Source organism: Mesoplodon bidens (genome assembly GCF_964165515.1).
Source record: "Mesoplodon bidens genome assembly, chromosome: 7".
NCBI classification, from domain to species: Eukaryota; Metazoa; Chordata; class Mammalia; order Artiodactyla; family Ziphiidae; genus Mesoplodon; species Mesoplodon bidens.
In genome coordinates, this window is record NC_138164.1 from 61,755,686 (window position 1) to 61,898,329 (window position 142,644).

Here is a 142,644-nt window from a genome sequence, read left to right on the forward strand (position 1 = left end):
GGGCTGCGGCAAAGGAGATGAGCAGGAAACCTGAGCTCCTGTCAGGCGGGTCCCAGTTAGCTGTGCAACCTTGAGGAAAGCACTTGACCTTTCTGGGAGGCTGTCTCCTGGTGTAAAGTGTAGATGGAGGATCTTCACCTAGCTTGCTTCACAAGGGTGGATCGAGCCAGAGATTTTTAAATCATTATTTCATTTAGTAAATGTTCCCTGGTGCCTTCTCCATGCTGAAACTCTGAGCTGTGTGCTGACAACACAAGAAATCAGACAGTTCTGAGCCCCAATTGCTGACAGTCAGGGGGCTCAGGAGAGCTCTAGCCCTCTGATCACTCAGTGAAGTTCAAAGGAGAGAGAAGGAAGCCATGAAGGCCTCCTGGAGGGGACAGAACTCAAGCTGAGCCCTGAGGGACCGTAGGCTGGACTGGAGAAATAGAATCAAGGGGAGAGAGCACCTCATGTGGGGCAAACAGTGAGCAATCCACTCGATGCATCAGAGAATAAACACACACACAGCCTCAGACACAACTGGACATACATTTATTGAACACCTACTGCATACTGAACACTGACAACCCCAAGATGGAGAGGGCTGTTCCTCCAGAGAACAGAGACCCCCAACCGGCTCACAGACTTGGTTCTGGGGGAATCTGGACAGAGAAAAGGAACACCTGCACAAAGAGGAGGGTGGGGAGAAGGCAGGGTAGAGGCATATACGAAGACGGCAAGTGGAGACTCACTCCTTTTACTAGCTACCATGAATTTGAGGTATTGGGAGATGAAGGAACATGGAACAGAACAAAACGACATGGGAACTAATTAGTCCCAGAAAAGGGCAATGCCTCATCTAGAGTCACACGGATGCTACGTGCCCAGACCCTAATGATATGGCTTTTCTTGTTTCAAAACCTTTTCCCTTCACGTTATCACAATAGCTCTGAAAGGACCAGGAATGACAGGAATTCAAAAGCCCACCTACTTTGCAGAAGTAGAAGCTGACAGCCCAGAGGTGGAGAGAGGTCCAAGGTGACACCAGACCCACCCTGGCATCTGTTCTTGGCCTCAGATTCCTGGGGTCAGGATGAAATTTCCCTGTGGTGCTGGCCCCTCTCAGATGCAGCTACTACCTTGGACAAAGCCCTGGGCAAGGACCCTGGGGCCAGGTTTCTAGGCAAAGCCCTGAGGACCACAGGCTTTGTGGCAAGTCCCTGGCCCTCTGGTCTCACCTCCCCATTTATAAAACACAGTCATTGCCTTGTTCTCTGCCACCTGATGGTCCTAGGTTCCCTCTGGTCCTCCTTTCCCCAACTGAGGTGTCTAGCACCTGCATACACACCCCAACCCCCTACCACCAAAGCTGCCTGCTACTCAGCAGGCATCAGCCCATCAGAAACCAGCCGCCATGGGACCTGGAGAGGGAGATCTGGCCTTGGCAGTTGGTCTGTGATTTCTTAGTGGCTGGAGGCAGAAGGGGCTCTATGCAGCAGGACAGAAAAGCAAAGACCTTTTCATTCATTCATTCATTTACAAACATTTACTGCACAGTCTCCTGTGCTAGTCCCTGTACCGGAAACACAATAGTGAAGAAGAGCCAGTGTCTCCCACTGGGGGAGATGTCATGGCTGGGGCTTGGAGCTGACGTGGACCAGGACTGGGGTGAGTGCAAGAGCTGAGGGCCCAGCCTCAGTGGCATCTGTTTGAGCTCTTGTGCCCATATGAGAAAAGACACCACACCCTGTTAATTCCACAGACCGAGGGCATGGTGGAGGGCAGGCGTGGGCTCAGGGTGTGTTGGCTGACCTCTGGATACATGTGCTTGCACGCAGGAGTCTGTAAGCTTGCCCCTCTGAGAACACACCCAGGCACTTGCATGGCCCCAGAGGTAGGAATGTTCAAATATGTATGTGCTTATGAATCTACGGACACATGCCAGGATGCATTCAAATCTATGTTTATATGTGCACACGTACAAATGAGCCTGCATGTACTTGCAAGAGGTACATCTGAGGCTGCCTGGAACTGTGCACAAGCTTATGCAAGCCTTCCTATGCATGTGTATGCACACCCAAGTGAGCATGAGTGTGTGTGCTTACACGTGAACACACCTAGGTCTGTTTACGTGCTAAGATTGCTTCTATGTGTACACGTGCATGTACAATCACACATGTACATCTGTACAGACATGTCCAACATGCTTGTGCAAGTTACTATTCTCATCTGCCAATACTTGGGAGTGACAATGGGACAGGGGAGAGAAAGGGGAAGGGGAAGGGGAGGCCACCCCCCCACCCCCAGCATCAACAGCCCTGGGCCTTAACAATGGCCCTTGTCTGAGACCCAGGTCACTGCAGGGTCTACGTCTTCTCCTACCTCTTCTCCTTAAGTGGTGTCGATCTGTTGGTTGATCAGTTAAATATAACCTCAGGGAAGGAGTCAACCCAACAATCCCTAATTCAGGTGAAAGAGAATGACTCTTAGGTTGGGGGGAGCCTCTATCCCAACCAGCTCTGCTGATACCAGAAGGGCTTTCGGATCAAGTGTCAGCCTCTCCAGCCTGAATAATTCATGCCAAGGCAAGGAGTGCTCCCTTCTCAGGAGTCTGTCCCTTTAAATCAGGTCTGGAGCTGTCCAGTTCTGGGAAAAAAAAAAAAAATCCAGAACAAAACAAACCTATAAACAGCTCAGCCCTGGCCCCTTCTGAGACCCCCACTCCCTGCTGCAAAATCTGCTCCCGGTCGCACAAACCCTCCTACCCATTCAACATTTACAGGTGAGATACCCTGGAGGAGAGGAGGGGCAGCTGATGGTATCCAACAACCCTAAGGTCCTGAGACCCAGAACAGCCTAGCGGGGGTACAAAGGTGCTGGGGCAGGGAGGGGACAGCAAAGAGCTGAATCACCACACCCACCGGGTCCCCGGGCCTAGGAGAGTGCTTGGGGGAAGAGTCCAGCCTGGTGGAGGAAATCAGATGGAAGAACTCCCGGCAGAGCAGCCAGTGACTTGGGGGGAGGAGGGGTGGAAGGAGGAGGGGATGTCGCTGACTTCCTCGGGGTGGATGGGGTGGGGTGAAGAAGACGTTGGTCTCCCGGGACTCGCAGGGTTTGTTGACCGAGCCAGGCCTGATGTAACTGGGGTGGCAGAGGAGGGGGGATGAGGCTGGGGATTTCCCTCACTCCTAGCACAGCCCTCTCCTTGATCACAAGGATAAGGTAGAGGCTGAAAAATGAGGAACTTTCCCAGCCCACCCCTCATCCCTGCCTGTGCTGGTAGGAGGAGCCCTAAAGTCCTCCCCCCAAATTCTCGGCCGGTGATGCTGACCCACCTGCTTGCTCTCCCTAGCCCGGCCCCACCCCACCCCACACACCCCAGAAAGGGAGGGGGAAGGTACCAGCCTAAACGCGGGGGCTAGGGGGAGATGAGGGGGAAATAAGTCAGAACCTCGGAGAGCCAAACTTCTCAGCAGTCCGAGAGCCCTAAGGGGGAAAGAGAAAGAGCAGCAGACGAAAGCCCTGGTTCTCGGGAGCCTCCCACCCCGCCTCTCCGCAAGGAGGGCGCGGAGACACCGCCGGGGGCGGAGGAGGAGGCCGGGAGGCGGGGAGGGGGGAGGCAAACCCTGCCCACTCGGCTCCGAGCCCAGAACGGCCGCGGAAGTCGGAGGCCGGTGCGCAGGGCGAAGAGGGCACCGGGGGCGGGGGGCTCCGCTCCCCGCCTGACCCCTCTCGCCCCAGCCAGGAAAGTGAAGGCTCCTCGGACTATAGAGCCAGCGGAAGGACCGACCACAACCGCCGGGCGCTCCCGATCGAAGACTTGCCCCACCCGCCCCCCTCCCCGCCCCCACGGGTCTCCGAACTCACTGGTGAGCGCGGCGGCCCGGGCGCTGGATGCGGGGGCAGCCGTGATGGCCCCGCGCGCGGGACAGCCGGAGCACAGGGGCCCGCTGCTGCCGGGGCTGCTGCTCCTGGCGGCGGCGCTGAGCCGACCCGCCGCGCCCTGTCCCTTCCAGTGCTACTGCTTCGGCGGCCCTAAGCTGATGTTGCGCTGCGCGTCGGGCGCCGAGCTCCGGCAGCCGCCGCGGGACGTGCCACCCGACGCGCGCAACCTCACCATCGTGGGCGCCAACCTGACTGTGCTGCGCGCGGCCGCCTTCGCCGGCGGGGACGCGGACGGGGAGGAGGCAGAGGCGGAGGCGGCGGGCGGCGTGCGCCTGCCGCTCCTAACCGCTCTGCGCCTCACGCACAACAACATCGAGATGGTGGAGGACGGCGCCTTCGACGGGCTGCCCAGCCTGGCGGCGCTCGACCTGAGCCACAACCCGCTGCGCGCCCTGGGTGGCGACGCCTTCCGCGGGCTGCCCGCGCTGCGCTCCCTGCAGCTCAACCACGCGCTGGCACGGGGCGGCCCCGCGCTGCTGGCCGCGCTGGACGCCGCGCTCGCCCCGCTCGACGAGCTGCGCCTCCTGGGCCTGTCGGGCAACGCGCTTAGCCGCTTGCCGTCCGCCGCGCTGCGCCGGCCGCGCCTGGAGCAGCTGGACGCGCGCCTCAACGCGCTGGCCGGCCTGGACCCCGACGAGCTGCGCGCGCTCGAGCGCGATGGCGGCCTCCCCGCGCCGCGCCTGCTGCTCGCCGACAACCCCCTGCGTTGCGGCTGCGCTGCGCGCCCCCTGCTGGCCTGGCTGCGCAACGCCACGGAGCGCGTACCCGACGCGCGGCGCCTGCGCTGCGCCTCCCCGCGGGCGCTGTACGACCGGCCTTTCCTGGACCTGGACGAGGCGGTGCTGCGCTGCGCCGAAGGCGACGCCGACGGTCGCGGGGAAGAAGTGGAACTTGCCGGCCCGGAGCTGGAAGCCTCCTACGTCTTCTTCGGGCTGGTTCTGGCGCTCATCGGCCTCATCTTCCTAATGGTGCTCTACCTAAACCGCCGTGGCATCCAGCGCTGGATGCGCAACTTGCGCGAGGCGTGCCGGGACCAGATGGAGGGCTACCACTACCGCTACGAGCAGGACGCAGACCCGCGCCGCGCGCCCGCCTCGGCCGCCCCCGCCGGTTCTGGGGCCACTTCCCCCGGTTCGGGCCTCTGAGCTTCGCTTGTTGGGACTTGGGGGCTACCCCTGCCAGCTGATGACCTGTCCCGAGGCCGTGGGTATGAGACACCTGCGAGCTTGGGGCTCTGAGACCTACCCCTGACCGATCTGAGACCTTTGGATTATGGCATCTCCCCCACCTGGAGGCCCCAAGCTGTACCCCCCTCCCCAGCCTCTGAGAGCTGTCACCATCAAAGACCCAGAGACACTCTTTTCTGATTCCAGAAACCCCGTCCACCCATCCCAAGCTCTGACAGCCCTCCTGAACCACCAGAAGCCCCCTCCCCCTTTCAGCACTCACCCAGAGACCCTGTCCTTCAATCCAAAGGCCCTGGGACTGCTTCCACTACCCTGTGCTTTGAACCCAGACCTCTCAGCAGGAAACATCCCCCTAGACTACATTCCAGCTTGCAGCCCTCAGCTCCCTTCGAGGGCTCGGGGACCCTCACATCCCATTCTGGTCTCAGAAGCAGAGCAACCCCACCAGGAGGTTTCTGGGGACTTTGAGCCTTTTTTTCTCGTTTGGGAGCTCTTAACTCTCCATCCTGCATAGAGACCTACATCCCGGGAGTCTGAGGGTTGGGCACCCTCCCCCAATCTGAGGATGTATTTCATACCACCCACCACCCCAGCTCTTGCTCAGGCCCCTCCCTTCCTTGGCCCAGGCTTGGGGTTCAGCTCTCTCTCTCCCATCCGAGGGACAGGCACACCCCTTTATAGCCTTAGCGTGGAGCTGATCCTCAGCCTTTCCCCCTTTTGGCTCTGATACCCTAATACTCAGTCCTTGTCCCCAATCTCAAACTCTCAGCTCTTCACCCCGATCTGAGTTTCTTCCCCCTGCCCAGGTCTTAGGCTCTCAATTCCTCCTACATCCATCGCTTGCACTCAGTACCCACACTGCCACTCACTGGCTCAGGGTCCAGTGAGGAATCCACCCCTGGGACATGCCCAGCGCCCTTTCCTCTTAGGATGAGCTCTGTAGCCCTGCAAAACCCTGCAAAACGGGCGCAGACGCGAAGCGCCCCGCAGCCAAACTAGCAGATCCCCATGGGAGATCCTGGAGGAGAGAGTCCCGGGGGTGCAAAGTAGATGGTCTGGCCTCACAACCAGGGTCACCTGACCATTGTGCCACAGAGAGGGGTGGCTGAAGGGCTCTGAAGGGCTGGGAGCTGCTGGCCACATGCTCTTTCCCACCCATGTGACTCTTCTCCCTTGGAGAGTCCTCTCTGCCACCTCCCCACCCCTGTCCCCCCCGTATGCCTTCTGGAAGAGGAAGGGAAAAACCCTCCGGTCCAGGGTCAGAGCCTCAGCGCCCTGCCTTCTGTATGATCCCAAAGCACAACTGGTGAGTGGGAGGGGCCCGCCTCTCCCGGACTCCCACCCCCTGGGTCAGGCAGAATGGCTGGCCTGTGCTGCCTCTGCACACAGGAAGTCACCCTCCTTCAACATATTGCCTTGAGGCCTGCCTTCCCACCCCACCCTGGAAATCTGGATCTCCCTTGGGCAGTTTTCTATAAAGTCTGCAATAATCTCAGATACTCTGCTCTTGTAAACGGTGCCATGTTATTCCTGCTGACCTTGGGTCATTAAAGGGGGTGGGAGGGGACACTTAGAACAGTTTAGACCTTCCTGAGGTGAAGCAGTGACTCTTGATGTCTTCTCCCGGACTGTGGGAGAAGAAAAGGGCTCTGACTGTACATAGTAAGCTTGAGGCTACACACATGGAGGGACTTCCCATTGGGATGGCATTACTCTCCAAAGCAGTTTGCTTTTTATGCTGAGACAGTGTTATCCGCAGCCAGGGTAGGGTCCTGCACTTCCTCTACATCCTCTTACCCTTCGGTTCCTCATCACTGCGGTGGGGTGGAGGGTCACGGGGGAGATGTAGTTGGACTGACAAACACTAGCATCAGACGAGGCTATCAGGGGAAAAACCAGCTGCAGAGAATCAGAGGCAGTTAATTCAGACAGAAAAGAGGAGGAATCATTATCTGCTGCTTTGGCATCATCCCCTCTGTTGAACTACCTGGTACTCCCTTATGTCCTGTGTCATGCCACGCTCTCCTGGCTAGAGGGTTAAGACCTGCACCTTGGATATGTGAGAGGCTGAGAAGAGAGGTAGCCCAGCAGTGGGGGATGTGCATAAAATAGCCCCTTGAGATATGTGGGACAAGGAGACAGGTGGGTTCTGGGCCAGTAGGGCCAGGATAAGAGGCTGTCTCCTACCTCAAGGTCCCCAGGCTGGATTATTTTACATTCAGGGTCTCAGAGCAGTGAGAGGCCTCTCACTGTTGTGGCCTCTCCCGTTGCGGAGCACAGGCTCCGGACGCGCAGGCTCAGCGGCCATGACTCACGGGCCCAGCCACTCCGCGGCATGTGGGACCTTCCCGGACCGGGGCACGAACCCGTGTCCCCTGCATCGGCAGGCGGACTCTCAACCACTGCGCCACCAGGGGAGCCCTAATTCTAGAATTTGTGTCTTCTAAACATTGAAAGGAACCTCAGAGGTAACGCAGGAAGTCTCATAAACTGTGTCAAGGAGGAGCACCCTCTCTCAAGGAGCTTACTCCCTCCCCTCCTGGGAGCATCCCTTTCAGTGCCAGAGAAATCTGCCTGGGACTCCCTGACAGTCCCAACTTTGCCCTGAGGCCAGGAGCACACCTCACCCCAGGACAGCTCTTCACAGAGTGGTTGGCAGTGCACGAGCCTCCTCATCTTCTCCCAGCAAATTCCCTACCCCTTCTCCCAGTCATTCCTCGTGAGAAGGGGTTAAATTCTCTTGAAGCATTCCCATCCATCAGTGACCTTCAAAGGGTGCTTTGCCAGTCCCGTAGGGGAAAATGGTGATGTTCTCTCTAACACAGGTTAGAGAACTGTGTCTCTAACAGGTCACCCTGCCCACCACCCCACCCCACCCCCTGCCCCCGCCGCCCAGTTCCAAAGACATAATGTAATGTAGCCTAAGACTACAGTAAGTCCTGGCAAATAAAACATGCTTCTAGCTGTGGTACACTGTCAGCAAAAATCTTTGAGGGTTTTAGATGAGAGCTGATGCTAAGCTAAATATCAAATCAATAGTTGTCAAAAATCAACTAATTGAGTACCTAATGTATGCCAATTGACATTTAACCTTAGTGCCATTCACTGACTCCCATTAAATGTTGTCTCTGAGCAGCTTCCCTTCTTGTAGCCTGTCAGTGGCCTTTGGCTTTATGGACCTATCAGCAGGGCCCCAGGGCCCCAGCCTCCTCTGCAAATCCAGCCATTTTCTTAGTCTCTACTAAATACAACTTTGCCAGTTCTAGAAAAGCTAATGACCTAGAGGAGAAATTCTATTCAGTCAAGTTCTAGAGAAAAGAAGTCCCAGGAAACCATGAGAACTCAGAGTAAGGGCCCCTGTACCCAGCCTAGGGAAATTTCTTAAAGTCACATTTAAGCAGGGTTTTGAGGGATGAGTAGGAGTTTGCAGGACAGAGAAAGATCAGAAGTATCAGCTTGTACAAAGGTCTAGATGCAGGAAGATCTGTTAGTCTGATAATTCAAGAAGATCATTAATGGCTGGGGGTAGCTAGGATGATGTGTGTGGGTAAGATGGTTCTGCGTTCCCTTCATTCTCCACTGGGAGGAACTAGAGGGACTTCTGCCCTCAGAGGAGAAGTCAGGGAAGTGGGAAGGTATGCTATGTGGGCCAGGAGAACTGCCTGGTTCTCTTACTTGTTCCTTCCTTCTGCCCATCCTTTTTGTGCCAGGCCTCATGCTGGGCACAGGAGACAGAGAGAGGAGTCAGCTAAGCCGTGCCCATGGGAAGCCAGAGGGTCAGGGGGGTAAGAGAAGGGGCCACAAAGAGGTCTTGCAGGAAAAGGTGAGATGGAGGGGTCTGGCTGGCCCTCCTCTGACACCTTGACATCACCCACTCACTACAGACCATCTCTCAGCAGTGCCAGGGACCCACCGAACAGTTAACCTCCCCCTCTAATCAGATTCTGTGAATGCTGCTGGAAGTTTGAGATGGGCAGGTGACTGCAGAGGCTAAGTGCTAGGGGGGAAAGCTCCATCCAGGATGTGCCCTTGGGCTTCCCTGGTGGCGCAGTGGTTGGGAGTCCGCCTGCCGATGCAGGGGACACGGGTTCGTGCCCCGGTCTGGGAGGATCCCACGTGCCGCGGAGCGGCTGGGCCTGTGAGCCGTGGCTGCTGGGCCTGCGTGTCCGGAGCCTGTGCTCCGCAGGGGGAGAGGCCACAACAGTGAGAGGCCCGCCTACCGCAAAAAAAAACAAAAAAAAAAAAAAAAAAAAAAAAAAAAAACAGGATGTGCCCTTAAAGAGCAGGTGGGATAGAGAGCAGGTAGAGAAGGAGAGAAAAGGTGTGTGACTGTCAGAAATGTGATACATATCAAGGCAGCTCTGCACCAAGAAACACGTCAGCCTTCCTGGGGTTCTGTGACCCTGTAAAAACTGAAATTTCCTCTCAAACACAAAGGGAAGCCACGATCACCATCTCCTTGAGAAGGCTTTTACTTCTGTGACCCCTTTCCTACCCAGGCCCCTCAGGTCTGGGGTGGGAATAAGTGAGGGCCCAGCTGGAGTCCAGAGGACTGGGTTTCAGTCTGAGCTCAGCATGACTTGCCACGTCGCCTGGACCCTAGTTAGTCGGAAACATTGGTTAGGCCCTACTGTGTGCTGGGTGCTGGGGATTCAGCAGTGAACACAGCAGAGCCAGCTCGTGCCTTTCTGGTTCAGTCCGACCCCGACTGTGGACACCCCCTGCCCCTCCCTGGCTCCAGGTTCCTTCTGTCAGGCCAGGGATGGACTTGTGACCTCCAGAGGCACTGCCTGCTCTCACTGAAGTCCATCTCCTTCTTCATTAAGTCTCTGCCTGGCAGACTCATGGCCCTAATTTACGGGCATGGCCTTTCCCGGACTGGTAGAAGTGACAGGGGCAGTTAATATTCCTGTGGTAATGAACTTGGCTGCCTTCAGAATCCCCGCCTTTGCCCCCCACCCCTCCCTCTCCACCTCCACCCTCTTCCCTCAGCCCTGCCTCACAGCGATTTGCCCGGGGATGGCCAGTCCCATGGAGACCCCCTCAACTAACCCTTCAGTGTACTGGTGGGGAAGTTGCGGCCCAGCGAGTGCAGGAGCCCATCCAGGCCACCCAGGACGTCAGGAGCAGAGCCGATCCAGAGCTCAGGGTGCCCCCTGGGGCCATCCCTGCCCTGCTCTGGGTCTGAGTATCTGGCAGTGCTGCCCCATCTCCAAACTCTGTATCTCCACCCCTGTGGTCATTGCCTCCTGCGGCCAGGCCTATGGTGACCTGGAGATAAGCAAAAAGCCAGCAAGGAAGGGGTGGAGAGCTCTCTTCAGCCTCCATCAGCAGCTTCCAGGAGGCCTTAGAAACCTGCTCCAGCCTCTTGCAGGCAGAAACTCTGATGCGGGCTCCTTCTCAAGGAAGGGAAGGGGCATCTCTACCCCTCTCCGAGAGGAGAAAGGGGCTTGTTCTGGACCCGCAGGCTCTGAGGTCCCCCTGCATGAAACTCATCCTTCCTGAGCCTCTCCTCTCTGCCGAGCACCTGCTAAGATGGACCATACCCGGCTCCTGTGCTCAGTAAAGATGGGGCCACTGTGATAATGAAGGCATGGGGGCTCCAAACTAAGGTGACCATCCAAACTAGGAAACTTTGCAGTGTGAAAGGGACCTCTATTAATAATTACACTGGGACAAGAGTAAACTAGGACTGTACCAGGCTGTTGGGCCCTGGGCTACAATGACTTTTTTTTTTTTTACCGTACGCAGGCCTCTCACTGTTGTGGTCTCTCCCGTCGTGGAGCACAGGCTCCGGACGCGCAGGCTCAGCGGCCATGGCTCACAGGCCCAGCCGCTCTGCGGCATGTGGGATCCTCCTGGACCGGGGCGCAAACCCATGTCCCCTGCATCGGCAGGCAGATTCTCAACCACTGCGCCACCAGGGAAGCCCTACAATTACTTTTTTTTTTTTGCGGTACGCTGGCCTCTCACTGTTGTGGCCTCTCCCGTTGCGGAGCACAGGCTCCGGACGCGCAGGCTCAGCAGCCATGGCTCACGGGCCCAGCCGCTCCGCGGCATGTGGGATCCTCCTGGACCGGGGCACGAACCCGTGTCCCCTGCATCGGCAGGTGGACTCTCAACCACTGCGCCACCAGGGAAGCCCCTACAATGACTTTTGACAAGACTTGGAGAGGAAAAGAAAAAGTGCCAGACTGCTAGACTAGCTAGTCTTCCAGCTCTAGATAACTAATACACTCCCTGTCCTTGCCCCTGTCCTCCAGCCATGCTAAACAACTTCCTGAATGCTATTCTCTAGCCACACCAGACTACTCAGATTTTAGTAACAGAGCCCAGCTAGCTATTCCAGGCCCCATACCTTTGCTCACACAGTACCCTCTGCCTGGGATGCCTTACCCCCAACAGAGAGCAGCAGGACAGCTCAATGGTCCCCTCTGCTTTCCTGACCTCACCCTCTTCCTCCTGTCTCAGGAGCCCCGCCCAAGACCTTCATTTGGACTGATTTGTTTTCTGGCCCATTGTCTGCACCAGACCAGACACTCCCTGCAGGGGCTGGGCCCAGTTCCCTTTTGGGTGCCTGACCCTGGTGCACAGAGATTTCTGAGCACCGCACCGCACAGAAGTCCAAAGCACAGAGGAAGAGGCATCACGCAGGGCTCGTGGCCTCCCTCTGCTGCATGTCTGATGCCCGCTCCCTTTAAGTCCCACAACCTCTCACCTTGTTGAACTGAGGCTGCAGTTATAGAAGATGCCTGCATGGTCAGCTCCTTGTTACTATTCAGTAAAGTGAGAGAACAGAAAGAAAAAGCAGCTTTAGAATATGTAATCATGTAAAACATAATTTAGCTTTAGCTTTTAGACTTTGACTTTTTAATACAATTATAGCTTTCTGGCCCTCCATTTGGGATTCTTGTCCAGCGTCCTATCTGGGCAACATCTGCCACTGGCTCAGCCTGCCTCAGCCTTGGTTCCTTGACCCAGGGAGCTATAGTGACATCTATTGGCCAATTTGTGAGAGTGGAACCAGTTTTAACTTTTTTCATACATGCGCCATCTGCTGGTGAACATGGGAATGTTCCTTCTTTCATTTAGTCAAATCCATTCAGCAAATATTTTATAAAGTGCCTACTATGCGCCAAGCGCTATGCTAGGAAGAAGCTGGCAGCTGTTCTAGGCACTTTACATATATTAACCGATTTTAGCCTCATGACAATTCTATGAAGTAGGTGTTATTATTCCTACTTTACGAACGAACAAACTAAGACAAAAATGAATAATTTGCTCACTGCTAATAAAGGGGTCAAGTTGGGGTTAGAACTCAGAGCCCATGTGCTTGTACCAAGAACAAGTAAATAAACAAGTAAGATACCTCTTATGAGGGAAATAAACAGAGTGTTGTAAGAGTGATGGGAAAGGTTGTCCTTTGAATGGGGTAGTCAGGCAGGCTCCTCTGAGAAGGTGGCTTACCCTGAAGAATGGGAAGGAAGGAGCTCTGCAAACCGCCTAGGAAAGATCAATCCAGGCAGAAGAAACAGCGAGTGCAAAGGTTCTGAGACTGAATATTCAAATATTGAGTAGGAGGCCAGTTATGACCATTCTACCCCTAAATACCTCTCCAATCGATCCTTCTTCTGCTTCCCCACCTGGTCCCAACTTCTACATCTCTCAGCTGGATCCCTGTCCCAGCTTCCTTCTTGATCCCTTTGCCTCCAGCCTTCCCCTCTGGTCCACCCTCTGCCATGCAGCCAGAGTGATCCTAAAAGTGCATGAAGCTGATCCATCTCACTGCCCTGCTTAAAACCTGTCCCATCGTCTTCTGGATAAAAAGCTCTTCGGACTGATTATATTTAACCTTCCTCCCCATGGCTATGGTCTGCTCCCATCTCCTGTTAGCTCTTCTGGTTCCGTTCATTCTAGCCAAACCGAAGTCCTTACAATTCCTTGAAGGTCCCAGGTTGTTTCACCACCTGGGGCTTCCCATGGGCCACCCCTTCTATCTGGAATGCCCATAGCCTCTCCTCACCTGATTAACGGCTTCTTGTCCTTCAAAACTCAGTTGAAGCAATCCCCTTTCTAGGAAGCTTGCCTTATTTCCTATCCCACCCGCCCCTCTTTAGTGCTCCCATGGCACGCCATGAGTATGTGTCAGCCCCCATCTCCAATATCCCTCAACATGAAGTCCAAATCTTTTTCATCATGCCTTACATTCCTGTGAATTCGTGAGCTCCTTGAAGGAAGGGATTGTCTTATTAATATTTGTGTCTTCAAGGCCCAGCATAAGCCCCAGCAAATGGTACATGCCCAATAAATAGTTTGCAGTTTGTGAGCTATAGATTGTTTTTTACCTTTTTTTTTTTTGCTTTTTATTGAGATACATATTTGCATAGAGTAAAAACCCACTCTTTTTTGGCATACAGTTTTATTTTGACAATCAAGATATGGAAGAGTTCCATCACCCCCCAAAATACCTCCTGCTGCCCCTCTGTAGCCAACCCTTCCTCAACTCCAGCCACTGGCAACTAGTGGTCTGTTTTCCATCCCCATAGTTTTGCCTTTTCCAGAATGTCCTATAAATAGATGCATATGTATTTATCCTTTTAAGTCTAGCTTCTTTCACTTAGCATGAGGCATTTGAGATTCATCCTTGTTGTTGTAGGTACCACTAGTTTGTTCATTTTTATTGCTGAGTAGTATTCCATTGTATGGCTGTACAAGAGTTTATCCATTCACACTAGTTGAAAAGCATTTGTGTTGTTTCCAGTTTTTGAGTTATGAATGCATCCATTATTAACGTTCACATACAGGTTTTTGTGGGGACATAACTTTTCATTTATTTTGGGAGTGGAACTTCTAAGTCTTATAGTAAGTATCTTTAAACTTATAAGAAACTGCCAAACTGTTTTCCAAAGTGTCTGTACCATTTGGTATGCCCACCAGCAGTATGTGAGTGTTCCAGTTCCTCCACACCCTCGCCAGCACTATTTATTGGGAAGAACAATTGGATAGCCTTTGCACCTTTTTGGAAAATCAGTTGTTATATACAGGTCTATTTCTGGATTCTGGAGTTCATTCCATTGATATGGGTGTCTATTCTTTCACCACTACCACACTGTCTTCATTACAGTAGCTTCATAGTAAGTCTTGAGATCAGTTAGTAGGCAACTCCAATGTTGTTCTTCCTTTTAAAAATTGCTTGGCTATTCTAGTTCCTTTACCTTTCCATATAATGTTTAGGATCAGCTTGTCTACACATACAAAAGAAAAGAAAAAATCCTGCAGAGATCTTGATTTGAACTGCACTGAATCCATAGTTTGTAGAGAATTGACATCTTCTAATCCATATTGAATCCATATTCAATATTGAATCTTCCAATCCATGAACATAGCACATGTCTCAATTTGTTTAGGTCTTCTCTGATTTCTTTCATCAGTATTTTGTGCTTTAGAGATGTACATAGAGATTATGCACAGATTTTGCTATTTATACCTAAGTATATTTCCATTTTGGTGCTATTGTAGGTGGTATTATCTTTTTATTTGGCATTGTCTTTTAAATTTCAAGATCCAGTTGTTTGATGTTACTATACAGAAGTATAATTGATTTTTGTATACTGATCATGCATCCTCATTGATCATCCTCTTCTTCTGGTTCTTTGTATGTTATTTTAGATTGTATCCTGGACACTGTGAACGTTATGTTGTGTAGACTCTGGGTCCTGTCATAATCCTTGATAGAACGTTGATTTTGTAGTTGTTGTCATCGTTTTTTCAAGAGGTTACCAACTGATTTAGTTTCAGACCCAAAGTTGTCTGTTGGGTGGTGGGTGGTTCTAATCGCAGCACAAATCCACAAGAGAAAAGAGAAATAAAAGGGAAATCTACCCCATGCAGGTTACTTCTCCAAATTTTTACTCCCAGGACCATTTGCCTGCTTTTGTTTAATTTTCAGAGTCATTAGGTAGTTGTGTTTTGTATTTTTGTCCAGGGTTTTTATGAAATCAGTAGGAGAGATAGGCTGTAGTGGACTTACTCTGTTTTGGCCAGAATTTGAAACTCCTACACAATTTTGATTTGCTGCAAATTTTAAAAGCTAAGACAAATGAAGTCTCAGAACACCATGAAGACAGTGACAGGAGAAAAGCTCAAAGCTAAAAGGTAACCGCAAAGACCTCTTCCATGTTTAGAGCCTTGTTTAGGTGTCAGGGTACTCCTTCTAAATTGTGGTATCCAGGCCAATAGGATTATTTCTGTTTTTTGGATGAGAAGATTAAGGAAGAACTGGTGACTTGCCTATTTGGTCTCAGATCTAATCCCCTGACCTTCTCCTGCTCTGTATTGCAGGGCATTCACCATTGCAAACTACATTCCCCAAGAGTCCTTGAAAATTAACTTTTAATTCGAGTCTGCCATTAGGAGGGCAGAAGGAAAGGAGAAATCAGAGTATTTCCCCCACCCTCTTGCTTTGGGAAGCATCCCAGGAGCAGAGGCTTTTCTTCTATGGTCTGGATTCTTCAGCTACTCTCTCCCTCAACAGCTCTACTGGGCTTCCCTGGTCCCAAGCTCCGTAACACCACCTCCTCTCCCTTGTCCTTCCACCCTACAGATGGTAGTGATTTCCTATTGTACCTGGGTTGCCTTACATCCCATTTGCCCTTTCAACTCTTGCAACATTTTCATAACCAGTTTCTTTGATTAAATTCCTGCTACTGATATACTGGCATAGGCTCTGTTTATCTGGACTTGGACTGACACATGATATAGTCCACGTGGGAGGGCAGAATCAAAGTCTAGCTCATGTCTCCTGATTCAAATGTCAGTGTCTGCCCATTACCCTTCTCTGGCTGGGAGCATCAGAGGAAAGAGACCACCTTCTGGCTGACCAGGAGGGCAATGCACTGATCTAAGTTGCACAGTATTCTACAGGAATGTAAAAAAAAAAATGGTTTCACACATATGACCGATTTTCTAGGAAAGCCATCTTACATTCAGCAGCATCTTCCTTTCATGTTAATATGATACACTGTCATTTAGGACTCTGAATCTTCCTCACCTATATCCCCACCCCTCCCATGTATTCTTTTGGAACAGGGTAAGTCATGGAAAACTGAAGTGACTTCGGGGAGAGCCAGCAGAGCAGGAGATGAGAACTGAGTAAGAACCAGGGCTGGGACTGGGACAGGACTCCAGCTGAAGTGGTCAGTGGTGCCAAAGAGAAGATGGGATGGCTTCACCCCAGGAGCAAACCAGGGGTCATGGGATCCAGTGGCGTCTGAGAGGGATCAGAGGTTTGGCAACTTCTCCAGGACCAAAGGCTGGTAAATGGCAGCGAGGGGAGGAGAGGGGGTGAGCAGCCAGGTTGGAGGTGGGGCCACCACCTGACCCAGCTAGTCCAGGGCAGCAGGGACAGCTTCTGCTGGTCTATGTCCTGCCATGGGCTTATGAGACAGAAATAAAAGCACAGCCAGCATCTGTCATAAAAGACCTTTAATGGTCTCCTATTTATGGTTCTTTTTTTCATTTGTCCTGTTAGAGTTGAATAAACTGTAATAACTTATCTGACATAATAAGGAATGCCACAGGAACAACAGATAAACCTGGCAGGTGGCCCAGGAATAAGGGTGTCACAAAAGAATCACTTAACAAAAGGGCCACAGACCTGGAGACCAGTCTCCGCCACCTGTCACTCCTCACACCCAGGATCCACACACAGTACCAGGTTAAGTGCTGGCTCCCATTGGAAAAGAAGACGCAGCCCCCTCCCCCAGCATCTGTGGCTAGACCCTAACACTGAGCAGAGATGTCCCAGGAAGACGGTCCATCCAACCATCATCTCCCGAGTGCTCCTGGATCTCCAGGGCAGGCCATGACCACAACCCGAATTTGTGAGCCCCCCTTCATACCCACCTCTCCCATGACCCTTGCAGTAATCCCTTTGAGGTGGGCAGAGCCGGGTACTATCTCCATCTTACACAAGGGGTAACTGAGGTCAGGTTCCCAAGGGCACACTTGGACTGAACACAGAATAGCATTGGGCGCTCTTTCTCCCATGCCACATGGCTTGTTGTGCCCCAAGTCTCACATTTCCACCTGGATGCCCTGGGTGCAGGCCAGGCAGGATGCTGTGCCAAGGGCTGGTCCAGGTCTCCCCAAAGTGCCCACCTCTTAGTCAGCCCCAGTGAGGGACCTGGGCAGAGGGGCAGACCAGCAGGAAGAGAATTTGGGGGACTGGAGGTAGGGAACCAGCCTCTCTTCAGACACCCGCCTGTTGCCCATACATTCAGTTGACCGCAGATGTGGGAATGGAATCCTATTAGAATTGCTCTAGGGAAATTTGCTGCTTAAAGGGTCTCTGGAGGAATCCTGCCTTCATACGAGGGACTTCTGTCATAAAGTCCTCCCTTAGCATTTCTTTTACTAAAGCTGGCTGTATATAAAGAGGAACCTAACTCTAGTTTCCCTTCCCACCACGCTGTCCCTCTGCCATCTCATGGGCCTGGGCCAGGGAAGTGGGGTGTCACACTGGGGCACAGACACAAGTCCTGGGGTGGGGCTGGGCCTCTTTGCTTCCTCCATGGTCCCCCACAATGCCTGGGCCAATATCAGGGCCAAGACCCATCCTCACAGCACCAGGCCCCCGCCCAAATGAAACCCAGGCCGGAGTTTCAGTGGGGGTGGGCTACAAAACCATCAAGCGTGCGTGTGTGCGTGTGTGTGTGTGTGTTTGTGTGCGTGCGCGTGTGTGTGAATAAGCAAATGCTTGGGGCTGGGTCTGTGACCCAAGTTCCAATACAATGATACTTTGTATTGGAATGCTAGAGTCATTCCAACAGGAAAAGCAAGAATAGAAGCTGGGCTTGCTGGTCTAAGATCAAACCTCAGAACGGTGGTTTGAAGAAGTTTTTCTTCAAAAGAAAGTTTAAAGGTGAAACCTCAATAGGCATGACAGATAAAAGCAGAGTTGTTCTGGTGGAAGTGGGAATGGGGGGGGGGAGGGCTGGAGACCTATTCTTTGCCTCCACCCCCATTCTCCCACGTTAGCAGCCCCTGACAAAGCTCTATGGCACACCAGGGGTTCCACAGCACCTGGTTTGAAAACCAGTGTGTCAGAGTCTATGGGTCATGGATCCTGGGGATCTGTGCTTTGACTTCCCTTTCGGGGTGAAGAGTTGGGAGAGAGTGATGGGGGGAGGATGCTCCCCCTTCAACTGGGCCTCTCTTTGAAGCCACTGTGCAGTGAGCCTGCAGGGGAGTGGTAGAGGTGGGGATCCTGCCCCATGGGTAGGCCATTCCAGTCCTGGAAGGAGAACAAAAGTGATGGAGCTGCCTGGGCCAGGAAAGCAAAATGCCAGGCCCAATGCAGGCTTATGCACGAGAGTCGGGGGAGTCTGTTTTGGTCCTTGTTGACTTTAAAAACCAGAACAGGTATAGGCCTATGTCCATGAGACCCTGTAAGAGTTCAAGATTGGGGCCTAATGCCTTCCTCTGGGATGGGTGGAGGATGTCCAGCCCGCAGTCGCTGGCAGGAGGGAAGCTGCCTTTGTGGGCTGCTGAAACCACCGGGGATGCGTCAGCTGGGGCTCAGATCTCAGCATAAGAGGCCTGGGTTTTCCCCGGACCCAAATCCCTCCTCAAGCGTCACCAAGAAGCGACAATTGGCAGCTCTGATTGATCCTGGAGGGGGTCTTACACTTTGAAGGGAAGGGGCAGGCAATTTCTATTCCACTTCACCCTTGGGGTTCTCTAGTGGGGTAGTGGGGGTGGGGGGTTAGCACCCCTGGGCCTGGGGGACGAGGCTCTCCCTAACCTGGGATCAGATCCAACGCTTCCTGGCCTCTTGACACCAAGGTGTGCCCCCGCCCCCCTAATCACTGACACAATCCATGTTCAGTCTCTCTGTCTTGGTTGCTGGGACCACTGCCTGGAGACACAGCATTCCTGAATAGTATCTGAATTTCCCTCTTGGCTGGGTCACCAAAGCCAAACTGGCCTCGTCTCATCCTGGCTGACCTCTGCCTAAGTGAGACGGGAGCAAGAGATGAAGATGGGTGGGAGGGCTCAGCCAGCGGCAAACTTCCTGTGTGACCCTGGGCTACTCCCCTGCAGCGGCAGGGCCACAGCCTGGGCAGCCCTGTGCAACTTACAGAGCTGATTTTCATCTCCTCTGGGCCTCACAAGTTCCTTGAGTTGGGCGGGAAAGGAATGGCTATCTCATTTTACAGTTAGGGAAACCAGTCCCAAGAGGTTGAATGAGTTGTTCAAGCTCCTCAGCTGGGTGGTAACAGCCAACACGGAGAGGCATCGTAGACTTGCAGGCCAGGGTGCTCTTCACTGCACCATGTGGGACCAGCTTGTCAGCCACTCCCCCAGCTGAACCAAGACCCCAAGTGAGCCCACTCTCAGTTTGTCTGGGCTCTGAGACTGAGAAGGTCCGTGGAGTCCAGCCAAAGAACTCTGTCCTTATCTTCACGGGGACTGAACTCTTCTCTCGGTTGGAAGGCTGAGGAAGTCCAGCTGGCCCTCTGCCTGCAGACTTTCACCCCGGGCCATGCTCTCCCTTCCTGCCCAGACTGCTATCTACATGCCACCCGCATGGCCCACTGCAAAGTCTCGGTGTGGAGAGGCATGGTCAGCACAGGCTCCAAATGTGTGGACAGAGAGAGCTAGTACTGTGGGCTGGTGCCTGGAGCCCAGTGGGGCTCCCCCACCCCCAGTTTCACTCCAAGGGTTCCCCTGGACAGGCTGACTCCAGATGGAGAGGGGCCCTGCAGAGAAGAACTCAGTCATGCTTGGGGGCTGCAGGAGAAGCAGGGTTTGGAGCCAACCAGAAACTTGGAAAGATGATCTGGATGTTCTTTCTCTCAGGAACAAGCCTGAGTGTCCCACTGGGCTGCAGTGCATGTCTGTGCAGGAGGGCGCCCAGCCCAGGGGCAAGTGGGGCTAAACTCCAGCCTGTGACCACTCAAGAAGCTGTGCATTCCAATGTGGGTTGAATCCACCTGGAAGTGACACCATTTCTAATTCACATCAAGGCACTATACAGACTAGCAGCCATCATGGAACCCTGAATGCAATGGCCCCCCCTCGCTACTTCCCATAAAACTTTCCCTTGATCATGAGCTTCCTGAGGACAGGGGCTGGGACTGACCCAACTCTGTGTCTCCAGTGCTCAGCACCAAGCGCAGAAGTTGTCAACCAAGGATGGTTAAGCCAAATTCAAATGAACTTGACCACTGCCCTTCTGCAACCCTGGGCCCAAAGAGTAAATAAAAGGCTAAATGGGCCCATGATGCTTCTTGCAGCTGGAGAAATTTCAGTTCAACACTGGGATAAACCCAAAATGGTGAGTGTGATTTTGAGGTGGAAGGAGGTCAAGAAACCAGCCTGACAAAGCTTTTGTGTGACCGGGTTAGGGATGGGGGAAGAGGTCTATATGTAGGCAAGTGATCACCCCAAATCCTAAAGGGTCTTATACCAGCCCCCGAGGTTCCAGAAGACAACCCTGAAGAGCATATGCTTGCCATGCATTGTTCCAACAACTCATTAACTCTCCAGCTGCCCAAATGAGGTACAGACTGCCCAGCACGTTCTGGGAGGGGCTGGATGCAGCTGGGACCCCAGAACTGGTCATGGGTGTGTGACTGCCCCAAGCTGACTTGGTTCTGACCTGGAGTAGGGGTCCCTAGGGTTGAGTCTTCATGAGATTCAGAAGGGAAGGGCTGGGATACAGTGCCAGGCACATGAACTGGGTAATTTCACCATGGAAAATGGTTGCTCCGTCCACCCCAGGAGGGGCTGGACTGAAACGGGTTGAGATGCAACTTATACAATAAAATTTTGCCATCTCCCTTTTCACAAGTATGGGACAGGGATAGAAAGGAGCAAGAGATCCCCTTGTCCTGCTAATCACTATATTTGCTTGGGTATAAGTAAACTTCAGGACATTCAAAGGGGGTGTGGAGTACTGGAGGGCTCATCACAAGCTCTTTCCCACCCACCTCAGCAAATACAAGCTCTGTCCTTCTGTAACACTCGGGCCCTAGGGCCAAGCAGCTCATGCTAGCTATGGCCACAGCTTGACATCACGCAACCCCTCAGGAGCCCAAGAAGGGCCTTTCTCAGGCCTGGCGTGGGTGTGGGGTGGTGCTGCTAGGTGCTCTCCATGGCCCTGCCACCCCTGGGGTCCAATGAATCCTTGCTGGTGGCAGACAGATCAGAGTCAGTGGCTCTGGCTCCACCCACCAGACCAGAAGCTCTAATGTTCACGAATTCTTGGAGGCAGAGCTGGGAGGGCGCTTTGTGATCATCTGGTCAAACCCCTTGGTTTTCTAGGTGAAGAACTGAGGCCCAGAGATGGAAAGGAATTTGTCCAAGGTCACACAGTAAGTGAGCAGCAAAGGTCAGACAAAAACAGATACCTCTGAACACTTTCTGCCTCATTGTCTGCCTGCCCTGTTGCCCTGGAAATGCCCCATGTCCCAGTCACACCAACACTAGCCAATGGGTACTGGGTACCCATGACACTGGCAACTACTGGGGGGTTCATCAACTCCCCAAGGAAACAAAGGAGTCACCCTCTTCCTTTTAGGCGAGGGCATCCTGATGGACCCTGCCACTTTCTGGGGAAGGATCCTCTTTGACTGTGGGCACAGTGACCTCTCTCCTAGCCTGCAGGGGCAGCCCAGCCTGGCCCTGGGGAACTGCAAGGGCAGGAGGACACCGGTGGCCCTCACTTCCCACACCAGTGATCACGTCAGGGATCACTGATCGCTCTTAGGTCTACAAAGGAAGGGAGCTAGGCAGACTCTCATCTTCCCACCCCGCCCCCATCTCTCAGAGTCACCCTTCAGGAAACCTCCTCGGGACCTTGGTGCTTTCTGAAGACCCCTCCCTTCTCTCTCTCTTTCTCTGTGCATATTTGTAGATAGGACACACACACAAGATACAAGGCAGTTAGGATATTACATCCTGACGATACTGAAATAGACTTGGGCTACTTCACACAACTTGCCTTAGACTAGGTAACTGCTGGTAAGAAAGTCAGTCCAGCTACTTTGCTCCATTCCTGGGGTCCACAAACCTTCACCAATGTCACTGCCAGTCACAGAGGGACATGGGGGGATGGGGGAGAAAGGGGAGAGGTGCTTGGTGGGTCCAAACTGCGAAAAGAACTGCAGTTCTTGTGGATGGAGAATCTATCCACTGGTCTGCCCCTCCCAGCCAGAGGTTGGCCTTCGATTCGGTCACATTTTCACTGCCAGAACTGTGTTAATCACCTGGGACGGTGGACATCCTCTCCCGTGTCTTGAGCCCCCATCCCCACCCCTCCAAGCCCTCGTGCCCCATCTTCCCCTTTCTGCTCCCCATCCCAAGTCAAATTCCAAGACCAGAGCCATGTTGGCCTTTCTGGGGGTCAACAGGAAAAGAGGGGGGAGATGGAGAGGTGACTGCAGCGAGAGTGGTGAGGGTGGTGCACGTGGCCCTGTCGGCATGGTGATGGGGCCAGTCCTGCGGCCAGAGGTTCACCACCGTGACCTGAAAGGCCACTGGGGCCCCCGGGAGAAGCTGGAAGGAAAAAGGGGAGGGGGAACCAGGGCAGGAAGAAGACAAACAAGCATCCTAGTGCATGAGAGTGGACCTGGAGCTGCCCGGAGGGAGGGCGGGCCCAGTCTATCTGTCGTTGAGCTGTGGAGAGCCGGTACCATCCTCCTCCTCCTCCTTGTCATCCTTCATGCCTTTCAGTCTCTGGCGAGCAAAGTCCTCAAACACGATGTCGTCGTCGCTGGTGGGAAAGACAAGGAAAACGGGTGTGTTGGCAGGGCAGGGAGAGTAGGCTTATCCAGGGGCTGGAGAGCCTGCACAGCCAGGTGGGACCCAGAGGCTGGCCTCTGGGACTGGCCTCAGATAGAAAGGCCTGCCAGGCTGGCACATCTGGATGCCCATCAATGACAGTGGGACCAGCCAGTTGTGGAAATACCAGAGGGAGGCATGAGTTTGCCTCAGGGCTGGAAATTGACCTGGTTCTTGAGGAGTTGGGGTCAAGGGACACATAAAATTGGGGGGGGGGTCAGTGTGGCTGGGTTAGGGCCAGAGGAGGAGGTTACTCCCACAAAGAGGCCAGTAGTTTCACAGTATATTCTGAATCCCCCAAGAACAGGCCCAAGAAACCCCATTCAACCACCCAAAGAAAGCACTCCTGTTTTCTGCACAGGAAGCAGTGGGCTTGGCTTGGAAGAGAAAACCCCTTTTCTCCAGGGAAGTGCCAGCTCACATTCTACCCTGAGGGATCTTGGATAAGACAGGGTCTGTGGGGGGCAGGAGGGGGTAGGCCAATCTAAATAGGGGGGCAGAGAAAATGTGGGTGGGAAAAGAGGGTGCCTGAGGGGGTTTCAGGGCTAAGGGCTGCTTCTAAGAACAGTAAGTTCCCTTCTACTATAAAACATGTCCACATAGGCCCACCCAAGGCCCCAGCCCCACAGAATTCAGCCAGCTGCATGGGGTGTCCTAATGGGGTGACTTAAAACCACATATCCCAAATATCTCCTGGGGGACAAAGGAAGTGTAGATTTGGAGCTGGAGCGAGAAAGCTGCTTGGCCCTGGAGGTATTTCGTGATGGTCGCCCAGGTCCTCCCCCTCTGGCCACTGTCCAGTGACACGACGGCCTTCGACCGCAGGGGAATCCACATTGGCCCTCAGGAGTCAGAAGCAACAAGATCCCCAGAAACATCCCCTCCCTACGGCCTGATTCCACTGGTTGGGTGAAGGCCAGGCAAGAGAGCCCCAGCCCAGGGCCACAAACCAGCCCTGTGACAGCCGAGCAGGTGCTGTGGATGGACGAACGGACTGACGGACGTGCAAGGACGAGGGAGGAAGACAGACCCCACCAAGGCAGGAAGAAGAGGAACAGGTACCGAGGGTCCTTCAAGTCACATGCAGGCAAGCGGGTTGCTGAAGAGGCGAGCAGAGGCAGCTCTCAGCAGACGGGTTAGACCAGCTGCTCCTCAGGGGGTTAATTAGCATAAATGCAAATAACCAGGTAGCCCCACCCACCTCCCATGGCCCGCCCCCTTCCCCCCCACCATATGTCTGCAGGCAGGGTTCGGCTTACGTGGTGTCAAGTTCTATGAGATTGGTATCTACTGGAGCCTCGTTCTCTGGAACTAAACACAGGGCAGACGAGCGCCCATGGGTTATTGGTGAGTGGGCAAGCGGGCAGGTGGGCACAGGTCCCCACCCTGGGACAACTAAGCTAAGACGGGGAGGGAAAGGAGGAAGGGGAGTGGAGAAGGGGGGGCTGGTCCCTGGTCTTGGAAACACCTCGAATAACCTTAAATGCAGGGAGGAGGGGCCAGGGAGGGCCAGGGAGGCCCACAGCTGGCCCAGGGGAACAGAAAAATCTCTGGACCCTGCTCCTTTTGGCACTTCTCCAACACGACTTAGATTCATTTGTTGCATGCACGACTGTCACTAACTCTAATACAACCACTTATTCACATTTTCACATCTCTGAACTTGGGGTATGTTTACAATCAATGGCATTTCAAAGTTTAATTGTGGGAACACTTTTCTTTCTTTGTGGTACATACTACAATGTTTCTTTCAACTGAAACAGTCTTAGGTTTAATCCGGTATCACTTGGAAAAATTATGGGGGTGGTGTGTCCAGGGATCATCTTATCCATACAGCCCCTTCCGCTATGCCTGGGTGCCAGATAAGAGCTCCAAGCATGGCCCGTGCCGCTCCCACCACCACCCCCAGCCCAGAGAGAACAGAGCCAGACCTCTCTGTCTCCTGAAGAGTCAGATGCAAATAGGAGTGTGGGCCTCACAAAAGATCTTGTGAGCTGGGGAAGAGGCGTGACCCTGGGCTGAAGGCTGACCCAGAGGTAGGTGGGGTGATAGGGAAACCCCATCCCAGTGACCCCCAGATTCTGCTCACCTTCCCGATGCGGGGGTTCCTCTTTGGGCTTGGGATGCATTAGGGTGAAGGGCAGCTCCACAGCCACGTCACTGAAAGAGACCCAGACCAGTTGAGCCTTGAATCCAGTCCCAGGCTGTGAGTCTCAATGCCCTGTCACTCTGAGGACTGGGGAGGGTTTTACGGTAGCTCTGGGCCAAGAGGCAGGAAATCTGGCCCCAAGACCCAGTTCCACCACTCTCTGAGCACCAGTCTATCTGGGAGTTGAACTGGGAGATTTCTTCTCCTGACACCAAAAAACATGGAAACTTCCCCTTTCCTGAGAAGGATCCCTGGATTCCCACGAGCTGGGAGGAGGCACAGGGGTGGAAAGAGGATTGCTCAGGGCAGTGAGTGTGCATCTTGCTCACTGAGTGGCTCCAGAGGTGCCCTGAGTCCCTGCTGGCCTCAAGTGGCCACAGCCAGCCCAGCCTCCCCTGACACTGCCCTTCCCAACTTCCCGGTTGGAACTCCTCCCACCCTCACTCTGTCTTATCTCCCAACATCTCCAGGGGGCTCCTGTGAAAGTGTTCGGTGGCCCTAGCCCCATGCAATCTCGATGATGCACTGCTGAGGTCGGCTTAATCAAATTCAAGCTAAATGGGACCCAGGCCCCAGCACTGTCTACATTGTGCACAGAGCCTTGAAGCCGTGTGGGGATGGAAGGATGGGAGCGGTGCTGCTACTGGCTAACGCTTCTGACTGGGCCTTCTCTTCCCTTAGCCCTGATGGACAGAATAATAACAAGAGCAGACACTCACATGGTACTGACTCTCTGCCAAGGAGGAGTCTACATTTTTTTTTTTTCCGGCCTTGCTGCTCAGCTTGCAGGATCTTAGTTCCCTGACCAGGGATCGAACCTGTGCTCCCCGCAGTGGAAGCGCAGAGTCCTAACCACTGGACCACCAGGGCATTCCGCCAAGGAGTAGTCTAGAGTCACTCATTTAACCTTCACAACAACCCAATGTACAGGCTGGGAAATTGAGACCAAGGAGAAAACGCAGCTTATCCAAGGCCGTACGGCTATTAAAAGAAAGTGACAGGGCTTCCCTGGTGGCGCAGTGGTTAAGAATCCACCTGCCAATGCAGGGGATACGGTTCAAGCCCTGGTCTGGGAAGATCCCACATGCTGCAGAGCAACTAAGCCCGTGCGCCACAACTACTGAGCCTGTGCTCTAGAGCCCGTGAGCCACAACTACTGAGCCCGAGTGCCACAACTACTGAAGCCCACGTGCCTAGAGCCCGTGCTCTGCAACAAGAGAAGCTAGCCAACGAGAAGCCCGCGCACCGCAACGAAGAGTGGCCCCTGCTCGCCGCAACAAGAGAAAAGCCCGCGCGCAGCAACAAAGACCCAACGCAACCAAAAATTAAATAAATTAATTAATTAAATAAAGAAATTAAAAAAAAAAAGAAAGTTACAGACTGAGGATTCTGACTCCCTAATTCACACCCTTAACCCTGTGTGATAACACCTCAGAATTGAGAAGGTGATTCCACCCACCCTCTTTCTCCACTCCAGACAAACGAAGCCTTGAAAGCCCCTCCACTCCACTTAGGTGGTATCACCCTACAAGGCCCTGTCAACTGTGAGCACCTACAGGCACATCATCTTACTGACTTTGCTGCCAGGGGCCAGTTGAGAGGAGGATGGGGAAGGGGACGGAGGGGTCAGGGGTATAAACTACGCAACCAGAAAGGGCTGTTTCGCCAGCCCCACCACTCACTGAGGAACACTTCACACCTTTAAGTCTCACTGAGCTTATCTGGAAAACGGGGCTAACTATACCTACCTTCTAGAGCCACTTCCAGGAGGTGATGTAGGTAAAAGGCTTGGTTAAGCTGTGAAGCTTGTGCCTGCCAGAATTATTACTTCCCCTCAGTAGGAACATGGGGGTTTCATAAGGCTATTGAAACAATTTGGCTTTTTTTGTTTGTTTGTTTGCTTTTTGCTTCCAAAGGGGATTGCTTCTCCAGGCTCACTTGGAAAAGTGAGCTATCAAAATGGAAGCTGGTAGAAGACTAAGACTGCCAAACTTCACTAAAGCCATCCAGAATACAGATGGAAGAATCTGGACCTTAACCTTCCACCAGGCTATGAGCAATCAAGGGCAGGGGGTGTATCTGATTCCTCTCTGGGAGCTCAGTCCCCCTCACAAGGCTGAGCTCAAGTATGCGTTCAGGAAATTCTTACTGAATTACATTGAATTGAATTTCACCTCTCCAAATGGACTAAGTTTTCTTGGGATGAGCAATAGTGGCATCTTGTGACAGGAGGAAGCAAAAGCACTGGGTTTGGGGCACAGGTATTTTTGGAATGCACGTGGATCCAGTTGGCTCCAAGAAGCCTTGTCTACAAAGGCAGATCTCAGGACCTCTCCTTAACAACCCTCAGACAGCAGTTAGTTCTCATTAGTGTGGAAGTTTGAAAGCCACAAAGCCTGCATTTCTCCAAAACATCGTGTAAAACAGACTGATTGGGGGCCACTCCCCAGATAAATGGAGCCAACTTTGCTGTCTGCAAAGGTCCTTGTCACTTGGGTAGGATGGAAGAGCAGGGCGAGGTTTGAAAGGAGAAACTGCACCTCCCCAGTCCCTCTGGAGAGGGTCCTAGTCCCGGCACAGGCCTGAGCCTGGCAATCAAAAGTGACTGCTGGGCCTCCCTGGTGGCGCAGTGGTTGAGAGTCCGCCTGCCGATGCAGGGGATACGGGTTCGTGCCCCGGTCTGGGAGGATCCCATATGCCGCGGAGCGGCTGGGCCCGTGAGCCATGGCCGCTGGGCCTGCGCATCCGGAGCCTGTGCTCCGCAACAGGAGAGGCCACAACAGTGAGAGGCCCGCATACCGCAAAAAGAAAAAAAAAAAAAAAAGAAAAAAAAAAAAAAAAAAAAAAGTGACTGCTAAGATTCCTTCCAACCCAGTGCCTGTGATTCTGGACAATCAGGACAATGGTCTCTGGGCCCTTTAGGAAGGTGAGTTGATCAGGTCGAAGGAAGGGACTTTACCTGGATGCAAGATCTCCCAACAGGCTGGGTGGGTCAGAGGAGGCGGGAGAAGTGGTCAGGAGAGAGTTCAGAGAGGAAGAAAACAGAAAGCACGTTCATTTACCACCTCTGTTCCCCTTTGGGGTAGATTAGATCCTGGGACACACTCTACCCACCCCAGTTGTAACTGCTCATTCAGGGACATACAGAGATGTGAGCCCTGCGTGGGGAACTGGAACCCAGGCCCGGCTAAGCCAAACGCCCTGCGAGGGGAGCCCCAGGGTCATTATCTGTAAAGGAGACATAAAAGTTAACCCCTGTGCTGCCTGCCCTGGGGAGGCTGGGATTATCTAATGGCAGAAGGAAGCACTTTAGGATTCCCCAAGGGTCCCTCAAGAAAGAGCCTGAGGTAGACTGTGGGTCCTGCAAGAGTCACAGGACACGGGATTTGAGATTTGTGATTCTGAGATGTCCTATAATATATGGTCCGTATTACACACTGTCACCTGCACGGGGCATTATTCTAAGAACAAAGGAGACTCCATGTCTAATGCTATTAGTTTTCCAATCTTTTCATAGAAATTTATGAATTATAAAAAATCCCTCTGACAAATTAGAAATCCTAATTCTAGGTTTATAATAACATGTAGGCCCAACATATGGAGAAAAGTGGGAGTTCTTTCTGAGCTTCCACCAGACTATGCTCCAGGTAAGGGAATACGTTTGGTCTACTGCCATGACCCCAGCACCCAGCCTGTGACCTGAGATTAAGGGAGGAGATTTCAGGAAATGTGTGGGGAATTGTCTGGGCCTCTGTTTCCCCATCTGTAAAATGGGAGAGTCAGAGCATCCCCAGTCCAACTCTGGAATTCTGAGCTCCTTGAGCCATTTCCCCAGCAGATCAGCCTGGGTATGAGTCGGGGTGGGTGCTGTGCCCTGAGATGTGATGATGGACACGGCACCCCTTGTAGACCCCACAGCACAGACTCTGAGGAAGCTTCCCCCCACCTCCCATGTGCCCAGACTAGCGATGGGGAACAGGAGGAGGAAAAAGAGGAAGAAGAGGAAAAAGGGGGAGGAGAGAAAGAGGGGAGGGGCAAGAGAGGGGCCAAAGGCCTCTGAAGTAGAAGAGGGAAGGGGGTGGAGGAGGAGAAAGAGAAAGAACAGGATTCAGCTAAAAGGTCCAGCAAACAGGCAGGATGGGGCAGCGGGTGTGGCCATCAGGGACCTCCCTGCTGCACTTCGGGGTCGGGGTCTGGGTCTGGGCTGAAGCACTTACCCGCCCCGAGACACCACCAGCTTCACCTTCACTTTGTAGGAAACAATGATGCCCAGGATCTCCCGGTTGGCCCCTTCCCTCAACCTGCAAGGTGACACAGGGAAGTCGGTTCACAGGGCTTGCTGGTGGGCAAGACCCGGCAGGGTGGGGTGCGGTGCGGGCAGCGGCCATCGGTCCCTTTCCTGGCCACTCAGCCGCCAGGTACAGGCAGAGCCCAGTGTGTGAGAAAGGCGAGGTCTGCTCTCAGGGAGTGGGAACTCAGAGCCCTGGCTTCCGAGTCTGGAGTCTGGCTTTGCAGCCCTGGGAACCCCTGCTTCCCTCCAGGGGCCTGAGTCCCAGCAGTGCTGTGCAGAGCGGCTCTTCCCGCTCTCAGGTGGATGCCCTCTGTCTCCCTCCTGGGCCAGAGAGGAGAGGGCAGTTGGCGGGGGAGAGGAGGGGAGTGGGTACCAGGGAAGACCCTGCAGGAAGTGATGCTTTAATTAGGTCTTGAAAGCAGGTAGGATTTGAGCCAGGGAAGAAGAGAGCAAACACTCCGAGGGGAGATGGTAGCGTACGAAGGGGCGGGTGAGACGGCGTTTGGGCTGGAGCGGCGGGCAGCGGTGCTGCAGAGGTGGGTCAAACCCCCAGGAAGGGCCAGACCTCAGCGGGCAGGGCAAGACGGGTCCCCACACCCCCAGGTCTCCACTAGAGGAGGGTGGCCTCAGGGAGTCAGTGGTGACCATGGGACAGGAGTGACCCTATGTTATGGCCCTGGGATCTCTGCCCTCCGGGGACACCCCCACGTGTGGTTTAGCCCAGCTCACCACCCTCAACTCTCCAGACTCCCCAGGCCTGTCCTGATTCATCCTCTCCTGCTAGGCCCCTTCCAGAAGCCACTCCCTCCCTTCCTTCCTTCCTTCCAGGCTTGCTCTGCCTCAGGGTCACACACATCCAACAGAAGACATGACGTCAGAAGCTCCTGCCTCTTGCACGAAGCCTTTCCAGGTTGCCCTCCCCTAGGCAAGCCAGCAGAGCCCAGCACTGACTACGAAAGGCTGGTCGAGTGGTCCATCTTGCTCTCTGGGGCACCCCTGGATAGGGGTGGGATTGGGGGACAGCTTCTCTGGCAGTTCAAGCTCATGTGGACAGGCCCTGGACAACGCTTGGGGAGAAGGGAGCCTGAGCCCACGCTGACACTGGTGGGACCAAGGTGGGTGTGGACCCGTTTCGGGGAAGGGTAGGGGAGCCGGGGGAGGGGGGACATCCAAGAGCCTGGGACTAGGGAGGGTAGGTCCTCACAAGGTGCTGGAGGCCAGGTTCGTGTCCTCATGTTTGAGCTTCCCGTCCAGGGCAAGGCCCCGCTTCTCTCGGTTGTTGGCCAGGAAGGGGGTCAGCGTGTAGACCTTGCAGAATGTCGAGCTGGGCGCCACTGTGTCACTGGGAAGAAGGGGGACCGATGTGGAGATGCCCCCCAGAGCCAACCCCAGCCCAGCCAGGTCACAGAGCCCGGCCCTGCTCCAAGTCCCCCTCCCCCATGAAGGGGCCACATGGGCCAGGCCCAGCTCTGGCAGGGAGACCACAAAAGGGGCACATCTCTACTCCACATGCAAACAGCGATGACTCTGGGGTGATCCAACAACTTCATTCTTGGTCTGTAAACAGCTGCAAGGTTTTAAAAATTCAATGTCCTGCTTGGCCCTGTGCTGTTTGGCTAGGATAATTTTTTAGTGGAGACAGCATGGACTTTTTCTTTCCCTAACATATTATTATGAAAGAATTTTAAACATACAGGAAAACTGAAAGAATTGTGCAGTGAACACCCATATACCCACCCCCTAGGTTCTACAATGAAGACCTTATTTGCTTTATCTCATCTCCATCCATCACGTGTAAGGTGTTTGGATTGGTCAGCTTTGACCTGCTTTTGCTCCATCCGCCATCCCCCTTCTCAACAATGAGCGAGCTGGGGTGCAGCAAGCCTCGGAGTCAGAAGAGCCCCAGCTCTGCCGCTGGCCAGCCCCGTGAAGCTGAGCAAGTCACATCTCTCTGGCCCCATTTCCTTCCCTACGTACTGGGGTCAGGAGCAACCCCAACTCAGAGGGCTTTGTGCAATCTAGGTTTCCAGTACAGTGTAATTATTCTCTTCCCTCCATAACCCCAGTCCACTTAGATTCACTAGCTCTTATACTGTCATTCTAGTTTTAGTGGGTCTTTTCCCTGACTGTAGCATGCATTTCCTTATAGCTAAACCAAGTGGATGGTTTCTAAAAGGCTGTTCAGGGTCATTTACACTGAGCGGCAAGGAAATCTGAGGCCAGGCCCTCTGCCAGGTGGAGAAGAGCCACCTGGACCTGTGACCAGACCTAGGGCTTCTCTTTTCCCCACCAGATCCCACACATCCAAAGCTGGCCTTGTGCTCACTTACTCAGCCTCCTCCATGGCCACGGGGCACTTGTACTGCGCTGTGTTGAAAAGGCAGATGTCTGCATACTGGCGCACTGGGGAGGAAGAGGGAAACAAGGTGGGGGTGAGCCAGGGGTCCCAGGCTCCCCAAGTTGGGGATGTTCAGCCCCAGGCAACAGCCAGTCCACCAGAAGCTTCTGCAGGAGATGGACCCATCCTCTACATGGCAGCTCAGACATGCCCACTCCTTCCATAAACAAAAATCTCTCCCTGAAGGACAGCCCTGGCCAGAACCCAGGGAACCTAAGAGAAGAGGAGGCTTCAATAGTAAACTCATTACCCCACGAATAAGCAGCCTGTGTTACCAGCCTCAAAAGCCTTACCCTTTGGCTTAGCAGGCCTTGGGCTTCTCTGTGGGCCGGTAGTTATTTACAAGGCTGTTAGTGAGGGGAGAGCCTTCAGCGACCCCAACCCCTGGAAGGAGTCCCCTTGCCGCCCCCTGGGCCGGCCCTCTGCCCGAGTACCCGAGATCTTGATCTTCTTCACTGTCTTGTTGGTGTTGTTGGTGACGTGGACGTTGACACTGATGGGTTCTCCGTGGTAGTAGATCTGGGAGGTGTAAGAAGGGAGAGGGATGGATGGGAAGACTCCAAGGCTTTAGATGACGGGGAGGGAGAAGAGGCCCCACACACATCTCCTGGGGTTCCCCAGGCCTTGGCCACTCGGACATTGGCCCCAAGTTCATCAGCCACTTCCCACTGATGCCACTGGGCATGTTAAACTTAAGTTCCTTTGTGGGACCTTGAAAGATAATTAAGTTAGAAGGTGATACTCCTGTGTTCCACTCCGGGGTTGGCCACCAGAAGTAACGATAACAGTAATAGTAATGGTAATGAGGGTGAGAGCGGTGTGACCTTGAACAGGTTCTCTAAGCCTCAGTTTCCCCCTCTGTACAATGGAGGGACAGGAGTAGGTGATATATCAAGTCCCTGCTGGCTCTGGCTGCCTGGAATTTAGACCCAGGAGGGTCTGGAAGAAGCAGAAGGGTGGGGAAGGGCTGATGGACTCACTGAGGGAACCTGCTCTGAATCCTCATGGAAGAGCCTCAACTTGCATCTTGGCCCAAGCACTTGCCTTCAGCTGCCCCCCAAGCAGGAGAGGAGGTGCTCACACTTCAAAGGGGGACAGGGGTGCAGGGAGATGGCCAGGACACAGGACCCTTCAGGAGGTACTCTGACTTCTGAAGTCAATCGCATCCTTCGAGCTCATGCCCCACCTCTGTCACGCCTTTAGTCCCCAAGGGGCTTCTCCAAATCCTCCAACGGAGGTCTCCGATTCCCTGAGCCCTGTGATCCTTGGGCTGGAGGCAGAAGCTCCCAGCCGAGGAGGCCCGGAGGGCATGAGAGAGCTGGGATCTGAGGCTCCAGCCCCGGGGGAGCGGCCCCCACCCCCTGCCAAGCCCGAGCCTCCTACCTCCTTATCCAGGGAGGCCTCCAGATGCAAGGGCTTATCCGACATGAGGAACTGCCTGGTGGTCTCGGCTGTGGGCTGGGGGCCGGGCCTCTCCGGGGCATATTGCACCTTCCGGATGACCAGGCGCACAGAATTCCTAGTGGAGATGGGTAGAGCAAATGATGACCAGAGTCACCTGCCTCCATCCTCTTCCCTTGTGACCCTCACATCCTTCTCTTGCTCAAGAGACTGTCATGGTTCCCAAGACCTTGGACTCCAGTCCAAACTGCAGAGTTTGGCATAGGGCCTTGTCACCATCTGGTCCCACTCCAACCTCCTCCATCTTGTCCCCAGCCTCCTCCACTTCTTCACTATCATTCTCGATGGTCTATCTAGTCCTATTTCTGAAGCTCTGCTTATACTGGGTCCCAGCCTATAACACTCTCTTCCAGCTTCTGCCCTCATTTGCTTCCTTCCTCAAGGCCCAGCCAAACACCTGCTCTACCAGGAAACTCCCGAGATCCGCCCACTCTGATCTTCTCCTGGTCTGAATTCCCACCACATCAGAGGATGAACCATCCCATGGCAGCACTTTATGTGGATCTGTGTGTTGGTAGCCAGCGGGACGCTAAGAAAGGGACTGTTGTTTCACTTCCTGCGTCTCTTACGTTACCTAATAGTGTGAGTTCTTTAAGGACAGAAGTTTTTGTCTACATTGTTCACTACTGTATTCTCAGTATTTATGACAGTGCCTGCTGCTATATAATAAATACCTGCTAAATATCTATTAAATAAAAATATACACAGGGGACAAGGGGCCCATGAAGAAACGGGGCCCAGAGAGGTGAAGGAGTTCAGTGAGGAGGTGTGGATTCAGTCAGGGGAAGTAAAGAGGATAAAGACTCAGTGAGAGGATGGAGGCCCAGAGATGGGATGGGGCTCAGGGAGGAAACAAGGACACGAAGATTTGGTGAGGGGATGGGGACTCAGTCAGGCAGTCTCCTGTCAGATGTGCTAGGTATCCCAGCATCCCTCTTTCTCAGATAAGCCACCTCCATTCCCTGAGCTGGATAGCCAGGGTTAAAGTCCTAGCTCTCCCTATACTAACTATATGACCTTGAGCAAATTAACCTCCATGCCTCAGTCTCCTCATCTGTAAAATGGTGACAACAGCAGGACCCACTTCTTAGGGTTGCTGTGAGGATTGAATTAGTTCATACATGTCCGTCACTCTGAACTGTGTCTGGTGTCTAATAAGCTCTTGATAAGTGATAGTTGCTATATCATTTTAGTAACTCTGGCGTGGACTTAAAATGTCCCATTGGTGGTAGGTTGAGAGTGCTGGCTCTCAGTGCTGCCTCCTCTTCCCTGCTCTGGTTAGGCCACCTACTACAACCTACAACCCCCTTCCTTTCTTCTGATCTCAGGGCTTAAGAAGAAAAGGGGGACAGAGAAGCAAGGGAGAAGAAGGATCCCTTCTCCCCACACACATAAGCTGCCAGGCTGGAGTTAGAGATGTGCAATGCATCCTGCGACCACCAGGTGGCAAACTCAGCCCGCTCCCTAAGAGGCTGCAGCGCCCTCAGGAGGCAGGGTGCATCAGAGCTGGGGGCTGAGGCCAGCCTCGCCAGAAGCCAGAGCAGAGCCCGACTCCAGGAAGGGGAGGTGTAAGCGCGGGGCTGGGCAGCTCACCCCACAAGTCAGGCCCAGCTATTTCTGGCTGCTAGCTTGTGCTCTCTGTCTGCCCAGGGCTGTGTCTCTCCAGGAAAAGGTTTCCCCTCTCTGACACATGGCTGACCTCCTCCCTCTGCCCTGGGTGGGTTCACGTTCTCCCCTTCACTGCCTTGTTTAGAAGCCTCCGTTGACACCCCCTAACCCGCCGCCACAACCTCCTGCTGATGGCCTCCCAGGAGAACTGGGAGATGGGGGTCCAAGCTGGTGGGAAACATCTTGCTCCCTGTTTAAAACAATCTGATTTTTGTTTTTCATTTTTTTTTCCAAAACAAAATTAAAGGACACGCCGTCTGGAGAGGAAGAGATTAGAGGCAGGGAGATAAAGGAAGCGGGTACAGTGGTGCAAAGGAAAAAGCACTGAGGCCTGAGCCAAGGCAACTGAGCCACCTCCCCCAGGAAGCCCTCACAACCTGCCAGCCTTCCCGAGTGCCCTTTGCAGAGCTCCCAAGGCTGGAACGTGAGGCCCCTCCTCGCACACTTCCAGGCATTGTGACTTCTGTCTTCTTCGGACTTTGCCCATCCTGTCTCCCTACCCCTGCCAGCAGGCAGCCCACGCCCAGGCAGGCGGAAGCTGCGCCCTTCTCACCGCTTGTGGATCTTCTCCTCCAGGTTCTCGGCGCAGAAGGCTTTCACTTCATAGTCCACACCGCAGGCCTGTGGGGAGGGGTCACTGACCGCAGAGCCTTGGAGAGGACCGGCTCCCGTGAGCACAGCCTGCCCACCCTCTCATTTAACAAGGCCACTGGATGGGAGCACCACGTTCCCACGCCCTGACCCCCCTCGTCTGACTCGGAGCCCTGCGCTCAGCCAGCCGCGAGGCTGCCTCCCCCATCCGACCTTCCTGCAGAGGTGCTCCCTGACCGGGCTCCCCTCCAGACTCCTGCCTGTCTGGGGGGCTGTCCTCATCACTCAGCAAGGCAGCCACCCAGAAACAACAACAGGCACCTCAGCAGCCCTGTTTAGAGAGCTCCCCCCGACCTCTGGTGCACAGACCCTGCACTGGGCGCGTCCCTGCAGCGTCTCACTCCACACTCTCGACCACACGACGAGGCACATCCTACCACCTCCATTTCGCAGATGAGGAAACGGGCTCAGAGATCTGAGGCCTGGGCCACTCATGGTGTCACTCCTCTCTGAGCCTCAGTTTCCCCATCTGTGAAACAGTGATGACTGCACCTCCACACAGCGTTGTGAGGCCAGCTGGTTTTCCAGAGAACATTCTGCAGACAACACCGAGGCCAGCGAGAGTGACCCTGGGCACATAACTGGGTGATACCATATCTGCTGCCCTGTCTGAAAAGACTGCTTATCTGAGGTGGGACCAGCCTGGCCTAGAGGCAAGGAGGCTTCTACAGGGAGGGTTCCAGCACCCTCCCAGAGAGAAAGCCAGGGAACTGGAGACACAGTGTCCTGGACCCAGAGAGATGCTCCCTTGGGGGTGACCCACCTTCCCTGTGTCTTCAGGCCCCGGCTGCAACGTCACAGAACAGGGGAGGTTCGGAGCGATCTGTTAAGAGGACGGACAGACCTGTCACATTCACCACTGACCTCTCTGTGTCTCCCACCCCAGGCACCCATACACACATTCATCAGACCAGGGGACCCTGAGGACAGGCCATGTCCCTCCCATCAGACTAGGGAATTCAGGGGACAGACCATGTTTCCCCCATCAGACCATGCCAAGCCACACCCCATGTTAGACCAGAGGCCCCTTCAGTAAAGCCAAGGATTTCAGTGTTTTTCTTTACCTAAGGGTTTAACCCAGCATAGTCCCCACAGAACAAGAGTTGAAAAGGTCTTTCCATCATGTCCACTGTGGTAGGCAGAATAATGGCCCCCCAAAGATGTCCACATCCCTCATCTCCAAAACCTGTGATAATGTTACCTTAAATGGCAAAAGGAACTTTACAGTGTGATTCAGTTAAGGTTCCTGAGATGGGGAGATTACCCTGGATTATCCAGATGGGCCTTATCACAGGGTCCTTAACAGTGAAAGCAGGAAGCAGAAAAGACAGCGTCAGAGTGATGGGATTCGAGAAAGATTGGACCAGCCATTGCTGGCTTTGAAGATGGAGGAGGGGTAGGCTAGGGACCAAAGAGTGTGAGTGGTTTCCAGAAGCAGGAAAAGGCAAGGCAAAGAAACAGTTTCCCTCCTAGAGCCTCCAGAAAGAATGCAGCCCTGCTGACACTTAATTTTAGCCCCGTGAGACCTGATTTTGATTCCTGACCTCCAGAACTGTAAGATAACATTCGTGTTTTAATTAGCAGGTTTAATTTTACTACCAGGTTTGCAATGATTTGTTACAGCAGCCACAAGAAGCTAATACATCTGTAACAGAGAGGATGGCTCTGTATCCTCTCCCCTTCTCTGATCCTCACAGAAAGGCAGGGGATTTCACTGAATCACAGAATCAGAGTCTGAGAAACAGTTAATTTGAAAATCCAGAATCTTGGGGTCTTGGAGTGGAAAGATGGCTGAGCAGGGAAATCCACTACTTGCCATCCTCGTTTGTGAGCTGGGTTGAAGCAGGGCTAGTGGGCAGCCGGTCTGAGGGAGGAGACAGCCTTGTGGTGACCCAGGGGCCAGAAAGGGCTCCTTCTTTCTCTGCAGCAGCCCCCTCGACCCCCCTTTCTCCCACCAATGACCCGGACTCAGGAGGGTCTGGGGAGTAGCGCAGAGGTAAGGGTGATGCCCCTGGCAGTGGCCAGAGACACTTACCAGGCAACATAAGTGCCAATGCCCTGGTCCCAGCGTACACTGGGAAACTGGGTGGCATGGAGCTGCTGCCCCAGCTGCCCCCATATGCCTGCCCAGAGGGCTTGCTAGAGGCGATGCTTCTGGAATGGGGCCCCAGGGGCTGGCAGTCCCTGACCTCAAAGGTGAAAGGGTAGGCGTGCTCGCCCAGCTTCTTGATGAGGCGCTCCTGCAGCCGAGTCAGGGGTTTCTTGTCCTCAGGGGCTGGCGGGAAGGACTGCACGTTGGCCACAAACAGGTCCTTGCGAAAGGTCAGGCCCAGGACATCCAGGTCCTCCCGGCCGTAGCGGAAGGCGCAGGTCAGTGTCACATAGACTGTGGGAGCAGGGGGCACTAAGGAGGGGCCTGGGAGGGCAGCAAACACGCCCCACAGAGCGTGAGCCGCAGCCCTGGGACTGGCCCCACTGGAGGCACAGGTCTGTCCCAGAGCTCCTGCGGGGAGGGCTGCGCTGCCCTTGGGATGGGGTGTCAGGTGCCTGGCCCCTGGGAGGAAGTGGGGCTGACTGCTGGATCGGTTCTGTTCTTCTCCACCCCCACTGCAGCCCAGGGCATGTGTGGAGAGGGTCTGACAGGGTTGATAGGGGTTGGGAAGGAGCACAGTGGGAAAGAGCAATGGGAGGGGAAACAAGTGCTGGGTGGTGTCCGGAAGGCTCAGAGTCTTGTCCCACTCCCCGCCCCCACCGCCTCCTGTCCTCCTGCGGACCTTAGACAATCCCTTGATCTCCCCAGGAATCAATCTTCTCTTCTGTACAATGAGACCCTAACTCCTGCTCTGTTTGCATCCCCAGCCTTGCAACAGTCATGATGGATTGATGTAAAAGGGCTCAGGGCATTAAAAGGTTCTCCCAAAATGGGCACGGGCAGGGCCGCCCCAGGCCGGGGGAGGCCAAGGCACCTGCTCTGACGTTGACTGGAGCCGTTGAGGGAAGTACCAGCAGGGAGGGGCAGGGACAGGCTTGTTGCCTCTCTTACTGCTGACGTTCTGCCTGCGAGTCAGGAAGGCCCTCGGCTGGAGGTCATGGAGGAAAAGAAGGCCCCTTGACAGGCTGGGGGTAAGGGCCACAGCTCACCTCTCCTCTCCTTGAGATACTCGGGATCCACCAGGACCACACCATCTGGAGGAAGGACAGAGGGTGAGTAGACTTGACCACTCCAACTTCTGAGCCCCAAACACCAAGTTAAATTTAAACTTAACCATTTGTCTGTCCAAAAGCATCACGTGCGAAATGGGGAGGCCAGCGCCCGGTCGATGGTACCACCATGTTCCCCCTTACGCACCCACCCAGGCTGGCCTGACAGATGCAGCTCACAACTTTGGGCAGACTATTTAACTCTGTTTCTTCATCTGTTAGTCAGAATAATAAGATGGGTCCAAAACCCCAATATCAGGTATACCCTGGAATTCAGAAGTCTCGAATTGAAGAAAGGCCATATGGTCCATCTTCCACATGTTCTCTAATGTCTTCTGCCAGCTCTGGGGCAACACCCCTTGTCAAACTCACTAATACCTCTGCAGGGAAACGCGAATATTTTCACCAAGAGGGTCACTAAGGTATCGGTGGCCTCCCATCAGTTCAAGTCAGGTTTGCCACTAATTGAATTTTGTGTCAAGCTCATGAACAGTTCGGGGCTTGCAGAGCTTTCGGATTTGGAATTAACAGACCCTGTAGTACCTACCTCATAGGGCTCCTGTGAGGATGAAATGAGTCAGTATGTGTAAAGTGTTAGACAGTGCCTGGCACATGTGACACCATGGAGAATGTCCCAAGGCCTGGCCTTGGGAGTACAGAGTCCAGCTGAAGACAAAGGATGTTTTCTCTGCCCAGGAGGCCAGAAAGACCGGCTCAGGGGTCACTCCATCACCTGCCCTCCCCAGTCTAACCCACAGCCCCCCCACACCACACTGACACCCAGAGCTGACCCCTCAGAGGCCACATTAGAAAGTGAGTGCCCGGAGGGCTCCTGGTCCTCTCCCAGTGCTGGGCAGGTCCAAGGGACAGCTGGTCAGGGGATGCCCACCCCATGCCCAGAGCCTGACGTGCATCTTCCCTCCTTTTACCGTGGGGTTTCCTCTGGGCCTGGGTACGAGGGGCTGAGTGGAAACTCAATGCAGAGGGCATCCCAGCAAGGGCACTCCCCGAACCAGGGGTGTCAGGGAAGGCTCCCTGGGGGAGGGGGAGCGGGAGCCAGGTCTTAAGGACAAGTAAAGGTCATCACTTAGGTGACCAAGGGACAGCCCAAGGTGGGCAGTGGGAAGAGCACGGCTCTGAGGCTTGGGAGAGCAGATCCCGGAGGCGTAGGAGGAAGGAGGGCCTGGCCTGACCTTAAACGTCCTGTCTGTGAGGTCAGGGGGCTCGGACTTGCCCCTGAGTTTGCAGGGTAACCAGGGGTATAGTTAAACATGGGGAAGACACAATCAGTTCAACGTTGTGAGGGAAAAAGATTTTCTCACTGTGGGTCATTTGAGCAACTCTGGACAATGCCCCAGCACTGTCTGGGATCTGCAGGGCCCAGCACAGGGCCTGGCATGAAGCAGGTGCTCTATGAATACCTGTCAAACAGTTCTCAGGGTGCCTGTGTGTGTTAGGGGAGCCAGATCCCTCCTGCCCCTCTCCCCAGTCCCTGTGACCCTGCTGCTATCCTTAAAGGCCAAGGGGTGTGAACAGCCCTGGCCTCAGACAGCCTGTAGGAAACTTTGCCTTGGAGCAGGCCACAGGTGAACACAGGGATGCTGGCTCCCTGCCTCCAAGTTCAGGGAGGAGATGGAAATGGCAGAGGGGGCAGTGAGCTTCAGAGGACACCAGACAGGGCCGGGGAGAAGAAGTGGGGTGGGGTCGTAGTGCTCCAGGCCAGGAAGGGAGGGGCCTGGAGTACAGCTGGACTCTGCAGCCCACAGCCTGCTCAGGGACCCCAGGGACTCCCCAGGTCTCCTTCCCTAACGTCGCAAAGGCCTTCCTCTCAGCGAGCTGAAACCTGCCACTCTGCTCTCTCTGCTCCCACCTGGGCTCTGGAACCACAAGTCACTCCTGCCCTCTTGGCCCCAGCAAAGCCTGCAGGGATGTGATGACAGGCCACGTTCTCTGTGAATTTTTCCCCAAGCAACACATCCTACTTTCTTCACCTGGACTTGGCCTCATGTAGTTTCCAGGGCCCATCCTCCCAAACTGTCACCTTCTTTGGCCTCACTCGGGTTTGTCCACGTCCCTCTTTAATCATTTAACCTCTCTGGGCCTCACTGTCCACATTTGTAAAATAGGGGTCCTCCTGGGCCTCCCTCCCTCAAACAGCTGTGGGAAGAGGCAATGAGATTGAGGTTCTTTAAGGAGAGCTTTGGTTCTCAGAATCCTAACTGGGGGTGATTCTGCCCCACAAGGGGATATTCGCAAGGTCTAACAACATTTTTCTTTTCTTTTTTTTTTTTTTTTGCGATACGCGGGCCTCTCACTGCTGTGGCCTCTCCTGTTGCGGAGCACAGGCTCCGGATGCGCAGGCTCAGTGGCCATGGCTCACGGGCCCAGCCGCTCCACGGCACGTGGAACCCTCCCAGACCAGGGCACGAACCCGTGTCCCCTGCATCGGCAGGCGGACTCCCAGCCACTGTGTCACCAGGGAAGCCCCTAATAACATTTTTTATTGTCATGCTGGGATGGGGGGACTGCTAGTGTCTAAAGGGTAGAGGCCAGGAATGCTGCTAAGCATCCTTCAACAGAGAGGATGGCCCCCACCAGCAAAGACTTATCCAATCCAAAATGTCAAGAGTGCTGAGGCTGAGAAACCCTGAACAAGGAAAAGTCCTTGGAAGGTGTCTTCAGCCACAGCCCAACCTCCGGTAAGAACCCCATGTCAGCGAGGACAGCCTCCATTTTTCCTGCCACCTCCCACCCTTTGCCATTAGGAGGGAGCAGAACAAGGGTTCTGCGAGGCCAGACGGCCTGGGTGTGAATCCAGGCTCCTCGATCTACTAGCTCTGTGACCTGGAGGAAGTCACTTAGCCTCCCTGCGCCTTGTTCTCCTCGGTAAAGCAGGGATGATAATAGCAGTTACCCTCGGTGTTGGGTACATAATAAAGGCTCACGATAACTGGTGGCTGTTGTCATCCTCCTCCTCCTCATCAGGACACCGGCCCTGCTTCTTACCTCAATCCTTCCCACAATTTCCTCTCACAGGTCCCTCAGTTGAAGAGGAAAGTAGCTGCTTGGTAAGCGTTTGCTGACTGAACGCACGTCCTGTTCTTGGTACCAGGCCTCTCTGGAGACCTGAAGGCTATTCCTGGGCAGCTTCAACACGCTCTTCTCTGGAACGAGCCAGGCCAGCCCCCGCCTCCCCCCTCCCCTCCCTCTCTGGCCTCCAGGGACTCACCCACGGGGTCCACGAGGTCGATGTGGTCCACAAAGTCCCGCTTTCCCAGATAGACGGTGAGCTGGGGAGGAGAGGCACAGAGGGTGTTAGCAGCTGTGGGCCCCCGCCCTGGAGGAAACCCTGCGAGCTGCCCCTGAAAGCCCTGGACCCAACCGTAGCCCTCATCAAAATCCTAACTGGACTTGGACCTGAGCCCCAGTCCTAATACGAACTAGCCCTTGTATAATTTTTAAAGCACCCGTTCATCCCAAAACCCTGTGAAGAAGTTGTTATTGTTCCCATTTTGCAGATGAGGACACTGAGGCCTGCAGGGATCTTCATGCCAAGCACCACTGAGGCTGGAGTGGCAGAAGCAAAGGAGTCTGCTGAGAGGGGGTGCTGGGTGCATCTCTGAAAGGATGGGGGGACCCAGAGCAGGGCCAGCAGCGCTGAGAGGGTGCTCTGAACACTGAGCTCTGTGCCCTTCACTGCTCCCGGCCTCTGTGCAACCTGCAGAGATCCACTCGAAGGAGGACTTTTTTTCCGAGGCAGTGAATGCCCCACTCGGTAACCTGTCTTCAGGGAAGAACCCCAGAGCTAGAATCCAGAGTGTCATCCTGGATGCTTCCTACTCCTCCCCAATCCCTAAATCCTGACGAGTCTCCCTCCACCAGATTTCTCCATCCTCACAGCCACCCTTGGCTGGACTACACACCAGCTCCTCGATGGTCTGCTGCCTGGAGCCTCCCATACTTCGGACCTTTCTCCCCTCCTTAGCCACACTGGTCATCCTAAGATGCAAATCTAACCATGGTAGTCTGGTCTGAAAACCCTCTAATGGTTCCTCAGTGCTCAGAGGTAAAATGACAAATGAGTTTCTTTCCAAATGCCAACTCTGATTGATTGGTAGGGGCTGCCTGGGGCTCTGGGTTGAGAAGAATCCAAGATGCAATATGGGCTCAGCAGGAAAGGGTGAACAGTGATTGGTGATGTCTGCTGTGGGTTCAGAAGGGAGACGTGGGTGCATGTGGTGCTATCTGCCAGCCCAGGCCAGGAGTCCGAGCTCCTAAGCCCGGCCACCTCCCCCTCTCAGCTCCCGCTCCCTCTGCCTCCCTCTTGGCACCCAGACTCCCTACAACTTATGTGCACGCCTTGCATGCCCTTTTCCACCCTGCCTTGCCTGGGAATGCATCTTTCCCCACGGAAGCCATCCTTGACCACCCAGACTGGGTCTGCAGCTATACTTGCCACTTTATATTGAAATTACCAGTTTCTTTGTCTACCTCCCGCATCTGGCCGTGAGCGGCACGGGTCGTGCCTTATTTATCTCAGTACACCCTACCCCGATTCCCACTGGCTCAGCCTATACCTGACATGGAATGATGTCAGTAGTATGTGCTGAACTGAGAGGAAAGCAGGATGGAGCCTGGGGCCGTATTAAGAAAGAGAACAGGGCAGGCACTGGGAGCTGCCCCGGATAACAGGGTTCAGTAGAGAGGCTCCAGGGGCCGCTCATGCCAGAGGACTCACCTCCCCCGAGGCCCTTGGCACTTGCTCTAATTACTGCACTCACACTGCAGCCTCTCCGTGATGAGCCGTGCCTCCCCACACCAGGGGAGGGGTTCCCTAAAGTCCAGGAGAGTGGTCTTGTCCCCCTGAGATGGCAAGTTTGCTGACAGGGCCCCTCTCCTTGTAGTCGAGGGCTCCTAAGGACAGGGCTGTGTCTCTCCCTCAGACAGGGTGTGCAGGTCCTTCGCGGCAGTAAAGATGCCGGAAGAGAGGATGAGAGTTTGAGGACAGAGAGGAGCCGGGGTGCGGCTGCTACAGACTCACCTTTCCATTGGGGCTCGCCTTCTTGAACACCCTGGGGAGAGAAAGAGCGGGAAGGCCAGGTTAGCATATCCCGCCCAGGGGTAGGTTGCTGCAGGCTGTCCCTCGGCAGGACCAGAACAAGGGGCCTGGAGTGACTTGCAGGCACCATCCAAGCGCTGGGAGCCGGAACAGTGCCTGGCATGATGAGATCTCACTCTCTTCCACTGCCATCCCCACCTGAGACGCCATGCTTGCCTTTAGAGGTCCCCTGGGCTCCCTTGAGAGCCCCCTCGGTCTGGCCCTCACCCAGCAGGCAGAGGGAGTCTTCCAAGATAGGTCAGACCTGGCCACTCATTTGCTCCAAGTCCTCCCGGCTCACGCAGAGGCACGGCCTTGTGTGTGTGGTTTGCCTTCCCCCTTTACCTCCCAGCTTCACCTCCCCCTACTCTCCCCCATCCTCCAGCCGCAAGCCTGCTTGCCTTTCCTCCAACACACCAGGGTGGTCCCTGCCTCAACAGTCTCTTCCCTGGGACGTTCTCCCCGCACAGATACGCTTGTCCAGCCCCGCGCTTTATACGATGAAGCTTCGCCCTGTGCCTACCCAGTGTTCCCAGTCCTCTCACTGTACTTTCCCTTTTTCCACAGCACTCACCACTTCCTAACCCACTACGTAACTGACTCTCGGATTACATTTATGCCTGTCTACTCTGCTAACATCATCTCCACGAGGGCAGGGATCTTTGTCTCTCTCGTCCACTGATGCGTCCCGAGCACCTAAAATGGCACACCTAGTAGGTGTTTAATAAATCTGTTAATGAATGGTAGGCAGCCAGCACTTAATAAATATTAGTTGAGAGGGTGAATGAATGAATTCGTGAAGGAATCAACTGAGGAACTGAGGCCAGGAAAGGAGGGGATGTGCCCATGGCCACACAGCAGAGCGCGGATGTGGGGTCGGGCAGAGGCATGGTCCCGGACTCCCGTAAAATGCTCCCTCTGCCTTCCAGAGCACACCCTGGGCCCCAGCAGCTCTCTCTGCTGTCTCCCTGCAGCTGGTCTGGGAGCCTGAGGCCCCTCACCTATCCCCCATCATCCAGCCCCAGAACAGCTCAGAGCAATGTTGGGAGGGAGAGAAGAAAGGTAGAGATGGAGACCCAGAGGCAGAGAAGGTATTGGAGGAGGGACGGGAGGGAGGGAGGGAGAGGAGGGGGATGCTGGCTCTGGAGATGTGACAATAAAGGATGGAATGAGAGATGATAAAACAAACAAACAAGAGAGGGAGAGACAGACAGTCACAAACAGAGAGAGATGGAGCAGACACAGAGCAACAGAGCAGACCTGCATGCGCTGAGAGCGATGCAGGCAGCCCCAATCCTGGAGGGGCAGGAGGTCCAGCAGGCATCCAGGGCAAGGCGGGGTGAGGCCCACAGTGTCCCAGCGACAGCAGGTCCTCCCAGAAGGGGAGTGGGGTGGTGGCTCTGTGCTGCCTCTGTAGCCACCCCCCATCACTCCCACCCTTTACTTTTGGGGCCCAAGGGACCACTGATGGGTCTGAGCTTGGCTGGCAAGTAAGAGCCTAGCACATCCCTCCCCCACCTCCCCTAGGAGTTCTGGGGTTTTCTCCTCCTCATAAATATTTATCAGTGTTTGGAGTGTGAAGATGCCACAGTCAGCGGGGGTATAATAATTGCTAAAGTGACAAAAACACACAGATCACACAGTTTGAACTAACAGCTCCCAAGGTAAGGCCAGACCTGCAGAGGAGACCAGAGGAGTGACAGGCCACAGAGGCCCCAGCTGCTTCCGGAAGCCTCAGTCCACCCCTCAGGAGCCCTGGGTCTGATGGAAAGGAGAGGCCACAAATGCCTGAGGCCATCCCAGTGACCCCTGAGAGGGACTAGCGGCACCCTGGCCACAGGAAGCTGGTGTGGGGGGCCAGCTGTGAGTCGTGATAGTCAGAGAGAGAGGGAGGGAGGGAAGGAAGGAAAAAGCAACTAACATTTTTTTTTTTTTTTTGCGGTACGCGGGCCTCTCACTGCTGCGGCCTCTCCCGTTGCGGAGCACAGGCTCCGGACGTGCAGGCTCAGCGGCCATGGCTCGCGGGCTCAGCCGCTCCGCGGCATGTGGGATCTTTCCGGACCGGGGCACGAACCCGTGTCCCCCGCATCGGCAGGCGGACTCTCAACCACTGCGCCACCAGGGAAGCCCGCAATTAACATTTTTAAAAAGTAGGAACTAGCATTTGTTGAGTGCCCAATTAATTATTTCTCACAACAGCACTGTGAAATGAGCATTATAACCCTCATTTTACAGACAATGAACTCGAGGCTCAAAGAGATGTAGTAATTTTCCCAGAAACGTACAGCAAGCAAGGGTCTAATAAGTCAGGATTCAGACCCAGTTCTGTCCGTCTGCCTCCAGAGGCTGGTTACTTTCTGTCCAACCCTGCTGCTTTCCTAAAGCAGGTGTTTTAATCAACGTCAGGAATAACAGAAAAGAGGGAAATGAGGACAGGAGTTGGGGGGAGAAATGAAAGGGTGAGGAAGGAGCGAGATGGAGAGTAAGCGTGACAAGGGGCAGGAAGCACGGCCATCTCAGCAGTGGGAGATGGCCCACTGCTAACTCAACCAGCCGCCGGGCCACCTCCTCAGGAAGCTGGATGCTGATGGCTTCCTCAGACAACAACAGCTGCAGGCGCCCTCCAGGCTCGTACGCCCTCAGCACGTCTCAGTATTTTTCCCAGAACACTGTTGTTGATCCTTCCACAATCCCATTTCAGAGATGAGAAAACTGAGGCTCAAAGAGGTGAATTATGGCTGCCTGTCTCCAGAGCCCATGTCCTTTCCACTCTGTCCCACAGCGAAACGGTCCCTGAAACAACTCCACTGGCTTCCTGACCACAATGCTGTCAGAAAAAAGGCCCCTGCAGGGGTGCTTCCAGTTCACCGGGACCCCCACCTGGTGCAGGACCTCAGAGATGGCTTCTGCCTGTCCACTTTGAAGAGCAAGCACAAACACACAAAACTGAGGTAAAAGCCAAACTTCCAGACTGTGGGATGGCTGGGTTTAGTTCATCCCCAAGTCCCGTTTGTACCCCATAAGCCTGATCCTCAGAGCCAAAGCTGGGTCCCATGCAAGAAATACTGGTGGTGTTCTAGCTGATTTAAGACTCTCTGGAGATAAGGAACAGAAACCCACCTAGCAGAGCTCAAGAAAAGGAGAGGGTATGATAAGGAGGCAAAAATCTCACGGGAAGGATATGCAGGCAGGACGCACGGGGGCTGGAGCCAGGAACGAGGAAGCCATCAGCCTCTCAGGCGGCTGCTCTCTTTCTCCACCTCTCTCCCTGGGGCTGCATGTTCTCCCGGCTGCACTGCTCTCTGTGCGGCTGCTACATTGCCTCTGTGGACCAACTCTCTGCTTACTCAGGGCTTTTCTGCCCCTCCATCATTTTGGCTTGCATGTGGCTCTCACTCCGACCCTATGTCTACTCTGCCTCTGCTCAGCTTCCCATGGTTAACTGGCTGAATGGCCCAATTCCAAATCACCAGGAGAGGAATTTCATTGGTCAGTTTTGGTCAGGTGCCCGATGCCTGGGCCAATCAGCTAGGCTTAGGGTGAGTCATGTGGTCCATCAGGCATGGGCAGAGGAGGGTCTGTAGAGCAGTGTTTTTCAACCCAGGGGTCACAACCCATTAGTTGACAATGAAATCAACTTACAGAGTTGCCACCAGCACTTTGTTGTTGTTGTTTTTTAATGCAATAGAATAAAAGATACAAGCATCAGGTGCAGATGGCAAAGGTATAGTAGATACTACTACTATATTTACCAATATTCTATTGCCCTCTAAGTCTGGGCATATGGGTGGACCAAATTTCTCCCGTTCTATGAAGTTAGTCGTGCCCATGCAGCTTGCTCTGGCCAAGGAAACATGAGTAGAAGTGCCATATGTCACTTCCGGGCAGAAGCATTTAAGGGCTGGCGTATGATTCCCCATGCTGTTTATATTAGTCTTCTATGGAGGCTATAACAAAGGGTACAAACTTAGTGGCTTAAAACAACATAAATGTATTATCTGGCAGTTCTGTAGTTCAGAAGTTCAAAATGTACCTCACTAGGTTAAAATCAAGATGTTAGCAGGGCTGAGTTCCTTTCCAGAGGCTCTAGGGGTAAATCTGTTTCCTTGCCCTTTCCACCCACATTCCACGCCTCAAGGCCTCTTCATCTTCAAAGCCAGCAACATCAGGTTGGGCTCTTATCACATTGCATCGCTCTGACCTCCTCTTCTGCCTCCCTCTTCCACTTTTAAAGACCCTTATGAATACATGTAGCTCCCTATTTTAAGGTCAACTGATTTTAGGAACCTTAATTCCATCTGCAACTATAATTCCCCTTTGCTATGTGATATAACATATTCAAAGGTTCCAAGGATTAGGACGTAGACATTGTTGGGGGGCCATTCTTCTGCCTACCACACCCTCTTTCCTCTATCACTGAAACCAGCAATGATCTGGATGGGAAAGCCTTCAGACATCGAAATCCCAGGGCTCTCCTGCTAGATGATAGACATGTAGCATAAGAGAGAAAGAAAGCTCTTGAGCCACTGAGATTTGGGGGTTGTTTGTAACTGCAGCAGACCAGCTTCTCCTGGCTAATAGGAGAAGTAAATATTATTTAGTAAAACTTTTGTTTCAGATGAACTGAGTTACAATGTAAAATGAATATCATGCTGCAAATTTTTAACTGTTTAAAATCCACTGTTCTAGAGAACATGCCTAAAACAAACATGTGCAGCCTGTTGGATCCTATTTTCTGATTCTGCTGCTTTTCTGTGTGCCACCAGTCCTCCCAATGCCCCTTTGTGCCTATAGGGAGAGGCCTATATCATGAGGGACCCAGAACAAAGTACCTTCCTAGATAGATTATCCAACAATCAAGAGTTTATAATTTTGTATAGTATAGCCGAACAATGGAATAATACTACATAGCATTGAAATTATGCTTGTATCTTTCATAACACAGGGAAATGCCTATGATAGAATATTAAGCAGAATAAATCAGGAATCAAAACAGTATTTTTGGCATGAGCTCAACTTTATACTCAATAAATACCCAAAAGAAAGAAGGAGAAGACAAGGTTGTTAATATGGCAATACTCCTCAAACTGATCTATGAATTCAATGCAATCCCTATCAAAAATCGCAGCTGAATTTTTTGCATTAATTGACAGGCTGATCATAAAATTCATATGGAAATGTAACAGCCAAAACAATCTTGAAAAAAAAAAAAGGGACAAAGATGGAGGACTCAGACTTCCCAAATTCAAAACTTACTACAAAGCTACAGTAATCAAGAATGTGTGATCTTGGCATAAAGACAGACATAGAGATCAATGGAACAAAATTGAGAGTCCAGAAATTAACTCATATATTTACGGTCAATTGATTTTTAGCAAGGGAACCAAGACAAGTCTTTGGAAATAGTCTTTTCAGCAAATGAATCTTGGACACCTGGATATCCATATGCAAAAGAATGAAGTCAGAGCCCCTCCACCTCACACCATATACAAAAATTAACTCAAAATGTACCAAAGATCTAAATGTAAGAGCTACAACTATAAAACTCTTGGAAGAAAACGTAAGTGTAAATCTACATGACCTTGGATAAGGCAATGGTTTCTTAGATATGACACCAAAAGCACAGGCAACTAAAGGAAGAAGTAGATAAATTGCACTTTATCAAAATTAAAAACTTTGGAGCTTCAAAAGTCACTATCAAGAAAGTAAAAAGACAATCCACAAAATGGAGCAAATATTTTCAAATCATGTATCTAATAAGAGTCTAGTATCCAGGATATATAAAGACCCTATTACGATTCAACAACAGGCAAATAACTCGATTAAAAGCAAGCAATGGGGGCTTCCCTGGTGGCGCAGTGGTTGAGAATCTGCCTGCCAATGCAGGGGACACGGGTTCGAGCCCTGGTCTGGGAAGATCCCACATGCCGCGGAGCAACTGGGCTTCTGAGCCACAACTACTGAGCCTGCGTGTCTGAAGCTTGTGCTCCGCAACAAGAGAGGCCGCGACAGTGAGAGGCCCGCGCACCACGATGAAGAGTGGCCCCTGCTCGCCACAACTAGAGAAAGCCCTCGCACAGAAATGAAGACCCAACACAGCCAAAACTAAATAAATTAATTAATTAAAAAAAAAAAACAAGCAATGAATTTGAATAGCCATTTCTTCAAAGAAGATACACAAGTGGCCAATAAGCACATGAAAAGATCACTAGTCATGAGGGAAATGCAAATTAAAGCCACAATGAGGGGAATTTCCTGGCTGTCCAGTGGTTAGGACTCTGCCTTCACTGCCAAGGGCCTGGGGTCAATCCCTGGTCGGGGAACTAAGATCCCACAAGCCGCTTGGTGTGGCGGGGTGGGGGGAGCCACAGTGAGATATTTCACACCCACTACGATAGCTATAGTGAAAAAGAAGGACAGGGACTTCCCTGGTGGCGCAGTGGTTAAGAATCTGCCTGCCAATGCAGAGGACACGGGTTCGAGCTGTGGTCCACAAGATCCCACATGCCCCGGAGCAACTAAGCCCGTGCACCACAACTACTGCGCCTGCGCGCTAGAGCCCGCGAGCCACAACTGAAGCCCGTGCCACAGCTACTGAGCCTGCACTCTAGAGCCTGCGAGCCACAACTACTGAAGCCCATGCGCCTAGAGCCCGTGCCCCGCAACAAGAGAAGCCACCGCAATGAGAAGCCCGCGCGCCACAACGAACAGTAGCCCCCATTCGCCACAACTAGAGAAAGCCCACGCGCAGCAACAAAGATCCCACACAGCCAAAAATAAACAAATAAGTAAATAAAATTTTAGAAAAGAAAGAGAAGAAGAATAACAAGTGTTATCAAGGATGTGGAGAAACAAGAACCCTCGTACATTGCTGGTGGTAATGTAAAGCAGTGCAGTCACTTTGGCAAACAGTCTGGCTGTCCCTCTAAACATCAAACATAGAGTTAACATATGACCCAGCAATTCCATTCCTAGGTAGATACCCAAGAGAACTGAAAACGATGTCCACACAAAAACTTGTACATAAATGTTCATAGAGGCATTATTCATAACCGTCACAAAAAGTGAAAAAAAGTCCATCAATTGATGAATCTCTTTTTTTAAATGTGGCATATACATTCAATGGAATATTATTCAACCATAAAAAGGGATGAAGCACTGATTCATGCTACAACATGGATGAACCTCGAAAGTATTATATTAAGTGAAAGAAGCCAGACACAAAAAGCCATATATTGTGTGATTCCACTTATACGAAATGTCCAGAATAGGCAACTACATAGAAACAGAAAGCAGATCAGTGGTTGCCCGGGGCTGGTGGGAGGGGGAAATGGGAAGTGATTGCTAATGGGGTGATGAAAATATTCTGGAACTAGATAGTGGTGATGGTTATACAACCTTGTGAAAATACTAAAAAACACTAAAACTGCTAATATTATGGTATGTAAAAGATATCTCAGTTTTAAAAACTAAAACTAAAAACAACCCCAAAAAATGAATGAAAGGAAAGGAAATGTGCCTAAATGTTAACAGGGGTTGAAGGAAACTCCGTCCACCCACCCACTCATTCCTTTATATCCCTTATTTTTCCATGTTGTACAATGAGCACAAATTACTTCATAAAGATGCCAGGGCTTCCCTAACAAGGTATGTCTCAAGTCTTAGTGAAAAAAACATTGTAAGCACAGTAGAGAAAATATGGATCCTGTCATTCGGATCCTCTGATGCTAGAATCTCTGATACTGCAATTTTACAATCCAGAGTCCACATCTCTGTGATTCCTCAGACCCTTCCCCAAGCCTGCTGTGTCAACTGCTAGAACTGCGTGCTGTGTCTTCTGCTCAGCACTCTCTTTCTCCAGGAAGCTTTCCCTGACTCCCCCAAAGTCTGGATTAGATGCCCCCCAACTCCCACACCCAGTGTGTCTCCGTCACAACATTTACCACACTTTGTAAAAGTCTGTTTACTCACCCTCTGCTTCTCTTTCATAACTTATATGAGAGTAGAGATCTTATTTGTATTTTTGACACTGGATCCCTGGGGCACAGCACAGTACCTGGGCCACAGTAGGTGCTCAGTAAATAAAAACAGGTGGAATGCTGTTGAATGAATGCCCTAAGAGAGAATTAGTCAATAGTGAGGATGGATGAAATTTAAAAAGATGGTGGGGATGGTCCTTTGCTCTGGGTGAGTGGACTCCAGGGATTTCTTCTTCTATCTATGCTTCTCTTCGGCTGTCAGGATCAATAGGCACTGGGCTTAGAAAATACTTCATAGGGGCAGGGTCCCAGACATCATCAGGCTGAGCCAGGTATAAAACTGATACGCCCACACGGGCCTCTGCTCAGCTTTTTTTTTTTTTTTTTTTTTTTGCAGTACGCGGGCCTCTCACTGTTGTGGCCTCTCCCGTTGCGGAGCACAGGCTCCGGACGCGCAGGCTCAGCGGCCATGGCTCACGGGCCCAGCCGCTCCACGGCATGCGGGATCCTCCCAGACCGGGGCATGAACCCGTGTCCCCTGCATCGGCAGGCGGACTCCCAACCACTGCGCCACCAGGGAAGCCCGTCTCTGCTCAGCTTTGACCAATGACTCTCTCATTTATCATTCACTTACCCAGTGAACATTCACACACTCCTACCACTGCCAGGCTCTGCAGGCACTAAGATGAATAATTCATAGTTCCTGCTGACAAAAAAACACGGTATAGCCAAGTGAGATAAACCCACCAATCACGTCGGCCACTGTGCATTAAGCTTTCCCTGTAATCCAGGTGCTGTGCTAAGAACTTCACACACATTAAGATAGTATACTATGCCATCTAAACATTCCCATTTTTCAAAGGAGAAACCTGAGATTCAGAGACCGTGAATAACTTAATCAAAGTCTCAAAGCCAGCATCAGAAAACTCATATAGGAGAGGAAGCCCATGAATGGGCTGCCCATGGGAAATCATTTAGCCAAACATGTCTTACTCAGCATCAGAAAACTCATCTTGTAGAGCTTGTCCACAAACATAGATTCACTACCAGTGAATTGCGAGAGCACTGGTGACAATTCAATCCTTTGTGAGCATCAGAAAATTCATGTTAGATAAAAATGCCATGAATACAGTGAATGTGGGGAGACCTTCAGATGTTAAGCTCAATCAACAACAGAAAACTCATCCAGGAGAGAAACCAGGTGCCAGTTACTGCTCTAAGTGTGTCATAAATATTAACTCATTTGTTCCTCCAACAACATATGAGGAGGTACTACTATCCCACTTTCGCAGATGAGGAAACTGAGGCACAGAGAGTCTAAATCATCTGCCCAAGGTCACACAGCTAGTAAGGTGCTCAGCTTGATACTGGAACCCAGGCAGTCTAGCTGCAGGGATGACACTTTCCACCACTCACAATATTACCTTATAGGTAGGATTGTGCGGTTCTGTCTGAGGGGGTCAGGAAAGGCTTCAAGGGAGGAAGTAGCAACGAGGGGGATCTTGAAGAACACACAGAGGTGCGGAAGGGGTGCCAGCACTGCAGGCGGGGGCCTCACAGCTGAGTCCACTGTGCGTCTGGGACACGCTCGGCAACCTGCAGTATATGGCCCAAGTGCCTGGGAGGAGCACCAGGGAGGGGGATGGGCCAGAGAAGGGTCCACTCACTTCCCTGAGAGTCACGGAGCACCTCCATGCCCCAGGCCCTGGGCTAGGTATAAAGGGTCTCGAATGCCAGACCAGGACCTCAGACCATATCCAGGAGGCAATGGGGAGCCATAGGCCCTTAGGGGGCAGGAGGATGGCCAGGACTGTACCTTGGACACAGAGATGTTGTCACCCCATACCTTTCCCCCATCCCTGCGCCTGATAGCAGTCACAGCTCAGCTGGGTAGGGTGGGGACCTGCAAGGGGGCATTCACCCTCAGGTACACCCGCCCTACATTCTGACCCACTTTCCTGGGTGTGAGAACAGCCATCAGGGAGCCGGGAGGTGTGAGGAGCAGGTAGCTGTGGCAGCAAAGAGGTTTCTAGAGCCCTTATCACACCCTCCCTGGTAGCAGAGTTATTTGTGTGCAGGCTTGTCTGCTCTGCCAGAACTGAACAGCCCTCCCTGTGTCAGAACATTGCCTGCCTGTCTACCCACCATTGGTGCACCTGCTTCTCAGGACAGCCCAGGACAGGGGCAGGAGGCAAGAAGACAGGAGATGTCACCCCTGTTTCACAGATTTGGGGAGCATGAGGGATCACAGTGCAGCCTGCTTTATTTCCCAGACAGAGAAATCAACGCCCAAGGGAGAGAAGAATCTCGCACCCGGGCCAGGAAACTAAGGCCCAAAGAGACTCTGGGGTGTGTCCAGTCACAGACTGGGAGGAGAGCCCCAGGCTTCTGGTGCTCCTGTCACACCCCTGCTCAGAATCCTGCATGGCTTCCTTGGGCACAGGCCTGAGGGGTGAGGGGTGGTGGATGGGGGTCTGGCCAAGTCAAGCTCCAGGGCTCCAGACTTCTCACAGGCGTCTAGGCAGACAGCAATGGCTCCAGCCTCTTGTCCACATTCACGTGTTCACTTTGCTAGCCATGATCCATATATGTGAAGATTTCCAGGGGGTGCAGAGTGAGGGAAGAGGGGAGCCACCAGGTGGCCATGGACAGAGGGGAGAGTTTCTTAAAGGAGCCTGGCCCATTTTCTAGTAACCCACAAAACTGGAGATCTGAAATCGAAAGCTAATCATTTCACCAAGCAGGCTGGCAGCTGGATCCCAAAGAGCCCACAGACTGCACCTGAATGCTCTCTAGCCTTCTCGAGGGTTGAGAGGCAGGAAGGGAAGGGTGCTGGCAGAGGAAACAGTGCAGACGCTGAAGCAAGCAGACCCCGCCTGAGTCCTGTGTGACCTTGAGTTTTGCTTCCTCTCTGAGGCATACTTTCCATCATCTGGAAAGTGGGGTTGATATCTACCCCATAGGTGAAGGCATATATAAAGCCTTGGTACCTAGTAGGGAATGACAAAGGGGAGCGGACATCATTGGTACTGTAATTATTATTGCTATTAACCTCACTTCCTGAGCCAACACTCTGCCTTCCCTCCAGCGCCCAGGGGAGAGTTCTTGCCCAGCTGTCCCTCAGGTGGGAGGGGATGGTTATATTAACTCCACTGGAGAAAAACAAGTTTTTTCAGCTGTCTGTCTCTCTCTCAGTCTTGGGTAGAAAACAGCAGTTTATGATATTCTCTTCCTAGTTTAGACCCTCACATTCCAGAAATCTCCAGGGACATGCCCTGTTAGTCCCTCTTTCTGTAATAGCCTTTCTATCGGTTCTCCCACTGCAATCCCTCCCATCCTTCCTTCCCAATGTCACCTCATCCAAGAAGCCTTCCCTGACTGCTTCAGCTTAAAGTGTCCTTGCCCTGACCCCTTCCTCCTTCCCTCTCTCCATCCATCTTTGCTACTCCCCTCCTTACTTTTCTTCCTTTTTTTCCAATCTCTGGGCTTGACACTGTTCTTACCTCCAGAAGATACAAGCCCCTGTGCCCTGTCACCAGGACACCTGCACTCTGGAGCAGGGAGAGAGAGAGATACTCCACAAATAAACAAAACCCTCCCTCAGAAGCACAGCAGGAGGGTGGGATGATACGATGTATGATGTGCCCAGCTCAGCTTCAGGCACACAATAGCCACCCACACATGCACTTCTCCCTTCCTCGCCTCTATTCTGCCCCATGTCCCCATAGCATCCACACGAGCCTGCACATCTCTGCTCCCCAGTGGATGGCATGGAGTGAAATACTGACAAGCTCCAGAGAGCAGGAACCCTGTCTTCCTTCAGTCATCTTCCTTGGTATATAGTGGGTGCTTAGTAAATATTTTGAATGAATGAATAAATGAATAAACAAGGGCCAAACCCTGAGCTTGAAGATGGGAAAAATAGGACTTGGGCCAAGAGGCGATTCAGAGGCGGGCTGCCTGGCCGCCAGGATAAGACACGGGTGTGTGTAGCCTCAGCAGGAGCATGTTACATACAGGGCAGCCCCAGACACGCGGCAGCCATGGTTTTCCCAGTGGGAAGGCTTTATTTAAAGTTCTACTTGCTTGGGTGTGTGTGTGTGTGTGTGTGTGTGTGTGTGTGTGTGTTTTGTTTTTGCCAATTTGCACATATAAATTTTTAGGGATACAGAAGAACATATAATAAAATAAGATATTAATTCAGAAGTGTTACTTTTTTCTCCATTGTCACATTTCATAAAATATCAGAACAGATCAGTAGGGCAGTGCATCTCCAACTTTGCTTCAACCACTCTGGGGGCCAGTCAGGGGCTGAGAGCCCTCTGTGGTCAGGAGCTCTGTCCAGATTGAAAGGTATGGCCTAGGGTAATGGCTCTTTCTTGAGAAAGAATTTTGGGGAGAAAAACCCACATCTTATATTTAGTCAGATACAGTGCACATGATGGGCTGGAGCTGGCTTGTACAGGCTCATAGAGCCGACTGTCACACTTGTAGGAATTTTGTGAGCTAGTTGCTAAACACAGCCATTGCCAATGTCTCTCTCCTGGGGGTGAAATGGCTGTCTACTGGGGTAAATCAGCCCCCTGGGGGACATTTGGCAATGTCTAGAGACATCTGGGTGATAACGACTTGGGGGAGGGGTGCTACTGGCATCTAGTGGGCGGAGGTCACGGGTGCTGCCTGCACAATGTGTAGGCCTGCCCCTTCCCTGCTCCTAACAAAAAACCTTGAGCCCAAATGTTAACAGTGCTGATGGTGAGAAATCCTGATCCAAAGTTACAAGTAAATAAATTATATTAAAAACAAAGGGAGGGGGACTTCCCTGGTGGCACAGCGGTTAAGAATCCACCTGCCAATGCAGGGGACACAGGTACGACCCCTAGTCCAGGAAGATCCCACATGTCATGGAGCAACTAAGCCCATGTGCCGCAACTACTGAGCCTGTGCTCTAGAGTCTGCGAGCCACAACTACTGAAGCCCACATGCCTAGAGTTTGTGCTCCGCAACAAGAGAAGCCACCGCAATAAAGAGTAGCCACCACTCGCCGCAACTAGAGAAAGCCCTCATGCAGCAAAAAAGACCCAACGCAGCCAAAAATAAATAAATAAATAAATAATTTTTTAAAGTAAAAACACAACAACAAAGGGAGGGCTTCCCTGGTGGTGCAGTGGTTAAGAATCCGCCTGCCAATGCAGGGGACATGGGTTTGAGCCCTGGTCCAGGAAGATCCCACATGCCATGGAGCAACTAAGCCCATGCACCACAACTACCGAGCCCATACTCTAGAGCCCGCAAGCCACAACTACTGAGCCCAGCGCCACAACTACTGAAGCCTGTGTGCCTACAGCCCATGCTCCGCAACAAGAGAAGCCACCGCAATGAGAAGCCCGCACACCGCAACAAAGAGTAGCTGCCGCTCGCCACAACTAGAGAAAGCCCGCATGCAGCAACGAAGACCCAATGCAGTCAAAAATAAAATAAATAAATAAATTTATTTTAAAAAAACTATCAACACTTATTAAAAAAAAACAAAGGGAATACATACTCAAAACTTGTCACTATTTTTTTACTAAATTTCACTATAAAGGTGGTGCCCTACTGTGCATCTCTTCCCAACTCCACGTTCAATGACATGACATTAGTAGGGTGAAATCCTTGGTGGAAGAATTTACACCACAGAAATCAGCAAATACTACAACCCAACCCCCCCCCCTTTTTTTCTGGATAGCCAGCTGTTACCAGTGGACCATTGGATGTGACCCTAAATAGAGAAGGGAAATTCAGAAGCCTGGTGGATGCTTCTAAGTTTCCAGCCCAGGCAAATGGCTCAGCACCAGCCTGCTGTATGCAGTCACAAACTCTATACACCTCACACACACACACACACACACACCATGCATACACACAGAGACACATACCCGCAAACACCACACACCACACATACCCTACATGCCCTACACATGTACCTACAGGCACAACACACACCACACATGTACAAAACACACGACATACCACACCACACACATCGTGCACACTTGCACCACACACATACCACATATGCTTCACATCTCATACCACATATATACCACTTACACTTATACACACCACATACACAGACCACACACACAAATACTAAGCACACTCCATGCACACACCTGCATCACACACCCCACACACATCTCACCTACAACTCCCCCGACGTGCACCATACACACACCACGTAAACACATGTGCTCCCACAGCAGCCCTCTAGCCAGCAGAAGACTAACTGAAATCATGAGAATAAGAGAATGCTGATCCGGGACTTCCCTGGTGGTCCGGTGGTTAAGACTCCATGCTTCCACCGCAGGGGTCACGGGTTCAATCCCTGGTTGGGGAACTAAGATCCTGCATGCCACACGGTGCAGCCAAAACAAAAAGAGAATGCCAATCTGCCTGACCACCTTCTTTTGATGTCTGAGCACCTCTGCCATAATTTACTGTCTCCTCAACCCAAAGGCCATCCTTCCCACACACCCCCGCACCCAGCTTGCCAAAGCAAAGGTCTCGACACCCCTCAGGAGCACCATCCTATGACCCCATCCCAGGCCCATTCCTCTTAGCCACTGGAGCCCTGACTCAGTGGTCCCCGATCCCTGCCCTGTGCCCAGCTGTCTGTAGGCTCCAGAGCAGAGCCCGGCTGCCTGTGGCCTCCAGGGCCTGGCCTCCACCCCTTCCCAGGACCCATGGCAAGCAGTTCCTTTGGTGACCCCACCCACCTGGCCCCTTTAGCTGCCACCAGATGCTGGTAAGCCAAACCTCCATCTCCAGCCAGACCCTCTCTGACCCCATACCCACTAGCCTTGGGACATGTGTACTCGGATGTCCCCAGACTCCTCACACAAGTCCCAAACAGACTTCCTGTCTGCCCGCACCTGTTCCTCGCCTACACTCTCTGCCCCTGCCCACCCCAGAGGTCAGCACACAGGAAATGCTCCAGGCACATCTCATGGATAAAGGAATAAATTATGTAAATCCTATAAAGAAAGGAAAAAACAAACTTCCTTATGAGGCAGATAGGAAGTCTTACCCCATTTTACAGATGAGAGCCCTGAGTCTCGGTGAAATTAAGGGACCAGCCCAGGAGCAGTAGCTGAGGCAAGGGGGCGCTGTGTGGGAAGGAGGGAGGCCGTGGAAGACCCAGTGCTGGGGGCTGCAAGCAGCAGGAGTCAGGCCAGGGCAGGCCCTGCAGAATCAGCTCTCCCCAGCCCCGAGTGAGGGGGTTAGTTACAAACAAAAGGAAAAGGCGTTCCTGATACGTGTCCTGTTTCCTCTCCTCCTCTGGGCTTCTCAGGCCTTGGAGGGCGGAGGTCTCTGGGCTGGCAGTACTCGGCCTGTGCACGGACAGGCAGAAGGTGAGTGTCTCCAGGGGCCCTTTCCACTCCAGCAGTTTGGCCTGCGTGGAGACAGGCTCCTGAGTGACCCTCAAGTTACCCTTCCCAGCCTGGAGGAGCACCCCCTGATCCCCAGTGGGTACTCATCACAGCCAGGCACCTCCTTCCGTCAGACTGTTCCATAAAGGCATCTCGACTGGGAAGCCTTTCCTGTCACCCTTACTTGCTACGGGAGCCCCTCTAAAGCACCCCCTTCTTCCCTTCCGCCCTGCCCCACAGCAGCCTAACCCCTTACTCTGCCCAGCTCTCTGTGGCTATTGCCTGTAGACCAGAGCTCCCCATGAATCAGGCCAGGGAGGCAGGGAGCAAAGGCAGAGGCCATCAAATGGGGCTTCTTAAGTGAGAGAAGGAGATGAGCCTCCCCCATCAAACAGGGAGACAGGGGGCCTTCCTGAGGGCAGAGGTCATATCTCCTCTATCAGATAAGAATCCCCTGAGGGAAGTGGCCATGACTCCTCCATCAGATAGGAGGCTGTTGCAGACAAAGTTCATGCTTCCTTCCTCAGACAAGGAGCTACTAGAGGACAAGAAGGCTATGTCCCCTCCATTGGATCGGAAGTCCCAGGAAACAGGAGCCACATCCCCCCTCCCTGCCCCCACCAGCAGACTGGAGTCTCTCTCCTGGAGAACAGGACCATGCCCCCTCCATCAGACCATGAGTTCCCAGAGGGCACATTCCTGTCAGCTGCCTCCTCAGCAGTTCCCAAAACAGACTTCAGTTCCGTCTGAGACTCAGAGAAGGACTTCCCCCTGGGGCAGAACCAGGGGAAGTCTTGCCCACAACTTCCCTTGCACAAGGTCCCATGCCAACTTCCCATTCATGCCCGCAACTGAACAGAAGCTGCTTTGCCATCCTTAAGACAGACATGTGTCTGGGCAAAGGCCAGTAGCTGTCTATCTCAGCCAGGAATGTTGACCTCTTGAGAGACAGCAATGGGGATGACTGGGAGATCCCTGACAAGAGGATGCCCAGGACAGGCCGTGCACCCAGCTCTGGCCTGGAAGTGACCAGGTGTGTGGGCTAGATGGGTCTCTGCTCCTGACTCTGTCACTAAATGGTCAAACCTCTTCCCCGTGTGGCCACTAACACCCCCCACCCATCTCCAAACTTTGTCAGCACCCACTGCTGGTTAAAGTGGCAGGAGGCAACAGGGAGGAGGGACGGCAGGGCCCTTCCCAGGTCCCACCTTGAGGACATCACTGGCCTTCCCCAGGGGCTGCCCCTGAGCCTGGTTCAAGCTGCCTCCACGATAGTCTTCCCTATATGCGCCAGCTCCAGGGAGCTGCTATTAGTTAGCATTGGTCCACAAAGTGCTTTGCCGACACTTTTTATGAGCTCAGCCTCACCCGGGGCCCTGGGGGCAAGAGGCAGAAACCGAGCAGGAAGCCCAGGCCCCTGGGCAGAGCCAGCGGGCAGCTGAGCCCCAAGATCAAGACCCAGACAAGCCCAAGACCAGCACTCAGTAAATGTTACCTGAATGCATGGTCACTGAAAGGCAACCTGACCGGATTTGGTAACTAAATCTGGGTGTATTTCCTTATTAAGAAATAATAATAATTATTATTATTATAACTGATGTTTATTAAGTGTCAAGCATTATTCTAAACACTGTATTTAACTCATATAATCCTCACAAGAACCCTGTAAGGTAGATACTCTTATTATCGCCACTCTATATATGAGGAAACAGAGAAATTAAGTAACTTGATTAAAGTCACAGAGTAGAAATAAGAAACGTAAGCAGTTCAAACCAAACGCTTGATAAATTAGGAAGTAAAAATATAGTAACAACGCTTCTGGGTTTTAAAAGAATGAGATACTGTTGAAAGATACAATTTATCCTAAGTGTGTTCCAAACCAAATACTTTCATTATTGGACATCCGGTGGTATAGTTCCAACGTAAAAGGTTCTCTGAAAGAGGAATATTACAAATGTACAATATGTGCTTGTCAGTCACCTCAAAATCATAGTTTTCTTCTGAAACTTTGAGTAGTTTCATTAAACTTTAGAAAACAAAGCCCCCAAACCACAATAACAATTATTTTAAGATTTATCATTTGTCATATGCTAGGTATTTGACCTATTCCTCCTGTTTAATCTTGAGAACTGAAGGGGGAAAAAGAGGCATTATTCCCTCAGGGGCCTTTACTGAGCCCCCAGGCTGAGGGTACCTATCTCATACACCCCTTTGGTGGGCGTAATCCAGAGGGGGGTTGCCCCCCCAGGATGGGAACTGCTTCAGGGCAGGGGCTGTGCTCCGGCTCAGACAAGGTGCAACATAAAGGAGTTCAGGCTGGGGTGCGGCAGGCCTGCTGCTTCATCAGCCTGCACTTCAGCCCTCTAGAGTGTTAAGTGAGGCCCTGGCACACAGTTAGAACTCTGTAAGTGGTGAAAATACTAACGAGCACCACCATCCCCACAAGAAACAGACTTGCTGGGTGGCCCTGGGCAGGTCCCTGATGAACAGGGTTCAGCTGGTTGACCAGCTCTCCGTGAGGGTCACGTCACCTCGTACGGGCCTGGGCCGCTGAGAGGAGGTGATGGGTATGAGGAGTTCCTGGGAGGCCAGAGTGCTGGGCAGAGACCAAGTCTTGTTATCAGCACAAGGCTGAATTATCGAGCATTTTTAAGAAATGTATTTCCATTACTTCCAAAAACATACAGGCTTGCAGATGAGGTGAGCACAGGGAAGCCAGCCAAGAGCAGCTGCCTTCCGTGAGACAGCGAGCAGGGAAGGGCATTCCAGGGCATCTCTGAACCTCTCGCCAGAGCACACCCTGGGGCTTGGCAATCTACCTTCCACCTGCCCCTCACACGGATTTGGGGGCGGGGGTGGGGTGTGAGAAACCTGCCGGGAGGCACAAGCGCTGGGCCTTAGCTACCAAACTGTCTGAAGTGACAACTCAGTACCAGCTCCACCTGCCCCAACCTAGACGCTCAGGCCATCTTTCCTCGAAGCTCAGGGAGACCATGCAAACGGTGAAGGAAATGGAAAAGAGCAACTGGGAACAGGGTCCAGATCTCTACCCTGGCACTTAGCGGCTGCTCACCTCACCTGTCCTCACCTGGATAGTGGGATCATATGACCACCTCCAGGCTGTGGAGGGGAATGAATGGGCTGATGTCTGCCTAGGCCTGGCACATAATCCAAGTTCAATATACGGTAGGATTAGGGCACTGAGAGACACCGGAAGTGCCAGGATGAACAAGGCTACACAGGACTCTGGAGAGATGCGGGAGAGACAAATAATCACAGGTGAGAACACACTGCGAGGAGCGGGAGGCCAAATCCCCCAACATTTATTTGGCCCTCTCTGTGTATCTAGTGGGCCTGAGGCACTGGGATATGGGCCTCCTGGGGGTCCCTGGAGTGTGGTGGATGAGCTTATGGAATACACTCTTTAGGGCCTAGACAGCCTCTCCCAAAACACTCCCCCCGTCCCTTGGCTCAGGTTTCACCCCCATCAGGAAACCTCATTACCAACGTGTCCCCCTTGGTGTCCTGATTATGCCCAGGAGGTCCTGGGCAGCGGGCATGAGCATTTGCATCACAGAAAGTGAAGGGTTCTTGTACCTGGATGACTGCCCACCTGCTTTGAGTGGGGTCTCTGAATCTGACTGAGTCCATCATGGGGGTCTGCTCGGTTCTAAGGGCTGGACTGCCAAGTGGGGACCTTGCCCAGGCCAGGAGGCCAGCTCTCCCAGGCCTTTATCATCCTGCCTCTGTTCTACCACAATCACTGGGACCTTGAGATGCAGAGGGGTCTGAGGTGAATGCACTGCCCACATCTGGCTGGGGAGGCAGATGCACAAACCAACCGCTATCCTGCAAAAGGCACCGAGAGAGGGTTATAAGAGGATAACTCGGGGACAGGAGTGGCTCCATTCTTCCCAGATGGACAACAGGCTGCTGAGGAAGTGACACAGAGCAGGCAACATCTGAGCTGGGACTTGAAGGGTGATTAAGTTTGCCAGGTAGTCAAGGTGCAGAAGAGAGAACATCAAAGCGATGTGCATAAGCGTGGACATCCTTATATAGCAGAGTATACACTGCAAAGTCACTCTCTCACTTGATTCTCTCAAATCTGGTAATGGTGTTATTACCTCCCCCCTCCCTCCCCCCACCACACATTCAAATAAGAAAAGTAAGGTAGGGCTTCCCTGGTGGCGCAGTGGTCGAGAGTCCGCCTGCCGATGCAGGGGACGCGGGTTCGTGCCCCGGTCCGGGAAGATCCCACATGCCACGGAGCGGCTGGGCCCATGAGCCATGGCCGCTGAGCCTGCGCGTCCGGAGCCTGTGCTCCGTAATGGGAGAGGCCACAACAGTGAGAGGCCCGCATACCGCCAAAAAAAAAAAAAAAAAAACCCTAAAAAAAACAAAGAAAAGTAGGGTACAGTGAAGGCAGATGATGAGCCAAAGGGCACATGGTGACTGATTTCTGGGTGGGCCATGTATGCTGGCTGAGACAACCCTCTTCTCACGGAGGGGACGGTATTCCTCTCTGGCAGCAATCTCTCACTTCCAGCCCCTGCTGGCCTGTGACACCCTCCTCCCATCCCCAGCACACATACACACTCCTCCAGACCCCAGGGCCTCTCAGGAGGGACAGAGGGACAGAGCAGCATGGCCAGGGCTGGGCTGAGGAGGCCAAGGAAGAGCTGACCATTCTCCAAGGCCCAGCTTAGAGGCCCTGCCCCACCCTCTCCCACTCATCCTGAGCGCTGATAACCTCCACCTCTCCCACTGTAAATCTCTCCTGGCCTCTCCTCTCCCCGCCTCTCGCCTCTTGAAGCAGCTGCCGCCAGCCTCTCCCTCTCCTCCCTCCACCCCTCGCCCTCCCCAGGGAGCAGTGAGCTCAGCCTTTCCCATCAGCCATCCCTGGGAATGATGGGAAATGCTCGGCTGGCCAGGAACTAACAGGAGGCCTACCCCCAAGAGGGAGGAGGAGAAGGGGGGCTTTTCCGAGGGCCACTGGGGGCATCCTGGGCTTAATTCTGCTGCTTCCTATGAATTCCGTGCTAAGGGCATGGTCTGCCTGACCATATGACACGCTCTAGATAAGGTGGGATCCAACTGCTAGAGCTAGAATAGGCCTCTTTTTATGGATGGGGAGACAAAGGCCCAGAGAGAGGACAAAAAGAAAACGTGCCGAGGGACAGACTGCCACGTCCCAGGTACTGTCTGAGCCTTTCACATTTCTTGTCTCATTTAATCCTCACAACCACCCTGCAAGGAGTGTGTGACAGGCTGAATCACGACCCCCTGAGATGCTCACATCCTAATCCCTGGAACGGTGAATCTGTTATGTTACGTGGTAAAAGGAACTTTGCAGATGCGATGTTAGTTAAGGATCTGGAGATGGGGAGATAACCCTGCATTATCTGGGTGGACCCAGTGCAATCACGAAGGTCCTTATAAGCAGGAGGCAGGAGGGTCAGAGAGAGAAAAGGCAACGTGAGGACGACGGAAGCACTGAGAGAGAAATTGGAAGATGCTGTGCTGACGGCTTTAAGATGGAGGATGGGGCCAGGAGCCAAGAAATGCAGGCAACTTCCAGAAGCTAGAAAAGGCAAAGGAACGGATTCTTCCTTAGAGCCTCCAGAAGGAATGCAGCCCTGTCAACCTATGTTAGGACTCTGACACCCTGAACTATAAGAGAATTTATTGTGTGTTGTATTCGGTCACTAAATTTGTGGTAATTTGTTACAGGAGCAATAGGAGACTAATAAAGTAGGTATTCCCATTCCCATTTTGCAGATGAGCAAAGTGAGGCTCAGAGAAGGCACGTGATGTTCCCAGGTTCTGCACACTCCCCTCCACACCACACTGGCCTTCTGGGAATCTCCACGAGCTCTTAAGGCTGGGAGCCCCTTGGCCAGGGCTTCAAGGCTAGGGGAGGGTCTGAGGAGGAGGAAGAGGTCTGCTGCTTGAAGGACTGAGGTCGAGGACAGAGAAGGGATCTGGGGAAGGTAAAGTCCTGCCTGAAAGGGGCTGTATTGTGGCTGGGGGCTTCTGGAGCCAGTGGCAGAGTCCTATTCTGCCCCAAACTGGGAAGCAGGGATGCATGTGACACAGAGAAAGGGCACTGACTGGCTGTACAGCTGGGCTCAGGGGGCTCAGTGTTTTCAGGATTAAAGGAGATGAGATGAAATCCCCCCATTCTCTCTCTTTGATCCTGATAAAATCCCTGGGAGGAAGGCTCCTTATCCTTCTTCCTGCATTACTGGTGCGAAAAATGAGGTCCCAGGGGTTAGTGACTGGCCCAAGTTCTCACAGCTGGTAAGAGTGGAATCTGGATATTCATAATGATCGATATAATGAAAAGCATCAAACCATAGTGAACGGCTTTGAATGCTACGTGCCTGACACTGTGTCAACCGTCGCTGGCATTTTCTCAGTCATTCTAGACAGACCCGATCAAGTCCTTTCTCTGCCTCAAGCTCTTTAACTGCTGCCCACAAGCCCTTCGCAATCTGGCTCCTACTCACCCCTCCAACCTCCCCTCCACCACAGCCTCCCGCACCTCCATATCTTCCAGCCACACTGACCTTGGTCAGTTCCCTGGAGCCATCAAACTCTTTCCCACTTTGGAATCTCCCACAGGGCTCTGCCCCCACTACCCCCCACCCCAGCCCCAGGCCACTTGTGGTGCAGAAACCATGGGTCCTGGCCATTCCTGCTCCTACTTGGGGGTTAAGAGAGAGGGAGCAGGGCCAGGGGTCAGCCCTAGATGGCAGGCCTGGGAGGCTGGAGCTGAGAGGGCCTGGGTAAGCTGGTCATTTTCTACACAGTAAAGACAACAGCAGCCTGGAGGTGTGGTGGCCGAACTCCCCAGGGGACGGGCCCTCCCAGATACACAGACTCTAGGACACTGGAGCTGAAGGGGCCTTGAAGAATGTCAGGTCCCACCCCTCAGGGCACACATGGTGATACTGAGGCCCAGAAAGGTCTGGACTTGCCCCTGGCTCCACAGTGTGTCACTATGGGAGCCAATTTGGGGTAGTAGGTAAGGCTTTGGGGTCTGCCACTCACTAGCTGGGTGACCTTGGGCAAGGAGAGAGCTGTTCTGATCGTCACCTCTAAAATGGGAATCACAGTGCCTTTCTCCATGAATGCATGAGAAGCACCCGGTACAGTGAGGCCTGCGATAACTGAAAGTTGTTCTCACCATTGAGAGAGCAGGGGCTGGACTCAGGACGCCCCTGGGGGGAGTTCACCCCCTCTCTGTGACATAGCTGGTGGGTTTAATTTAACCTGGGGAAGCACCCGGAGAGGTGGGCACTCAGCTGTCTCCAAAGCCACTGCTTCTGGGCCCCCAATGCTGGTCAGTCCTTGATCATCTCTAGGAAAGGGCTTCTCAGCCTCATTTGTCTTACAGTTAAAGAAAGGATTCCCCCAAGGGAGCTAGCCTGGGCTAGAGGGACTCCTGATCAAAACCTGAGCTCTCACTTCCACATCAACAGAGGGAAACAGGAATCGACCCTTCGCACCGAGCACTTCCTGCAGGTGGCGCTGTGCTGAGGCTTCCGTGCACTCATCTCACTTGAACGTCACCACGGCCCACCCACAGGGGATTAGGAGGCCCATCTGCTGAAGAGAAGTCCAAGGTTTCCAGAGGGTGAAGAACTTGCCTGTGGCACCAGCTGGCAAAGCCATGTTCCTATCCTGCTCCAGAAGGCCTCTGGGCAAGGGTCCGTTCCTATTCCAAATTATTGAGGTCTAAGGCCTTTTTGAAGGGAAGGAACCCAGACTGGACGCTGAGGCCCCAACGCAGCCTCCTGACCTGCCTGCGGCCACTGTGGCCCATTTCCTCCCTCCAGACCCTCTCACCTCACCTCACCTCAGCCTTCCCAGAGATCTGTTATTAACAACTATGAAGGGACTTCCCTGGTGGTGCAGCGGTTAAGAATCTGCTTGCCAATGCAGGGGACATAGGTTCGAGCCCTGGTCTGGGAAGATCCCACATGCCACGGAGCAACTAAGCCCGTGCGCCACAACTACTGAGCCTGCGCTCTAGAGCCCGTGAGCCACAACTACTGAGCCCACGTGCCTAGAGCCCATGCTCCGCAGCAAGAGAAGCCACAATGAGAACCCTGTGCACTGCCACGAAGAGTAGCCCCTGCTCACCGCAACTAGAGAAAGCCCTCACGCAACAACAAAGACCCAACACAGCCAAAAATAAAATAAATAAATAAAATAAATAAATTTATTTAAAAAAAATAAAAAATAACTATGAAAATACCACCCGTAATGCTGTTGCCTCCCCCTGGACAATGCTGTCCAGCCCCACACCAAGTTCACATCTACTCAAGCTCAGATTTTTGCTCATTTGGCACTTTCTCAGAAAGCCTTTGGTGACCCCCAACTAGGGCAGACCCCTCCATTAGGCACCCTCAGAGCATTTCTCACAGTGTGCATCTCTTGCCAGTTGTGTCCCTGTTCCAGACCAGAAGCTCCATTAAGCCAAGGACAGTGTCTGTTTGCTGCCATGGCATCCCCAGAGGTGTGCCCAGTGCTGGCACATGGCCTCTGGAAGCCACTACACACTTGCCTGGGCCGGGCCCCACTCCAACTGCTGAACTCACTCACCACATTTAATCTTCACGATCCCTCTAGGAGGTGGGGATTATCATCCCCTGCACAGATGAGGACAGTGAGACTCAAGGAGAAAGCGACTTCCCCAAGGATACCCAGCTAACCGGGAACACGCTGGGACCAGCACCCAGGACCAGCTATAATAATCTGTGCACCCAAGTGCAAAATGAAAACGTGGGGCCCCTTGTTCAGATTTCAAGACAGAGACAGACGTGCATTAAACCAGATCCTTCTGAACTTGGGGCCCTGACTGCACAGGTTACGCACCCCTGAAGCCGGCCCCCTGGGCACCCATGTGCTCTGACTCCAGGCCCAAAGCCAGGCTTCTCCCACTGAGAGGCCCTTGAGCATCGGTCCCCTCAGGCAGTGGTTTTCACACTTAAGCCTAGGTCAGAATCACCTGGGAGGCCTGTTAAAACCCAGCATGCTGGGCACCCACCCCCAGAATTCCCACTCAGTAGGTGAGAGGTGGGCCTGGGAATTTGCATTTCTAACTGCTGCATTTCTAGAGGTGATGCTGACACTGGTGCTGTGGGCTGAGACTCACAACCACTGCCCTAAGGAATGCAGATTTAACAGGGGCATTCTGAATCCAGGGCCTCCAGGAAGGCGAGATTTCAGGTGGGTTATCAGGGCTGAGGATGCCCAGCATTCTTCAAATCATACTCAGGCCTCAGTCCAAAAGGCCAGCTCTGCTAAGAAGGAAAGGAGGGTGGGGGAGGACAGGGAGAAGAAGCAAGGAGGAAAAAGGACAACTTTACAACAAGTTACCTTGTTAATTTTTGTAACAATCTTGAGAGGTAGCTTCTACTATCTTTACTGTAAAGGAAAACACAGCATAAAAAAATCAATGATTTGCCCAGGATCACAGCCAGGAAATTATGGAGACCACAACGGAACCTGGTTCTATCTTACGTGTTGTCCCAAAGCCTGCTTCAACCAGCTGGCCCTGATAGGTTCTAATCCCACGACCTGCTTGGCCCAGGGGAGCAGAGACATAGCCTTGGGTTGGATTCACACAGTCCCAAACCCTGACAAGCGCTGACAAGCCTTGGCGAACCTCCAGGGCCCTCCCCACACCGCCTGCCTGCCCTCCAAGGCCAGGCCTGCAGCACAAAGACCTGGGACCCAACTGAAGGGGCTAACTGCTGGCATGATTCCAGCAGGCCAGGGTGCCCACCCGGTATGGAGGTTCCTCCCATATCCTGGCCCTTCTCTACAGCCTCCCCTCCAGCCACTTACTCACACATACCCTAAGCCCCAGATCACACACCATCTGTTTCAGGGTTTGCACAGGCTGTTCCTCCTTCCTGGAATGCCCTTCCTACCCTGCCTATTTGTCCAACTCTTTTCCATCCTTCAAAACCCCAGGTCAGCTCTACCTCCTCTGAGAAGTCCTCCCTCAGCACCTTGTCTGTCCTCACTGCTCCATCATGCCAACCTCTGCTTCCCTAGCTGCTCTCCAGCCATTCATTCTACAAATATTTACTGAGCATCTGCCCTGCTGCAGGCACAGTGCAGGTGATGGGGAGGCAAAGCCCAGACCGAGCTCCATCAGGCCAGGGTATGGGTCTGCTTCACCCTATGAGCCTCTGCCAGGAGGGTAGACAGAGAGGGGGGCCAGGGAGGGTCCCCAGGAAGTGATGAGACCTCAGCTGGATATTTGAGAAGGTGGGGATGTGAGGAGGAGTAGTACAAATTCTACATACCAGGGCTGTGCCAAGTTGTGGGGAGCAGCCCCCCAATGCCTGCAAAGCAACACAAAACTACTACCAAATGAACACAAGACACGTTATGTGTCTCTGTGCCAAGGGGCCATGTTGGCTGTAGGCTCCCCAGCAAACTGAGGCCCAGAGGGGGAAAGGGATGAGCCCCAAGCAGAGGCAGCCCTGGAGTGGGCCCTTGGCCTCCTCTCCCAGGAGATTTAAACAGTGGAGGAAGGAGGAGGCAGTGTGCCCCTACCCTGAAGTACATGCCCTGTGGACCCCTCCTCGGGGTGGAAGGCATTAAGAGCGCACTCTGGAAAGCCACAGTCCACAGAAGCCCCAGGCGGGAGAGGATGGCTGCTGTCTGCCCTGGGAGGGGAGAGGCTGGAGTGGAGCCAGGCTGGCAGAGGAAACATCTTGAGAGGCAGGAGGGAGGCAGGGAGGAGGAATGAGAAAGGATGAAACAGCCAGACACGCAAACACCTCCGCCTCCTCTTTCCAACCAAAACAGAATCCCCAGCAGACTAAGACCTGTGGGGAAGGAGACAGGGAACGAAGCCGGGGCCTCAGAGGGGCGGGTGGCTGGGAAGGAGCCCAGGGCTGGAGCCTCTGGAAGCTGGGTACCCTGCCAGGCATGGGGGTGGTGGGGAGGCCCCATCCATCACTGGGGCCTGCCCAGCTCTGTCCCATGGGGCTCGAGGCTCAGGGAGGAAGGGGATGTGGACTCCATATGGTCACTCCTACAGCTCCTCCAAGACCCACTCAGGTACCAACACTTCCCTAAGCCGCTGGGCCCAACCTCTGGGCTGGGCTCCAACACCAGAGTTAGCACAAACTCAGAAAACACTGTGCAGCAAAACTGATCTGATGGGGGAGTCCAGGCCTAGCCCTTAGAAAGCCCACAGGCTGGTGGGAAACCCAAGGAATTCAAAGGAGGCAGCACGGGCACTGAGGTGGCTCTGGACTCCCCAACAACCAGGGACTGGCAGGCACTTGGGGCCAGTCCACAAAGCCTTACGGGAGGCCTTTTCCTCTGATAGTGAAACAGGAGGGAAGGGGGCAGGTCACAACTTCTGAAAGAATGACATAGCCCAAGGACACAACATAAACTGATTAGAACCAACCGTGTCCAAGACACGGCGGACAAGTCAACTTCCACTAGACCTTGAGCCTCAGGACACGCTCACTGTAACACATAAGCGAGCTAAATGACATACCTACAGGCGCCATGACAGTTCCAAGACCGACCATAAGGATCACAAAGTGGGCAGTGGCCCAATTCCTGGAAATCCCCACCCCTCCCCCAAATAACTGGAATACTCCTCCCACTCATTAGCCTATGAAATTACCCACCCCTATAAAAACTGACAACCCCATACCCTGGTGCCTTTCTCACCTTCTGAGATGGCCCACACTCTGTCTGTGGAGTGTGTTTCTCCCAAGGCCACTCTCACCTTCTGAGATGGCCCACACTCTGTCTGTGGAGTGTTTGTCTCTAAAGAACTCCATTTCTTATCTATCACTTTGTCTCTCTCTGAATTCTTTCTGAGATGAGACATCAAGAACCTGAGCTTCAATAAGTCCTGAAACTAGGTATGTGATCTCAGTTGGAAGACTGTGGATTTTGGCCGGGTTTGAGTCCCGGCACATGGGTTCGAGTCCCAATCTGAGGTGCACAGTTTCAACAGGACATGTTGCTGGGATAGGAGTCAGGATTGAGGAAGAGGGAGGCATCTTCTCCTGGAGGCATCCCCACCCCCATTACACACACACACACACACACAAACACACACTCAGCGCCGGGGGCTGAGGGGCTTCCAGGGACCTGGGCTCTGGGACTTGGACAAATCCCTTGATGTCTCCTGGTTTCTCCACTCCCTCACCTGTACAGTGGGGGCTCTCCTGTACCCACCTTCCTCCCAGGGGAGGCATGACAGGAAGGACAGACCTCCAAGTAGGTGAGAACGGAGTCCTCTGGTATGACTTCTGCACACAGAAGAGAATCTCACCGCCACTCTCATGCCCACCCCATCCCTGCTCCGCAGGCACCCTCTTTCCTCAGGCCTCCATCACGGTACAGAGCCTGGGAGACAGAAGCTGCAGTCAGGAGAGAAGGCAGCCAGCCCTGGCACCCAAGGGGGAGAGTGGCCCTAGAGCAGATGCACTTCCTGTCTGGGGGCCTTTTCTCTCCTTGCTCTCTCCCGACTGGAGGGAAAACCCCCTCCCCACACACATCCTTGCCAGCACTGCGATGACCTGTGTCTGAGCTTCCCCTCATACGATTGGCTCTAAGCTGCTGCAATACAGGGGTCCTTCTTTCATTCATTTTTTTTTATCACAGCGAACCAGTCTGCCTCAGATGAAACCTCCACTCGCTAGAGGACACCAGTCAAGGGACTCTCCCTCCCTCAGCCTGTTTCCTTTTCTAAAAAGAGGGGACCACAATAGAGCCTACCCCAAAGGGTTGTTCTGAGGGATAAATGTGTGTGGTGCTGGCCACCCAGGAATACATATTAGCTCTATAATAGTCAACAAATATTTATCAAGTGCCTATCGTGTGTCAGATGCTGTTGGCCACCAGGGACACACGGTGACCAGAGCAGATCCATGCGATGGCCCCTGCCTGTCTGAAGTTTCCCTTCCGGCGGGGAAGACAGCACGGCCTTGCATTGCCCAACTCTGGCAGGTGCATGGCACAGACCACAGTGCCCACTGGCACCACCATGTCCCCTGCACGTGTGCAACACAACAGCCCTGCAAGACAGTGAGCAAACAGTACACAGTGACTCTCAGGCTACAGGCTGTCAAGGGCAGTGCTCCACGAGCACAGGATGGGTAACTGACCAGCCTGAGAAAGTCAAGGCTTCCCCAGGAAGTGACATCTGAGCTAGGAGCTGAAGAAGAGGTAGTAATGTGACTCTGAAGGGGGCTGGGATGGGGATGCTGCATTGAAGCAAAATGAAACAAAACCTGCAGTGGGAAGGCTCTGGGGTAGGAAGGTGCTGAGGGAGATGGGTAGGCGAGGCCAGCAGAGGCCGGTCACCAGGCAGCCTTGGTCAGGAGTTGGATTTTACTGTCACTGTGATGAGATTTTACTGTCACCACGATGAGATGGTGGCAGGGTTACGGTGGGGAATGGACGAGATGTTGCTGTACTTTATATATTTTTTATTTTTTAAAATTTTTAAATTTACTTATTCATTTATTTAATTTTTGGCTGCATTGGGCCTTCATTGCTGCGCGTGGGATTTTCTCTAGTTGTGGCGAGCGGGGGCTGCTCTTTGTTGCAGTGTGTGGGCTTCTCATTGCGGTGGCTTCTCTTGTTGCGGAGCACGGGCTCTAGGCGCGTGGGCTTCAGTAGCTGTGGCACACGGGCTTCAGTAGTTGTGGCCCACGGGCTTAGTTGCTCCGTGGCATGTGGGATCTTCCTGGATGAGGGCTCAAACCCGTGTCCTCTGCATTGGCAGGCGGACCCTTAACCACTGCGCCACCAGGGAAGCCCTGTAGCTGTACTTTAATACGCTCACTTCGGCCGCTGGCTGGAGAATGGGTGGGCAGAGAGGCTACAGCGAACACAGGGAGACCAGTTAGGGGCAGGATTAACAACAAGGCTGCCTGGGGTTCAGATCCAGGATCTGCCATTTATTTGCTAGAAGAGAAATCATGACGGCACCTGCCTTCTTGGGTTGTTGTGAGGATTTTTTTTTTTTTTTTTTTTTTGCGGTACGCGGGCCTCTCACCGTTGTGGCCTCTCCCGTTGCGGAGCACAGGCTCCGGTCGCGCAGGCTCAGTGGCCATGGCTCACGGGCCCAGCCGCTCCGCGGCATGTGGGATCTTCCCGGACCGGGGCACGAACCCGTGTCCCCTGCATTGGCAGGCGGACTCTTAACCACTGCGCCACCAGGGAAGCCCCCCTGTTGTGAGGATTAAATGAGCAACGTCTTGTGTGTAAAGAGCCTGGGACGATACCTGGCCCCTGGAGAGTGCGGTGTGCTTGGCTGATATTATTCACCCAGGTTGAGAAATGAAGGTGGTCCAGGTTAGAGAGGTAGCCATGAGAGAGAAAGAGAGGGACGAGGGATGCCAGGGATGATATCACCAGGGCTTGTTGGAAGCACCCAGCTGCTGCAGCCCCATGCCAGCTGCAACCACAGGAGAGGCCCTGAGCCAGAACTGCCCAGCTGACCTCTTCCCACATTCCTGACCCATGGAACCGGGAGATAAGGAGATGAATGTTTGTTGTTTTGAGCTACTAAGTTATCGGGTGATTGGTTATGTACCAAAAGGTAACCGGAACAGCTCATATTGAGAGTTACCTGGAGGGAATCTCCTCTCCTCCACAGGGAAGAAGGTGCCCCTGAGGGGCAAGAAAGGGGTGTGTGGGGGGGTGTATGAGCCTGGGACCTCTGCGACCTCTGGGATTCTGCCCTCCAGAAGTGATCAGATGGCTTCAAAGCTAATCATTCCAGCATTATTTACAATAGCAAAAAACTGGAAATAATGTAAATGCCAAATAGGGGGATGGTTCAATAAACTGCCGAGCAGTCACACGAGGAACTCTTATGTGTCATTAACAAACACGGAAACTAGGATAAGTTAATGACATGGGAAATGCTGAAGGAAAAAAGCAGTTAACCAAATGTCACGAACAGTTTAAGCACAATTGTGTTTGAATACACAGGCACATGCATGCACACACATCCACAGCCACACAAAATAGCAAGAAGCGCAAAGACCAAAACCAAAAATTTTTAAATTTTCTTTCTAAGTGATAAGATTATGGATGATTGCTATCTTCTCCTGTCCAAATGTGAAGGGTTTTGTGTTTTTAAAATAATTATTGAACGATAAATGTCAGTTCTTTCAAATGTCCCCTCAGAACCTTGGTCACGCCCGTCTCTAGGATGACAGCACTCGAATTCAGCCTGGCGAGGGTAAGGTTTGTCACCTGCTTTGGTCACAGCTAGTGCCCCGATGCTAGAATGGTGTCTGGGACAAGGCAGGTGCTCAGCCAGCATGCGCTGAACGAGGGAATGAATGAATGGCGCATATCAGATGTACTGCGTCCCTGTGAATACACAGCAACCTCCCTCATCAGTCCTCGTGCAGGGACCAAGTCCTGCCCCACTCTGTGTCCCCAGGGTTCAGCACAAGGCCTGGCACAGAGCCAAGACCGATGAATGAATGAAGGGCTGAATAAATGAATATCTGGCAAAGAAACCTCTGTGTCTGTGAGAACGAGATGCCTGTGTAGGTGAGAAAGAAGGGGGATGTGAATATAGCAGGGTTTTCTGAGAACCCAGAGAGCCTGGCCTGGCCTGACTCTGCCCCTCCCTGCCTCCTCAGGCCCTCCTTGTTCAGCTGCCCCTTTGGTCCCTCCTTCCACCACCACTGGGGAGGAGTTCTGGAAGGCCTGACTCAAGCTACTCAAGACGTAGGTTTGTTTTTAAAAGGAGACGAGAGAGAGCAAGCTCCTTCCTGGAAGGACTTTTCTGCCCTTTCGCCCTGGGACAACCTCTGTGACAAGCATCTGGGAGGGAAGCCAGCAGGTGGAGACCGAGCTGGGATGGGGGGTGGGTGTCAGGGTGGGGGAGCAGGGCAGGGGGATGGGCAGGTGGCTGGAGTGTGACGTGGGGAATGCAGGTGTTGGAGGGTGGGAAGAGCATACAAGAGCTCAGCAAGACTTCGCTAGGGTGTGGATGGGAGTGAAAGTGGCCAGGTGACAGTGTGTGTGTGTGCTGGTTGTCACAGTGAGAGGGTGGGGCATATGACCGTGCAGAGGTGACAGACTGAGGATGGCAGTGGAAGAGGTGCTCACATGGAGTGGGTTACAGAGTGGGCAGGGGCAGCAGCTAGAATCCGATTGTATCAGTCTAGGAGAACTGCGGTCAGACTCAGCCTGAATGATTATTGGTCGGCGGGGAGACTGACAGGGGATGGCCGTGCTCGAAAGAGGGAAGAAGCCCAGTCTTTGAAGGCTGGAGCCCAGGCAGGATCCCCCCAACCCCTACTGTCCCAAATGCCAGCCCCCAAAAGACTGCCTACTTTCTTTTTTTTCCCCCCGCTGTGTTGGGTCTTCATTGCCGTGTGTGGGCTTTCTCTAGTTGTGGCGAACAGGGGCTACTCTTCGTTGCCGTACGCAGGCTTCTCATTGTGGTGGCTTCTCTTGCTGCAGAACACGGGCTCTAGAGCGCCGGCTCAGTAGCTGTGGCTCGTGGGATCTAGAGCATAGGCTCAGTAGTTGTGGCGCATGGACTTAGGTGCTCCGCGGCATGTGGGATCCTCCAGGGCCAGGGATTGAACCCGTGTCCCCTGCATTGGCAGGTGGATTCTTAACCACTGCGCCACCAGGGAAGCCCAACTGCCTACTCTTTATAAATTAAATCTCAGCAGATGTGACTCCTCAGGCCCATCCCAAACATAGGCTAGTGAACTATGTGGCTCAGAGGTCTGGAGGCCAGAAAAGGCTGAGAAGGATCCCAGGGCACAGCCAGCCTGCCCTCTCCCTTGACAGGTAGGGAAACTGAGACCCAGGCATGCCCTCCCTCCAAGCCCAAGGCACCAGCCCACAAACCCAGGGAGTTTTCAAAAGGAGGCCTGTCTGATCCCAAGGGAGACGGTGCCTGCTCCGGCAGCTCTGGAGAAGCAGGAGGTAATGAACAATTTTCATTAACAGCTGAAGCTGCAGGGGCCGCAAGGGGAGGGGGGTACCAGGATGTGAGGGAGCTCCCGAGAGCTGGCCCTGACTCACGCTCACAGCTGTGTCCCCAGAATGCAGCCCGCGGCCTGGCTCAGCGGAGGTGCTCAGTAAATGAACAAATAAATAAAAATGTGAATGAGCGATAATAACAGTAGCTAACACTTACGCAGTACTTACTTTGTGCCAAGCACTATTCTAAGCCCTTTACAAATATTAACTCGCTTAATCCTCAAGAAAACTTTTAAGATTTCCATCACAAAAGATTTAGGTTCCCATAATAAAAAACTTTACTATTCCCATTTTACAGATGGGGAAACTGAAACAAAGACGGGTTGAATAATCTACCCATGGCCACACAGCTTTGCCCCCTAGGCATTATTGTTCTAGAACCCCTGGTCTTAAGCAGGCTCCCAAAGTGCCACCCACTGGACACCTTTACCCTGTCAGAGCTGCTCGCTCCGCTCGTTCTTTCTCCAGTAGCCTCACCCCAACACCTGTATCTCATTTCCAGTACCTCCTCCTCATGATGCTGCCTTCTTTTATTAGCAATTAAAAAAATAATTTATTGAGGTGAAATTCACATAGCATAAAATTTACCAGTTTAAAGTGAACAATTAGCATTTATTACATTTACAGTGTTGCCCAAAACCACCACGTCTATCTAGATCCGAAACAGTTCCATCACTCCCTCCACAGTAAAATCTGTCCCTCGGGACTTCCCTGGTGGCGCAATGGTTAAGGATCCGCCTGCCAATGCAGGGGACACAGGTTCAAGCCCTGGTCTGGGAAGATCCCACATGCCGCGGAGCAACTAAGCCTGTGCACCACAACTACTGAGCCTGCACTCTAAAGCCCATGAGCCACAACTACTGAGCCCACGTGCCACAACTACTGAAGCCCGCGTGCCTAAAGCCTGAGCTCTGCAACAAGAGAAACAACTGCAATGAGAAGCCTGCGCACCACAACGAAGAGTAGCCCCCGCTGGATGCAACTAGAGAAAGCCCGCGTGTAGCAATGAAGACCCAACGCAACCAAATAAATAAATAAATAAATAAAATTTAAATTTAAAAAATAATAAAATAAAATAAAATCCATCCCTCCTAAGCAGTTTCTTCTCCCACCCTCCCCTCCCTTCCAGCCCCCAGCAACCACCAGGGTCAGCTTTCTGGGTCTATGGATGTATCTATTCTGGACATTTCATATAAATGGAATCATACAATACATGACCTGTGTGTCTGGCTTCTTTCACTTTAACACAATGTTCCTAAGGTTCATCCATGTCATAGCATGCGTCAGTACTTCATTCCTTTTTATGACTGAATAATACTCCATGGCATAGAGAGACCACAATTTGTTTACCCATGCATCCATTGATGGACATTTGGGCCATTTGTTTCCACTTTTTGTCCATTGTGAATAGTCACTTGCTGCCTTTTGATCCTCACCATGACCCCGTGGGTGAGGACTACTGTTCTGTCTCGATTCCCAGAAGGCAACACTAAGGTCCACTCATGGTAGAGACAGTGACTTGGACTGAAGCCCCCTGCCTCCCAGACTATAGTGTCCTTCCTATGTGTCCCATCAGCCAGTCACTCTACCCCCCAGGTCACACTTCTCCCGGGCATCAGTTATCACACTCCAGGCTCTGGGCTGGGAGCTGGCAACATAGAGTGGACAGCTCAGGCTGAGCCCCAGTCTCCTGAGGCCTGAAGCCAGAAGGTCTGAAGCCTCAAGCCTGAGCTCCTGCCTCGCCCAAGTGTTCCAGGATCCAGGCACACCATGTCCAGAACAGGTACCCTTTCCTCCCTGGTCTCAGCTTTTCTCTCTGCAAAGACAGAAGATGGCCCCCAGCAGAAGGCTCCAGAGATCTGCACAGCGGGACTGTGGAGGGGAGCAGGAACTGCTGGGCTGGAAGGGCCTTCAGAAAACTCACAGCCCCGCAGTGGGGCAGGGGTGGGGCATCAGGACAGCAGTGAGGGTTCCCCCTGCCAGTCGTCTCCCTCTCAGACATAAATGCATTAGAAGAAGCACTTTGCCAGGGGCCCCCCTATGCCCTCCTGCTGCATAGCCTGGAGCCAAACCTTCTCTGAGGCTTTCTCAGCGCAAAGGCAGGGGCCCGAGGACCTAGAATTCCAGATTCTAGGTTGGGATGAGTAGGCTGACCATAGAGGCCCCTTCCTGTTGAAGACTACTTCCACTGGAGCCATCTCTTTGTGTAAGATGAGATGGTTATGACCACTAGAGACCCAGAGAAAGCCGCCCCCTTCCTAACCCTCCAGGAAACTTCTTTCAGCCAGCGTTAGCCTGTAAATGGGACTATCCTGAGGGAGTTTCCAGCATTCAGTGTGGAGACAAACAGTCTCAGCCCAGCCACTAACAGTCATCACTGTCTCCTCACCATCCCTTCACACAACAGGGGCCTGACACATACGTGATGAATGAATGAACGATCAAACAAACACTCCCTCGGTGATTTCTTAATGTCTGTCCTCTCTTTTCTAGTCTATTGTTCTACACAGCTGCCATGTGAACCCTAAGATCCTGTCACTCCTGCAAGCTGTGTGTCCTTGGGCAAATTCCTTAATTTAGATGAGCCTCAATTTCCTCATCTGCAAACAGGGACTCTACTGGCAGGGTACCAAGGACGAGTAAAAGAGAAAGGATACGCCCAGCATCTCAGGGGCTAAGGAGGGGTCCAGGAAAAGATGTTGAAGCAAAGTTCTCTCTTTGGGCCCCCACCCCATCCCACCCCTCCCAGCCCTAATCCTCTAATCCTTCTCTGTTCCAAAGTCTGGAGGAAAGAGCCTAGCCCCTGGGCCAGCCCCTGGCTGGATGTAAATGTTTATGCCTGAGCCCAGCCTCCCAGGGACAAATTATTTGCTCTGCTTGTAATTAATTGCAGAAGGCCCAGTTGGGTAATAAACTCTGCCAGGAAACATAAACACTTTGCACAGAGCTCCAAATCCATTGTGAGACCAGCAGAGAGGGTCTGCGAGGAATGGAATGTTCTCCCCAGTCTCCTCCCAGCCAGAGGCAGTGAGGGAACTGAAGGTCAGAACCAGAAGGACCCCTGAAGATCATTTAAAAAACAGGAGCTGACATGATGGGCTGCTTACCTTGCTCCAGGCACAGCTGAGCACTTGATTATTTGGGACAAACATTATGCCCACTTTAACGATGAGGAAACTGAACCTGACAGAGGCAGGGTGATTTGTCCCAGCTAGAAAGGGGCTGAGCTGGAAGGGACACAAGGCCTGACCTCAGAGAAGGGGAAAAAAAAGGACAGCCAACAAAAATGTATGCATGTCCCCTGTGCCAGGCACTGGGACCTGGGCCCTTGCGTTCCAGTGGGGAGAGGTGGATCTTAAAGGCTGAGCAAAGAGTGATTTGATTACATGAGTGCTAAGTGCTCAGAAGAAAAGAAAACAAAGCCGCTGGTGCAGAGGGTCCCAGCACGTTATAAGTGGCTACTCAAGCTCTGCAGGGCAGAGACCACACAGTAGGCCTCGGGCAGGAGCACACAGTAGGTTTGCAGTGAGTTTCTGGCTAAAACATAGTGCTCTTTTCTTTGGACCAGTGCAACTTCTCGCCAACCAATTCAAGGTGTATTGAAAGTACTGTGCCAGGGCTGGAGTATAATGATGGACAAACAAAACACAACCCCTGCCGCCAGGGAGCTTGCAGTCCCACTGAGGGCACTCACAAATAGGTAAAGGATGGAGTGGAAGACAGGTTGATGAGGGTCATGGGGCACGAGAGAGGGACAATCAGCATTTATTGAGCACCTACTGTGTGCCAGGTACTATGCTAAGCCCTACCTTATCTCATTTAAGCCTTACCAAAACACTGGGTTGTTGGGGGAAGATATTATCACCCCCATTTTCTTTTTTTGGCCTCACCGCGTCACTTGCAGGATCTTAGTTCGCCAATCAGGGATTGAACCCGGCCCCCAGCAGTGAAAGTACAGAGTCCCAACCACTGGACCTCCAGGGAATTCCCTGGATAAACCCCCATTTTGAAGATGAGAAAACTGAGGTTCAGAGAGACTATATATACACACATATATATAATGTATATGTATATATATATATATAAAAGGAATTCCATGGACGTCCAGTGGTTAGGACTCCGCGCTTTCACTGCTGAGGCCAAAAAAACAACAACAAAAAAACCCACAAAAGATAGATTAGGTATAACTGCCTCAAGGTCATAGACATTAACAAGCAATAGAGGTGGGATCTGAAACCTGACCTGACACAAAGGCCATGTTCTTTCCTCATAGCCCCCACCCTAGTCTCCTCCTCCCTCCCCTCCCTGAAGAGGGCACTGTGGTTTGAAGTTGGGAGGCACAGGAGGCAACCACCACTAAGTCACCCTTCCCCGAAGGTGCAGGAGGAAGCAGCGCACCCTGCCGGCCTGGCTTTCTTTCTGAGCAGGAAAGGTCAGCCCAACCCACACAGGCAGCTCTTCTCAGACACAAAGCCGGCCAGGCGCCTCACCACCACCACCACCTCCCCTCCACGAGCAGGAAAGGACAGTCCAGACTTCCACCCTGCCCCTCCTCACAAAAGGGCTACTCCGTTGACAACGGCCCCTTCCCGGGGAGCTGTAATTGACAGCTGATAAACGCTTTCACCCTCTTAGCTCATCCGACCGCCACCACCCCACCCCAGCAGCCCGCATCCCTAGCACCCAGCACCAGGCACAGCACAGTGCAGGTGAAGCACAGTCAGCAGAACTGGCTCCATCCCAACAAAAGGGGTGCGCCCCGGACTTCCCTGGTGGCGCAGTGGTTAAGAATCTGCCTGCCAATGCAGGGGACACGGGATCGAGCCCTGGTCTGGGAAGGTCCCACATGCCGCGGAGCAGCTAAGCCTGTGCGCCACAACTACTGAGCCTGCGCTCTAGAGCCTGTGAGCCACAACTACTGAAGCCCACGTGCCTAGAGCCCGTGCTCTGCAACAAGAGAAGCCGCCTCAATAAAAAGACCACGCACCGCAACGAACAGTAGCCCCAGCTCTCCGCAACTAGAGAAAGCCCACGCGCAGCAACAAAGACCCAACACAGCCCAAAATTAATTAATTAATTAATTATTTTAAAAAGGAAAAGAAGGGGTGGGCTCCCTGCGCCACATCCATCCAGCTTCCACCACCCTTTACTGAGCTCCCACGACAAGCCTTGGGCTCTCCCAGGCAGTTTCATCAGGTACTGGGTACCTGCAGCACCAGGCAGTGGTACATTTTTTAAACCTTTCCACAGCTTTTAAGGTAGGTTTTATGTCCCTTTCACGGATGAGTAAGATTGAGGGCAGAGACGCCTTTCCAGTCTCTTACTGACACAGCAAGCAGGAACTGTGGGCTTGGCCTGGCCCAGAACTCGCTCCCCTAGATGGCTTTCAGGTCCTGCCTCAGGAGGGAGGGTTCTAACTGATGACCAGATCCACGATGGGATGAGAACTCCCTGAGGACATGCAGTGACGTGGCACCAACCTCTTGGCACAAAGGATTCCTGGTTAGAGCAGGGGCAGATCCAGGCTTGCATGGGCCTGAAACTCATGTAGTTTGGAAGCCCTCTTTAAAAAAAAAAAAAAAAAGAGTACAAAAATATCTTCTTCCTTTTGCGCGTTTCACAAACCCCCTGAGCCCGTGGACACACTGCTAGGCCTTGGAAACGGCCCTGGAGTGTGAAGGCCTGAAGCTGAAGCGGCACCAGCCTCCAGGTGAATCCGCCTCTGGGCTGGAGGAAGGGCCCAGAGGCGATCTGAGCACAACCCGCCTTCACAAAGGCCCTGCCTCCGGCCCAACAGACAGACGAGGCTCTGGAACATTCCTTCTTCTTGTCACGTGTCCTGCTGCTACTAAACCCTCCCACGTCTCTCTCTTGCCATGGTTTCAGAAGCAGCAGAGCTCATCTGAGCACAGGGCCTGCTCACAGGGTCTGAGTGCTCTCACGGACAGTAGTGCTGGAGCCCACCCCACAAGATCCTTCACGCCTGGTGGGCAGGGTCCACCCCTACCTGCGCCTGGAACCCTGGGCCGGCCTGAGCTGCTCTTCTGAGGCCCCTGTTCCCAAATATTTGAAGGCTTATGACGTGGCTGACCATGTGTTCCCACATCCCACACCCCATTGGGCCCATACAACAGCCCCTGGAGGTATGCAGAGCAAGTTTTATTGTCCCCATTTACAGAAGCAGACAACAAGTGACACTAGTTATGCACATACTAGTGCTAGACATGCCAAGGAGACTTCCACAAGTGGCATCTCACAGACGCCCTGGCAGAAGGGGCCGTATCCCCACGGAACAGGTGGGGAAACACAGGCTCCACTCAGTCTCTGGGCCTGGGCTGAAGAATGGGGCTGCAGCCCTGCTCTCCCACCTCGCGGCCCAGGCCTCCACCACGTCTGGAGTGGACAGCTCAAAAGGCAGTGGGCAGGCTTGCCGGAACATAGCAGGTGGAGGGGCCAGAGGCCTCCAACTTCCGAGGCAGAGGAGCAACTGGGGGCTCATTACAGGCCCTCCCAGCAAAAGTGGACCTCAATGACCGCCTTCTCTCTGGATGAGTCTGAGGAAGAGCACATGGGCCTTGGGAGGCTGAAATCTGCTTGAAAGCAACAGTCTTAAAGACTCAGGGCCTCGTGCCTTCCCTGCTGAGGAACAGAGGGCCCCATGCCTGCCTCCCGCCTCTTCTACCTGCTGGGCCTTCCAGACCCTTCACAAGATCACTTCTCACCCCATAAGCCAGCCGCCCAGTGCTGGCTCTTGGTCGTCCAAGTCCCACTGCTGTCTGTCCCTCATGATTCATCCATCCATATATCCATTCTATAAACCCTTATGGAGAACATGGTATAGGGTGACCAACTAACTGTCCCCATTCACCCAGGACGGAGGGTTCTCCCAAAACGTGGGACTTAGATAGACCAGGAAAACTGGGATGCTTGACCACCCTAGTGTACTGTGTGCCTGGCCTGCATTGGGCACTGAGGACGCACTGAACACGGTCCCCACCCGCCCCCTCAGGAAGCTTGCAGTCTGAGAGGAGCTCTCACTCCATGAGGGACCCACTGCCAGAGGCACCTACGCAGCACCTCATACACATTATCAAGCACAAACTTATGAGGGGCATATTATCACCTCCATGGTCTATATGACCCGTCCCGAGTCACAGAGCTGTAAGTGACATGCCAAGACTTAGACTCCAATGAGACAAAGAAAGGAAAGGGCAGGTTCCAGCATGAACATTAAGACAGAAAAATATGTTAAGGTCTGTTTTATTTAATCAATTTTTGTAGCCCCAGTGTTTGGCATGTCCTAGAGGTCCAGAAAATGTGTGTGGAAGGAAGGGAGGGAGGAGGTATACGCCTTATTTTTTATTTTTTTGCAGTACGCGGGCCTCTCACTGCTGTGGCCTCTCCCGTTGCGGAGCACAGGCTCCGGATGCGCAGGCTCAGCAGCCATGGCTCACAGGCCTAGCCGCTCCATGGCACGTGGGATCTTCCCGGACCGGGGCACGAACCTGTGTCCCCTGCATCGGCAGGCGGACTCGTATATGCCTTATTTAATCATCTCCAGGCTAGAAGATCTCAACCCCCAGTTCAAAATGTATACATTTCCCTTTTCACAGTCAGTTTCAGCTGTTTTCTTTCAGCCAGGGCCAGGAAGCAAGTGAGAAGAAGGAAAGAGTGCTTCTCCTTTGGGTCAGCAGCTCAGGCCTCACTTCCTCCAGAGAACCTTCCCTGACTTACTCCCCAACACAATACCCAATTCTGGCCCCCGCTTATTTGAGTACAACAGCTGTGTGTGTGTGTGTGTGTGCGTGTGCGCTGCTTGTACTCCTGCTTCAGTGCACTTCTGCAAACCTGGACCTCGCCCAGCCCGGCCAGCCCCTATCAGGACCTGGGGATCCAACACCAGCCTGCCCTCTAGCGCGGGAAACTGACATAACAGCAGCCAATTCTGATACAACGTGCGCCATCGTGGAGGCCTGCAAGGCGCCAAGGGAGCATGGAGGAGGGCATCCACTCTGCCTGGGCAGGAAACACAGAGTCCGGGGAAGGCGCCATGCCAAGCACAGAGTACGTGCCTAATGCAGTTCAACTGCACGGCGTTCAGTTGAACTGCACTGAGCTTAGGTTCAACCTTAAAATACAAGGGAGATTTCACCAGGCAGAGGAGGAAGGCATTCCAGACAAAGGGACCGGCTTGAACAGACACAGACGTGTGGAAAGTACAAAGACTGTGGAGGAACATCCAAAAAAAGTCAGTGGAGCCAGAATATTGGCTGTGTGGTGGGGAGAACTGGGAAAGGAGCATGGGAGGGAAGGGCCTCCAGTGCCACCAGAAGAATGTGAACTGTCTCATAGGAAACAGGGGAAACTGATCAGCTTTTAAGCTGCAGAAGGACAGGGTCCGATGCGAATTTCAGAGTAAGAGGAGGATTTGGGGGGTTTAGACTGAGCAGCCAGAAGACTACTGCAGTAAGTCCAGGCCAGAAGTGGGGCCTGGACTGAGCTGGTGGCTGTGGAATAGGGAGAAGAAAAGCACTTTGGTGATGGGGACATGTATCCATCACCATCAGGTTAAATGCCCCCCCCCCCGAGTGTTAGGTGAGGGTTTCTTTTCTCCCTGGACTTTGGGACCTCTCCCACCCCCATCCCAGCTCTACAATCCGACGGAAGCTGATCAGGGTCAGGGCTCAGCCTAAGACTGGGTCGTGGTTTTTTGTTTGAAAGTTCTACTAAAAAATTTTTCTTTCTTTCTTTCTTTTTAGTTTTTTGGCAGAGCTGACTCTGCAAAGTTGCGAACATCAGAGATGGCTGGATTGTTTCGAGTATGCATAGGGATTTGCTGCTGCTGAAGTGGTCGCTCTAAATAATATGAGAAATGAATACGTGCGTATTAACCACTCCATTATGCCGTGGGATCATCTTTGTCCTTTTTAGCATATTAAAATCTGTTGCGAAAAAAGAAAGTTCTCCTTACTGAGTTTAAAAATGTTTCCAGGTTTCTTCCACTGCCCTGGAGCTATAGAGTCCTATAATAAAATCAACCTGCTAATGTGCTGAGTGCTTTCATTAGCACAGATACAACACAGAAAGGATGGAAACTTTATGCCCAGAGGCTGAAAAACTCAGCCCACAGACACAAAACTACTGATAGAGGGGAGGTGAGAACCCCAGATGAGCTCCCTCTTTCTACCACGCCACTGCCTGGCCTCTGTGTTCCCAGCCCTCGGAGCTGCAGATGTGTGCCCTCATCCCACCCCCGCCCCACGGCCCCAAGCCTAGAGCTGTTTCTCGTAAGATGTGGTTTCCCAGCTCTTTCACGTCCATCACTTTTCTGGGAACAGTCATCCGACCTCTGCAAGGTCTTCCCGGCTGGAGGGAAGCCTTTGCTCCCGCTGCCCTCCACCAGGGGAGACCCAGGCAGCCCCTGGTTTCCATGGAGTGGCTGCTGAGCCCGGTGTCTCCTCTTATACCTGCTGCTCCATTTCTTCTGTTCAGGCCCAAACACTCACTGTGATGCCAGGTGGCAGAGCCTTCACTTTTCACCCTAGATTTTATGTCCTCCAACAGTCCCAGGACACACCTTACTCACAGCAGATGAAGTGAGTGTCTGACTCTGTGCCTGGCACATAGTGGGTTCTCAAGTATCTGATGAAGGAGGTCAGTCCCCGCTGAGAACATCGGGCACAGGCACCGCCAAGACAAGCGTCACCTCTGGTTCATGTCAAACTCACCTTCCAAAGCTTGCTGCAATGACCCCCCTGCCCCCCGCTTCTGGGGGTGTGCCTGTGACACTTATCTACTGGGCTTGCTCTGTGCCCCGTATAAATGAATTCCCACTACCCACCTTCTTATAGCATGTTGGGATGATCTGTTTCCTGTCTCCCAGAAGATACAAGCAGCACGAGGGCCGAGACTTGCCTCTTTCCTCTTCATACCTCAAGTGCCCGGCCCAGGGCCTGCGATGGGGCAGACACTCACGGGTTTGTTCACGGGAACCTCCTTGGGAGGGCAGGGTGGCTGAATAGAAAGGGTATAAGCCAACCCTGAAAAAGCCTAGCCCAGAGGAACCCCCATGCTTCCTTGTCGTGATGTCCCTGCCACCCCAGAACACAGGAGAGCCAGGCCCCGGCCTGTGAGAAAGGCTATTGCCTTAGGTGGGAGACGGGGGGCAGAGCTGCTCCTTAAGTCAGCTTCCCACCAGGAGAGAGATGCCACGGGGGTCAGCCAGCCGGCTTCGGCGACGTGCCTTGAGTGGAGGTCTGGGCCTGGCACTCAGCAGGTGCTCGAGAAACGTTTGTGGAACTGAGTTGAACAAACTGGAAGATGCTGGTTATCCGTCCCTCTGGCTGCAGAGAGGCCAGCTTCCCTCTGGGGCACTGTGCAGGCAAATTATCTCAGGACATAGCCTGTTTCCTCTAATGAGGCTTCTCCCCTTTGGAGCCCTGCTCCCAGGAGCGTGGGAAGGGAGGCAGGGCGCAGAGGCAACCCCAGTGCCTGCACGAAGGCAGGGCAGGGCATGCAGCTCTCCTCCGGAGATGGTGTGGGCAGCACATACCAGCGCCCTAGGCAGGGGGATGGTCACAATGACCTCTTGGGCCCGGGAATCAAAGCACAGCGGCACCTCCTTCGAGGCCGCTCTGGGGAGGAATGGAAGAAGCCAACAGGGAGTCCAGCTGCGTTATGTAATCAGCTTCCTTGGAGTCAGAGGCCCTGGCATGCCACAGCCCAGCACTGCGGGGAGAGGCTGGGGGAGGGGGAGGCGGCTTTTGTCCCCTCCTTTGCGGCCTCTCCTCCAGACCTCGGCCAACCTCCGCGGCAGGCAGGCGCTGCCTTCCAAGTGCCCCAGCTTCAAGCAGGCACCTCCCAGTAGGGGTTGAGAACCAGGAAGGGCTGTTTGTTGTCTGAGTGTGTGAAACAGCGGCCTGCTGGCTTCCCTGGCAGAAAACCAGGCTCTGGGCTCCGCACCCGGCACCTGGGGGCGGGGGCTAAAGGAGAGAGGCCTGGGACGCTCCATAAAGCCCACCCCATCCCCAGCTTCCTGCCCCCCACTCTCTCCCCACTTCCTCCTAGAGAACCCACCATAAGTGCGGGGCCCAAAGAGAGGGGGCCACGGCTGCTCCAGCCCCAACTGCCCCACCCCTCCCCGGGCAATCTCACTTCCCTTTCCAGCCACCATCTGACCTTCTCCTCCAGCCCAGCACAGCTCCCACCCCAACACACCCAGCGGGGCACACGGTCCTGGGCAGGACGGGAGGAGGGAGGGGATGCAGGAGAGAGGGGGCGGAGAGAAAAGCTGAGGTCCACTGCCAGTCCTGAAGAGTAACAAAGACTGTTATCAAATCCCTACCCTCGGGCTTCCCTGGTGGCGCAGTGGTTGAGAGTCCGCCTGCCGATGCAGGGGACACGGGTTCATGCCCTGGTCCGGGAAGACCCCACATGCCACGGAGCGGCTGGGCCCGTGAGCCATGGCCGCTGAGCCTGCGCGTCCGGAACCTGTGCTCCGCAATGGGAGAGGCCACAACAGTGAGAGGCCCGTGTACCGCAAAAAAAAAAAAAAAAATCCCTACCCTCTCTGCCCATAGCAACCACACGCAATAGAGGATATTATTATCCTTAGTTCATAAATGCAAAAACTGATGCCCAGAGAGTTTAAGACCCTCAGCCAAGGGCATGGAGCTAGTGTGCAATATTGCTGGACAGCAAAGCCGAGTCTGTGTGATTCTGAAATCCAAACTCCAAACCCTGTGGCTTTACCTTCAGGGAAGCCCATCCCCACACACCTGGGGGTGCTACTTGGGAAATTTCTAGACTGGTGGAAAAGACACTGCAGAGCCTTAAGCAGTCACTCTCGCTGAGGACACTTGGTTTGGGAACCACAGGACAGTCACGAGGACAGGGCAGGGCTAAGGGCACACCAGAGGCCGAGGGCGTGCCTGCTGCCACCTACAGTCTTCCCTCTGATTAACCTACGGCAGCTCAATCTCAGGCTGGATCAGACCCGAGCACCGTCTGCCGCTTCCAGAAGACAGGGCTGCTAGACACCAAGCTATCGGGCAGAAACACAGCCTGCTGTTCACGCCCCCCTCCCCTGCTAGCTGCTGAACCAAAGCAAAGGGTCCTAGAGACCTCCCAGACCAACCCCTTTCCCCCGTGCTGCTTGACATGTGGAGAAACTGAGGTCCACAGAGGAAAAACAGTTCATCCATGATGTCACAGGGACAGTGAACAAATGGGGTCCCTGCCTCCCAGACCAGATCCCTGCCCTGATTCATCTCACTTGAGTGCTGTCCCCAGATAACACCCTCTCTCATCCAGCTGTCTCTCTCCCTGCCCTGCCCCCCCTCCCCATTTCCTGCTTCCCTTTCCCAGCTCTGCTCAGCAGGCCCAGTGTCTGAACTCTCCCTGCACAGAGCAGCCCTCTCCTTCCCACGACTCTTCTGAGCCTCACCACCCCCTTCCCTCCACTCCTCTGGGCCAAGGAGCAATTCTTGGGTGGTTTAATTAGCTGATTATTACTGGACCGCAGCCTGCTGGATCCAGTGCCCAGAACTCTGTCCCCAGTAATTAGGTGGGTTCTGAGTACTTGCCCAGTGGGAAGCCACTGGGGAGTTCTGTGCTCTGCCAGCAGGCCAAGGGAGGGCTCTCCAGCTGCATAAAGGGCTCCCTGATCACCGGTGGATCATCAGAAGCCATGGTCCCCTCCTCGGGTCAGGTCAAACCACACTGGATATACTATAGCCAAATCCAGATGTCCATCCCAAAGGGGAACTCCCTACTTTCCCATGTCACCGCCCAGACCCAGGAAAGGCTCAGTAAATGTCTGAGGATGGGCGGGATGAATGGAGCCCACCCTCTGGGGGCCAGGAAGTGATGGCACCATGGCTGGGCACGTATTTAGGATGTAGAATTTGGACAAGCAGAGAGAAGAAAGGATGGCATTCTGGATGGTGAGAGCAGGAAAAACAAAGGCACAGAGGCTGGAATGAGCCACCAAGCCCCTCGCCAGGTAGCTCTGGTTGTCTGAAAACACATTCTCCTAGCAAAGGTAAAGCGAGTCATCCTGTGACCTCCGCCCTTTGGATCACAGAGAATAATCTAATGCCTGTGGCTCAGGTCACTTCTAGACGTTTCAGAATCAGCAATGGTGTCCCATTGTCCTCACCCACCATGCTGCCCATCCCCAAGTATATTTTTTCCCAGTGAAACACCTACATTATTAGCCTCCTTCACTGAACAAATATTTATGGAGCTCAGTGCCGTGCCAGGTCTGCACAGGTGCAAAGGGACAACAGGTCCAGGACAGGTGCCCTTGGCCTCACACAGAGGACATCACGAGTGTGCAAATAACCAGGACCCACGAAGAGACGGAGGGATGAGTGCTAACAGAAAGAGAAGAGAGAGAGGATGAATATATGGCAAAAAAAAAAAAAAAAAGTCACAAGGCACTTGGAAATCAGTGAGGACTTCCCAGAGAAGGAGGCCATGTGTGATCCAGGCCTTGAAGGACAGGAAGGGTGCTGTGAACTAACTGCATATAACACGGCACTTGTTCCAGGGACTTGTCCGTGAGCTGTACCTATTTTAACTCATTTAATCCTCAAAACAACGTATCATGCAGGCACTATTGCTCTCCCATTTTACAGATGAGGGAGCTGCAGCAGAGAATGGGTTAAATAATCAGCAGAGGTTGCCAGGCTGGTAAGTGGCAGAACTGGCATTTGAAACCAGGAAACCTGGTTCTTCCTAGAGCCTAACCACTATACTAATCAGCCTCTAATACATGCTAATCAGATCACAGAGGGGACTGTGAGCACCTAAAGGGGGGCACAGCCTGGGCAGAGAAAATGAAACTTTCCAGGACCTGCCTGCCTGCCTGCCGGTTCCTGCAGGTGCTTTGAGAGGCAGAAGGCTGCTCAGGCGAGGACCTGGTCTCACAGCAAAGAACACAACCCTCAGCCACCCAGCAGTCTCAGTCCCACTGGCGTGTGGCAGAGGCCTGAGCTGCCCAATCCCCCATTTCTTCCCTCCAGCACTGAGCAAGCATTAGAGCGTATCTCTGGGACTCTCCTGGGATGGCACATCCCAGCAGTCCACTCCCCACCCCCTCCCTGGTCCTCTGCCAAAATGCATCCATGCCCACTGACTGCACAGGCTCAGGGAAGGGGGTAAGGCTGCAAAAGGACCAGGAGGACCAGTTGTGGCGCCAGAGGCCCAGGGCCAGGATGAGAGGGAGGCCCTGCCTTGTGCAGTTCCATACTCATTCAGCTTCTGGACCTCTGAGTACACCCTGGAGACAGGCTGCACCCTGCACAGCCACTGAACCCCTCCGACCTTGAGTGAGGAGTCCTGCCTCCCGCTGGCTTGACATGGACCACCACACCCTACCTCCTCCAGATCCCTCTCCAGTTACAGAAGGACCCACTGGCTATGGTCTCAGCCAGGCCAGGCCCAGCCCCAGGCAGAGGGAAAGCAGCTCAGTGGCTGTGGTGACTTCAATCACACAGAACTCCAGGGACCTGAACTCCAGGGACCTGCCTGGCCCGGTCCCTGGGGTCTGGCCTCCTGGGGGCCTCATCTGGCACCGGGTCTCTTGGGAAGGAACAAGCAGTTCCTCTCAAGTGGGACTAAAGATGGGGCCAGGACCAGGAAGGAGGAGGTGTGTCTCCAGAGAGATGACCCTGCCAGGGCCCCTTGGGAGGGAGGGAGGGAGGGAGGGGGCTGGGACAACGGTGTCCTTTGTTCCCCTCTCAAAAGCAGCCACCCTGTCCTGTCCCACCCCCTCTGATCTATATCCCCCTACTAGGACTCAAGCCACCCCTGGGGCAGGACCCATCCTGCACACAGGAGGGAAGACGGGTGCCCAGGAACCATAAGGGTGCCCTGTTCTAATTCCAGGGCTTGTCCTGGAGACATGCCCCACCCCCAGGAGCCCCCCGCCTGATGTAGGAGACATGGCTCCCACCTGCAGAAGCCTATCTGATGGGGGAGAAACAGGCTTCACTTGCAGGAAGCCCGTTCTGATAGGGGTGGTAATCTTCTCCCTCACGATTTCCCAGTCTGATGGAGGAGACCCCCCAACAGCCGGTCTAATGTGGGAGGCATGGCTTCCGTCCTTAGGATTCCCTAATGGGAAAGAGCTAATTTCAGCACTCAGGGGGCCCCTGGACTGACAGCAGAGGCAAGAAGGGAGGAAGGCGTTCAGTCCCGTCAACAAATCCCTGCCAGGCATCTCCTGTGAACCAGACCCAGAGCTGGATAATGGACCAGCAAACAGGAAACAGAAAGAGCCCCAAATCACAAGGAGCTCACCACCTGGGGAAAAAAGACACCTGAGGTGTGAATACCTGGGTAGAAAGTACCTCGAAACCCACCCACCCCAGCACCCAAAGCCTGCTCGCCAGGGCTGCCACCTCCCTCGGCAGCCTCACCCCTCACACTCCCGCACCTGCACGTTGGCCTAGGTTCTTCCTTCTGTCTAGAACACAAGCCTTCCTTGTGCCCCAGGACCCAGCTCAGGGGGTCACCTTCTCCAGGAGGACTTTCTCAAGACCCCCTGCCTGAGTCAGTGGCCCCTCTTTCAGGAGCCAGCACAGACATGCCCCCCTGTGACCAGCTGACACCTCTGCAATGTTCCCCCCAGTCCCCAGCTGAGCCTCACCCCCCAGGTCCCCACACCTGGAAACCCCACCACCCCCAGCCCGTGGCCTCATACCCTTCTTCCGAGAGGCTCCCCACCAGCTCCAGGCACGGAGAAAAGCAAGGTCCTTCTGTTCTCTCCTCTGCCCGCTGTAGCCCAGCTTTGCCCTCATGGCTCCATCAAAACCCCTCTCACCAAGTCACCAGCCACTGCCTTCTGCCTAAATCCCAGGGGTCTTTCCGAAGCTCATCCTCTGTTGGTCCTTCCCTGACCTTTGGCTCCCAGGACACAGCCTCCCCTATTCTCTCCCTCCTCCTCTCTCCACCCCCAGGCATGGGTGCTCTCCAAAGCCTCAAATGCCCCCAGCCATCCTCTCTTCATACGTTCTATCTTCTCCCTCTCCCTGTACCATGTCGCCCATAATGCCCAAGTCAAACACCACCTCTAACCCGAAGACTTTCAAATCCCTGCCTCCCACGTCCATCCCTGCCCCAAGATCCGGACCCATCTATGCAGAAGCCTCCCTACATCTTCCTCAACTTCCAGCCTAACTCCCTGTCAAGCTGCCACCCCCTGCAGGCCTCAGTAGATGGTCAGCATGGCCACTGTGGAGGATGGCCTGGCAGAGGCCAGGAGGCCACTTGGGGCGTGCTGACTCCCAGGCTATTGTTCTTCCATTGCCACAGCCCCGAGGTATGGCACACCCATGACTCAGGACCCCTGAACCCATGCCAGTGGGAGGTTTCAACCCTGGGCACGGAGGCCCAAACTCGGAAGTAAGAGAGCTGGGGAGACGTGTGAAGCCCAGAGGCCAGCCCGGAGTCAAGGATCAGAGAAGATGGGTCAAGCTCAATGCTTCCATTCCCAGCAGCCCCATAAGCGCCCCTGGCCAAAGCCACAGGACTTCCCCCATGTTCCAGCCAAGATGGATCACACAGAGCTTAACCACCAAGAGAGACAACAGCCAAGGTTCACAGAGAGCTGGTGATTACGTGTCCCCATCACACCCACCCTCCTGCTCTGCCAAAAAAGAAGAGTTCATAAACATCTGTAGGAAACGAAATGCCACTCCATCCCATCACCTCTCAGGAAATCCCTCCTGTTGTTCAACTTTGATCCTGTATATTGCCAGTTGAATTAGTGGGAACAGCAAGAACCAGAAGGGATGCACGACTTGAGAATGAGGCCGCCAGGGAGACGGGGCAGGCCACCTATGAGCCAGACAACCTCGTCCCTCTGGGTGAAAGCAAGGAGCAGCAGGACAGAGGGGCCTGGGTTCAGAAGCTCATTGGCTGAATGGCAGTGGACAAATTATTTAATCTCTCCTAGTCTGTTTCCTGGTCTGTAAAATGGGAACAACAGTCCTTACGCTAATAGGATCATAGGGAGAACCAAATGAGATCATGCATGTAAACCTGACACATACCAGGCATCCAGGCAGTAAGGCTAATGGACTCCAGCTCCTTGTTCAGCTTTCTCAGTTCCATCCTTGCCAAAGCCTTAGTTCAGATCTCGCCTTCTCTCAGGCTCCTCCTCAGCCTCCTCACCGGTCTCCCTGCATCCAGGCCTGCCCCTCCTTGCCACTGCCAAAGGCATCCATCTAAAACAAAGGTCTGCTCCCATCCCTCCCCTCCCCATAGTCCTCTCTGAGTCACCAGGGACTTCGGGAGAAAATCTCCTCTCCTTAGCTTGACATCCCAGCCTGTTGATAACTGGCCCGTGTTCACTCTCACCCCTCATCCCAGCCCAACCAGCAGGCTGCTTCATGCCTCCAAGCCTTGTCACATTCTGCACCCCCGGCCAGGAATGACATCCCCAGTCCCACCCCCTTGCTCCAATGCTACCTCCTTCCCAGGAAAGCTTCCCTCACCATGCCCCCTGCCAAGACTGGGCGGGGGACTCCTCCTTCAGCCTCCCACAGCACATGTCACCCTCATTATAATCATCTGTTCTGCTCTCAGTCTTTTGGAAACGGAGTAGAGCCATTCACCTCTGAACTGCCAGCCCCGGCACTCAGTCAACATTTGTTGAATGGCTGTATGATTGCTCCTAGAGCACTTGTTAGAGCAGTCATCACACGACCTGCAAAAAAAATATCCAGGTATTCGCCTCATGCCCTCTTTCCCCCTTGACCCTGGGACTCCCTAGAGGGCAGTGACAGTTTCTGATTAATTCTCATTGTCACTTTCACGTGCGGGTTGAAAATCCAGGTGCAGGATGGATGCAACGACTTCTGATCCTTGGAGTATTGGATACTTGCAAGCCTCTTCTTCTAAGTCAGAGATAAAGTAGAATCCCGTGGTTTACAGAACAAGGCAAGGTACAGCCCATTATTGATTTTGTCTTTCTCTTCCAAATTACTCAGGAAACCTGTCTGGAAGGGAGAGGGAAGCCTCCTGGGACTACAGGGGAGACCGGAAGAGAGAGCAGGGCCACCGTCACATGGACCATAGCCAGGCCTGGGCACCAGGCTTCTGGCAGCACCTCCTCCCCTGTCCAGTATATTCAGAAAACACAGGGAGAGCCCTGAAAATGTTAGGTATTGATAGCTACAATTTACAGACAGGAACACTAAGGTCCAGAGAGGTAAGGACCATTGTCCAAGGTCCTCAAGCTCCCCCAGTGAGTTAGAGGCAGAGAAGGGGGAGTCGTGGAAAATGTTTGGCCCCAAAGATTGCGTCTCCAACAGGTGCCTAGTTGCTCATGGTGTTCCCATCCTGCTGACAACCTATGCCAGCAGGAGAACAATGACACTTTCCCCCAAGTCACAGTGAGGCTAACCAAGGCCCAGGAGGGGCTGAGTCACCCTGATGGTGAAGTAGCACATGAGGAACGAGAGAGGAAGAAGGGCTCCTGACCCCCTGCAGGGAGGAAAGTCTGACCTCAGCGGTCAGGAGGATCTTGGCAATGGGGGACATGGATGTGGTGGAGGAGAGGGTCACACATGCTCCTGCTGAGGACAGAGACATGAGTCACCAGTTCAGCAATGGGGACTAGCCATCAAGGTGAATGCAGATGCCTCACGATCTTCTGCAGCCTCCACCACCAGCTGGGCCTCCACACACAGAGCAGGCCATCCCTCCTGGGCCTCAAACCAGGGCCCACGAGGGGCTTGACAGTGCCCAGGGGTGAGCCACAGAGAAATGGACCAAGTAGACTCCAGCCTCTGTCCTGTCTCTGACCCCTCTTGACCTTAAGCAAGTCAGGTAACCTCTCTAAGCTCTGGTTCCTCCTCTGGAAAACAGGAAGATGAAAGCTAACCTCCTTTCAGGGCCGTCAGGAGGATGGCTGGGAAGCAGTTTCTAAAACTTAGGAGCACAAGTTATCTCTGAGTCTCAGTTTCTTCTTCTGGAAAATGGAAATAATCTCCGAAAGACTATTCTCAGGCTGGGGCTTCCCTGGTGGCACAGTGGCTAAGAATCCACTGCCAATGCAGGGGACACGGGTTCAAGCCCTGGTCCGGGAAGATCCCACCTGCTGCGGAGCAACGAAGCCCACACGCCACAACTACTGAGCCTGCACTCTAGAGCCCACGAGCCACAACTACTGAGCCCATGTGCCACAACTACTGAAGCCCGCGCGCCTAGAGCCCGTGTTCTGCAACAAAAGAAGCCACCGCCATGAGAAGCCCATGCACCGCAACGAAGAGTAGCCCCCACTAGCCGCAACTAAAGAAAGCCCGCACGCAGCAACACAGCCCAACACAGCCAAAAATAAATAAATACATTTTTTAAATGTGTTAAAAAAATACTTCTCTCAGGTTGTTGAGAGACAGTGTCAGATGGCAGTGAGTGGTACATTGCTTTGTCAATGGTCCCGAAACATGATGACCACGGGGGCCGTTTCTCTCTAGTCTGTTAGCTCCTTTGGGGAAGGAACAGGTTTTGGACATCTTTGATCCCCACATTACACCTTGTACACCCCAGGCACTCAAGAAATAATTACTGGAAGTAAGGAGAGAGTAAGGGAGGGTGGAGAGAGGGAAGAGAGGAGGGAGAAGTGGGGCACAAGGACAGAAGAGGGTAAAGAAAGAAAAGAATGAATAAGGGGGTTGCAGAAGGGGTAAGAGCAGCTAAGGGAGAAGCTTGTATCGGAACTTAAGGGGAGTTGGCTGAGGGAAGGAGTAGAACTAGGGTGACAAAGCTGAGTGCCTGACCGGGGCTTGTCTTAGGCCCCAGCCCCCTCCCCTTTCTGTCCCAGTTTCCCATTTCAGAGGCATCCCTCTCCCTTTCTGAGCAGGGCAGGCTCCTAAGGAGACAGGAGGGCCCTCCCCACCCCCAGCTCAAGCAGATCCTGGCCACCACCGCAGGCCTTGGGGAGGTCAGAGGGAAAGGAAATGTGGATGGGAGGCATTTTCCCAGGCTCCAGGGGGCCTCCCACCCTGTGTGGTGCGTGTGTTTCCACTTCTCCACCTGCAGGGACCTGGAGTGTATCAGCGGCCAGGGGCTGTTGGCATGTGACCTGGGGTGTCTGTGTGGGCATTAGTCTGATGTGTGTCTGTGGGGGTCAGCATTGGCGTAGCCTGTTGAACACTGTGTTGGTGAGAGACATGCCAACATAAGTGTTCCTGTTGGTAAGGGTAAGAACGCGTGTGTCTCAGTGAGAGTGTTTGTTAAGGTCAGTGCAAGTGATAGTGTATGTATCAGGGTTGGCCAACATGTGTGCGCCAGCATGAAGGTGTCTTAGCATTGGTATGTCTTGAAGTGTGACCTGTGTATGCCAACATGACTGTCAGCAAGAACGTGTTGATGAGTGTGTACCAGTGAGTGTGTGACAGTGTGTCACTAGATGTGCTGACATGTGGCAGTGAATGTCAGTGTGTGTGCCAGCATGAGCGCGCCCATGGATGAGTGTGCCCGTGTGTCCACATAAGCGTGTGCCTTTGTGTGTCAACCTGCCCCCTGCGCCGGCTGGCCAGTGCTGGGTGTCAGCGAGTGAGTGCATGAGTGTGTCTCCGCGGCCAGGTCCTCGTCGCTCCGTCCCCGCGCCCCTGGCCCTGCTGGCGACCACACGGGAGACCTCGGGTGGAGGAGAGCCGAGAGCCGCCGCGGAGCAGGCGCCGGCGGTGCCGGGGTGGCTGCGAACGCACAGCCGGGACACGAACTAGAACCCCTGCCCGCGCCCTCGCCCGGGTCGCCCCACGCGCCCCGGACCGGCCGCCGCCCGCACTCACCGCGTCCCTTTGTCGCCCATGGTCCGCGGCAGCCGCAGGGAGGTCCGCGGCGTCAGCGCCCAGGCTGGAAAATCCCCGGCCGGCAGGAGGGGCGCGGGCCAGCCGGTTCCCGGCTCCTGCTCCGCCTCCTCCGCGCTCCCGGCCGCCGCCCCCGCCCGGTCCCGCCGCGCCGCACAGCGCCCGCCGCACAGCGCCCGCCGCGGCCGGGGCGGGGAGCCGGGGAGCTGGGGAGCCGAGCAGCCGAGCTGGGAGGGCGCGCGGGGGCCCGTGTGCGCGTGTGTGCGCGCCGCCGAGCCAGTCGCTGGGCAGGGCCCGGACGCGTCAGGGCCCTGAGGTCGGCATTAGGGGTCCACAAGGATGCTGTCCGGCTTGTGTGTGTGTGTGCGTGCGTGTGTGTGTACGTGAGGGCGCACGCTGGGGTGGGTATACGTGCGCGTGTGTGCACGCGAGGGTGCGGGTGCGTGTGCACCAATGCGTGCTCTACCGATTGGGGGTGGGTTTGCCTGGATGGAGCGGGGTGCACGTCTTTGTGCTGTGTGCGTGTGTGCAGGCGCGCTCCCCTGCGCACGCCGGGGGGCGGCCTTTGCGTGTGCGGGAGCGTGGACGCCGAAGGTGTGCCCGCGACCCCAGGGCCGAGCTCCGGGCGGAGCCCCTGGTGGGGGTTGGTGGGAAACTTCGGGTGCCTGCGGTGGCTTTCGCCCTATGCCCCACCCTATCCCCACCCCACCTCCCGCCCTTCTGGAGAGATAACACCCTACAACCCCACGGGGACAGGAAGAAGGGGCGGAGGGAGCCAGAGAAGGCAGTGTCAACGCTGGGGAACTGATGGGGGTGGGAGGGGGACCGGAGGCGAGCAGGGGTAGCTTTGGTGACTGCCACGGAAGAGGAAGCATTGAAAAGAGGAGATAAGGAAGAGGGCATAGAGCTGGCGGCGCTGTGGCCTGGGAGTCTGGCCGGTTGAGTTGCATAATGGAAAAGCCCCCTCCTAGCTTCATGGTCTGTTGTGGGTGACCCTGGACACCAGCCCTCTCAGAACCAGTCTACAAACATGTAAAGTGGGATATTAACACCAGCGTGCAGAATTGTTCCTAGGTGTTTGCTGGCCTACCCTGAGTGCCTGACACACAGTAGGTGTCCAGTGAATGTTAGCCCATACTTCTGCAGGTTTCTGGGTGTCCTGTAAAATCCTGGCTGGGACCCTGAGATCCCTTCCTGCTTTGCAGGTGGTGGGAGAGTGTGAGGTCTTTCCCACCCCCTCACTGCTGGGATTTGACTAATTGGCCCTGATAGGGCCCTAATATTGGTGTATTAATGGGAGGAAAGGAAGCTATCATTTACTCTGATGTGATTGTGAGTCTGTAAACATCTCCTGTAATTATGCTCAGAAGCAGTTACCTATGCTGGTTTTACATAATTGGGAAAGGATATCCCAGTATAATTACTATAATTATGTCCAGATCGGTGGATGGTTGAGAAGAGGAAGTGTTGATGGGCAGGCAGGGTGGTCCAGGGTCTGGGCAATGTTAGGAATTAGGAGAGTTGGATTAGGGCCTAGAACCTTCCTCCTGGCCTTGGCCTCTGGGCTTCACCCTCACTCCCACAGGGGAAGGAGAGGAAGCTACCTGCTGTTTCTGCTGAGGTCAGGGACTTGAGAGGAGCACACCAGAGTCCTGCATGATGACAGGAGGCTTACCAAGTGAGCCAGAGAAGACCCTAACCAGGATGGAGAGGCCAGGTCTGGCCACTCTCTGCACCTATTTCCCCACCTAGGAAACACGGCCTCAACCCTCCCACATGATCTCCAGCGCCTCTCCTCATGATGATGCCCAAAGCACCTGGATTTTGAAATTCAGGCAAATTCTGCATTTGACTCAATAAGTCTTTGTGTTATTTTATTATAAAACATAATGCTAAAAATTACTTCCAGGTAAAACAAACAGTCCAGGAAGATGCATCGGATGGTTTCAGGGTAACCCCTTTTCCCACATAGCTCTTTCCAGCCCAGTTTGGAAAGCGTGGCTCTAACATTCTAGGACCACTGAACAGATTGGTAAACTATGGAATCAACATGCAGCGTTTCAAGTACATCCCCACTGCCCCCCCCCACTAGACTATAAACTTCATGAGGGGGTGTATGGTGTGCCTGGCACTACTTGATGCTCACAATTCTATGAGATAAATGCTCTTTTCCCTTTTTTTAAAAATAAATGAGCAAACTGATAGTTGGAGAAACTAAGTAGTTTGCCCAAATCCGTTGCCTCCTCTGGACTTTGGCCTCTGATTCCTCCTCCTCCAGCCCTCCCCAAAGGGAAGCTAATATGTGGTAGAGCCAGAGTGTGGCCCTTGATTCACTCTTCATTCATTAACTGTTTGTGGAATGTGCCATGCATGCATGGTTCTGGGAACTTACAAATCATGGCCAATAGGACAAATGGAGCTGTCATTTCAGTGAGGGATCTCACTGGGAGAGGAGTTCACCTGTCAGGCTCTTTGGACAACATAGTTATGTATTCCTAGTAGAATTAAAATTCGTAAAAAAGTAAAAGTAGGAATGTTGAGGAGACCTCTATAAATATAAAAAGCCTAATTTCAGGCAGTGATAAGTGTTATGAAGGAAATAAAAGTGATGGAACAAAGAGTGCTGGGGGCAAGTGTACTTAGAAAGAGGCTCTTCAAAGAGACGACCTCTGGGCAGAGACCTGCAGGGGAGGACTCAGCGATGTGCGGTGTGTGGGGAGAGCCAGGGGAAGAGCCCCCCAGGCAGAGGGGGCGGCAAGGAACAGAAGCTGGGCCTTCCTGAAGCACAGGAGCAAGGACGGACTGGGTGCCTGGGTTTGGATGAACAGGGAAGGAGTGGTGCAGACCATGCAGGCTTGTGGCTAGGGCTGAGGAGTTTGGGGAGCCAGCGGAGGACTTAGGAAATGAGTAACAGTACCTGCTTTACATTTTTAGAGGTCACTGGCTTTCGGATGGAAATGTTTTGGAGCGAGACAGGAGCAGAGGCGGGGCATCCCATTATTGGAGTAGGTCAGAGAGAACGGATGGTGGTTGGACTAAGGTGATGGCAGCAGAAATGAAGAGAAGCAAAGGGGTGGGACTTCCCTGGTGGTCCAGTAGTTAGGATTCCACACTTCCACTGCTGGAGGCCCAGGTTCGATCCCTGGTCGGGGAACTAAGATCCCACGAGCCATGTAGCATGGCCAAAAAAAAAAAAAAAAAAAAAGTAAAGGGGTTCATCTATATTTGGAGGTAGAGCCAACAGCACGTGCTGAGGGACGGACTGTGGACAGTGGAGGATCCAGGATTACCCTGAGTTTTGGGGCAGGTCTGTTTGTTCCACCCTCCATGTAGCCCACCTCCCCACACATTTCTCCAGGGGTTGAGAAGACTGGAGACCTCTTCTTTCCTGTCTCAACTTATTTGCAATACATCCTCCACCTGAAAACCAGAGTGATTTTTCTAAAAGGCAAATAGATTCTATTACCGAGGCTCATAGGAGATGGTCATCTCCAGCTATGTCTCAACTTGGGCCAGTCACATGCCTGCAATTTACCACTTACAATAATTTTTTATCAAGGAGACAGGGAGGGAGGGAGAGAGAAGAAAAGGGAAGGGAAGGGAAGAGAGAAAATATTGATATTATTCCTGCTTTATAGATGAGAAAACGAAGACACTGGGAGGGAAAGTGCCTAAGCCGAAGACAGAAAAATAAAAGAGCTGCAGCTCACTCCTAAAGCCTCTGCTTGGCTGGTCAGGTAGTTGACTGTCAGACTGAAGTCTGAGTGAGTGGGTGGGTGGGTGGATGGGTTTTCAGCTCCCTGTTCAGCAAAAGATGTGAGGCTGACTAGTACACACCTTTGAGGTCTTAAAGGTGAATAAATTAAGGAGCTTCCCTACCTCTGCCCCAACCAGAAATCTGGGTGTCATCCTTGACTCCTCCTTTGCCCCCCTCATTCCGTATCAATCCAGTCCCCTGCTTCTACCTCTAAGTGTCTTCCAGTAAGCTGGAGAGGTAGGTAGGAGCCAGACCATGCTGAGTCTGGAGGGTCGTGTTAAGGAATTTAGTCTTTATCCAAAGATCAATAAAGAAGCTTTGAAAGATTTTAAACAGAGTGGTGACATGCTCAGACATACGTTTTGAGAAGATGGCTCTGGCCGTTGTATGAAATATGGACTGGACATGGGCCTGAGGGGATGTGGAGGGGGAGACCAATTAGGAGGCAGTGTCAGCAGTTTAGGGAGAGATGATAACTGCATTCCAGGGAGAAGATACTCAACAGCTGCAAAGCCAGGGAGGAAGGAAAGGGCAGGACACTTTGGAAGGATTCAGATGGATCTGTGGCCAAAGCACAGAAAGGGGAGGGGAGGAGCTGGAAAGGAGGATGAGGGCCATATCCTGAGGAAGAAGGCTCACAGATGGGTCAGCTCCCCAGTATGGCAGGGGCTGTTTTACATTTGTCTAATGAATGTAAACAAATCTAACAAATCTCCAGTTTGTCTAACAAGATTTCTTTATGGTGGGCTTACTGGTATTTAACTACTTGGACAGTTTAAGGTTCTTATTTGTAATCAAAAGAAACCAATTCTGGCGGACTTAATCATACAAAGAACGTATTGGCAAGATAGTCATGCAGCTACTACTGCTGAACGATGGATACCACAACTCATACCCCCACTATTGCCAGAACCAAACCTAGCCCTATTGCTGCCCCAGAAACAAGATATGGCCACTGTCACCTCTGTCACTAGAATGGATTCTTTGCTGGCCCTACATCTTTCAGTCAAAGTCCCCTATGCATCTGATTGGCTGACCCTAGTCATGTGCCCTTGCACTAGGTCATGTGATCCTACCTGTGCTGCAGGGACACTGAGAATCTGTGTGGTTGGCATTTGTGATTCCATACTGCAAGGCAGGCTTTAACTTACTCCAAGACTCAAAGGGTGGAGGATTCCTCAAACAAGAGTAAGGAGTTTAAAGGCTGAGTAGCAAAAAAAAAAAAAAAAAAAAGGCAAATATACCCTTTACTGTGAAATGCAGTAGAAGGGAACTTCCTCAACTTAATAAAGAGAAACTATAAAAAGACTACAGCTAACATGACACTTAAAGTTAAAGTACTGAATGATTTCCCCGTAAGATCAGGAATAAGGCCAGGCTTTCAGTCCTCACCACTTATATTTATTTTATTTATTTTTTAAAATACATTTATTTATTTGTTTGTTTGGTTTTTTGGCTGTGTTGGGTCATCGTTGCTGTGCGTGGGCTTTCTCTAGTTGCGGTGAGCAGAGGTTACTCTTCACTGCGGTGCGTGGGCTTCTCATTGCGGTGGCTTCTCTTGTTGCGGAGCACGGGCTCTAGGCACGTAGGCTTCAGTAGTTGTGGCACGTGGGCTCAGTAGTTGTGGCTTGCAGGCTCTTGAGCGCGGGCTCAGTAGTTGTGGCTTGCAGGCTCTTGAGCGCAGGCTCAGTAGCTGTGGCACATGGGCTTAGTTGCTCCATGGCATGTGGGATCTTCCCGGACCAGGGATCGAACCTGTGTCCCCTGCAATGGCAGGTGGATTCCTAACCACTGTGCCACCAGGGAAGCCCCACCACTTATATTTAATTTGATACAAATTGCAATAAGAAATAAAAGGCACAAAGATTGGAAAAAAATAAGTGGAGCTGTCTATATTTGCAGATGACATGATTGTTAACACAGATAATACTAAGGAATGTACAAACAACTACTAGAATTAATAAATGAAGTCAATATATAAAAATCAGTTGCATTTCCATATATAATACTAGCAGGAAAGAACTGAAAATGAAATTAAAAATTCTGTTTACAAGAGCATCAAAAAACATAAAATCCTTAGGAATAAATTTAACGAAAGACATGCATGAAATCAGAATCACCAGCTCCCTGATCTTCTCCCTGCCTACCCTACTACTGCAGACCCTCCAAACTTCAGAAAGCAGAGCTTGCTGTCAACTCTAGAGATGACTCCCACGAGCCGTGGGTTCCTTGATCTCCTCCAGCAGGACAAAGACTAAGGAGAAGTGACAGATGGAGCTAGCAATTGTTCCCTTGGAAAGGGTGACCAAGTGCCCAGGTTTGCCCAGGACAGAGGGGTTTCCTGAGATAAAGGACTTTCAGTTATAAAACCAGGATAATGGTGGGCAAACCAGGAGGGTTGATCACCATACCTCCCAGGAATCCTACCTCCACCTCCTTTGTCCTGAAAAGGAAAGTCAAATGGACTAGACCCTTCCCATGGTGGGGAGTGCCAACTCTAAGGTGAGCAGTCTTTTGTAAGGGATTGATTTCAATTTCAAGGACAAAGATGGCTCCCTATCCCCAGCTCCAAAACAGAATCTGAAACTCAGCAAGTGCTAGGTAAGCTGTTGGATGAATGAACTTGCAAAAGGAACAGAGGGAAGGGGCCCTGCCACTGGGAACACCTCTACCCAAGCAGGGCTGTGTTCTTCAGCCACAAGCTTACACACCCTCAGCCTCATCCAGCCCCATCATTGCCATTCCCACCTTGCACATTCTATCAAGCACTAGCTTTTGAACCAGTGTTCAACATTTACATACACTTAAATTATTTTTATAAAATATTACCTTAAAAACATAATATATATTTTTAAATGCTTTAATACAGAATGTTACTAAGGAAAAATTCAGTCTTACCCCACCCCATCCCAACCTGCTCTAGGCCCCCTCTTTAAAGGAAGCCAGTAAGCTTTTCTGACTTGAGATGTGATGGCTTTTACCATCATCAGATTGATCAAATCTGGCTAATATGCATATACCTCCATTTCTTGATTTATCAACTGGATTAATACTTAGTGACTCCCCTCATGAAGAAAATGAAGACATCTGCACACTTACACTACTGCTCATCTTCCAATTTCTTCCACATTGTGGCAGTTATAGTGTTAGTTTATTCTGTTCATTACTACTTCAAGCTCAGTGAACCTTTATTTCCACTTTCATCCACTTTAGCAATATCTTGTGATTTCTACTGTATAAAATGAAGAATTTAGCCCCTGTACTCTGTTCCATCTCTCCTCCACCCGTCTTCTGACACTGACAGCTATACTGTTACTTTTACATTGCCAAGAGTTCTAATATTTACATATACTCTGTAACCGTAATTAAGTCTTTTGTGGTTTATTCAGAGAGTAATTCTGATCATTTAAATCCAATAAACAGAATTTACAACCTTATGATTAGAAATAAATTCTAATTTGACATTATATTGGATCCATACAACAAGAAAGGGCTCCTAGTAAAAAGAATCAATCAGAAAACAGGAGAGAAAAAGACAAAGATGGCAGAGTAGAAGGACGTGCTCTCACTCCCTCCTGTGAGAACACCAGAATCACAACTAACTGCTGAACAATCATCAACAGGAAGACACTGGAACTCACCAAAACAGATACCCCACATCCAAAGACAAAGGAGAAGCCTCAATGAGAAGGTAGGAGGGGCGCAACCACAATAAAATCAAATCCCATAACTGCTGGGTGGGTGACTCACAGACTGGAGAACACTTATACCACAGAAGTCCACCCACTGGAGTGAAGGTTCTGAGACCCACGTCAGGCTTCCCAACCTGGGGGTCCGGCAATGGGAGGAGGAATTCTTAGAGAATCAGACTTTGAAGCCTAGTGGGATTTGATTGCAGGACTTCGAAAGGACTGGGGGAAACAGAGACTCCACTCTTGGAGGGCACACACAAAGTAGTGTGCACATCGGGACCCAGGGGAAGGAGCAGTGACCCCAGGGGAGACTGAACCAGACCTACTTGCTAGTGTTGGAGGGTCTCCTGCAGAAGTGGGGGGTGGCTCTGTCTCACTGTCAGAACACGGACACTGGCAGCAGAAATTCTGGGAAGCACTCCTTGGCGTGAGCCCTCCCAGAGTCTGCCATTAGCCCCACCAAAGAGCCTTGGTAGGCTCCAGTGTTGGGTCGCCTCAGGCCAAACAACCAACAGGGAAGGAACCCAGCCCCAACCATCAGCAGTCAAACGGATTAAAGTTTTACTGAGCTCTGCCCACCACAGCAACAGCCAGCTCTATCCACCACCAGTCCCTCCCATCAGGAAACTTGCACAAGCCTCTTAGATAGCCTCATACACCAGAGTGTAGACAGCAGAAGCAAGAAGAACTACAATCTTGCAGCCTGTGGAACAAAAACCACATTCACAGAAAGATAGACAAGATGAAAAGGCAGAGGGCTATGTACTAGATGAGGAACAAGATAAAACCACAGAAAAGCAACTAAATGAGGTGGAGATAGGCAACCTTCTAGAAAAAGAATTCAGAATAATGATAGTGAAGATGATCCAGGAACTCGGAAAAAGAATGGAGGCAAAGACTGAGAAGATGCAAGGAATGTTTAACAAAGATCTAGAAGAATTAAAGAACAAACAAACAGAAATGAAAAATACAATAACTGAAATGAAAACTACACTAGAGGGAATCAATAGCGAATAACTGAGACAGAAGAACTGATAAGTGACCTGGAAGACAGAATGGTGGAATTCACTGTTGGGGAACAGAATAAAGAAAAAAGAATGAAAAGAAATGAAGACAGCCTAAGAGACCTCTGGGACAACATTAAATGCAACAACATTCGCATTATAAGGGTCCCAGAAGGAGAAGAGAGAGAGAAAGGACCAGAGAAAATATTTGAAGAGATTATAGTCGAAAACTTCCCTAACATGGGAAAGGAAATAGCCACACAAGTCCAGGAAGCACAGAGAGTCCCATACAGGATAAACCCAAAGAGAAACACGCCAAAACACATAGTAATCAAATTGGCAAAAATTAAAGACAAAGAAAAATTATTGAAAGCAACAAGGGAAAAAAGACAAATAACATACAATGGAACTCCCATAGGATTAACAGCTGATTTCTCAGCAGAAACTCTACAAGCCAGAAGGGAGTGGCATGATATACTTAAAGTGATGAAAAGGAAGAAGCTACAACCAAGATTACTCTACCCAGCAAGTATCTCATTCAGATTCGATGGAGAAATCAAAAGCTTTACAGACAAGCAAAAGCTAAGAGAATTCAGCACCACCAAACCAGCTCTACAACAAATGCTAAAGGAACTTCTGTAAGTGGGAAACACAAGAGAAGAAAAGGACCTACAAAAACAAACCCAGAACAATTGAGAAAATGGTCATAGGAACATACATATTGATAATTACCTAAAACGTGAATGGATTAAACGCTCCAACCAAAAGACACAGGCTCATTGAATGGATACAAAAACAAGACCCATCTATATGCTGTCTACAAGAGACCCACTTCAGACGTAGGGACACATACAGACTGCAAGTGCGGGGATGGAAAAAGATATTCCATGCAAATGGAAATCAAAAGAAAGCTGGAGTAGCAATACTCATATCAGATAAAATAGACTTTAAAATAAAGAATGTTACAAGAGACAAGGAAGGACACTACATAATGATCAAGGGATCAATCCAAGAAGAAGATATAACAATTATAAATATATATGCACCCAACATTGGAGCACCTCAATACATACAGCAACTGCTAACAGCTCTAAAAGAAGAAATCGAAAGTAACACAATAATAGTGGGGGACTTTAACACCTCACTTACACCAATGGACAGATGATCCAAACAGAAAATTAATAAGGAAACACAAGTTTAAATGGCACAATAGACCAGATAGATTTAATTGATATTTATAGGACATTCCATCCAAAACCAGCAGATTACACTTTCTTTTCAACTGCGCACAGAACATTCTCCAGGATAGATCACATCCTGGGTCACAAATCAAGCCTCAGTAAATTTAAGAAAATTGAAATCATATCAAGCATCTTTTCTGACCACAACACTATGAGATTAGAAATCAATTACAGGGAAAAAAATGTAAAATACACAAACACATGGAGGCTAAACAATACATTACTAAATAACCAAGAGATCACTGAAGAAATCAAAGAGGAAATCAAAAAATACCTAAAGACAAATGACAATGAAAACACGATGATACAAAACCTATGGGATGCAGCAAAAGCAGTTTTAAGAGGGAAGTTTATAGCTATACAAGCCTACCTTAAGGAACAAGAAAAATCTCAAATAAACAATCTAACCTTACACCTAAAGGAACTAGTGAAAGAAGAACAAACAAAACCCAAAGTTAGCAGAAGGAAAGAAATCATAAAGATCAGAGCAGAAATAAATAAAGTAGAAAAAAAGAAAACAATAGCAAAGATCAATAAAACTAAGAGCTGGTTCTTTGAGAAGATAAACAAAATTGATAAACCATTAGCCTGACTCATCAAGAAAAAGAGGGAGGGGCTTCCCTGGTGGCGCAGTGGTTGAGAGTCCGCCTGCCGATGCAGGGGACACGGGTTCGTGCCCCGGTCTGGGAAGATCCCACGTGCCGTGGAGCAGCTGGGCCCGTGAGCCATGGCCGCTGAGCCTGCGCATCCGGAGCCTGTGCTCCGCAATGGGAGAGGCCACAACAGTGAGAGGCCCGCATACCAAAAAAAAAAAAAAAAAAAAAAGAAAAAGAGGGAGAGGACTCAAATCAATAAAATTAGAAATGAAAAAGGAGAAGTTACAACAGACACCGCAGAAATACAAAGCATCCTAAGAGACTACTACAAGCAACTCTATGCCAATAAAATGGACAACCTGGAAGAAATGGACAAATTCTTAGAAAGGTATAACCTTCCAAGACTGAACCAGGAAGAAATAAAAAGTATGAACAGACCAATCACAAGTAATGAATTGAAACTGTGATTAAAAATCTGTCAACAGGGCTTCCCTGGTGGCGCAGTGGTTGAGAGTCCGCCTGCCGATGCAGGGGACACGGGTTTGTGCCCCGGTCCGGGAAGATCCCACATGCCGCGGAGTGGCTGGGCCCGTGAGTCATGGCCACTGAGCCTGCGCATCCGGAGCCTGTGTTCCGCAACAGGAGAGGCCACAACAGTGAGAGGCCCGCGTACCGCAAAAAAAAAAAAAAAAAAAAATCTGTCAACAAACAAAAGTCCAGGACCAGATGCCTTCACAGGGGAATTCTTTCAAACATTTAGAGATGAGCTAACACTCATCCTTCTCAAACTCTTCCAAAAAATTGTGGAAGAAGGAACACTCCCAAACTCATTCTATGAGGCCATCATCACCCTGATACCAAAACCAGACAAAGATACTACAAAAAAAGAACATTACAGACCAATATCACCGATGAATATAGATGCAAAAATCCTCAACAAAATACGAGCAAACAGAATCCAACAACACATTAAAACGATCATACACCATGATCAAGTGGGATTTATCCCAGGGATGCAGGGATTCTTCAATATACACAAATCAATCAATATGATACACCATATTAACAAATTGAAGAATAAAAACCATATGATCATCTCAATAGATGCAGAAAAAGCTTTTGACAAAATTCAACACCCATTTATGATAAAAACTCTCCAGAAAGTGGGCATAGAGGGAACCTACCTCAACATAATAAAGGCCGTATATGACAAACCCACAGCAAGCATCATTCTCAATGGTGAAAAACTGAAAGCATTTCCACTAAGATCAGGAACAAGACAAGGATGTCCACTCTCACCACTATTATTCAACATAGTTTTGGAAGTCCTAGCCACGACAATCAGAGAAGAAAAAGAAATAAAAAGAATATAAATTTGAAAAGAAGAAGTGAAACTGTCACTGTTTGCCAATGACATGACACTATACATAGAGAATCCTAAAGATGCCACCAGAAAACTTCTAGAGCTAATCAATGAATTTGGCAAAGTTGCAGGATACAAAATTAATGCACAGAAATCTCTTGCATTCCTATAGAATAATGATGAAAAATCTGAAAGGGAACTTAAGGAAACACTCCCATTTACCATTGCAACAAAAAGAATAAAATACCTAGGAATAAACCACCTAGGGAGACAAAAGACCTGTATGCAGGAAAACTATAAGACACTGATGAAAGTAATTAAACATGATATCAACAGATGGAGAGATATACCATGTTCTTGGACTGGAAGAATCAATATTGTGAAAATGACTATACTACCCAAAGCAATCTACAGATTCAATACAATACTTATCAAATTACCAATGGCATTTTTTACAGAGCTAGAACAAAAAATCTTAAAATTTGTATGGAGACACAAAAGACCCCGAATAGCCAAAGCTGTCTTGAGGGAAAAAAGCGGAGCTGGAGGAATCAGACTCCCTGACTTCAGACTATACTACAAAGCTACAGTAATCAGGACAATATGCTACTGGCACAAGAACAGAAACATAGATCAATGGAACAAGACAGAAAGCCCAGAGATAAACCCATGTACCTATGGTCAACTAATCTATGACAAAGGAGGCAAGGATATACAATGGAGAAAAGACAGTCTCTTCAATAAGTGGTGCTGGGAAAACTGGACAGCTACACGTAAAAGAATGAAATTAGAACACTCCCTAACACCATACACAAAAATAAACTCAAAATGGATTAGAGACCTAAATGTAAGACCAGACCCTATAAAACTCTTAGAGGAAAACATAGGAAGAACACTCTTTGACATACATCACAGCAAGACCTTTTTTGATCCACCTCCTAGAGTAATGGAAATAAAAACAAAAATAAACAAATGGGACCCAATGAAACTTCAAAGCTTTTGCACAGCAAAGGAAACCATAAACAAGATGAAAAGACAACCCTCAGAATGGGAGAAAATATTTGCAATCGAATCAACGGACAAAGGATTAATCTCCAGAATATATAAACAGCTCATGCAGCTCAATATTAAAAAAACAAACAACCCAATCCAAAAATGAGCAGAAGACCTAAATAGACATTTCTCCAAAGAAGACATACAGATGGCCAAGAAGCACATGAAAAGCTGCTCAACATCACGAATTATTAGAGAAATGCAAATCAAAAGTACAATGAGGTATCACCTCACACCAGTTAGAATGGGAATCATCAGAAAATCTACAAGCAACAAATGCTGGAGAGGGTGTGGAGAAAAGGGAACCCTCCTGCACTGTTGGAGGGAATGTAAATTGATACAGCCACTATGGAGAACAGTATGGAGGTTCCTTAAAAAACTAAAAATAGAATTACCATATGATCCAGCAATCCCACTACTGGACATATACCCAGAGAAAACCATAATTCAAAAAGACACATGCACCCCAATGTTCATTGCAGCACTATTTACAATAGCCGGGTCAAGGAAGCAACCTAAATGCCCAGCAACAGATGAATGGATAAAGAAGATGTGGTACATATATACAATGGAATATTACTCAGCCATAAAAAGGAACGAAACTGGGTCATTTTTTGAGATGTGGATGAATCTAGAGACTGTCATACAGAGTGAAGTAAGTCAGAAAGAGAAAAACAAATATCATATATTAACGCATATATGTGGAACCTAGAAAAATGGTACAGATTAACTGGTTTGCAGGGCAAAAATTGAGACACAGATGTAGAGAACAAACGTATGGACAGCAAGGGGGGATAGTGGGGGTGGGGGTGGGGGTGTGATGAATTGAGAGATTGGGATTGACATATATACACTGATGTGTATAAAATGGTTAACTAATAACAACCTGCTATATAAAAAATAAATAAAATAAAATTCAAAAATTCAAATAACAAAAAAAAAGAAAGAAAGAAAGAAAGAAAGAAAATGGGAAAGAGTTCTGGGACATGAAAAATATGATTGCCGAAATAAAAAATATGATTTGAAAGTCTAGAAGCTAGTGCCAGAAAGTAAGGAAGTGCTTAAATATATAGGATGGGGGTGTGTCAAAGGGCCGTAGACGCCAACCTGAAAGAGCTCTCAATAACCAAAGCTGGGACAATTTTAGCAACAAAATAATGGAGTATTAGAGTATAACCTAAAGTATAACATAAATATACAGGAGTCCATGCTGATCTAAATAAGTGATTGAATAAATAAAGACATGGGGAGAAGGGACAAATCTTACTTGCAGAAGAATTCCAAATATCATTTGTAGATACTCTCCCCTCCAGATGGAGCTTAATTGGCTCTCCGCCCGTAAATGTGTGCTGGACTTAGTGACTCACTGCCGAAGAAGAAAGTATGGAAAGGGAAAAAATAGTAATTTCACGCAGGACAAACTGCTTTAATCAAGTGATCAAGGGTACCATCACCAGCTGATGTCATGTAATGAGAGGGGCACCTCACCTTTGTGATATTCTCCCCCAAGCACCTCATCCCTGTCTAATCGTGAGAAAAAAATCCAAATTGAGGGACATTCTACAAAATATCTGACAAATACTCTTCACTACTTTCAAAAGAAAAAAGACAAAAACAAGGAAAGACTGAGAAACTGCCCCAGAGGAGACTCAGGAGACAGGATAACTAAATACAATGTGGTATGCTGGATTGGGTCCTGGAACAGAAAAATGATATTAGTGGAAAAACTGTTGAAATTCTAATAAGAGCTAATAAAAATTTTGGGAAACAAGGGCAAAAATAAGCAAATGGAACTACATCAAACTAAAAAGGTTTTGCACAGTGAAGGAAACTATCAACAAAGCCAAAAGTCAACCTACCAAATGAGAGAAGACATCTGCAAATGACATACTCAATAAGGGGTTAATATCCAAAATACACAAAGAATGCATAGAACTCAACATCAAAAAAAAAAAAACAATTGAGAAATGAGTAGAGGATCTGAATAGATATTTTTCCAAAGAAGACACACAGATGGGCAACAGGCAGACACATGAAAGGATGCTCAACATCACTAATCATCAGGGAAATGCAAACCAAAACCACAGTGAGATATCACTTCACACCTGTCAGAATGGCTATTACCAAAAGACACAAATAACAAGTTTTGGTGAGGATGTGAAGAAAAGGGAATCTTCTGTGCACTGTTGGTGGGAATGTAAATTGGTGCAGCCACTATGGAAAACAGTACGGAAATTACCCCCAAAATTAAAAATAGAATTACCGTATAATCCAGCAATTTCACTTCTGGGTATTTATCCAAAGAAAATGACACTACTACTTTGAAAAGATATGCACACCCCTACGTTCATTGTAGCTTTATTTACAATAACCAAGATATGGCAGCACTCCAAGTGTGCATCAGTAGATGAATGGATAAAGAAGATGTCACACACACACACACACACACAATGGAATATCACTCAGCCATAAAAATGAATGAGATCTTGCAATCTGGGACAACATGGATGGACCTAGAGGGTATTATGCTAAGTGAAATAAGTCAGACAGACAAAGACAAATACTGTATGATTTCACTTGTATGCAGAATCTAAAAAGCAAAACAAATGAACAAACAGAACTAAACAGAAACAGAGTCATAGATACAGAGAACAAACACGTTGTTGCCAGAGGGGACGGGCGAAGAGAAACAGGTGAGGGATACTAAGGGTTACATACTTCCAGTTGCAAAATAAATGAGTCAAGGGTATGAAATGTATGGCGTTGTGAATATAGTCAAGATTTTGTAATGTCTTTGTATGGTGCCAGACAGTAACTAGACTTATCATGCTGACAATTGCAAAATGTACAGAAATACTGAATCACTATGTTGTGTAAGGAACTAACATAGTGTTGTAGGCCAATTATACTTCAAAATCAAACAAACAAACTCATAGAAAAAGAGATCAGATTTGTGGTTACCACAGGCAGAGGGTTGAGGGAGGGAAAATTAGATGAAGATAGTCAAAAGGTACAAACCTTCGGTTATAAGATAAATAAGTACTAGGGACGTGATGTACAACACGATAAATGTAGTTAACACTGCTGTATGTTTTATATGAAAGTTAAGAGAGTAAATCCTAAGAGTTCTTATCACAAGGAAAAAAATTTTTTTCCACTTCTTTAATTTTGTATCTGTATGAGATGATGGGTGTTCACTAAACTCATTGCAGTAATCATTTCATGATGTATATAAGTCAAATCATTATGCTGAACACCTTAAACTTATTCAGTGCCGCATGTCAATTATATTTCAATAAAACTGGAAGGAAAACAATTTTTTAAAGCAAAGGATAATACCACGGTCATAAGTTTTATATTTCTATTTTACTAAGGATGATTTTGTCTTTTGTCAGGTTTCCTCCAACTATTAAGTACATTGTATCCTAGACTATTCAAGGGCAAAAGATGCTGCTTTTCCCTCCACCTGGAAATCTTGGAATGTTCTTGCTTTTAATCATTATTTGAGACTTTTCATTCTGTGTAAATTAATCCAATGACAAATTTGTAGTGTCAGAAACTTGATTTGCAATTGGAATTGTATTTTATTTCAGTTAATGGAAGTAAATTAATTTTGATATATTCTTTATTTTTAAAATTAATTATTTATTTTTGGCTGCGTTGGGTCTTCGTTGCTACGCATGGGCTTTCTGTAGTTGTGGCGAGCGGGGGCTACTCTTCGTTGTGGTGCGCAGCCTTCTCATTGAGGTGGCTTCTGTTGTGGAGCATGGGCTCTAGGTGCACAGGCTCTAGGCACGTGGGCTTCAGTAGTTGTGGCTTGCAGACTATAGAGCACAGGCTCAATAGTTGTGGCACGCGGACTTAGTTGCTCCGCGGCTGTGGGATCCTCCCGGACCAGGGCTAGAACCCGTGTCCCCTGCATTGGCAGGCAGATTCTTAACCACTGTGCCACCAGGGAAGTCTCTTGATACATTCTCTAAAACACTAAAGTCTCTTCGAGCCCTGGTCCAGGAGGATCCCACATGCCACAGAGCAACTAAGCCCGTGCACCACAACTACTGAACCTGTGCTCTAGAGTCCGCAAGCCACAACTACTGAAGCCCACGTGCCTAGAGCCTGTGCACCTAGAGCCCATGCTCCACAACAGAAGCCACCTCAATGAGAAGGCTGCGCACCACAACGAAGAGTAGCCCCCGCTCGCCACAACTACAGAAAGCCTGTGTGCAGAAACGAAGACTCAACGCAGCCAAAAATAAAAATAAATTAAAAAAAAAAAGAATATAGAGACAAAAAATATTTTTTAAATAAGGGAGGAAAATTGAATCATAAAAGATAATTTCAAGAGGCCTGATATTTTTCTAATGAGAATAACAGAAAACAGAAAAAAGAAGCAAGAAAATAATCAGAGAAATAATAGAAGGGAAATTCTCAGAGCAACCAAAGCAAGCAAACAAAAAAGAAATCAAAAAATCTCCAAACCACCCTTAGATTAAAAATGCCTACTGATGGGAATTCCCTGATGGTCCAGTGGTTAAGACTCTGGTTAGGTGCTTTCACTGTCAGGGCCCGGGTTCTCAATCCCTGATCAGGGAACTAAGATCCCTCAAGCCAAAAAATAAATAAATAAAAGTGCCTATTGAATGCTGAGCAGAGCCAAAAGGGGGGAAAATGCATAACTAAGGGCTCATGAGGTTTCAGAAAGCCTAACAGCTTCTGGAACTTAAAAACAAACAGGTTATCTGTAAGGGGAGAGAATAGAGATAAACCTGGCATTGGGCTTCTCTGAACCTAGAAACTATGAAATGGCCTGCAAAGTTCTCAGGGAAATGTTTTTGAACTGGCCTAGTGAAAAGACAAGTGTAGGGGGAAAATTGACTTGTACCTCCCATGCATTCATGCTGAAAAAAATTACTTGAGCTTGTAGTCCAGAAAAACAAGAAAGTAAGATGTCATGTGCTGCTTTGGATTCTCGAAGTATAGTTCCAGAAGCAGCATCTGGCAAACTGTTAAATATGCAAATTCTCAGGACCTGCCCCTGACCTATTGAATCAGAAATTCTGGAGGTGGGGCCTAGTGATCTGTGTTTTAACAAGTCCTCTGGGTAATTCTGGTACACACTCAAGTTTGAGAACCACTAGAGTGGTGGATGGTGCTCTCAAATCCCCCCCCACCACCACTGGCCTAGCGTACCCATTGCCCCTGCTGTGAGTTGCTGCACAAAATGCCACCTTATGTCAAGGGGGAATGAACTCCAGCATCTCCAGCCAAGAATACTTCCCTGTTTAGCTTTCTTCCCCTGCTTTATCCTGGTGACAGTGGTTAACTGAGAGAGTGGTCTCACTTTCACCAGAATCCTTGTCTCAGGCTCTGCTTCTGGGCAGCCTGAGCTAGCACACTTAGTATCAATAAAAATAGAACTAATCCAGACACATGTTGAAAGGAAATCCCAGAGTGATAACTGTTTGCCTAGAAGTATTTGCTTTAAATTAGAACGGGAAAACAGAAGGTTCTGATAACAACGTCTTAAAAAGGCCTTCAAGGGCTTCCCTGGTGGTGCAGTGGTTGAGAGTCCGCCTGCCGATGCAGGGGACACGGGTTCGTGCCCTGGTCCGGGAGGATCCCACATACCGCAGAGTGGCTGGGCCCATGAGCCATGGCCGCTGAGCCTGCGTGTCCGGAGGCTGTGCTCCGCAACGGGAGAGGCCACAGCAGTGAGAGGCCCACGTACCGCAATTAAAAAAAAAAAGAAAAGGTCTTCAAGAATTGAGTTCCAGTCAATAGATAATACAATTAAGGAGTTAGAGCTCTTGGGACTTCCTTGGTGGCACAGTGGTTAAGAATCCACCTGCCAATGCAAGGGACACGGATTCGATCCCTGGTCCGGGAAGATCCCACATGCCGTGGAGCAACTAAGCCCGTGAGCCACAACTACTGAGGTTATGCTTTAGAGACCACGAGCCACAGCTACTGAAGCCCACGCACCTAGAGCCTGTGCTCCGCAACAAGAGAAGCCACCGCAATGAGAAGCCCATGCACTGCAATGAAGAGTAGCCCCTGCTCAACACAACTAGAGAAAGCCCACGCGCAGCAACGAAAACCCAACGCAGCCAAAAAAAAAAGATATAAAAATATCATAAAAAAAAGAAAAGAAGCTAGAAGCTCTTAGTCATATGGTAAAGAAAGCACAAGTTCTTCTCTCCCAAACGAACAGGAAAAGTGCCAAGAAACTCCAGGAAAAACACATAACTGTACCAGAAAATTGTGATTCACATGTGAAGGAAATTAAAATGTGGCATGATTTTAAGCAATTGATGATATGTAAGGAAAGGGAAGTATTTGAGCTTAACATATGAAACAGTCTATTTGGAGGCCTTATTTTACTTTTATTATGGAAAAATTCAAACATAGGCAAAAGTCAAAAAAATAGCAAAAGGAACCATATACCCATCACTCACCTTCAACAACTATCAAGCTTGGCTTCATCTCAAATATCCAGTCAGTTTTCAAATTTCCCTAAATGTCTCATAGTGTTTCCTTTTTGATGGTTGGCTTGTTTGAATCAGGATCCAGACAAGGTCTCTTTATTAAATTTAGTTTCCGTGTCTCCTAAATCTCTCCCAGGCTGCAGGGGAATGCTCCACTTTGGACAGAAACAATCTAGGGACTTGACACTTTCTTCTCTACTGATCCAGTCACCAGCTCAAACCTGCAGTGATTGTTTTGTTCCTGCTTTAAAGGCCAAATCCCTTGTTTTAATCACTATTGTTTCCTGGGCAGTTTTCAAGTTCAGGCTACTTCAAGCTCTCTCAAATCTTCAGTTTTTTAGAGTCAAAAGAATCTCCCATTTCTTTCAGCCTTAAAGGACCTTTTCTTGGTGGTCCCGTCCCTATAGAAATTTGAGATCCCCCATTCCAGCATAAACACTGAGGCAGGTGTCTAGCCTAGAAATCTTCTGGACTTCTGTGTTTACCAAAGCTTATTAGGAGTGCCCCTGGTTACACACACTGTGAATACTTGAGTGCCAGATGTGATTAAAGATATCCAAACAATGCTCTAATTTATAAGTGAACTTCTCAGAAAATCCAGAAAGTTCAGGTTTGGAGCCAAAAGGTGTTTGGAGCTGTTGCCATGGATCCCGGGTTTTGTTGTAAACAGCCCACTTGACCATGAAGATGAAGGAGGGGCCTGTCCTGGGGCACACAGACTGCCATTATGGGATCTTCTGTCTCTGGCCCAAACCTGGGTTGTAGGTTCTGGACTTTACCCTTTCCCTCCTCTTTATCAGGGTGGTTGGTTATAAGAGGGGCAAGAAAAATAGGCAGGGCTGGAACACAAGATGAAGGGAGCTTTGACCTTAGTTTCCTAAGACCTCACAGCTACTCAGTTACCAGGCCAGAGTGTGAACCCAGGTCAGTCTGGCTGCATATTTTAACCTCTTCTTTCTCCCCACTCCCATGGAAACTGGAAGCCAACAGGAGATGTCCTCATGGGACCTGGGGCGTCCTCAAGGGGCCCAGAGGGAATCAGAATGGCCAAGTTTCCTGCAGTTAAACAGTTGACTCAGACAAATATCAATAGACACTCCTGGAAACATGAAGCCAACTAACAAAAGTGGTCCTTTTGACAGGTGAGAGAAATCAGGGAATTATTACAGTCAACTTCTTCACCGTTGCCCTAGAAGTCTGGGGGATTCAAACATTAACCTGCTAATTTGGAGGGCAGGGGTAGTGGATGTCTTGAACATGCCAGAACCTGAGTCCCTCCCCACAAGGAGATTTGCTGGGTGCTCTCTCCCCAGGAATGATGAGACCTGCCGGCGGCCACAATTTTCACCATGGTCTTTTTTTTTTTTTTTTAATTGTTTTTGGCTGCATTGGGTGTTTGTTGCTGCTGCGCACGGACTTTCTCTAGTTATGGTGAGTGGGGGCTACTCTTCATTGTGGTGGCTTCTCTTGTCACAGAGCACCGGCTCTAGGCATGCGGGCTTCAGTAGTTGTGGTGTGCAGGTTCAGTAGTTGTAGCACGCAGGCTCAGTAGTTGTGGCGAATGGGCTTAGTTGCTCCACAGCATGTGGGATCTTCCCGGACCAGGGCTCGAACCTGTGTTTCCTGCATTGGCAGGTGGATTCTTAACCACTGTGCCACCAGGGAAGCCCGACATTTTTCTTTAATTCAGGTATAGTTGTTTTACAATATTGTGTTAGTTTCTACTCTACAGCAAGTTCTCATTAGCTATCCATTTTATATAAGGTACTGTATATATGTCAATCCCAATCTCCCAGTTCATCCCACCCTCCCTTTCTCCCCTTGGTGTCCATATGTTTGTTCTCTACACCTGTGTCTCTATTTTGCCTTGCAAACTGGTTCATCTGTACCATTTTTCTAGATTCCATATATATACGTTAATATACAATATCTGTTTTACTCCTTCTGACTTACTTCACTCTGTATGACAGTCTCCAGGTCCATCCATGTCTCTACAAATGACCCAATTTCTTTCCTTTTTATGGCTGAGTAATATTCCATTGTATATATGTATCACATCTTTATCCATTCATCTGTCGATGGGCATTTAGGTTGCTTCCATGACCTGGCTATTATAAATAGTGCTGCAATGAACATTGGGGTGCATGTGTCTTTTTGAATTATGGTTTTCTCTGGTTATATGCCCAGTAGTGGGATTGCTAGGTCATATGGTAATCCTATTTTTAGTTTTTTAAGGAGGCTCCATACTGTTCTGCATAGTGGCTGTATCAATTTACATTCCCACCAACAGTGTAGGAGGGTTCCCTTTTCTCCACACCCTCTCCAGCATTTATTGTTTGTAGGTTTTTTGATGATGGCCATTCTGACCGGTGTGAGGTCATACCTCATTGTAGTTTTGATTTACATTCACTAATAATTAGTGATGTTGAGCATCTTTTCATGTGCTTCTTGGCCATCTGTATATCTTCTTTGGAGAAATGTCTTATTTAGGTCTTCTGCCCATTTTTTGATTGGGTTGTTTGTTTTTTTTGACATTGAGCTGCATGAGCTGTTTGTATATTTTGGAGATTAATCCTTTGTCTGTTGATTCATTTGCAAATATTAGTAGACATATTTTTAAAAGCCTTCCTGGGTAAAGCAGGGGAAGCAGAGGAGAGAACAAACAGCATTAGTACAGCATTGCTGTATCTGCTGAGGAAAGGCTTTCACTTTCTGGAGGGAGTGTGGGCTGGCGAGGACATTGTACTGTGTCCAAGCCTCTCCAAGAATCCACAGCCCTGAGGTCGGGAAGGAGGCCGACTCTAGAACGGCTGTCAGGAGTGTATCTTCAGGCTTCCAGGAATGGGTTCATTCACTAGATAATAATTTTTCACTGTGTCCCTATTCATTATGTCCTCTAGGACACACTTATACTAAAAAATTATTTGTTGTTTATCTGAAATGCAGATTCAAATTTAACTGGCTGTCCTCTATTCTTCTTAGTTGAACCTGGCAACCCTACCCCCAAGGGACAGTTGGTAATGTCAGGAGACATTGTGGGTTGTCACAACTGCAGGGAGAAGGGTGCTACCAGCAGTTAGTGGGCAGTGGCCTGGCGTGCTGCTCAGTATCCCACAGTGCACAGGACAGACCCTCACCACCCAGAATTATCCACACCAAAATGTCAGAAGTGCCAAGGCTGAGAAGCTGGCCCTCTGGGACCCAGAGCAGACAGAGCTCTCCACCCCTGCCCACATGCTTTCCTTCCCTCAGGCCATTAAGAGATGTGGAGAGAGACTCATGGACCTGCCACAGATGTTAACCAATGTCAAGTTATAAAGTTACAGGAAAAACAGAATACAAAATTGTGTACCTTCTCAACATAGCTCAAGGGTAAACTATGAGGAAAAAAATACAATGGAGGAAAAATGGCTAAAATGTCAAAGTGGTTACCTTGGGCAACCAAGATGTTTCTTCCTCTCTGTTTCATTTTTCTTTTCCCCCACGTTTCCTGAGAATATGTTTGTAACATATTTTTCACCTTTTATTTCTGGCCGTGCTGCACAGCTGGTGGGATTCCCCAACCAGGGATTGAACCTGCGCCCTTGGCAGTGAAAGCGTGGAGTCCTAACCACTGGACCGCTGGGGAATTCCCAATATATATATATATATATATATTTTTTTTTTTTTTAACTGAAGACTTTCATGTATTAGCTTGTTTGCTTTACCTCACATTCATGTAAGGACAGTTTTTCTTCCACTTTTACAGGTGAGGAAACTGAGATCTAATAAATTACACGTTTTGCCTAATACCACAAATCTGGTGAGACATGAGAGAATTAATTCAAGTTTTCTAATTCCTAGTTCAAAACATTATTTGCTATACCAAATGGTTTATCATTTAAACAAACAAATGTGCTTTTTAAAATTGAAGTATAGGTAACTTACAGTGTTGTATTAGTTTCTAGTGTACAGCAAAGTGTTTCAGTTTTATCTATCTATATTCTTTTTCATATTCTTTTCCATTCTAGTTTATTACAAGACATTGAATATAGTTCCTATGCTGTGCAGTAGGACCTTATTATCTATTTTAGGTAATAGATATAGTATTTATATTTATATATAGTAGCTTATTTATTTATTTTTTAAACATCTTTATTGGAGTATAATTGCTTTACAATGGTGTGTTAGTTTCTGCTGTATAACAAAGTGAATCAGTTATACATATATATATATCTCCAAATCTCTTCCTTCTTGCATCTCCCTCCCTCCCACCCTCCCTATCCCACCCCTCTAGGTGGTCACAAAGCACCGAGTTGATCACCCTGTGCTATGTGGCTGCTTCCCACTTGTTATCTGTTTTACACTGGTAGTGTATATATGTCCATGCCACTCTCTCACTTCGTCCCAGCTTACCCTTCCTCCTCCCCATGTCCTCAAGTACATTCTCTATGTCTGCGTCTTTATTCCTGTCCTGCCTTTAGGTTCTTCAGAACCATTTTTTTTTAGATTCCATATATATGTGTTAGCATACGGTATTTGTCTTTCTCTTTCTGACTTACTTCACCCTGTAATGACAGACTCTAGGTCCATCCACCTCATTACAAATAACTCAATTTCGTTTCTTTTTATGGCTGAGTAATATTCCATTGTATATATGTGCCACATCTTCTTTATCCATTCATCCGATGATGGACACTTAGGTTGTTTCCATCTCCTGACTATTGTAAATAGAGCTGCAATGAATATTTTGGTACATGACTCTTTTTTAATTATGGTTTTCTCAGGGTATATGCCCAGTAGTGGGATTGCTGGGTTGTATGGTAGTTCTATTTTTAGTTTTTTAAGGAAGCTCCATACTGTTCTCCATAGTGGCTGTATCAATTTATATTCCCACCAACAGTGCAAGAGGGTTCCCTTTTCTCCACACCCTCTCCAGCATTTACTGTTTGTAGATTTTTTGATGATGGCCATTCTGACTGGTGTGAGGTGTTACCTCATGGTAGTTTTGATTTGCATTTCTCTAATGATTAGTGATGTTGAGCATCCTCTCATGTGTTTGTTGGCAACCTGTATATCTTCTTTGGAGAAATGTCTATTTAGGTCTTCTGCCCATTTTTAGATTGGGTTGCCAAAATATTTTTAACTTTTTAAAATAAATTTATTTTATTTTGTAAATTTTTGGCTGCATTGGATCTTTGTTGCTGCATGCAGGCTTCCTCTAGTTGCGTTGAGTGGGGGCTACTCTACATTGCGGTGTGCAGGCTTCTCATTGCAGTGGCTTCTCTTGTTGTGGAGCATGGGCTCTAGATGCACAGGCTCAGTAGTTGTGGCTCATGGGCTCTAGAGCGCAGGCTCAGTAGTTGTGTTGCACAGGCTTAGTTGCTCCACAGCATGTGGGATCTTCCCTGACCAAGGATCGAACCCATGTCCCCTGCTTTGGCAGGCAGATTCTTAACCATTGTGCCACCAGAGAAGCCCCAGGTGTTCACTTTTATTTTTAGTTAAAATTTTAATTGATATACACGCATATCATACAACATTCAAAAAGGGTAGTCAGTGAAAAGTCAGCTTCCTACCCACGTCTGAAGCCCAGCTCTGCAGCCCCCTTGTTTCTGGCACTTCCTTCCAGAGATATTCAATCCATATATAAGTACTTACATATATAGCCTTTCTTTTTAGTTTGTATACAAATTGTAACATTTTCCATGCTCTTCTCCCCTTTGCTCTTTTTTTTTGGAGAGCGGTTCCTCCCACTGTACATGGAGCCATGTCATTCTTATTCATGATTTCATCATATCTCATCTGATGTATATATTACAATTTGTTTAAACAGTTTCCTAATGTTTGACAGTTTGGTGGCTCTCAACCTTTTCTTACAATGACTTTCTTGTGCATATATAATTTCTCACATATGGGAATATACTTGTATATAATTCCCTAGAAATGCAATTGCTGGGTCAAAGGGCAAGTGTATTTAATGAGTTTCAGGTTGTAACCAAATTGCCTTCCATATCAATTTACTGATTATTCCATTTTATGGTTGTAAGGAAGCTAACTTATATTTTAATTCAGAGAAAAATATAGCACAGTCATTATCTTTGATGATAAGAAGCCAGGATTTATAAAACATCCACTATGTGTCAGGAACTTTACACATAGGGCCAAAAGCACTCATGACACCTTTGAGGCACAGCAAATTAAGCTTTTTGTTTAAGGCACCCACAAAATAGGTTCCAGAGCCAGAAATCAAACCTATCCAGCTCCCTACCCTGAGCCTGGGCCTGGGCCTTGTCACCAGGCAGGAGGCTGACACGCTGGTATGAGGAACTAGATTCCAGCATAACCCATGGCGATGTCACATGACAGGTGACTGGCGGTCTGACCCAAGCACTTCTGGGAACACAGGACCAGGAGCACACAGGCCCAGGGCTGGGGCTGGGCTAGGGGAAAGAGCTTCACACAAGGCCTAAGGGTTGAAGGAATAGATTTTGCGGTGAAAAGTAGAAAAGGGTGGCCCATGCTGACTCTGGAGCCAGACTGTCTGGATTTGAATCTAACTTCTGCCACCCCCTACTTGTGTGATCTGTCTCCTCATCTGTAAAATATAGACTCTAATTCATAAAGTTGTTGTGGAAATTCAATGCATTAGAGCACGTTAAAAAAAAAACAAAAAAAACCCACCTGGCACTTTGCAAGTATTCAATAAGCATTAGCTATTTATTAGCAAATAACTAAATTATTTTTAAAGGTATTTTAATTGGTAAACTTTTTCTTTATGTTGTTTAAAAATTGTAGTTGGCAGACTGATAATGATGGGATCCAGTTGGCTGGTGACAGGAGGACTGTCATAATAGCCCAATCCAGGCACCACAGACAAATGTTTAATCAGAGCAACTCCAGGTCCAACACAGCAGCTGGCAGTTCTCAACAGTTTATGTATTTTGGCAAATAATAATTGTTTAAAAGGGTTAACATGCAGTTATGCAAAAGTTGATTTTTAAGAGTTAATATTTATTTAGCTCTTCCTATGTGCCAAGCACTAAGTATCTCATTTAATCCTCACAACATGCCTATTGGATAAGGACTATTATTACCCCTGTTTTACAGATAAGGAAACTGAGGCACAGAGACAGCTTTAAGCCATTTGCCCAAAGCCACTACAGCTGGGATCCACACCAGGCTTGGTGATAGCAGAGCCTGCCCTCACCTCCCTGAGGGTCTGCCTCTCTCAGTAGGAAACTGAATTACAATCCAATCGTTGCTGTTATCATTTTCCCAATCATTGAAGGTAAGCGATCTAAACTCTCAAACCTCTTCAAGACTGACCATCTCTGGTCACAGACCAGAGGAGAGCAGAAGGGACACCAGGAGCCATGAAAATTTCCTAATCTGGGGCCTGACACACTGAGCTGCATTTCAGTAAGCAGCTCTATGTAGCAAGGAGGGGCCTGAGAGATGAGCAGAGAGGTAGCAGCGACCCGGCAGAAACCTGTACAGGAGGTGTTTTGGGGGGAGGGGTTGGGGGTGTAGGTCAAGGCTGTAGGCTAGGCCAGAAGGTGTCCTTGCCCTGACCTTTTCCCTAGGATGCTACTGGAATCCTCATAAGGCCTTTGTCCTGCAGGAGGTACTTACCTGGAAGAAATTAAATATCTATAGTCACGAGTGGCTACTGAACCCTTGAAACATGGCTAGTCCAAACTGAGAAATGCTGTAGTGAATAGAAAATACACACTGGTTTTCAAAGACTTAATACCAAAATTTTTTAAAGTAAGCTATCTCAATAATTTTTATATTAATTTATATATTAATATATTATTATATTAAATTAATTATATTAATTAATTTTTATATTAATGTTGAAATGATAACATTTTGGATATATGTGGGTAAATTTTAAAATGTTAAAATTAATGTCACCTGTTCCTTTTTTTTTCTTGTATAAAGTGGCTACTAGAAAATTTGAAATTACGTAAGTGGCTCATGTTGTTATTTCTGTCGGACACCGCTGGTCCATAACCTTCCTCCAGGCATCTGCCTCCCTTGCCCTTCAGGAGAAGCTGTGGGACAGGCGGTCAGTTCCCCCACCGCCGCCCCCCTCTCCCCACGCCCCAGGCCCGCCAGGCTTTTTCATTTGGCTTCTCGACATCAGGGACGCGGTTGGCTTTCCCGTGTCCGGTGCGGGCTCGCTGTGCTCTTCCGCCCTCTAGCGGTCGCTCTTCCAAACTGTCCTGCTCTTCAGCAGCCATCCCATCTCCGCGATGGGACTGGACTGGACTAGGTATCCTGAAACACTTTGTGGTCCCAAAACATTTATGTCACTCATCTAGTGTCCTGTTTCGACTGTAGTTAATTCAAAGTCTCTTTAAGGAAAGAATTTATGAATCATTCTGGTCCCTGGTTACTTCCTTCTCAATAGGTCTCATTACAATTAAAATGAAGACATCTTCAACTTCTCTTAACTTCTCCAACTGTGGCTTCTTATTGGTGGAAAATTATCAGTAACGTCTGGAAAATGAGGTTGCCTAATCCTTTAAATTCCTGGATATTCATAAGTAATTTTATTTAGGGGGATAGATTTTTGGTCTTAGAAGACACTTTCCTTTTGTTGGTAAAATGGGTTATAGTGTGATAAATAGGTTAAACTTCATGGTGAGGATTATCGGGCAATAATGTTTATAAAGTACTTAGAGCAGTGCCTGGTACATTATAAGCTCTGATATATGTAATTATTAGTGTGTGAAATTCCCTGTTGTTTACATAAGCAGCAATCTTTTAAGAGTGTTGTGGTTAGAAGCACTTGTGCCCCTGCATGCTAGGACCCTGGTTCAGACTCTTCTTGAACAAACAAAGGGTAATGGAAAGGAACTAAATTTCAGTGGGTCACCGAGCTAGAAGAACACCCAGCTGGTTTGGGATCTTCCTGGAAAATCACTCAGCTGAGCCAAACCTGAGTTAACTCAGAGTGAATGGGGAAGAGATCATGGATCCACTTCACAGGGAACTCTGGATTTTCCAGGGTACATGAAGATATTCCCAGGGCTGTGCAGAATGGAAATATAAGTTCAAGGAGAAAATGAAACCATATATAACATGCAACTGTTCAAGAAAAACTTGTTGTCTACCTTTAAAGTGGATAATTGTGGGTTCAAATCACGGTGGCATTTATATTCCTATGGATACATTTAAAAGAATGACTAACTGCTTTATCTCAAAGAGTTGACATTACGATGATACTGGAAATAATAGTCTTTTCAAGTTTGTTTAAACCAAGGGTGAAAAGTTCTACCTATGTTAAAGTTCTACGTAACTTAGAATGTACAAAAGAAAACCGTATCCTTCAAATTCTTGTAGAGAGAATGTGAGCACAAAAATTTGAAGATCAGGGCTCTGGGCTGTATACTCAGAAGTGGAATTGCTGGGGTTTGGGGATGCACCACCAATATTCCTCAGGATACCAAACTTTCCAAGGCAGCTGTGCTAATCTACATTCCCCCCAGCAGTGGAGGCGAGTTCCACTGCTCCCAATCCTCCCCAGTGCTCGTTGACCATGTGGAGGCCTGCAACATTCACAGGGTAAACATGGCCATGACTCTCTGGGGAAGCACAAGGCTAAGCAGAGGTTACTTGGAGCCTGAACCCCTTCTGAATCTTCTGAGCCTGTGGAATCAGGGTCTGGAGAACAAGATTAGATGATTCTAATGGCTTCTCTACAAAAACCCAAAGCACTCACTGTTAAGAAAGAGGCAGCCAGCCCCCGTCATACCCCTGTGTTGGCCGCATGCCAGCCCTTGGCTCTTGTCCTCTCCCTTTGTCTCCGAGCTAACCAGCCGCCCCTTCACACGACCTGGCTCTGAGTAGGAAGCTAGGCAGTTGGTAGCCCTGGCTTGTTACCATCTTGTTCCTGTTCTTCAGTCACCTGAATGGAGTCATGGTAAATTCAGCCCTAATGTGTGGACTCCGCTAGTCAAATTCTGCTAAGCCAGCCTCTTGGCTCTTGTTTCTGCGGAGGACTCTCACCTCCCCAGCTATGTTTTGTCCCACATTCTCAGGTCTTTGCATGGGGTTAGCCAAAGATGCCCACTTGGGCAGTGGGCCAGCTGAAGGGGTGGGGAGCGTCTGCGGGGAGAGCAGCAGTCCCACCCCTTTCTGGGAAAGAGGTTGAACAGGGCACTGTAGTTACCAGTTGTGAGCGCCAGAGGGCGACATATGCAGAGCTTTGGGAGAGCCGGTTTAGGAAAGGGGGGAATTTCATGTTCTAAAATCAAACTGGACAAACTTACTCTTTCTGGGTACTGCAGCTGTGTTCCCCGTCCTTGAGCTGGGCTTGGTAACATCCACTCACGAAAGGTCCAGCTGGTCTTTTTTACCTGCCTGCCTACCCCCTGCCTTCTCCCTCCTAGCCCTTACTGGCCCTGGGCAGGTCACTGTTGCAGCTGTCGTCAGGCCGCAGCTCCCCAGACCAGAGGCTGATCTCACACCCCTGGAAGAAGCTTGATGAGTTGGGGCCTCCTTGGCCTTTTTCTCTCCCTTGGCCGTGTCTTTCTGCTTCTGCAACCTGACCTCTGACCCAATTTTCCCCACATCTTTCTTTAAAGAAAGACTTCTCTGCCCTACATAGCAAATAGCGCCTGGTATGTGTGAAAGGTACTGGTGTGTTACAGCCTTCTGCAGAGAGCAGAGGTGTGGGCCCATGTGTTAGTGTTGGCAAGGTGACACCCTAACCAAAAACATTGAAGATTAGCATAAACCTAAATGCCAAGTTGTTTATTTGCCTTAAAAGAAGTGATAATCTGTCCCACTTAATGAACACTTTCCACATGCTATGCACTATGATGAATGCTTTAAAGACACCATTTAGGGACTTCCCTGGTGGCACAGTGGTTCAGAATCCGCCTGCCAATGCAGGGGACACGGGTTTGAGCCCTGGTCCGGGAAGATCCCACATGCCTCAGAGCAACTAAGCCCGTGCACCACAACTACTGTGCTTGCACTCTAGAGCCCACGAGCCACAACTATTGAGCCCGTGTGCCACAACTACTGCAGTTCACGTGCCTAGGGCCTGTGCTCCACAACAAAGAGAAGCCACCACAATGAGAAGCCCGTGCACCGCAACGAAGAGTAGCCCCCGCTCACCGCAGCTAGAGAAGGCCCGTGCACAGCAATGAAGACCCAATGCAGCCAATAAATAAATAAATTAATTAAAGTTCTTTAAAAATTTATTCTATAGTATTGTTCTCTTGATATCCAGAGACTCAATTCAAGGCCCAGAGTGAGTCACTGATGAATTTTAATCAAATCATTGAGAATGTGATGGCATCATCGTATCTCGCTTGGAGGCGTTATTATCTAAAGGAAGTGATGACCAAAGGTAGTCGATATTATCCTAAGACAATAATCTCTTAAGAGGTGCTCTAGTGCAGGGGTCCCCAACCCCTGGACCGGTATCAGTGTGCAGCCTGTTGAACCGGGCTGCACAGCAGGAGTTGGGCAGCGGACGAGCGAAGCTTCATCTGTCGCTCCCAGCACTCACATTACTGCCTGAACCATTCCCCCCCGCATCCTGTCCATGGAAAAATTGTCTTCCATAAAACTGGTCCCTGGTGCCAAAAAGGTTGGGGACCACTTCGTCTAGTGGAGACTGATATACCTACCCTCTCTCTGTCAACCCAGTATTCCCTCTAGGACTGGCACAGATCCCTGGTTCTTCGGTTGAACACTGGAAAAAGTTGTTGGCTTCTTCAGAGGTCTTGTAGGAAAAAAACATAAATCGTTGAACACTCAGCCCAGCTAGATGCTCACCCCATGAGAGGTCCTCAAGAAGCAAGACCTACAGAGCCTGGTTAAGCAGAAGGGCTCCTCTGTCCTCCCACCTCACTGAGAAGGGAGGCAGGCACACCCACCTTCTCTCACTCAATTTATTTATTTATTTATTTTTGGCAGCACTGGGTCTTCATTACTGCGTGCGCGGGCTGTCTCTAGTTGCGGCGAGTGGGGGCTACTCTTCGTTGTGGTGCACAGGCTTCTCATTGCGGTGGCTTCTCTTTGCTGCGGAGTATGGGCTCTAGGCACGCAGGCTTCAGTAGTGTGGCACGCGGGCTCAGTAGCTGTGGCTGGCGGGCTCTAGAGTGCAGGCTCAGTAGTTGTGGCCCACGGGCTTAGTCGCTCTGCGGCATGTGGCATCCTCCCGGACCAGGGCTTGAACCTATGTCCCCTGCATTGGCAGGCGGATTCTTAACGACTGCGCCACCAGGGAAGTCCCTTCACTCATTCTATTTAAATTCTCTCTTCTTTTTTGCCAAGCTCCTCTAGTTGGATCCGCATGTGTTAAATGCTTTCTATGAGATTCCACTGTGCTGGTCTTCAAGTGACTAAACAGTACTCCAAAACTGTGGGCTATATTCATTCAACCAGGCACGTCTCACCTTTGATTTTTAGGAATTTCAGGACAGGACCTGTGTGGCACTCACAGACATGTCGCCCCCTCTTCATAGTTCCAGGTACGCTCCTGCGGTATGAAGGGCCAAACTGAGGAAACCTTGTTTCCATTTTGGATATCCAGGAAGAGATTAAGTCACTCTCGCAGTCCCAACTTTTTTTTTGGCCACATTGCGAAGCTTGCGGGATCTTAGTTCCCCCACCAGGGATTGAACCTGCGCCCCCTGCAGTGGAAGCGAGGAGTCTTAACGAGTGGACCGCCAGGGAAATCCCAAAGTCAGATATCTTCCTCCCCACCCCCCCGCCACGCCGAACAGCTGACCAGGGATTGAACCCTGGGCCCTTGACAGAAAGCACAGAGTCCTAACCACTGGACCACCAGGGAATTCCCTCGCGGTCCCAACTTTTAATTAGAATTCAGTGTAGGGACTTCCCTGGTTGTCCAGTGGCTAAGACTCTGAGTTCCCAATGCAGGGGGCCTGAGTTCGATCCCTGGCCAGGGAACTAGATCCCACATGCTGCAACTAAGAGTTCGCATGCCACAACTAAAGACCCTGCATGCTGCAACAAAGATCCTGCACATGGCAACGAAGATCTGGTGTGCCGCAACGAAGACCCAGTGCAGCCAAATAAATAAATAAATAAATATTCTTTTTAAAAAAAGAATTCAGGACTTCCCTAGTGGCACAGTGGTTAAGAATCCGCCTGCCAATGCAGGGGACATGGGTTCAAGCCCTGGTCTGGGAAGATTCCACATGCCGCGGAGCAACTAAGCCCGTGCGCCACAACTACTGAGCCCGTGTGCCACAACTACTGAGCCCATGTGCCTAGAGCCTGTGCTCCGCAATAAGAGAAGCCACCGCAATGAGAAGCCCACACACCGCAACGAAGAGTAGCCCCCGCTCACCGCAACTAGAGAAAGCCCTCGTGCAGCAACAAAGACCCAACGCGGCCAAAAAAAAAAAAATTAAAAATTAAAAAAAAAAAGAATTCAGTGTATTGTGACTACTATTATTTTTACAGCGTTATTTTGAGTAATATAATGTCTTCTTAATAATAGTTAGATAAAGTGAAAGGCATTATGTTAAAGGTAAAGGTTTCCTTCATGGGCTTTCTCCTGGGACCAGAGGACAATACCCAGGCAGGCATATTCTTGTGTCATTGGGGAAGGGCAGCAGATGAGCTACTGTGGAGACTCCAGAGTTGACGTTTACCTCAAAGAACTTGCCATGGTCTGATCCTTAGCTTTGAGTCTCTGCAACTTGGTTTTGTGGGCAACCCAGGTAAGATATGGCACTTGTACATATGAACCACACAACCAAAAACTGATATAGAATTCATGCACTGATTTGCTTGATAATCAAACTTTGATTGACACTGGGCCTGAGCCAGGCCATATCCTAGACTCTGGATGTAATGAACAAAACAGGCTTGGTCTCGGCTCTTATGGAGCTTACAGTCTAGTGGGAGAAATGTATTGACAGGCCATTCCAACCCAGTGAGATGAGTGTTATAGTTATGGGAGCAACTAGGAGAGGCCCAATCCTAGAGGAAGTGACAGAGGGAGATGACACATGGAGAAAAAAGCCTGTTCCTGACTTCCTTACCTCAGTGAGCATTGTCACTAAGCATCCATCCCTGGTGTCATTCTCAATTTCCCCCTCAACCTCAATCCATCACCAAGGTACATCAAGTCCACAGAATGTCTTTTTGGTTCATCCAATTCTTTCCATCTTCCCTGGTCCCTCTGTATAGCTCCCCCCAGAACTCTGTTAATTCCATGATTATAGGACAGAGCTCAGCATCAGGGTTGTTTCAGTGCTGGGGAAAAGAGCAAATGGCCTCTAGGACCAGACAATAAGTGAGTGAATCTGCCAGAGACCTTGGCACATTGAAAAACCCTTTTCCATATAACAGGGAAGGAGAGTGCTGCTATGAGGAAATGTGGGCCCAGTATTTTGCTAGACTTTTCTATATTTTTAAGAAAACCTAGAATAGTTTTATAGAGAAATCTGATTTTTAAATGGAGGCAAACTATTCAGGTTTAAAATAAAACTGTTCATCACAAGGAAAATTTTTTTCTTTCTTTTTTTTTTGTATCTATATGAGAAGATGGATGTTAGCTGAACCTTTTGTGGTAATCATTTCTTGATTAGCACAAGCCATTTCATGATGTATGTAAATCAAGCCATTACGTTGTATGCCTTAAACTTATACATTGATGTATGTCAATTATTTCTCAATAAAGCTGGAAAAAAAACTTTTGGTGAAGTGTTAAGGAGTGAAGTGTGCTGATGTCTGCAAGTAGCTTTGAAATGCATCAAAAGATGCATCGTTGTGTGGATAGAGGGATGGATAAATATATGATAAAGCAAATATAGCAAAAATGTTAATTGCAGCACCTAGGTGATGAATATATGGGTGTGCACTGTACAATCCTTCCAACTTTTCTGTACACTTGAAATTTTTCGTAATAAAATGTGAGGGGAAATTTTTTTAATTGAAAAAGAATTGTGAGCCACTATTGTGACTTCTGTTACAAGTTGTAACAGACTTTATGAAAGTGAGGTAGAGGTAAAAGGGTTAATAATATAAAGGTCATTAAACAGTCCTTAGGGGGGAAAACAGTCCTTAGAATATTTAATACATATTAGATACTATTATTATTATCATTTGGAACAGAGGAAATGGACACAGATTGGAAGAGATAGGCGCCTCAATGAATTTCATTGAGGGCTTTCAGCCAATTTTCATTACAGCGTAAAGTGTAGGGACCAGGGTTCCATGCATTTGTTGTGTGAGCTTATACCTGTAATTTCCATCTCTGCGCCGGACGTTGCTCGTTTTTAAACTGATGAGAATTGGACTCTAAGCTCCCTTGTAGTTTTTAAGTTCCGATTGATCTGATCCTGTTTCTGCCTATAGGTGTCTCCATTACTCTTCTCTTTCCTTTTACCTCCTTTCTAAAGTAAAAACTACATTTCCCATGAGCGCCTAGAGGGGTCGACGTCGCGCAGTTCTTTGTCGTCGTACAGCGCCCTTTATCCGCACTTCCTCCCACTAGCCCCTTCTTTTCGGCGGCGCGTGGAGGCAAGATGGCGGTGCAGATATCCAAGAAGAGGAAGGTGAGACACACCGGGGCCCGGTTGCAGGGAACTTTGGAGTCGCGCGGGTCAGGAGCTTTTCTGGGTGCCGTCGCGAGCCCCGCGGCTCCCTGCCATGCCTCGGGCAGTGGCTGGGCAGCGTGGCATTCCCGTGGGCCGCGGATGGGTGTTGATAGAGCGCAGGCCCGAGCCGGGCGAGGGCAGTATGGTGGGGATGGGAGAGAGAGATTTCTGCCGGTTCCGGGCGGAGAGCAGAGATGAGCACCGGGGACCCCTCCTGCCCCGGAGAAGGCGATTGTGAGTATTTTTTGGTCAATCAATAAAATTAGTGAACGTGTGGTGTTTTGAGGGCATGAGCCATTCTCCTCATCTTAACTGTGGCTTTGGGAAAGGGCGGTAGCAGTGTATTCTTCTTGTCTTCTTGCTAGTCCTGTCGGGTGCAGCCTTCTGACCCCAAAGACCTCAGTCGGGAAGGTTACTGACAAGTTCTTGTTCCAGCTGGGGCCAAGGAAAAGTTCTGGGGAAATGGAGGGGGGACCTGGGGAAAACGCTTCCTTGAGTTTAATTTTTTGCTTTTCCATGGGAGAGAAGTGTGTAAAGTGCATTTGCTTTTAGACAATTTGCCATTTTGTGTACACATAACATCGATGTTAAGGTGAAATCCACACGCTTTTGTGAGTTAGGATTTGCCGACTTTGTGAAACACGTGGGAATAATTAAGGCAATAATTAAGGTGACTGGGATTCTCATGGGCCCAGTTGTGTCTACAGGTGAGACTGCTTAACTAAAGTCAGTATCTGCCCTTTTTGCTGGTTGCAAACAGTGTTCCTGCTGTGCTGGATTAGTTCTAAATGTGCCATTTAAGAGCAGTTTTTTGTTTAGCATGTGTACATATAAATGACAGTTTTAAAACCCTTCAGTGAAGAGAAGATGACGAGTCTGACTGGAGGTGTTCTCTTTGTCCATGTGGCCTCTACTCTGTGCTGCGTTCTGTGGCACAGTTTTAAGGGCCCTGGGTCAAAGTAACTTCCAAAAGATGACCTAGAGGCATTTGTCTGAGAAGGGTTGCCATGTTTCCTCTGGAACAAAGGTAAAATAATCTATGATGGGTCATTTGTTGGAGGTGTTGAGTTTTGATGAGGGTTGCATTGGCTGAAAGGCTGGGCTAGAAAAAGTGAGCCTGCGCCCACATCCTAATTTTGAATTTACTTTTTGGTTAGTTTGTTGCTGACGGCATATTCAAAGCTGAACTGAATGAGTTTCTCACTCGGGAGCTGGCTGAAGATGGGTACTCTGGAGTTGAGGTCCGAGTTACACCAACCAGGACAGAAATCATTATCTTGGCCACCAGGTAAAAATTCGTTTTTCTGGCCATCACCTATAATTGTCGTCTGTACTAAGGTGGTCTATTCTGTAAACTTAGGGGGACAACCAATGAATTTAGTCTCAGTGAATATTTTTTTAAGCTGCATTTAGAAAAAAAATTAACTCTAGTTCTTGTCATCCAAAATTTATACTCGGCTTGTGTCAAATGAATGAGATTTTACTACCACACATGCGCAAGATTTAAAATCACATCTGGAATTTTATGAGAGCTATGAATTGTCATTCTTCTTTTTCCCCAGGACACAGAATGTTCTTGGTGAGAAGGGCCGGCGGATCCGGGAATTGACTGCTGTGGTTCAGAAGAGATTTGGCTTCCCTGAGGGCAGTGTAGAGGTGAGTGGTCCTGGTTTATGCCAGAGGTTACTGTGGGCCTGGAAATGGCTCTTTAGGATGGTACTTTTGAAAACCCATATTATCACCCTGAAAAGTTATTTGTGATCAGTGAGTAATACAAATGGATTGGTATTTTGTTGAAGTTCTTCTAATAAGCAGTTAGCAAGATTTTACATTCACCTTGGGTTTAGTAATGATACATATGAAGGATTGGTTGCCCCATTGGTCTCCTTGGTGTGGCCATAGAAAGAGCTGGGAGTGGGAGGGCAGTGAGGAATAGTTCAGCCTATGTCACTGAGTGTGTGTTAGGTGTGGGCATAAGAAGTGCTTTAGTACTTGGGTAGTACAATGATACATAAAATGGTGTATGCTTGTATGATGGATGTACTGGGTTTTATTTGAAAACAGTGGCAAAGGTAACAAGTTTAAGGATGTGCCTTGTTTCCTTCTTAAAGCTTTATGCTGAAAAGGTGGCCACGAGAGGTCTGTGTGCCATAGCCCAGGCAGAGTCTCTGCGTTACAAACTCCTAGGAGGCCTTGCTGTGCGGAGGTAAGTGTCCTGAGATTTTTAATGGTTGTGTCCTTTTGTGGGTCAGAATATCAGCATCTTGTTCATTTAGTAAATGAACTCTTTTTATGTGACAGGCTCGGCTAGTCTCTGAGGGTTTTAACAATAAGACATTGCTAATCCATGTTGTCACTGAACTGGCAGCCTAATAAGAAAGACTTGTAAAGAATCAAGTTTTTAAAGAGTGGTGGGTGCTCTGGTGGAGAACTATTCTGGGTGTGCTTTGGGAGTAAAACAAAAATAGAACGGGGTGGTTCAGGGGAGTGGTTAGGGTTCCTTTTGAAGTCATTCAGATCCATTATGTGTTGTTAATTCTCTGGGGACTGTAAAGAGCTAAGACTCATCCCTGATGAGAAGCTTAAAATCTAGTCAGTTTTCTGTGTGTGTATATTGTAACATGAGGAGTGAAAGACATGAGGTGGTTAGATTGGCCCTAGCGCTGGGCCTACTGGTGAGATTGCAGCTGGCAGTTCTTTGAGTAGTCCCCCTCTTTGTGGAGTAAATGGAAATGCCTTGCCTGGGTGTCTGGAATTCGTTAATACTTAACGCAGAGCCCTGGGAGGTTTTTCAGTGGAGGAGGGACGCTAGAGCTGTGCTGTAGACAGGTTGACATGGTGGCAGTGCTGTAGGCAAGGATGTGCAGAAGACTGCCCGCCTGGTTTGAACGCCAGCTCTGCCGCCTAGAACAGTGATTCTCAAAAGTTTGGTCCGTGGGCCAGCATCACTGCCATCACCCGAAGACTGGTTAGAAATAAAAATTCTCAGTCTCCAACCCGGGCTCACTGAATTGGGAAATGGGGGGTGCAGCCCAGCAGTCTGTCTTCATAATCCCTCCAGGTGAATTTTGCACACGCCAAAGTTTAAGAGTGGTTCATTTTAACCTTGAGGCGATCCTAGTGTGCAGCCAAGGTTGGAAAGCACTTGGTTAGAAGGAACTTGGTGTGTTTCCCTAAGGAATTCCCTAAGATTAGGTGTGATGGCAGTGGAAGAAAGTTTCTAGCTCTTGGGTCAGGCTCTGGTCAAACTTACTCTCCGTTAAAGGAACATTGAAAGTAGTCAGTGCAGGCTAATGAGTGTTTTTTCTTTAGCAGGGTGGGGTTGAGCAATCCTGTCTGGTGATAACACAAATGGCCATTTGTCTCTTGCGCTCCCAAAGGGCCTGCTATGGTGTGCTGCGGTTCATCATGGAGAGTGGGGCCAAAGGCTGCGAGGTCGTGGTGTCGGGGAAGCTCCGAGGACAGAGGGCTAAATCCATGAAGTTTGTGGATGGCCTGATGATCCACAGTGGGGACCCTGTTAACTACTATGTTGATACTGCCGTGCGCCACGTGCTGCTCAGACAGGGTGAGCAGCCAGGGGTGCTTGGGGCAAGGGGCTTTTTTAACGGGTAGGCATGGTTTTATATACACACCTCAGTGTTTGGGGGATTTGTCTGGGAGTCGTGGAGCATTTTTTTGTTTAGCTTCGTTGGAGAGAGTTGGTTTGTCCTCGTCTCGGCCACTGGTGTACCCTTCAGTGATGACACGATGACGAGTCAGAAAGGGCACATCCTGCTCTTGGTCCTTGTCAGTGCCACGTTCTGTGGTGCTGTGCGTGGGTTCCTTTTGCAAAAGTGTCCTCTTCATTGATTGATTAGAGGCATTTGTCTGAGAAGGGACCAGACCCAGGGCTGTTGGAGTAACCTCCTTTTGTCCTTCTGCCCCATCCCGTTGTGTAGTGGGGGCCGATGGAACCATAGCTCGGTCTTGACTATGGCATCTTCTAGGTGTGCTGGGCATCAAGGTAAAGATCATGCTGCCTTGGGACCCAACTGGTAAGATTGGCCCTAAGAAGCCCCTGCCTGATCACGTGAGCATTGTGGAACCCAAAGATGAAATACTGCCCACCACCCCCATCTCCGAACAGAAGGGTGGGAAGCCAGAGCCGCCTGCCATGCCTCAGCCGGTACCCACAGCATAATAGGTATGTCTGTAAGGCCCTCTTGGGGCAGGATAGGACCCTATTCCGTTGTCCTTGTTAACACTTGTGTCCCACGCTGTGAGAGCACCTAGTGAATAAAAATTGGATTATACTTGCTTTACGTGAGAGAACACAGGTTGGAGCCAGGGACTCATTTAACATGGTATGCTATTGGGAGGAGTGTGTGCCTTTGGTCTCTTTAAGACATTCCTACGTTTACCACTGTTTTAAATATGAGTTTTTCTTTATTCTCCTCCCTTAACTTAAAATCTTCAAGGCACTCTTGCTAGTAATTAGCTGTTCTGAAGCAACCCCCTTAAACCAGTAACAACAAGCCTCTCCTGTGCCCAGCGCCTGTTGTGTTGTTTGTTTCTAGACATTCTTTGTGTATTAATTTTCATGCAAACCCGATATTCAGGTGTATTTTCTGTTCTTATTGTACTTCATTTGTTTTATTTGGTTTCAGGGTCTCCTTGGCCGCTGGATCTGGAGTCTGGATGTTGCTCTATAAAGACCTTTAATAAAATCTTTTAAAAAGACCTGTGGCCTGACTAGACTCTACATCCAGTATTCAGACTGATGGTCATGTCACTCCATGAGAGCGTTGCTTGATAGATTCTTAGGGCTGTCTGGTTCACAGTGTTTGTGTGCTTTCCCTAAAAATCCTGTTGGTTTCAATTGTACTTGTGAGGAGAGGTCCAGAACAGGAGGACCCAAGCAGAAGTAACCAAGGAAATATCTTGTGGGGGAGTAAATCTGGTGACGGTGACAGTGATGGCCGATTGTTAACAGGGCAGCACCTTGATTGACTCAACCTGGAGTTCAGGGTTAGAGGTTTAGAAGGACGTATTTAGGAACATTTTTTCTATTACACATAGAAAATATAATGACCATTACATTTTGGGTTATGCTGTGCTCTAGGTGGCGTTCATTTCTAGGTATATACATTCTCATTTAATCCTCAACATCTCTAAAAGGGAATTTGATTGCGCTGCTGATGAAGAAAGAGCCTGATGCTCAGAAGTAAGTTTGCCTAAGCGTTATAGAGCTGCGATTAGAATCCACATTTCTATGTCCTGTTCTCTTAACCATTACACTCTAGAAAAGTATAAAGAACATTTAAATTATCTACAGTTTTATCTGTGATATTTTGAAGGTGTTTGCTGATTCAGTGTTAATGGAGTTGAGACCGTGTCCCAGTAGTAGAAATACTTCTTTACAATTCTCCAACCACTGAAACAGCTAATGTGTTAATGACCATTTACTGTGTTCCAGGGAGTGGGTTCATGTAAATGTTTTATCTTGTGGCTAGGAACTAGAGCCTGAATACAAAAACATTTTTCATTTCCCTGTGCTTTCCCTTACCCTGGGGTGGCACATTTCCAGGAATGAGCCCTTTCTCAAGTAAAAGAAAGTTTTATGGAGAGGGCTGAGAGAGGTGGTTACTGAAAAATGTTAGTGTGTGAACTGAGCTAAGCTGATGTATTCCTGTATTTATTTCTGGGCTTATAATGTAGTTCGTTTAATGAGACTGTTGGTAGTGAAACCATTTCAGCTAATTTGAGCCTGTGGAGTAGTGGTGCTGGAAACAGGTTAAGACAGTCCTGGTCACCTAGGATCTTAGTGTCTGGTACTGGCATTGCCAGTCAGTTCTTTGCGTATTTGATCAGGTGATCTTTTAAATTTATTTTCCTAGTGAGTTTTCTGCAAACTTAGAACTGGAGGTCAAGTCTGTGATTCAGTAGTGCTGTTAATATCCCACCAGGTGGTGCTGTAACAGGAAAGGTGCACCAAAGTAGCAGCTTGAGGAGGGAGAAGTAAACTCATCGAAGTATAACACAATGTGCAGAAAAGTATGCAAATTATTAGTGTGCAGGTTTGCAGCTTGAATTATCAGTGTGAACACCTCTGTCTACCCATTACTCAGGTGGAGGAGGGGTTAAATTAAGTGTTTACTTAAGAAAATCACGTAAGATGTGATGTAGCGCTGAGATGAGCATTCCATAATCACAGCTCATGAAGAAGTGCAAACTACCTTAGAGGATGTCATCACTACCACCCCAAGATTCCCAGTGAATGATTTTTTCAGCCGTCCTTTGCTTCACTTACTTTTGAGGTTCAGGTTTCCAGGTGTGCATCTGATGTCTAACCTTGTGGCCAGACTCATGCAGGGGCCCCTCCCCTCAGTAGGCAAGGTGTTGATGCTGGTCAGCCAAGACCATGTTGTGAAATGGCCTTGGGACCACCTGGTGGGAATAATGGCTGTTGGCAACATGGAAGCAAGTGCTGAAGCCTTCCATGGACTCTTCACCAAAAGGTTATTGTCAGGCTCTGAAGAGTTATTAGGTTCTGGTCATCAGGACTCCTGGCAGCTGGTGATGGGGGCCTCAAACAAAAGCTGGGTGCTCATTGAACCACTTGCCCATCAGGCTAGGAAAGAACACCTGCTGGCATGGGAGAGTGTGGGAATAGGCCTAAAGGGCAAACAAAGGTTGGAGACCAACAGACAGCACTGTAGAACCAGGAAAGGCACAGGAACTGGTGGGGTCCAGATGATGGTGAATTTTAGGGAGGTGGGTTCCACCCCCAGACAATCTGGTTTTGCAAACCACTGTTGAAAAGGCTGCTGTAACCCACAGTAGAGTGTAGGCTTGGGGCTGGCACACCCTCCCATCTCCCCACCCCAGGTCAGCTAATCTCCACTCCTAGTTGGGAAATGAGGCAAAGGCTGTGAGGGTGTCAGCAGAGTGAGAGTGGAGGATACCTTTCTCTTGCAGAGCACTTTACAAAGGAGACTCAAGGGGTTGTGGGGAGAAACTGGGCTTTGCAATCAGAGATCTGGGTTTAAATGCTGGCACCAGCACTGATTCACTGAGAGGATGACTCTGGACTTTTCTGATCCTCAGTTATCTCACAGGGCAGTTATGGGAGTTAAAGGAGATCTAAATATCAGTATGCTTCCCTACTATTTGTCATTTATATCATCTGGAGACAAGTTACAAGCCCAGCCCTTCAGGTCAGTCTGTCTGGATTCAAAACTAAATCCACAACTTTTAGCAGTACAAGCATGGGCACATCAGTTACATACCTGTGCCTCTGTTCATCTGCATGTTCTTAGCAGTGCTTGGCTCATAGCAAGTGCTCAGTAAATGCTAGCTGTTATTACTACCTACTTAGCATAGCTATCCTCTTGGAAGTCATTAATAGCTAACTTCATGGTAATGGATTCTCCCCATGCTAACTGTAAGGGCCCTGACCACAGGGGCCATGCTTTCTGCTTCTACAGGGAAGTGGGCATAGCTGGGCAGGTATCACTAGCCCCATTTTACATGGCCCTTTTCTGTGCCGTGTTTCATTTAGTGATTGTTTCTGAGCTCCAGTGTGGCTGCGTATAAATGAAGCTGTTGTATGTCAGTAAGGCCTGTCAACATCAGACTAAGAAAACATTTAGGTATAGTTGATAAGTCAACATTTTCTGTCTCAAAAGATAGTGTTTGTTTTTGTTTTTGTTTTTACTATTTTCTCCCTAAGAGACATGAGATCTTGACATTATTTTATGAAATGGCTATTAAGCCGTTTTCCTATTTGTTACTAATCAAAGTTACATTTATAACTTGATAAGCAGCATGACCATGGTGAGGAGATTATTGTTATAGATGATTGTTATATGCCCTGAGCCTGCTGTGGATGTCTCATTTAATCTTCCCAACATCCCTGTTATGGGCAGATTCCATTACTAACTTCATTTTATAGCAGTGTTGATTAACCCATGCAATACATCTTAGGCTTTGGAAAATACAGTTTGACCCTTAACAGTGGGTGCAGACCCTAACTTAACAGTCAACTCTGTATATGCGGTTCTTCCATATCTGCTGTTAAGCATCTGTGGATTCAACTAACCCCGGGTAGTGTAGTACTATAGTATTTACTATTGAGGAAAAATCCGCATATAAGTGGACCGGTATAGTTCAAACCCATATTGTTCATGGGTCAACTGTACTTAGACTGTCTTGGAGAGATGACCACTTCTCATTTGAAAACAAGTAACATGAGATCCTAGATTGGCAACAACTTATCTGATCCCAAACTCTTGTTTCTACAACAACAAAAAAGATGGAGACCTGTATCTCTGAAATTCAAATGAAACACACCTCTGCTGCTCAGTCCTGTATTGCACTAATAGTTCAGCCGGCCAGGTGCAGCTGGGCCTTTGTCCTCTGGTGAGGACAGCTATGATGGGTTCATCCTGCCCTCACTGGCAAGCCATTGACTGCCCCCGTGACCAGCTTGCACCCGACAGTCCTTTGTGTGGTGAACCAGAGAAGCTGGAGCCATTAAAATCCAAAATTGCCTAGAGAGAGGGTAGGGCTCCCATAACCTTTAATAATGTATTTGCTTTACAGAGGGAGGGGAAGGGAGAGCATAGGTACTGTAGGGGGGCTGCTTTCCCATCAGGTGGGGGACCAGAGGAAATGGATCTTTTACTCACTGATTTTACCCTTAATATACCAGAAAAAATAGCCATCACTATTTACCACCTGGGCCCATAAACACCCCCCTTTTATATTTTAAGTCACTGTTAGTAAGAATAAAGGGATAGTGAAAGTCAATTTTATAAATTTTAACAAGTATCCAAAAATATTAAAAATTTAGCAAGTATTAACAGCATAACTGAATATACTAAAAACACTGGATTGTAAACTTCAAATGGGCGAATATGAGTTATAAGAGCAAACAACTTCACATTTTCATTGTCTAGAAGGATATATACCCCAGATGAGCAATGTTACTTGAAGGCAGTGAAATGTTTATCAACTGACATGAAGTGAAGGTATTCATCTTGTAGCTGCTGATTGCAGATTTCGAATACATCTCAAATAAGCTCTAGCTTCTGGGGCTTCTTCGGGTTTGTTTTGTTCTACACTTGGATTGTCAACATGCAGTGCCTTAAAAAATTTTGGTTGCTTATAACTTGGTTGAAGAGAGAGGATAGCCATTTTCTTTGCTTCATAATTTTAAAACATTTTCACTTTTAGATTTATAAAGGTCAATTCAAATGACCAATCCAATGAATTTTAAAATTTCTACAGCATCTGTTTCTCTCCACTCATCTTTATGTACAACTGCCTTTAGCTTGTCTCTATGAACTGTAACAAACTACCAGGTAAATCTGGGGGCATAGGCATCGTAAAAGATACTTACTGTCACATTATCTTTGAGCAAGATGGGATAGTCCAGGTTTTTGTCACAGAGAATTGTGTGATGAAATCTTTCCTCTTGAACAACTTAACTGAATACAGTAGTCCCCCCTTATTTGCAGCGGATACGTGCCAGGACCTCAGGGGATGCCTAAAACTGCAGATAGTAGGGAACTCTACATATACTATGTTTTTTCCTGTACTAATGGGTGGGTGGCATATACAGCATGGATATGTTTCAGATTTATAAAAGAATCCAACAAGTCCATATAGTGATTACAAAATAGAAAGTTTTATTCTATTATGTAAGAAAGTTCTTGTTCTTTGAAAGCCCACTAAGAAAGAATTACAGTCATAAAATATCAATCTTTACAAATAGATCTACTCAAAAAAGAGACTCAGAAATTAAATTTGGGTTCATCGTTTTCTGATTGCATACCAAGAGTTGTCTCTGTTCTCAGCTGGGGAGAACATGGCAAACCCATGTGTGGCTAAGGGGTCATGGACTTGTCTGGCTTCCCTCTGAACTGAATGGTAACAGTTCACATTCAGCAGGCAGCCTGGGGTGCCAGAGAGCAGTGGACTAGGAGCCAGGGGGATCCTCTGTATATGGTCTCGGTCTAACCAGTAGTCCTAGAAATTAGGACACGTGGCTGTCACCTTTTGCTTGTGTTCCTGTGAGCCTCACTCACCAGGGACAAGCACCATGTCTCATCAAGTCGGAAGCCCAGAAGGTCAGGGACAGTATCCTATCAGGCTGGAATTTCGCACGTGGAAATGATGTATCTCCTACTTCTAAACAACTGCTTTGCTGTACCCCACATCATTTTCTCAGATTAGCAGAGGCTGCATGGAGGAAGCAGACTTTGGAGATAGCTGGACCCGAGTTGGAATCCTGGCTCTGCCACCACTCACCAGCCCTGTGACCTTAGTTAGCAGGTTACTTCACAACTCTTGAGTCTGTTTACTCATTTGTAATCGGAGGGGGGGCGGGCAGTAGTACCTACCTCACAGGTATTAGGAGATAGAAATCCAGGAAACGTTGATTTAAGGTATTCAGTGGAAGGGTTTGTTCCACTCACTGGAGGACCCAGAGATGAAGGTGACAACCTTTCCTGCCTCAAGAGGCATCCTATGGGTGTGTCAGGAGAGACCAGAGATGTCATACAAAGGCCTGGCCATATGTCAGGTGATGGAAGAAGGGCTGATAAGGAAGGGGTACAAGGAGGGAGTGGTCAGCCCTTGGGTGGAGGGTGTCAGGTCTGCCCAGGCAGACAGAGCAGGAAAGGGCATTGGCACTTGCGTGAGCAAGCACTGGGGCACAAATGGCCATCATGCGAGAAACTGCGCAATCTGTCTG

At 50.3% G+C, this 142,644-nt stretch overlaps 3 protein-coding genes across 6 annotated transcripts; 2 read left to right on the top strand and 1 right to left on the bottom strand.

Annotated features, from left to right (window-relative positions):
• Positions 1 to 3,777: 3,777 nt before the first annotated feature.
• On the top strand, positions 3,778 to 5,072 carry TPBGL (trophoblast glycoprotein like; the record flags this gene model as incomplete). The annotated part of the gene is made up of 1 exon (XM_081240412.1): positions 3,778 to 5,072. Exon 1 carries the CDS (start codon positions 3,894 to 3,896, stop codon positions 5,070 to 5,072), a length of 1,179 nt encoding a protein of 392 aa, XP_081096538.1. The 5' UTR covers positions 3,778 to 3,893.
• Positions 5,073 to 16,583: 11,511 nt separating this feature from the next.
• On the bottom strand, positions 16,584 to 97,232 carry ARRB1 (arrestin beta 1). 4 transcript variants are annotated; one of them, XM_081240309.1, is made up of 15 exons: positions 97,111 to 97,232; positions 43,822 to 43,852; positions 42,010 to 42,070; positions 38,721 to 38,765; positions 37,769 to 37,965; positions 36,343 to 36,402; positions 35,482 to 35,549; positions 33,183 to 33,318; positions 32,234 to 32,318; positions 31,732 to 31,804; positions 30,606 to 30,743; positions 29,328 to 29,411; positions 25,051 to 25,121; positions 24,221 to 24,272; positions 16,584 to 22,893 (listed from the first exon to the last, which is right to left on the bottom strand). In XM_081240309.1, the coding sequence occupies exons 1-15, from the start codon at positions 97,128 to 97,130 to the stop codon at positions 22,782 to 22,784; spliced, it is 1,233 nt and encodes a 410-aa protein (XP_081096435.1). In that variant the 5' UTR covers positions 97,131 to 97,232; the 3' UTR covers positions 16,584 to 22,781. The 4 variants fall into 4 exon arrangements, with proteins under 4 accessions (XP_081096435.1, XP_081096436.1, XP_081096434.1 ...); XM_081240310.1 differs by lacking the exon at positions 97,111 to 97,232 and adding an exon at positions 58,927 to 59,260; XM_081240308.1 differs by lacking the exon at positions 97,111 to 97,232 and adding an exon at positions 47,051 to 47,479.
• Positions 97,233 to 131,773: 34,541 nt separating this feature from the next.
• Positions 131,774 to 136,625, top strand: RPS3 (ribosomal protein S3). Its single transcript, XM_081241459.1, has 7 exons — positions 131,774 to 131,861; positions 133,061 to 133,191; positions 133,466 to 133,559; positions 134,015 to 134,109; positions 135,284 to 135,471; positions 135,893 to 136,089; positions 136,553 to 136,625. The coding sequence occupies exons 1-6, from the start codon at positions 131,832 to 131,834 to the stop codon at positions 136,084 to 136,086; spliced, it is 732 nt and encodes a 243-aa protein (XP_081097585.1). The 5' UTR covers positions 131,774 to 131,831; the 3' UTR covers positions 136,087 to 136,089; positions 136,553 to 136,625.
• The last annotated feature ends 6,019 nt before the right edge of the window (positions 136,626 to 142,644 follow it).

Excerpts from the sequence above, each read along its gene's own strand:
- ARRB1 (XM_081240308.1), bottom strand. The coding sequence starts at position 47,106 with ATGGCTTCCTCGTTCCTGGCTCCAGCCCCCGTGCGTCCTGCCTGCATA. Across the intron at positions 43,853-47,050 it reads CCTGCCTGCATATCCTTCCC|GGTGTTCAAGAAGGCGAGCC; the intron begins GTGAGATTTTTG and ends TTCTCTCCCCAG. Across the intron at positions 22,894-24,220 it reads CTCATAGAACTTGACACCAC|CGACGACGACATCGTGTTTG; the intron begins GTAAGCCGAACC and ends CTTTCCCACCAG.
- RPS3 (XM_081241459.1), top strand. The coding sequence starts at position 131,832 with ATGGCGGTGCAGATATCCAAGAAGAGGAAG. Across the intron at positions 131,862-133,060 it reads AGATATCCAAGAAGAGGAAG|TTTGTTGCTGACGGCATATT; the intron begins GTGAGACACACC and ends CTTTTTGGTTAG. Across the intron at positions 133,192-133,465 it reads ATCATTATCTTGGCCACCAG|GACACAGAATGTTCTTGGTG; the intron begins GTAAAAATTCGT and ends CTTTTTCCCCAG.